The sequence below is a fragment of the Rhinoderma darwinii genome, chromosome 2 (assembly GCF_050947455.1).
Source record: "Rhinoderma darwinii isolate aRhiDar2 chromosome 2, aRhiDar2.hap1, whole genome shotgun sequence".
NCBI classification, from domain to species: Eukaryota; Metazoa; Chordata; class Amphibia; order Anura; family Rhinodermatidae; genus Rhinoderma; species Rhinoderma darwinii.
In genome coordinates this window covers 279,658,971-279,803,149 of record NC_134688.1, presented here as the reverse complement: position 1 = coordinate 279,803,149, position 144,179 = coordinate 279,658,971, and the positions used below count along the sequence as shown (strand labels likewise).

The 144,179-nt window shown below is 44.0% G+C and overlaps 3 protein-coding genes across 3 annotated transcripts; 1 reads left to right on the top strand and 2 right to left on the bottom strand.

Moving 5' to 3' along the window:
• Nucleotides 1-10,804: 10,804 nt before the first annotated feature.
• Nucleotides 10,805-49,846, bottom strand: LOC142741815 (putative transmembrane protein 244). Its single transcript, XM_075851144.1, has 6 exons — nucleotides 49,793-49,846; nucleotides 47,870-47,955; nucleotides 36,839-36,912; nucleotides 30,419-30,544; nucleotides 23,618-23,662; nucleotides 10,805-11,037 (listed from the first exon to the last, which is right to left on the bottom strand). The coding sequence occupies exons 1-6, from the start codon at nucleotides 49,844-49,846 to the stop codon at nucleotides 10,805-10,807; spliced, it is 618 nt and encodes a 205-aa protein (XP_075707259.1).
• Nucleotides 49,847-67,770: 17,924 nt separating this feature from the next.
• On the bottom strand, nucleotides 67,771-116,644 carry TANGO6 (transport and golgi organization 6 homolog). The gene is made up of 18 exons (XM_075853327.1): nucleotides 116,489-116,644; nucleotides 114,833-115,494; nucleotides 110,634-110,750; nucleotides 110,357-110,507; nucleotides 102,637-102,773; nucleotides 99,476-99,641; nucleotides 96,187-96,260; nucleotides 95,569-95,681; nucleotides 94,966-95,142; nucleotides 85,590-85,722; nucleotides 84,467-84,655; nucleotides 84,252-84,383; nucleotides 82,263-82,616; nucleotides 82,124-82,181; nucleotides 79,198-79,350; nucleotides 75,180-75,331; nucleotides 70,249-70,362; nucleotides 67,771-68,418 (listed from the first exon to the last, which is right to left on the bottom strand). The coding sequence occupies exons 1-18, from the start codon at nucleotides 116,550-116,552 to the stop codon at nucleotides 68,242-68,244; spliced, it is 3,123 nt and encodes a 1,040-aa protein (XP_075709442.1). The 5' UTR covers nucleotides 116,553-116,644; the 3' UTR covers nucleotides 67,771-68,241.
• On the top strand, nucleotides 116,629-138,879 carry LOC142743003 (uncharacterized). Its single transcript, XM_075853328.1, has 6 exons — nucleotides 116,629-116,848; nucleotides 119,427-119,554; nucleotides 126,115-126,227; nucleotides 130,688-130,896; nucleotides 132,727-132,774; nucleotides 137,459-138,879. The coding sequence occupies exons 1-6, from the start codon at nucleotides 116,724-116,726 to the stop codon at nucleotides 138,834-138,836; spliced, it is 2,001 nt and encodes a 666-aa protein (XP_075709443.1). The 5' UTR covers nucleotides 116,629-116,723; the 3' UTR covers nucleotides 138,837-138,879.
• The last annotated feature ends 5,300 nt before the right edge of the window (nucleotides 138,880-144,179 follow it).

The following is a 144,179-nucleotide window of genomic DNA, read 5'->3' as shown; positions in this document are numbered from 1 at the left end:
TTACGTACAGGGGGGCTGTGTGGTATTACCTACAGGGGGGCTGTGTGGCATTACCTACAGGGGGGCTGTGTGGCATTACCTACAGGGGGCTGTGTGGCATTACCTACAGGGGGCTGTAGCAGTATCTATAGAAGGTAGTGAATGGGGCCGCAATTCTCTCGTGGATTTTCGGGGGAATTGCGCCCACGTTAGTGTGTATGGGGCCTTACATACATTTATAGTAAAAAAAAAAGAAACGTTATACCATTGTTTGGAGTAGTGTTTGGCGTTTGCTTCACTGTAAGGCCCTGTTCACACAGTTATTTGCAGGCAGAAAATTCTGCCTCAAAATTTCGCTTTAATTTTCAGCCAGATTTTGATCTGCCTCCACGCCATTTGCCACGATTTTCGCCCGCGGGCATTGAGCGCAACGGGCAAAAACGCTGCGAAAAACGCTTTCTCTGCCTCCCATAGACGTCAGAGGGAGGTCAGAGGAGTAAACGCCCGAAGATAGGACATGTCGCTTCTTTTTCCCTCAATGGCCGCGGGCAAAAAACGTGGCAAACGGCGTGCAGGCAGATCAAAATCTGCCTCCAAATTCAAGACAGAATCTTGATGCAGAATTTTCTGCCAGCAAAAAAACTCAGTGTGAACAGGGCCTAATACAGGATCTATTGGAACAGATCCAGCAGCAGGTGAGGTAAATGTGCTGACTGGATTGTGTGTACCAAGATGTCGGACTTAGGTGGAGTGGACAGACTTAGGGCATGTTCACACGGCCTATTTTCGTCCGTTTTTCGGGCCGTAAACTCGCGAAAAATGACCGAAAAATCTGAAGCAGAACGCCTCCAAACATCTGCCCATTGATTTCAATGGGAAAACGGCGTTCTGTTCCGAAGGAGCGTTTTTTTATGTGTTTTTTTACACATAAAAAAACGACCACGAAAAAGAAGTGCAGGAAGCCTCTTGAGACGTTTTTGGAGCCGTTTTCCATAGACTGTAGTGAAAAAAGCTCCAAAAACGGGCGTAAAAAACGCAGCGAAAATCGCGATTTGCACAAAAAACTTCTGAAAATCAGGAGCTGTTTTCTCTTGAAAACGGCTCCGTATTTTGAGACGTCTTTGCCTGTGAACATACCCTGACATTTATGAGGCTGTGGAAGGGGCGGGGGAGGGAGATGGGTGCCTGTACTTGGATCAGGGATAGATGGAGGCACAAAGGATAATGATGATTATTACTGTGTAAGGACTTATTCAGGCGAACGTGTAATACATCCGTGCAACGCGCGTGATTTTCACGCGCCTCAGGCCTCATGCACACGACCGTATTTTTTCCCACCCGTAAATACTGGCGTAAATACGGGTCCGGTGTCACACGTATTCCACCTGTTTTGCACCAGTATTTACGAACCCGTGCTCGTAAATATGGGTCCGGTGTCACACGTATTCCACCCGTATTTACGAGCACGTTTTTGGCGGCAAAATAGCACTGCACTAATCGGCAGCCCCTTCTCTCTATCAGTGCAGGATAGAGAGAAGGGACAGCCTTTTCTGTAATAAAAGTTAAAGAAATTCATACTTACCCGGCCGTTGTCTTGGTGACGCGTCCCTCTCTTCACATCCAGCCCGACATCCCTGGATGACGCGGCAGTCCATGTGACCGCTGCAGCCTGTGATTGACCTGTGATTGGCTGCAGCGGTCACATGGCCTGAAACGTCATCCAGGACGTCGGGCCGGATGTCGAGAGAGACGCGTCACCAAGGCAACGGGCGGGAGACCGGACTGGAGGAAGCAGGAAGTTGTCGGTAAGTATGAACGTCTTTTATTTTTATTTTTTACAGGTTTATACTGATCGGTAGTCACTGTCCAGGGTGCTGAAAGAGTTACTGCCGATCAGTTAACTCTTTCAGCTCCCTGGACAGTGACTATTTACTGAGGTCGCTTAGCAACGCTGCCGTAATGACGGGTGCACACATGTAGCCACCCGTCATTACGAGAGCTCCATAGACTTCTATGGACTGTCCGTGCCGTTATTACGGCCTGAAATAGGTCATGTTCTATCTTTTTCAACGGCACGGGCACCTTCCCGTGAGAAAACGGGAAGGCACCCGTCGCCAATAGAAGTCTATGAGCCTGTTATTACGGGTCGTAATTACGACCCGTAATAACGGGAGTTTTTACGGTCGTGTGCATGAGGCCTCACACGGACCTATATTAGTCTATGGGGCCGTGCAGACTGTCTGTGAGTTTCATGCAGCATGTGTCCGCTGCGTAAAACTCACGACATGTCCGATATTTGTGTGTTGTTCCCGCATCACGCACCCATTGAAGTCAATGGGTGCGTGAAAATCAATCGCAGCACACGGAAGCACTTCCGTGGTACGTGCGTGATTCGCGCAACAGCAGTAAAAAGTATGAATGAAAACAGAAAAGCACCACGTGCTTTTCTGTTTACAAACATACAAACGGAGTGTCATAATGATGGCGGCTGCGCGAAAATCACACAGCCACGCATCATACGGGGCTGACACACAGAGCTGTTATGTACCTTTTGCGCGCACAAAACGACGTGTTTTTTGCGAAAGCAAAAGGCACACGCGCGTGTTTTCCGGCCTCAGACAGTGTGCAGGGAGGGAGCGTCTGCCTGTAATCTATAATTAGAGCAGGGAAGGACCATGTGACCATAGAGGGCCGTGGCAGTATGCAAATAGCTGAGGTGCTTTGGAGGAAGGGGGAGGATGCAACTGTCTCCTCAGATGCAGCCCATGGGTATAGTGGGTTACAAGACAGGAAACAGCCAGTAAGGGATGTAAACAAACAGCAAGGGATGTAAACAAACAGAAAAAGCAGCAGTGACGATGGAAATCAAACAGAAACTGGTTAGAAGTTTAATAGGGGGTATTAGGGAAGGCAAATCAAGGCTGGGGGACATTTTTTAGAAAATTTTTTTTTTCCTGGACAACCCCTTTAAAGTCTTATAGGATATAGAAGAAGTACCTCTCGTGGTATCGATTTGGGGTTCCAGTGAAAGATTAAGATCACCTCCCACTATAAGAGTACCTTCTTTGAAAGCGTCTAATTTCTCTAAGACCTCCTTAGTGAATGCATATTGACTGTTTGGAGCATAAATGTTAACAATCGTAACAAGCTTGCCTCCCAGGTGTCCTTTAATAATAATGAATCTACTCTCTTCATCTATAGCCTTTCGGAGTAAATTGGATATGTTTGCTTAATGCAATTGCGACTGCCTTATGTTTTCTCGTCGGCGAAGAAGCATTGAACCAGGTTTTATAAAAACCTTGCTTCGATATGGGAGTATAGTTGTTTTCTTTTAAATGGGTTTCTTGAAATAGAATAATATCCACTTTCTCTTTCTATAAAAAAGATAGGATCTGAGATCTTTTTTGAGTAATGTTAATGCCCTTAACGTTGAATGAGGCTAGCTTTATACTAGACATTTTAGTATTATTAGTGTGCATAAACTCATGTTGGTGATAGAGCGGAATTGAGGTGGGGGAAAGGGGTAACAAATTTGGATCAAAATCCAGATTAATTCTCTCACAATAAACCACATTATAGATCCTAAACAAAGCACAGCCACAGCTGGACAATTAAGCCTAAAAGACGTGAATCCTATTGTGTCCAGGTTAGAAAGGTAGTAACCATAGAGGTCTCGGGGGGCGGACCACTTTGCTTCTTGAGTCTTTGGTTTCATAGTAACCTGTATATGAAAACTAGATAAAGCAGAATAACAAAGAAAAACACATATTGTTATGCACATACATGTGTAATGACATTGGCGTTTTCCATTATAAATCTTCATGGAAGATGTTTCCTTAGCCTAGTTCTTGTTGGTCTTTTTTCTTGGGAGTTTTGCTCCATTTGGTATCAGATCTCTTGTTTCTTGTCACGTTGGGTTCGTGGACCCATTGGGCCGTACTGCCTTGACGTTATGGCAGCTGGCCAACAGGACACAGGTCACAGTCTATAGTTCGTATAGTGTACCTGTGGCAGCTCGGACAGTAGCAAGGCAGGCTCGGCTGGGACTAGGCAGCAGGCAGACGTCAGCCTAGGTGTAGCAGGACAGGTGTGGTATGCAGCACAGCACAACTACAGCTCAGCACGGCACTTGACCAGGATAGCACAGGATAGAGGTACGGGAAACACTGGGAACTGGAAAACACTAGCAGACCATTTGTATAGACAAACTTTGGGTACGACAACAACGCTCAGGCATGGGAGGAAGGGGCTGGGCCCTTATAGTCCAGGGTACTCATGGGCTAATTTTACATTAAAGTCCGGTGCGCGCACTGCCCCTTTAAGAGCGGGCACAAGCGTGCGCACGCACCCTATGGGACCCGACCGAGGTGAGCGGAAGTGAGGAGGAGACTGGGGCCAGCACTCGCAGACCCATGGCTGCGGCCGTCAGGAGGTGAGTGAGCCTGACGGCCCGAGGCCATGGACATGACATTTCGTTTGTGTTTCCCAGGTGTAGAAGATTCCCAATTATCTGTTTGAGGTAGGCAGGGTAGTTCCTCAGTTTCTTCTGTCATTGTTCAGTCTGGAATATTTATCTGTCCCAGGTTTAGTTCAGCAAGTATAAATGCAAGATAATCCGGAGATCTGATACTGTACGATTTTCCTTGTGAATTTATCATTAGACCAAAGGGGTATAGCCACTTGTACTTAATTTTTCTGTCTCTTAGGATTATGGTTAAAGGTTGAAAGGTTCTCCTTAAATCCAACGTAAATTTTGAAATCTCTTGGTATATGGCGATCTCGGTGTCATCGTATTCTATGCGTTTTGCTAAACGAAATTTCTGAAGTAATACTTATTTAATCTTGTAGCTCAAGAGATAACAGAGTACATCTCTAGGTTTGTCTCTATCTGTTGTTCTCGGAGGGAATACACTGTGGGCTCTTTCGATCCCCAAATCAAAATCTTCTTTGTTAAGCAACCCGTTAAAGATTTGTGATAGAACTGGGGTGATATCTTTAGCCTCTACAGATTCTGAGAGGCCTTTGATCCTAAGATTGTTGCGTCTTGATCTATTCATCTAGTTGCAATTTGATGGAAAAAGTCTCTTTCCTTTTCTGATTGACAATTTTTGTCATTTTCTTAGAATGTTGGATAATCTGGGAGCATGTATCTTCGAGCGTATTAACTCTAGAGTAGATTTTTCTAATGTCATTCCTCAAGTCTGAGAGTTCCTCTTTAACTGATTGTGTGAACTCTTTGAAGATATCTCTAATACATTCTATGTTTGGTAGCGCTTTAATATAGGATTTGAGGAAATTTATATCTTGGAGATGGTCTTCTTCGCACTCAGACCCAGAGGCAGTTGCCCCTTTAAGGGAGTCTTTGTGTCTAGAGTCTTGGATTGTTTTGAACAGTAATCTTTTACTTGTCTTTTCAGTATCTTGTTGTTTTTTGGGAGTTTTGTAATTTTTAGAGGACTCCTCTCCCATTGATTTTTGTGTTCTCCCCATTTCCTTCTTTCTTACGTAACAACACTGGAGTCAGTATAGAGTAGAATTACATTTGCAGATATTACAGTGATATTACTGCAGAACCTTAGGTAGCAGTGTCACAGTATGAGCAAGATGAAACAAGATGTTATCAATTTGTCTGGTTTCATTAGCTTCAGAAGCTGTTTCTTTCCGTTCTCTTTGCGTAATACTTATTAGGATGTGCTGAGATAATTTCAGGGTATCTACAGCAAGCAGCAGTTTGAAGGTTAAATCAATATATGTATAATATGAATTGCTATTCTTTCAAACTGTCAATTAGTTTTAATATCTTGATATGGAGTTGTTTCTGCAGCGTGCAGATATTAGGAGGGCGTCTGATTCCTGCAGGAGTGTCAGCCCAGATTTTCCAAAATTGTGGATATTGCAATGGGAAGATGAGGAGATTGCTAAAGTCTTTCTCTGTCTCCTTCTTATGAGTAAATGTATTATTAAGTGGTGTGTTATATCTTCTTTATCTCCTTATGTCTTATATGGAGAAGATTTAAAATGGAGGACAGTCTCTATGTTCTCACCAGGGCTCAGTGCAATTGTGTTTGTTCAGTATGTTTACTGTTTATTACTCACATGTTGTCCTCCTCTTCCTTCCAGACAGATTTGCTGTTCCAGGTATGTGGGAAGGTAAAAGACCATCCGCGTCTTCCGATGATGGTGAATGGCCGTTGGGCCTGCTCCAAAATTGAGGCTTCGTGTGTCCGTTTAGGCCCGAATTGGAAAATTTGCAGTTTTCAGTTGTACTGACCACCGTTGTGATCAGTGATGTCTGGTAGAGCCTTTCCCCTTGCTTTCCTTGCTGTAAGGGTTATTATCTTCGCGGATTGCGTTAGATTGTATAATCTCTCCTTGGAGCTCCAGCAAGGCACGTCTTCCTTGCTCTGCTCGTAGCCACGCCCCAGGGCAAAGATCATTCTAATTGCTTCGTATTAGCCAAAAATAGCTTAAAAATTACAAAACCTTGGATTCTTCTAATATTAAAAGACCTCCTCTTCCAAGGGCCAATTTTGTATCCAGACCCACAGAAATTTAAACTAGCAGCTTGGCTTCTGAAGCCTGAGTCCTGAGAGCTAAAGGCTTATCTGAAGCCATTATCCTTACTATACAGAAAAGTAGAAAAGAGATTTTCATCTATAATAAGGTGTGGAAAAAGTTTCTTCCCTGGTGTGGGGATAATAACCCAGAAATAGATCACCCTAATGTGGCACAGATTCTTTATTTTTTTTTTTTTTTTGCCGGCAGGTCTTGAAAAGGGTCTTAAACCCAGTATCCTAAAAGTACAGATTTCAGCTTTAAGGTCATATTTTGATGAAGATTTAGCTTCTCCTAGGTGGATAAAAAGTTTTTTTTTTGTAGCAGCCTATAGGTTATCTCTGAAGAAGAGATCTCTCTTCGCCACCTAGGATTTGGAAGTAGTCCTTAAGGGGTTAACTTTAAGTCCCTTTGAGCCAATTACAGATTGTAACATCCTGGAATCTCTCCTGGAAGGCCGCTCTTCTGGTAGCAGTCACCACGGCTCATAGAGTAGGTGAAATTCAGGCCCTATCTATTCGTGAACCCTACTTAAAATTTTTAGAGGATAAAAAAGTATTTTGTCCTGATCCCGCTTTTCTACCTAAAGTGGTATCTGATTTTAACGTGTCTCAAGAAATAACATATCCTTCTTTCTGCCAAAACCCCATCCAGCAGGAAGGAAGAGGAATTTCATTCTCTAGATGTGTGTAGAACTATCCTCCGGTATCTAGAAGTCACAAAGGACTTTAGGAAAGATTTAAATATTTTTGTTCAGTTTTGGGGTCCAAATAAGGGGAAGAAGGCCTCAAAGGGCACGGTTGCCAATTGGATTAAAAAAGCTATTCAATAAAAATATAGTATCCAGAATTCAAACCCTGCAGTAAAAATCAAAGCCCACTCTACTTGTGTGGTGTCAGTTTCCTGGGCAGAAAGAGCAGAAGCTTCTCTAGATTAAATCTGCAGGGCCACAACTTGATCCTCTGTACATAAATTTACCAAGCATTACAGACTTAATTTATAGGTAGTGATCTTTCTATGGAAGAAAAGTTCTTCACGTCATAGTCCCTCCCAAATAAAAAATATGCTTATTTGATAAGTCGATGATGAATACCTATATTGAGACAAGCCAAACGATAAACGTTATAATAAACGTCCACACATATCAAAAAGAGAATAGACATTAAATACCCATAACTATATGTGAGGACAAATCACACCTCCTCAAAAGGGGAGAATAACACCAAGTACAATTAGTACCTTGCAAACATATATGAATCCTTTATTACAATGAATCATAAAAACATATTGTCCATCAGGACCTAAAATATACACAAAAAAATTAAAATACACTGATGTAGAGAACAAGACGGCTAATCAAAAGATGACCTATATTCTACAGTGCTGTATAATGTAGTAGCACAGCGGGATACTTAATCAGACAAGCTGGTAAATATATAATACAAAGAAATGTGATAACCACAAATAAGGTTCAGAGACCTATGTCTCCACACATGAACATGTCATTGACCCAACCAAATATAGAAAGTGATGGCGACAAACACTAAGTATTAGTATGTATATAGCTAAATAGAAACCAGGAAATCCCCAAAAAGTCAAAAAAGGTCCCAGAGACTATACCAACCCATGTGTTGCATAGTTAGCCTGAAGTGAACTCAACAACCAGAGCCCCGACGCGCGTTTCGCGGTAGCTTTTTCAAGGGATCTTTCTATGGAAGAAAAGTTCTTCACGTCATAGTCCCTCCCAAATAAAAAATATGCTTATTTGATAAGTCTCCTGTGGTGCTGTCATGAAGGGTAAGTTGAGAAAATAGAATTGGACTTACCGGTAATATGAAACCCTCCATGACAGCATCCTTATTTCCCTCCCTGTATTTTTGTGGGTAACATGTTTATGAATTAATTAAATAAATTTATTTGAAATACACTGAGGAGTGTGTGGGGGGGGGGCTATTTAATCTCTTTCTGTTTCTCATCCCTATTAGAGGTGGAGCCCCAACCTCCTGTGGTGCTGTGATGTAGGGTTAGAAACCGAATGACTAGTAAGTCTAATTCTATTTTTGAAAAGTTTTATAGTGAAGCCTATGGACAAAAACATCCAAAATTTTCAGACTCTCTGTAGCAGGGAAGATTTGCGCTTCTTTTTAGCCAGCGATTGGTAGATGGACGTCACGTGAACGCGGCAATCAATTGCTCTATGCAGAAGGGGAGAGTTCCTCTTCTGCCACTCTCTGATGATAATAGATGAGCCTGGAGACACAGCACACAGAACCTCTTGCAAGGAGCTGTTGGTGCTAGACTAGCTCTGTACACTTGCAAATGGATAGGAACTTGTGAACCCACTCCTTTCCATTTATATCCCCCTTAGAAACTAAGGCAGTGAACTACAGTAATGCAACAAATACCTAGAACATCCTAGGTAACTCAGGCGGCCATCACACCTTTTCAAGGAGTATAGCAGTATCTTAAGTGGATTCATAGTCCGTCTTTCTTCCAGTTGTTACTGAGGAACGAGGGGACCCCTATACTGCCATGTCAGATACCAGAGGAGAACTTTCCCGACAGGTATCTTATGTATCTTACTATGCCTGTTCAAAATATAGACAAAAATTATTATGTGGTCAACCTACTACTCTAGGCCAATAATCTGTCCAACCTGTGGCTTAGCTACCTCCAGCACTGCCCACTTCTAGTGCTGAATAGGCTGAAATGCAATGGGCTAATTTCCTTTATGGGGTTGTGGATGACCTCTGTAATGTCACCCAGTCAATGATGGACATCTTGGTCCGACTTTCCGACCAGCCTTCTGGGGACTCCACATCCTCTTCATATGACAGGCATAGGCCAAAACTAGTCATATCTGCACGGTCACAACCGCCTTCTGTATCCTCTGCCTCGTCAGTCTCTTCTCTTTCTCAATAGGAGCAATTTATGCTTCTCCCCTTTATAGGGAGAAATTCCGGATTCCAATTCAGAACTTGGTGAAGAGCAATCCTCTAAACTGTCCCCCACGGTGGAAAGTCTCATCACTGCGGTCAGAACCTTACATCTCACAGATGTAAGCCCATATGATTTCCCAAACCTTTTCTCTCTCAGAGTTTGAAGAGGTAGTATCCAATTGGTGGAAAGTTCCTAACTAGAAATTCGCCCTGTTCCTTTTTGTCTTTTTCCAATGGATGTTTCCACAAAATGGTCTGTCTCCTGCTGTGGAGCATCCTGTCAATTGTCTGGCCAAGACCACTACTCCTCCAATGGCGGACTCCGCCTCTTTCTGCGTTTGTTTGCACCACCGCATATAGTAATTCTCCAGGTCCTCTTTTGAAGCCGTTGGCTTGGCTTTGAGAACGATTTTCCCTTCTAAATGTGTCAGTAGAGCTTCTACTGATTGGGCTTGCCAACTCTATCAAGGCCTCCTCTCTTGGACACCCACCGAAGAGCTAGTAGTGGACCTCACTCACCAGCTGTCTAAAGCGAACAAGTATCTGTGTGAAGGCTCACTGGATGCAGGTCACTTGTGGCTCACGCCTCCTCTTACATTGTCGCTGTGCTCTGGACTGCATAGTTTAAAGGGATATTCTAACTTACAGCATTTTTCACCTATCCACTGTATAGGTGATAAATGCTAGATTGGTGCGGGCCCGACCACTTGGACGCATACCGATCTCCAAAACTCCATCTTCCCCAGTTGCAAGACAGCGGCCAGGAGGAGTTTGAGTGGAGCGGAGACCATCCGGTGTCGCTCTATTCAAAGTCTATGGGGCTGGTGGAAATAGACGAGTGCCATGAGAATGATTAGCGACACCATCTCAGCTCGGGTATCTCTTCCCTAGAGAAACTGTCTATCCTTCAACAGGGAAAAGGTTCTGTGTACCATGGTGGCTTCCAGTGAGGCCATCCACTTTCCCAGTTTCACACTCGCTCGTTTCAGAGGACGTTCCTCTTCTGGTGGAACTGCTCCCCGGATTCTCTGGAACACCTAATACAACTGCCCTAGATCATTCGAATGGTCTCTCCAATAGTGGCTCTTCTCCCCAGCGATCCCTTGGCCCGCTCATTTCTCCTGCTCCGCTGGCAGGTTCTCTCCACAGATGCCGGCCTTTGAGGTTAGGGTGCCTTCTTGAATCTTATGGCCTCTGCTCTTGCTTCAATTCCAGCCCTTTAACATTCTGGAACTGAGGGCGATTTTTCCTATGTCTGTCACTGGTTGCCTTCTTGTCGACAGCTCAGTCCGAGTCCAGACAGACAATGTCACGGCAGTTGACTACCTCAATCACCAAGGCGGGATACAGCGTTCAGCAGCAATGACTGAAGCATCCAAGATCCTGAGTGGGTAGAGCATTATATTCCTGCTTTCTCTGCAGTCGACATTCCCAAGGTCGACAATTGGGTCGTGGATTATCTCAGTCATGCACAGGTTAACCCAGTATTCCACTAAATTTACTCCAGATGGAGACTTCCGGCATCTCGACTCAAATGCCAGGTTTATTTCCTGGTCTCGAGATCCTGAGGCATATGCACTAGATGCACTTATGGCCCCATGGGATCAATTCAGCCTGATCTATCTGTATTCCCTGTGCCTCTTCTACCCAAGCTCCTCAGGAGGATCAACGCCACGGTGATTCCATCCATCCCCATCACTCTGCACTGGCCACATCGTTGTTTGTACACTGACGTGTTGTCCCTGCTGGCCATCATTCCCTGGTGCTTTGACTTGCAGTAAACTCTGAAGCAGAAAATATCCACCCATTTTTTTTAACCGTTACTACTGGCTTACTGATGTATTGTTTTCCTGTATGCAGCGTGCACTATATTCCTTAACATGTCTTGGTGAACTTTGCCAGGTAAAAATACACGTTTTTAAACAGAAATGTGACAAAAAAAATAATGTAGAACAGACACATAGAATTTGTCTCAGAAGCCACACCTTTTTTCCTAACACCAAGAAAATGTTGACAAAATATAATGTTTTGTGAAATTACACAAGAAATCTCTGTGACCCTCTTTAACTCCATAAAATTTACAGGAGGGTTGGCATGGATGGCTTTGTTACATTTTAGCTTGATTTTCCAGCTCTGCTATTCAGTAAGAAATATGCAGAAATGTCAGGATGAAAAGTTCACCGCTATTATAAGTTGTTTGGTGTCTTTTATAATGTGTTCAGGATTTTACAGTTTACATATATAATTACATAATACATGTAATATGTAAGTAAATTGCATCACTTAGCTTGTATTGATGCTAAGTTACAGCTTGTATTATAGTCTAGAACTGCATTCACAACTACAGGCTTTACAGCAGAAATCTCTTAGCAGTCCTTGCTGGCTCAATGGTGATTTGTATTCTAGTGTCACCTTTACACCAGGCACTGTAAAGTAATCTCATGTTACACTTCCTTATAGGAGCTTAGCTTTGTGTTAGCGAAGGCCTCATGCACACAAATGTGCTTTTGCGGCCGCAATTCCCCCGAATATACATGGGAGAATTGCGGCCCCATTCATTCCTATGGGGCCATGCACACGACCGTGGTTTTCATACTCCGTGCATGGCCTAGGAGCCCGCACCGCAGAAAGAACGGGCAAGTCTTATTACGGCCGTGTTCTGCGGTCCCGGCTCATTGAAAATAATGGCTGCAGCCATGTGCACAGCCCGCGATTTGCGTGCAGTTCGCGGCTGTCACTCCGTGGCCGGCCGGCCGGCCGACCCGAAAATCACTGCCGTGCACATGGCTACGGTCGTGTGCATGAGGCCTAACACTATTTTGACTGTTTCCAATACAACCAGCAGCATTAGTACATGCTGTAACTTCGAAAAAGTAGAAGATAAGTCATACAATCTATTTACACAGGTATTTAACTTTTTAAATGTATTATATCTATATATAAGCTGTAAGATTGTGGTCAAAAGTGGAAATACCGTTTTACCATTATTTCTAAATTATCATGATCTAGAATGTGGATCACAGCCCAAAACATAAAACAATTTCAAAGGGATGTGAGTAACTAGTGAACCAAAAGAGTAGTCAGAAAAAAGGCAAAGTTTGATATGTGCTAGTTCAATATGAACAAATACAATAGACTGATTCACAGAAGCGTAGCTAGCAACACTGATAAGCAAATAGCGTGTCAAATCATGCATGTGCATAATAGCAACTACAAGTGAGATTATAGGCAAAAAAACAAGAAACACAATAAGACTGAGACCAATGTTTATACAGTGTAGAATTAGAGTTGCAGAACAAAACATTCATCAGTCTTTGAAGAAGCTTGATTCTGGGATTAGAAAAAGCATTGTTTAGAATCTCCATTTAGGCCTCATGCACACGACCGTAGTGGTGTGCACGGCCGTGATTTGCGGCTCGGACGGCCGCGGAGTGTCACCCGCGAGCCACCCGCAAATTGCGGGCCGTGAACATGGCCGCGTGCATTCATTTCTATGAGCCTGGACTGCAAAACACAGCTGTAATAAGACATGTTCGTTCGTTTTGTGGAAACCACGGTCGTGTGCATGGGCCTATTAAAATGAATGGAGCCGCAATTCACCTGCAGATTTGAGGGTGAATTGCGGCCGCAAAAATATGTTCGTGTGCATGGGGGCCATAGTGAGCTGAGAGAGCTGCTGTCTGAGATAGTGTCTGACATTAGATGATAAATACAGTGAAGGAAATAAGTATTTGATCCCTTGCTGATTTTGTAGGTTTGCCCACTGTCAAAGACATTAATTTTTAGGCTAGGTTAATTTTACCAGTGAGAGATAGATTATATTTTAAAAAAAGCAGAAAATCACATTGTCAAAATTATATATATTTATTTGCATTTTGCACAGAGAAATAAGTATTTGATCCCTTTGGCAAACAAGACTTAATACTTGGTGGCAAAACCCTTGTTGGCAAGCACAGCAGTCAGACGTTTTTTGTAGTTGATGATGAGGTTTGCACACATGTTAGATGGAATTTTGGCCCACTCCTCTTTGCAGATCATCTGTAAATCATTAAGATTTCGAGGCTGTCGCTTGGCAACTCGGATCGTCAGCTCCCTCCATAAGTTTTCGATGGGATTAAGGTCTGGAGACTGACTAGGCCACTCCATGACCTTAATGTGCTTCTTTTTGAGCCACTCCTTTGTTGCCTTGGCTGTATGTTTCGGGTCATTGTCGTGCTGGAAGACCCAGCCACGAGCCATTTTTAATGTCCTGGTGGAGGGAAGGAGGTTGTCACTCAGGATTTGACGGTACATGGCTCCATCCATTCTCCCATTGATGCGGTGAAGTAGTCCTGTGCCCTTAGCAGAGAAACACCCCCAAAACATAATGTTTCCACCTCCATGCTTGACAGTGGGGATGGTGTTCTTTGGGTCATAGGCAGCATTTCTCTTCCTCCAAACACGGCGAGTTGAGTTAATGCCAAAGAGCTCAATTTTAGTCTCATCTGACCACAGCACCTTCTCCCAATCACTCTCAGAATCATCCAGATGTTCATTTGAAACTTCAGACGGGCCTGTACATGTGCCTTCTTGAGCAGGGGGACCTTGCGGGCACTGCAGGATTTTAATCCATTACGGCGTAATGTGTTACCAATGGTTTTCTTGGTGACTGTGGTCCCAGCTGCCTTGAGATCATTAACAAGTTCCCCCCCGTGTAGTTTTCGGCTGAGCTCTCACCTTCCTCAGGATCAAGGATACCCCACGAGGTGAGATTTTGCATGGAGCCCCAGATCGATGTCGATTGACAGTCATTTTGTATGTCTTCCATTTTCTTACTATTGCACCAACAGTTGTCTCCTTCTCACCCAGCGTCTTAATTATGGTTTTGTAGCCCATTCCAGCCTTGTGCAGGTCTATGATCTTGTCCCTGACATCCTTAGAAAGCTCTTTGGTCTTGCCCATGTTGTAGAGGTTAGAGTCAGACTGATTAATTGAGTCTGTGGACAGGAGTCTTTTATACAGGTGACCATGTAAGACAGCTGTCTTTAATGCAGGCACCAAGTTGATTTGGAGCGTGTAACTGGTCTGGAGGAGGCTAAACTCTTAATGGTTGGTAGGGGATCAAATACTTATTTCTCAGTGCACAATGCAAATAAATATATATAATTTTGACTATGTGATTTTCTTCTTTTTTTTTTATATATATAATCTATCTCTCGCTGGTAAAATTAACCTAGCCTAAAAATTCTAGACTGTTCATGTCTTTGACAGTGGGCAAACTTACAAAATCAGCAAGGGATCAAATACTTATTTCCTTCACTGTATTTGTTATAAAATTATTTCCATGGAAGATTAAGTGAAGCTCCTCCTTTGATTAATGGTCAGAAAATATAAATTCTAGCATCTCTATTATGTATTTTCATTTGATGAATGATGCCGTGATGAGGTCATGTTATTATGTCACATGACTACTGGGACGTGAAATCCGAGCGATGTAAATAATACCACGGCTGTATTATTTACATGCAGCGAGTGGTTTTGGACAACCATTACCAGGGACAGGTAGATATTGTATTGTCAGTAGTTTTGACACTGTTAATTGGCTATAGTGTAAAGCAGTGAAAACATACTATTTTGCCGATCTTAGTCTTTGTAAAAATGTAAAAAAGTAGTTTTATTATCCCACATGCCATATACAAATTTAATTGCAGGTGTTCGCGGAACCGGGGAGTGTATTACATTCTGAGTTCTAAGGGTATGTTCACACGCAGTGGTTTGACGTAATTCGGGCCGTTTACGCCTGAACAAATGGCAGCATTACGCCTCCAAACATCTGACCATTGCTTGCAATGGGATTTCCGGTGTTCTGTTCCCACGAGGCTTAATTTTACGCGTCGCTGTCAAAATACGGCGCGTAAAAAGACGCCCGCAAAAAAGAAGTGTAGGACACTTCTTGGGACGTTTTTGGAGTCGTTTTTCATTGACTCCATTGAAAAACAGCTCCAATAACGGCTGTAAACTACACCGCGAAAAACACGAGTTGTTACAAAAATGTCTGAAAATCAGGAGCTGTTTTCCCTTGAAAACTGCTCCGGATTTTCAGACGTATTTTGCTAAGCGTGTGAACATACCCTAACTGATCTCCAGGTTCATACACCGATTTAGTTGTATAGGTATGTTTCTACTGCCTATTAGCAGTTCTGGGAGGCAGTGGGGATTTAAGTAGAAGTAGAATTATTAACACTTAAAGACAGATTTTGGGTTTTATTCACTAGGTATATGATACAGTATTTTATTCTAATATATATATGCAAATAAAGAATTACAAAGAACTATCGTTGCTTCATTAGATGTTGCTTCATTAGATAGTTTGCCTGTGATTTGTGCTTCTGCATGTAAAGTATGCTAGGGTTTGGCCAGATATAATCATAAGGAACAATCCGCAGCCTGCAAAAACAGTTATTGATTATTACTACAACAATTATAATTCAGTATAATTATGATTGTTTACAGGGTACATTATTTTCTTTGTTTTTACAGTGTAGGTTAGCCTGTTGTAAATTTACACTCCTACAATAGGAAATTGCCTAAACACTTATGCGGTTATTAGAATCACTAGCTTCACAAATTCCCAGCGGCTTCAGTAGACAACTACGGGGTGGCTCCCATTTGTAAAGGGGATAATTTTTACTACAGATTTATAGCAAAGATTACTGTTTATGGCATTCCCTAATATATAAGTGTAAATTTAGGCCCTGTTCACACTGAGTTTTTTTGGAAGGCAAAAAACGCCACAAAAAATGCTTTCTTATTTCAATGGGAGGTCAGAGGCGGAACTGCGGCAAGAATGAGCATACTGCTTTTTTTTACTGCGAACGGTTGAAAACAGCCGCGGAAAAAAAACACCCCCGTCTCCCATTAGAATCAATGGGAGGCTGTTTCAGATGTTTTTTGCCATGGATTCCGACGTGGTTTACGCATCAAAATTGGCGTAAAAAAACTCATTGTGAACTGGGCCTCAGGAGATTTTTGTCAGGCACGAAAGCATCTGCCTCAAAGTTCCTTCAGGATTCTGAGGAGTTTTTTGCTGCATTGTTTTTATGCATTTTTGTCATTGACTCAAATCCAAAAGCAGAGGAAGATTTTTGGACATAAACCTTCCCCAAAAAAACGCTTCAAACGAGCAGTGCGTTTTTTTTCTCTGCCTCCCATTGATTTCAATGAAGGTTCAGAGGCGGAAACCACGCGAACGGTCAAAAAACACCCGGGAAGAAAAATGCCTCTGCCTCCTATTGATATCAATGGTAGTAGATTTGGGGCGTTTTTGTCGCTGATCCTGACGCGGTTTGCACATTGAAATCGGACCTAAGACTGAACGCTTTTGAAGTCTAGTTAATTAGCCAATGCGATGGATCAATATACACTATATGAGTAAAAGTATGTAGACCCCCCTCCTTATTATTGAGATCAGGTGTTTCAGCCACAGCCATTGCAAACAGGTGCATAAATTCAAGCACACAGCCATGCAATCTCCATAGACAAACATTGCTAGTAGTATGGGCTGTACTAAAAATTTCAGTGACTTTAAATGTGCCACTATCGTAGGATGCTGCTTTTGCCACAGGTCAGTTCATGAAATTTCTAATCTGCTAGATTTGCCCTGGTTAACTGTAAGTATAATTCTTGTGAATCGGTGGATTACACAAGCCCATAGAGCAGAATTGCGGAGTGCTGAAGTACATGGCCTATTGCCACGGCGCAGGGTGTGAACCCAACAGGTATATGACCAAACAGGTTTATGCAATGTCTATAGTTCTGAAAGGGTACCTGAGGCAATTTAGACAGTAGCAGTGGTTTCCGGCTAATATGAGGCTCCGGCAGCAGACAGACAGCCGGCGGGGTGCGACACAATAGATGCAGTGGGGAGCACAATACGACTCCAACTTTTCAAGGCACAGGGGCACGGTAGCACGGGATACAGGCTACAGGTTAGCAGGAACGGGAAACACTGGGAACTAGAAAACACTTAGGAGACCCTTTGCAAGGACAAACTAGGATAACACAACAATGCTCTGGCAATAATTTGGAGGGCAGAGACCCTTTTGTAGTCCAGAGGCATTCTGGGCTAATTGCAGCTATTCTGCATGTGCGCGTACTGGCCCCTTAAGGCCGAGCACGCGCGGGCACGCGCGGGCACGCGCACCCCGCGGGAGCCGGTCTCAGAACTCGGATGTGAGTGCCGGCATCTCCCAGGAGGGGGATTCCGCCCGGAACTCACTCGTCCATGACCGCGGCCGTCAGAGGGTAAGTCAGGACGACGGTCAGCGGCCATAGACGTTACAGTATCCCCTCTCTTACGCCCCCGCTTGGGACCAGAGCGGGAGAGAAACTTCTTCATGAGGGCAGGAGCATTGATGTACTCCTCTGGCTCCCAAGACCTCTCCTCTGGACCAAAGCCCCTCCAATCCACCAAGTAAAACGTTCTTCCTCCTACTCTCTTGGTGTCCAAGATCTCCCTCACCTCGATTGTCTCCAACTAACCGCTAGGATCCACTGCTGGACTGGAAGTCTTGGAGTAGCAGTTCAGGACCACAGGCTACAGTAGAGAGACGTGAAACGAGTTTGGGATCTTGAGGGTGGGTGGCAGCCGAAGCTTGTAGGAGACTGCGTTAATCTGCAGCAGAATCTCGAAGGGTCTGAGAAACCTGGGAGCAAACTTGCAAGATGGCACCCACAGCCGGATATTCTTAGAAGACAACCAGACCTTAGTGCCTGGAAGAAACTGGGGATGCTCTCGTCTTCTTGTGTCTGCCTTTCTCTTCATGCGGTCGACCGCCAGCAGAATAGAAGATCGGGTCTGCTGCCATATCTGTAGAAAGTCCCTGAATGTAGAGTCAGCTGCAGGCACCTTGGACGTAGTGGAAACAGAAAAAGGTACTCGTGGATGTTGGCCGTAGACAATGAAGAAGGGGCTGGAGGTGGTGGACTCACTAGTATGGTTGTTGTAGGAGAACTCAGCCCAAGGAAGCAGCTGCACCCAGTCATCATGCTGTCTGGCGATAAAGTGCCGCAGATAGTTCTCCATAATCTGATTAATTCTCTCGACTTGACCATTGGACTGGGGATGGTAAGCGGAGGAAAAGTCCAACTTCACACCGAGGAGACCGCAGAGGGCTCTCCAGAACTTTGAGGTGAACTGTACCCCCGATCCGACACTATGCAGAGGCAAGCCTTGCAGACGGAAGATGTGTTGGGTGAAGAGACTGGCCAGTTGGGAAGCAGTTGCCAGGCCAGTCAGTGGAACAAAATAGGCCATCTTGGAGAATCGATCCACCACCACCCAGACCGTACTGCATCCAGCAGAGAGAGGCAAGTCTGTGACAAAGTCCATAGCAAAATGTTGCCAGGGGACATTGGGCAGTGGCTGGAGCAGGCCAGCTGGTCTGGAGTGGGCAACTTTTATTTGCTGCACACACCGTGCAAAAGGAGACAAAGTCTGTGACGTTTTTGGGCAGTGTGGGCCACCAGAACTGACAGGCAATCGGGTCTCGGGTCTTATGGGCACCCGCGTGACCTGCCAGCTTGGAACTGTGTCCCCAGCGGAGGATTCTTCCTCTGTCTGCCTGACACACAAAAGTCCTCCCCGGGGGAATATCTCTAACTTGCAGAGGGTTGACAGAGATGATGCAGGAAGGGTCAATGATATTCTGTGGGGGCCTCTTAGTGTCCTCTGTCTCGAACGACCTAGACAAGGCATCGACCCTCACATTCTTGTCAGCAGGGCGGTAGTGGAGCTCAAACCGGAACCGAACAAAGAACAGCGACCACCTGGCCTGACGAGGGTTCAGCCGTTGGGCGGTCTGGAGATAGGTGAGGTTCTTGTGGTCCGTGAATACCAGGAATGGATGAGCTGCGCCCTCTAGTAGGTGTCTCCACTCCAGCAAAGCCAGCTGATCCCCAATCGAGTAGTTGCGCTCTGCGGGAGAAAAAAGCTTAGAGTAGTAGCCACATACCACAGTCTTGCCTTTGGAGCCTCTCTAGAACAGAAGTGGGCCAGCACCAACAGAGAAGGCGTCCACCTCCAACTAAAACTGTAGAGAGACATCAGGATGATGGAGGATTGAGGCTGACGTCAAGGCCTTCTTTAAGCTCTTGAATGCGGCCTCTGCTTCTGGAGTCCACACCTTGACGTTAATGCCATTTTTGGTGAGGGTAGAGATGGGAGCTGTCAGTGAGGAGAAGTTTTGGATGAACAGCCGGTAGAAGTTGGCGAATCCCAGGAAGCGCTGTATGGCCCTTAAGCCTTGAGGGCGTGGCCATTCCAAGGCAGCGTTTACCTTTTCAGGATCCATTTTGAGACCCTGATCGGAGATGATGTAGCCCAGGAAGGGTAGAGACTTTCTCTCAAACACGTAATTCTCCAGCTTGGCATATAGGCGATTCTCCCTTAATCAAAGCAAAACTTGGCGGACGTCTTCGATGAGTTGCTGGATCTGGAGAAAAAATCAAAATGTAATCGAGATACACCACAACACAGACATTGAGGAGATCACGGAAGATGTCATTGACGAACTCTTGGAAGACCGTGGGAGCGTTACACAGGCCGCAGGGCATAACCAGGTATACTTAGTGCCCATCACGAGTATTAAATGCAGTCTTCCATTCATTACCCTGATGAATCCGGATTAGATTGTAGGCCCCCTGCAGGTCTAGTTTGGTAAAAATGTTGCTCCCCGTATGCGATCAAACAGTTCAGAAATTAAAGGCAACGGGTATCTGTTCTTTACCATGATCTGGTTGAGGCCCCTGTAGTCAATGCAGGGTCGGAGGGATCTGTCTTTCTTTTTAACAACGAAAAGAATGAAGGGCTCCCACTTGAAGCCTCAGTGGTTTGGTCACAACCCATATTGGGTCGGGCAGCGGCAGTCCATCTACTGAGGCAATGATAAACGGTTTCTCCAGAAGGGTAGTGGGCAAGTGAAGAAGATCCAAGGTTTCCGTGTATAAAATTGGCTGCAGAGCCAGAGTCCAGATAGGAAGATGCCAGGTGGGTCCTCTCGCCAGCGACAATAGTCACAGCGATAGACAGCTTGGAAGAGAGTTCTCTGTCAAATGCTATGTCGCCCAGGGTTGTCTCCCCAACCAATCCTAGGCGTTGGAGTTTTTTGGCTTCTGGGGACACTGACACACGACATGGCCAGCGAGGCCGCAATATAGTCAAAGTCCAGAAGTGCGCCTGCGCTGTTTCTCCTGGACAGATAGTCTAAGTCGATCCACTTGCATAGGGACCCCGGATGGAGCAACAGATGAGGACAAGAGGGGTTGCTGGAAGTTGGGAGCTAACCTAGGAAGCCTTCTCTCTCGACGAACCTCTTGGGATCTTTCTCTGAGCCTCATATAAACCCGGGTAGCAAGTAAAATGAGGTCGTCCAAGGTAGGTGGTAGATCAAGGGCAGCGAGTTCGATCTCAGATGACAGTCCATGCCAGAAGGAAGCTACTAACGCCTCGTTGTTCCAGGACAGCTCACCTGCCAGGGTCCGGAACTGGACTGTGTACACTCCCACGGAGGTGTCCTCCTGGCGAATGTTCAGTGGAGAGCTAGCTGCCGACGAGACTCGTCCAGGCTCCTCAAACACAGTACGGAATAGCCGCAGGAACCCTTGGAAGTCTCGGGTCCTGGCGCCATCCAAGGGAAATGCTCTGGCGTGCAAGGTGAAGTGGATATGACACTGGTTGAGAAATCCCCTGCATGCGCTTGCGTCTCTGTAAAAACGAGTCGGTAGTGGCAGCGAGAACCGAGGATCAGAACTGGTGCTGAGAGGAGGTGTTGCAGGAGGATCAGCCGGAGAAGCTGGAATCGGAGCAGAGGAGGAAGCAGCTAGTGCCCCTAGCTGTAGTGCCATGGAGTTTACTGCCACAAGGAGTTGATCCTGTCGTGTTTGCAGGTCCTGCTGATCTGCTTGCATGGCTTGAGAGGGTGACAGGACCTTGAATTGACCAGCGGGGTCCATGGCCTGAGCGTACTGTCACGGCGTGGGTGTGGACCCACTGGGCCGTACCGCGTAGCGGGATAGCAGCTGGCCAAAGTATAATTATTGTGAATCGGTGGATTACACAAGCCCACAGAGCGGTTTTGCGGAGTGCTGAAGTACATGGCCTATTGTCACGGCGCAGGGTGTGGACCCAACAGGTATTTGGCCAAACAGGTATATGCAATGTCTATAGTTCTGAAAGGGTACCTGAGGCAATGTAGACAGTAGCGGTGGTTTCAGGCTAAGATGAGGCTCCGGCAGTAGACCGACACCTGGCGGGGTGCGACACAGTAGATGCAGTGGAGAGCACAACACGACTCCAATTCTTCAAGGCACAGGGGCACGGTAGCACAGGGTACAGGCGTCCGGAACAGGAAATACTGGGAACTGGAAAACACTTAGGAGACCATTTGCAAGGACAAACTAGGGTAACTAAACAATGCTCAGGCAATGATTGAGAGGGCAGAGCCCCTTTTATAGTCCAGAGGCATTCTGAGCTAATTGCAGCTATTCTGCATGTGCGCGTACTGGCCCTTTAAGGCCCAGCACGTGCGGGTGCGCCCACCCTGCGGGAGCCGGTCTCTGAACGCGGAACTGAGTGCCGGCGTCTCCCAGGAGGGCGATGCTTCCCGGAACTCACTTGTCCATGGCCGTCAGAAGGTCAGGATGACGGTCCGCGGCCATAGACGTTACACCTATACTCTATTATGTCACTCCCTTCACAGTTCAAAACTACCTCTGGATGTGACATCAGCACAAGAACTGTGTGTTGGTAGCTTTGTGAAATGGGTTTTCATGGTCGAGCAGCTGCACACAGGCCTAAGATTACCATCCACAGTGCCAAGCGTCGGCTGCAATAGTGTAAAACATGCTGCCACTGGACTATGGAGTAGTAGAAACATGTTCTGTGGAGTAATAAATCACATTTTACAATCAATCTGATGAATAAATCTGGGTTTGGCTGATGCCATGAGAATGCTACCTACTGGAATACACAGTGCCTACTGTAAAATTTGGTGGAGGAGGGATAATGGTCTCGGGCTGTTTTTTACGGTTTGGTTTAATGCAGTAACGTTGCAGTCATTTTTCCTAATTGGAAGGACATTTTTGCTAATTTTATGCTTCTAGCTTTGTGGGAACAGTTTGGGAGTGGGGGGCTCTTTTTTGTTCTAGCATGACTTTGCACCAAGTGAAGTCTATAAAGACATAGTTTGACCTGTTTGGTTGGAGTGGCGGCTTATATAGCCACAAAAAGTGGCACAGCTCCATATTGATGCCCATGTTTTTTTTAATGGAATGTCCACCTAGCTCATATAGGTGTGATTATTATCGGTCCACATACTTTTAGCCATATAGTGTATGCTTTTATTGTTTTATGCTTCTTGCACAAAATTTGTATTCGGAAGCCAGGAAAGCACACTTTTTGGACTAACTGGATAGATTTATTGAGAAAAAAATAATTCTGCTGCTTAAAGACCTGTCAGCTATATGAATGTATTGACAACTGAGTGTTATTATGCCCCTTGTCTATGGAATATGTCCCCACACATTCTTACACTGTCCAATCAGTGCTGACCATGTCAGATTGTGTAGGGACATACCCTATTGACAATGTCCAGTTGTCCATTTATTCATACATTTCCAGTATAACAAAGGAACGACACACTGCAGAGTTCTGAGAAAAGATTCACCAGCATTATTATTTTAGGAGGAATAAAAGTATTTACAAAATCTCCAGTCAGGAGAGGTAAAAAATGATCTTATATACAAGTAGTTTGATTCAATCAATTTAAAACAATTCTTGGAACTTTTACTGTTATGGAAAAATAAAAAATTAGAAAACTGCTTTTATTTCAGATCAAGATGGACACATTTGTACATGTCCATATACGCCAATTGCACATTGTTGGGGAATATGAAACATGCTACTGAATAATGCCAGGTTATACTTTGCGCGGTTTATTACATTTCCTGTTCAAATAATAACGACAAAAAAAACTCACCCCTTACCACACAAAGAGAAATATTTGTGCCCCTAAATGATGTGCATCCTTCATAAATTTGTGAACGTACGCCGAAAAAAAAAAACAAGGTAATTCCTATTCCAAGAGTAATAAAATTATGCAGTTTACCTATTTGCAGCCACCATTGCCACATGACAGGAAATTCTTGCGTAACTGTGGAAATGAGAGTAAAATTTTGTTTTCAAAGAAAGTATCAAAGGTATTCTAAACTTATTTTGTAGCCAATCTTCTTTATTACGTGACTGAAACAAGCTGCTCCTTTTATTGTTATTAAAGGAATTGATACCAGAAGACATCCAAAGTACAGGAGGGCAGCCAGAGGTATTTCAAATGCCATGTAGCTTACCACCCTATGCATCAACAGGGTACATGCAACAGATTACAGCAGTGGTGGTCAACCTGCTACATTATGGAGACCTCAAAAGCATGCTCCCGCACCACTGTCCTCTTGCAGGTATTAACAGAGATCAAGATTCTTACCACCTCCTGTTCTAGTATTTCTATAATGGTTTAATGCAGGGGTCTCAAACTCGTCCGGGTAAGTGGGCCGCATATAGAAAAAATGGGAAGTTGACGGGCCGCATTACTTTCAAATTTGATACAATACAAAATTATTGTTAATCAATTAGTTATTTGAACTACTATAACACTATATTACTAGAATAATAATACTACATTACTATAATAATAGTGCTAGGTTTAAAATTTGAGATATTTCTCCACGTGCTTATTTCAACAATCCAGCTTTCCAGTTTAAGTGTCGCTAAATGCAGTCCGGCTGCTCAGTTAGCACACATGTCAAGATTGGGCAGCCCCTTTTTAGATAGTGCCGTAGTGCCGTCTGTGGATGCTGCCGCAGTGCCCTCTGTGGATGCTGCCGCAGTGCCCTCTGTGGATAATGCAACACACCCCTAGATAAGGCCACAGTGCCCTCTGTAGATAAGGCCACAGTGCCCTCTGTAGATAAGGCCACAGTGCCCTCTGTAGATAAGGCCACAGTGCCCTCTGTAGATAAGGCCACAGTGCCCTCTGTAGATAATGCAACACACCCCTAGATAATGCCAGTGTCCTCTTCAGATACTGTCACACACCCACTTGTAGATAACGCCAGTGCCCTCTGTAGAGGCTGCCACAGTGCCCTCTGTAGAGGCTGCCACAGTGTCCTCTGTAGAGGCTGCCACAGTGTCCTCTGTAGAGGCTGCCACAGTGCCCTCTGTAGAGGCTTCCACAGTGCCCTCTGTAGAGGCTTCCACAGTGCCCTCTGTAGAGGCTGCCACAGTGCCCTCTGTAGAGGCTGCCACAGTGCCCTCTGTAGAGGCTGCCACAGTGCCCTCTGTAGAGGCTGCCCCAGTGCCCTCTATAGAGGCTGCCCCAGTGCCCTCTGTAGAGGCTGCCCCAGTGCCCTCTGTAGAGACTGCCCCAGTGCCCTCTGTAGAGGCTGCCCCAGTGATGTCAGGGGCTTGCCCAGAGCTGGAGTCCCAGGCAGAGCTAGTAGGCTCTTCCTGGGACTCCAGCTGTGCTCCTGACATCACTGGGACTCCTGCTCTGGGGAAGACCCTGACATCATTGTCGATGTATGGACAGCGATGTCAGAGGGTTCCCCAGAGTCCCGGAGCAGAGCCGATAATAGCGCTCTGCCCGGGACTCCGCTCTGGGCAAGACCCTGACACACTGTCCATATATGGGCAGCGATGTCAGGGAATTCCACAGAGTCCCGGAGCAGAGCCGACACCAGCGCTCTGCTCGGGACTCCGGCTCTGGGGAAGCCCCAGACATCGCTGTTCATATGTGGACAGCGATGTAAGGGAATTCCAGAGTCTCGGAGCAGAGCCGATACTAGCGGCTCTGTGTCCCGCGGGCCGCAGATGACAGCCCCAGGGGCCGCATGCGGCCCGCGGGCCGCGTGCTTGAGACTCCTGGTTTAATGGCACTGAAACCAATTCCAGAGATTATCACTAAAGTTGGCCATATACATTTGATTTTCCCTTTTGGATCCCATGGCTTTCAATGGGATCCGCTGAATATCGAATGTCTATATAGCCAGTCTATCGACATTTTTCATTGTTGAAAATTATCATTGGACAGGAGATAAGCAGAGTAAGGTGTGTCTGACTGCCACTTATCACCCTTTTCCTAATAAACATGCATGCCTGGCTAATATGAACCTGTATGTTTATCGTTAACAGGTGGAACATAGCTGTTAGCCGAACAGGCGGAAAACTGTGAGTTGTGTATAAGCAGTATAATAAAGGCAGTCATCTATCATCTGAATTAGGAATACTTTACTAGATTTTGTATGAGTGCTGTCATCAAGGATGTAAGGATGATAATAAGTTTAATTTAATGTAGGAGGCAGGTCAAAAAAATCACCCAATGAGATATATGTAATTTGAATAGCGAACATTTACGTGAAGATCCTGAGGACACATGTATTATGTACATCTACAGCAACTTCCTAACTGAGCTGTTCTGCTGGTAAATTATTTTAAACACATATCAATTACTATAAGCTTCAAGGGAACCTGTCAGCAGTTTGGAGGTCTTAAAACTGCTGACAGGGTGATATAGGAGAGGGGAAGGGCCTTTAAAACTTGCCTTTTTTTCTCGGTTGCAAGTTGCATGACCGAATGAATGATGTTTAGTTCCCCTGGAGTGCTGATCTTAAAGGGAACCTGTCACCAGCATTTCATTTACTGATGGGACACTTTTGTTGTGTCGAGCACTGAAGGATCATTATTACCATCTGAGGCACTGTGGATTACGAGTTTGTTTAGAGCACGGTTCTCAAACTCGGCCGAGTAAGTGGATAGTTATTTGATCTACTATAACACTATATTCAGTGGCGTAACTACCACTGTAGCAGCCGTAACGGCTGCTACGGGGCCCGCGGCATAAGGGGGCACGTGTCGCCCGCCGGCACGAGCCCCCACCATGCCCAGAGGCTTCGCTAGCAGCCGCTATGGCTGCTACAGCGCGACGCCACTGAACACTACGGCAGAGCAGGGAGGTATCTCCCCGCTCTGCCATTAAACAAAATACATGTATCCCCTATCCACAGGATAGGGGATACATGTGTGATCGCTGGCATTGATAGGGAGAACGGGGGACCGAAAGTCCCCTGAAGTTCTCCATCACAAACCTCGGACTTCCGGGGTCTGTGTCGGCAGCTCTGTAGAAATGAATGGAGCGCCGGTCGCGCGTGTGCGCATGCGTGACCAGCGCTCCTTTCATTTTTATTGAGCTGTGCAGATGCCGGAAGTCAGAGGTTAGTCATGGAGAACTTCGGGGGACTTTCGGGGGACTTCGGGCGCTAGTGGACTCCTTGTGTCCTTCATCGTACATCTTATCCCTAATTCAAGTGATTATCTTGATAGACCCTACAACGGCTCCATGTTATTCTTTATTTGATGCAGCTGATCCCCCAACTCTGCTCAATACGGCACATTTCACGCACGTCTGAGTCACCTTGGTCTTCTACACAGGCTGGGCGACTACCATTACAGTGCCCACAGGGCTTGTCACCCAGCTTTCCACAGATCCTGAATGTCATATACACAGTTATACCCCCTGCACTCCCTCTTACTGCACTGCCGGGGTCAGAGTAATTCATGAACCAGGAGGCTCAGGATGAGCACTTACACTTTATATATCTGACAGCTGTTCTTCCCGGCTCCCCGTACACAGGCGCACGTGGCTGGTAATTCATGTTTATGTCAATGGGGAGAAGGAATAAACTGACGCACGACCGCCCAGTCAGCAGGATATCTCCTGCAAGAATAATGGTGAAATCTAACATGCCCCCTATCCTGTTACCTACAGGGGGGGCTGTATGGCGTTACCTACAGGGGGGGCTGTATGGCGTTACATACAGGGGGGCTGTATAGGGTTACCTACTGGGGGGGCTGTATGGCGTTATCTACAGGGGGGCTGTATGGTGTTATCTACAGGGGACGCTGTATGGCGTTATCTACAGGGGGGGCTGTATGGCGTTACCTACAGGGGGGGCTGTATGGCGTTATCTACAGGGGGCTGTATGGCGTTATCTACATGGGGCTGTATGGCGTTATCAACAGGGGGCTGTATGGCGTTATCTACAGGGGGGCTGTATGGCGTTATCTACAGGGGGGCTGTATGGCGTTATCTACAGGGGGGGCTGTAAAAAAGGCACTATCTACAAGGGGGGGGGGTTGTGTGACACCCAGGGGAGGGGGGCCCCAGTCAAAAGTTTGCTATGGGGCCCAGTCTTTCCTAGTTACGCCCCTGACTATATTACTATAATAATAATACTACATTACTATAATAATACCGCTAGGTTTAAAGAGGCTCTGTCACCACATTATAAGTGGCCTATTTTGTACATGATAGATTCTGCCACAGTGCCCTCTGTAGATAATGCCACAGTGCCCACTGTAGAGAATGCAACACACCCCTAGATAATGACACAGTGTCCTCTGTACATACTGCCACAGTGTCCTCTGTACATACTGCCGCAGTGCCCTCCATAGATGCTGCCACAGAGCCCTCCATAGATGCTGCCACAGTGCCCTCCATAGATGCTGCCACAGTGCCCACCATAGATGCTGCCACAGTGCCCTCCGTAGATGCTGCCACAGTGCCCTCCGTAGATGCTCCCACAGACTCCTCCGTAGATGCTGCCACAGTGCCCTCCGTAGATGCTGCCACAGTGCCCTCCGTAGATGCTGCCACAGTGCACTCCACAGATGCTGCCACAGTGCCCTCCGCATATGCTGCCACAGTGCCCTCCGCAGATGCTGTCACAGTGCCCTCTGCAGATAATGCCACACATACCCCAAGTAGATAGCTCCATTGGGGCTCCCTTTAGGAGTGGAATCCCCAGCCAGAGTTTTGCCGACGCTTTGGCTGGGAATTCCTTTACTGTCCATACACAGTGACGTCAGGGGATCCTCCTGCACCGGAATGTGATATCAGGGGCAAACCCGGAGCAAAGCACTAGTATAGGCTCTGCGCCAGAACTCTGGGGAAGCCATTAACATCAGTGTCCATATATGGACAGTGATGTCAGGGGCTTGCCCAGAGCTGGAGTCCCGGAGCAGAGACGCTTCTAGCACTCTGCCTGGGATTCCAGCTCTGCTTCTGATATCACTGTCCATATATGGACATGGATGTCAGGGGCAACCCCAGAGCTGGAGTCCCGGGCAGAGGGCAAGTAGGCTCCACCTGGGACTCCAGCTGTGCTCTTGACATCACTGGGACTCCTGCTCTGGGGAAGCCCCAGACATCACTGTCGATTGTATGGACAGTGATGTCAGAGGTTTCCCCAGAGCAGAGCCTATACTAGTGAACTTCCCGGGACTCCAGCTCTGGGGAAGCTCCATACATCGCTGTCCATATGTGGACAGCGATGTCAGAAGATTCCAGAGTCCCATAGTAGAGCCTATACTAGCACTCTGCACGGGACTCCGGCTCTAGGGAAGCCCCAGACATCACTGTCGATTGTATGGACAGCGATGTCAGAGGTTTCCCCAGAGCAGAGCCTATACTAGCGCTCTGCCCGGGACTCCAGCTCTGGGGAAGACCCTGACAACACTGTCCATATGTGGACAGTGATGTCAGGGAATTCCAGAGTCCTGGAGCAGAGTCTGTACTAGCGGGCCGCGTGCTTGAGACCCCTGGTTTAGAGGATGGGGTATAGGAGGGGAGAATGCTGGAAAAGCAAGAAACCAACATGTCTGTGTGTCAAATTCCGCAGAGATGAGTCGTGGCTGAAATAAGTCATCACAATGGTCTGGTCCAGATGGAGAAAAAAAGGGAAAGTGAACAACTAATCAGAGAAAACATCACCTAAGTTATTGGGGGAAAGCTACAAGCAGAGCTGTGATTGGTGAGACACTACTAGCACACTGCACAGGCAATGATTTTGTAATGTGTCCGTAAAAATTTTGGTCTGTCCGTGATTTTTATCTCAGTTGTCCAGAAATTTCTGAAGTGGAGCTTGACAAATCTGTCCGCTTTGCCTGACGTGACTCACCGTTAGGAGCCGAGGTGTTTATGTGGCGAAGCGTCGGATGTCAACTTCTGACTGGGGTCGGTGAAGGCCCGGGAGTGAACCAGTCCACTCACCTGACCCCATGTCGATGACGTCAGGTCAGGTGACTGGATTGGTCCACTCCAGGCACTGACCCTGCTTGGCAGCGGCCTGCATATTTTCAGATTCCACAGACGTTAAGCAGAATGTAAAAATATGACTATTCCTTTACACTGCGCATGTACATTTTGGCGCATGCGCAGTGCAAAGCTCCGGGAGAATGCGGAAAACCCCCAGACGGTGCTTTTTTTCTGCTGGACGCTACGATCGGCAGAAAAGAACACCCATTTATGCGAACTGTCCATAAATTTGGCAACCTGGTTCAGTTTTGCACAACGTATTATGAGCCAAAATGCAGACGCTCGTGTGCATGAGGCCTAAGACCAGAGCATAAAGATCCATCAGCACTCATGCACACAAGCATATTATAGCTCCATGCTGGAGCCATATATTTAGAACAAGGGATGAGAAGCAATACCGTCCTTGACTAATTATACGTCTCATGCACAGAACTAAAATGTGGCCGTGTGCACAGAGGACCATCCCAATAAAGGACCACGAATTGCAATACATTTACATATCTATTTCTGACCAAATGTTGGCTACACAGCAACAGCAGACATTGCTAGTGAAGTGATAGAAGTGAGACAGCTGGATAGGAAAGTAACATACTATATTGCTTTGTGACCAGAAAAATATTGTCACTGTGGCTAGATCCATATTCTGCCTGCCATGAACGTCATAACTACAATCTTCTGATCTAAACATTCTGAATGCCAGAGCAATAGTCATCTTGTTTGAGACTTTCAGATAAACAGTAAAAAAAATTATACAGCACTTACCTACACAACAAACGATTACATGAATAAAAGTCACTGTGGCAGAATAATCCCATACCATGGAGCCAACAACAGGGACAAATAGAAGGCCACTCAAGAAGAAGGTTATCACTGCAGAAATCACATGTACTGGAAGAAAGAGTAAAAATTTGAGTACTTCAAGTAAGCAGTCCTTGTTTTTTTCATTACCGTCATTTGTCCATGACACTGGAGACGCTTTATCCAAACTACCTAATTTAATCATTCTTTCTGATTGTTTATTGGTAGAACTAGATGTTGAGTTCCTTTACACCCAATTTCCCATTGGGCTGCGTTACGAGCAGTAACAATCTTCTTAGATATGTATCGACCTGATTTTGCTCATCAAAATGAGTTTATTGTCGATATGCTGGAATTTGTACTGACTCATAATTGTTTTTGTTTTGATGATAAGTTCTATCTACAGGTGGAAGGAACTGCCATAGGTTCTTTTTGTGCACCATCATATGCTTGCCTCAACCCAGGTTACTGGGAGTTGGTGGCTGTTTTATTCTTGTGAACCATTTAAGAAATTTGTCTCTTGCTGGTTTCGTTATATTGACGATGCGTTCATGGTATGGAATGGTACATGTGAGCAATTGGACGACGTTGTTTGTCATCTCAACCATAAGGAACTTAATATTCACTTGACTAACACTGTTAGGCTGGGTTCACACGAGCACATTAACGTCCGTAATGGACGGACGTATTTCGGCCGGAAGTCCCGGACCGAACTCAGTGCAGGGAGCCGGGCTCCTAGCATCATAGTTATGTACGATGCTAGGAGTCCCTGCCTCTCTGCAGGACAACTGTCCCGTACTGAAAACATAATTACAGTACGGGACAGTTGTCCTGCAGAGAGGCAGGGACTCCTAGCATCATACATAACTATGATGCTAGGAGCCCGGCTCCCTGCACTGAGTTCGGTCCGGGACTTCCGGCCGAAATACGTCCTTCCATTACGGACGTTAATGTGCTCGTGTGAACCCAGCCTTAGCGACACTGAGGTTAGTTTTCTTGATTTGATGATAAAAAAGAATGGCAATAGCGTCGAAACTCATACATTTAGAAAGCCTACTGTCAAGATGAGTTTTAAGAATCCTATGAAGTTTTGTATTGTCAGCAAAAACTGACACCTTGCTATCAATCCCATCAACAAGGTCATTAATAAAGAGATTAAACAGAATTGGGCCTAACACCGATCCTTGTGGTACCCCACTGCTGACTATAACCCATTTTGAGTAAGTTCCATTTATAACGACTCTTGCAGACCAAAAATAAAAATATGGTAAATCCAAAGGATATTATTCCGAATTCGATAGTACTACCTACTGATCAGTGGAATAAAGTCAGATTTATTTCTCGCTTTGGCCAACACTGGGACACTGTTAAAGAGGTGTTAGTAAAAATTGGCCACATTTAGTTCTATGCAAGCCTAAACGCAATATGATAGGAGACTATCCGAGCATAACTTCAAGACGAGCTCCAAATTTACGTGACTTACTTGTAAGTTCGGAATTTAGAAGATCTTGTGTGAAGACTTGGCCGACTCATCCACTTAAGGGAATGTTCAAATGCGGCACATGCTCGCAATGCAAGTATGTAAAGAAATCTAATGTATTCTTTGACTCTACTAAGTGCGCAGTTTTTTGAACTGCCGTTCTAATATGGTTGTATACTTGATTTTTTGTCTCTGTAAGAAGTATTACGTAGGGGAAACCATTAGGGAATTGCAATTACGAATTTCTGAACATATCCGCGATATTAGGAATATCGGGATGGGAGGAGTTCCCTAGTTATCCACTTTAGGGACTTTCATGGACAGTCACCAAAAAGCCTTTCCTTTATGGCTATTTACCAACTCCCCTGGGGCAATAGGGGTGGATGTCGTGTTCGTCTGTTACTTCAAAAATAAAGTATATGGATATATACTTTGAAATCCCTTCACCCACTAGGGTTGAATAATTAATTGAAATTACATATGTTTCTGTAGGTGCAGCCTGGGTCCGGGGACTCTGTCCACTAGACTGTATCCAGTTTGTGGTCCAACTCCTGGGACCCAGTCTGCAGAGGGAGCTTCTCTACTCATCGTGGGACTGGGGCTAGGAAAGTATTTATTTTTTTTTTATTAGGCACTATGGGGCATTATACTGTGTGGTTTCAGCTAAGGGGGCATTATACTGTATAGGGGCAGCTAAGGGGGAATTATAATGTATGGGTAGCTAAGGAGGCATTATTCTGTATAGGGGCAGCTAAGGGGGCATTATACTGTATGGGGGCAGCTGAGGGAGCATTATACTGTATGGTGACAGCTAAGGAGACATTATACTGTATGGTGGCAGCTAAGGGGGCCTTAATATATTGTATGGGGGCAGCTGAGAGAGCATTATACTGTATGGTGACAGCTAAGGAGACATTATACTGTATGGTGGCAGCTAAGGGGGCATTATACTATATGGGTCATATATGAGGGAATTATAAGTTATGGGGAAAGCTATCGGGCATTATTCTTTGATGGCAGCTAAGGGGGCATTATACTGTATGGGGCAGCTATAGGGGCATTATACTGTATGGGGCAGGTGTGGGGCATTATACTGTATGGGGATATTATACAGTATGGGGGCAGCTATGGGGATATTATACAGTATGGGGGCAGCCATGGAGGCATTATGCTGTATGGGGGCAGCTATGGGGCATTATACTGTATGGGGGAATCTGTGTGGGCATTATACTGTATGGGGGCATCTGTGTTGGCTTTATATTGTATGAGGGCTTCATACTGTATGGTGGCAGCTATGGGGACATTATACTGTGTGGATGCAGAAATTTGGCATACTGTGTGGGAGGCACTATGCAGCATTATACTGGGGGCAGATATAGGGGCATTATACTGTATGGGAGCAGCTAAGGAGGCATTATACTGTATGGGGCAGCTATGGGGGCATTATGCTGTATGGAGGCTGGTATGGGACATTATACTGTATGGGGCATCTGTTTTGGCATTATACTGTATGGGGGCATCTGTATTGCTTTTATACTGTATGGGTGCATCTATGAGGGCATTATACAGTATGGGAGCAGCTATAGAGGCATTATACTGTGTAAGCAGCTATTTGGCATTCTACTTTGTGAGAGGGCATGGATGTCTGCAAGTTCCATTCAGATGAATGGACCTGATTTTCAGTCGCAGAAAAAGTTTGCAACAAAATTTGCAGCGTGTGACTGTCCCCTTAGTCTGGACTATACTTTTACCTTGTGGGAAAGTCTAAAGACTATTTAGCAATGTTTCTGCCAGGACTTAAAGTGACCCTCCAATTGCAATCTCCTGTTTGATTTGATATTGGGCATTTAAAGACGCTAGTTCACACTGGGCAGTACAGTTGCAGAGGAAACCATATGACACCCAGAGAGTCATACTAATTAGTATAGGACTCGTGCACGATAGTCTCCGTCCATCGTACAGTTGCCGAGGCAACTGTACTGCGTAGCGTTTACTAAGGCCACGTACACCACATGAATCTGTGTACAGTATACAGTCAGTGGCGGATTATCATATGGGCGATTCGGGCGGCCGCCCGGGGCCCGAGGCTCCCAGGGGGCCCATGGCAGCCCGAACCGCACATCATTTTGCAAACCTATTCAGCGCGCTAGCGCTGCTACAAGCCGAAGATGAGGAGGGGAGGAGCAGAGAATTGGCCGGGATCCAGGGGTAGGACACGCCTCCCTGACAAGTGCGGGCGCCGCCATTGAGTAACAGAACAGCGACGGACGGCTGTTCTGTTACTCCAAAGCTGCAAGAAGAGCCGGGCGGGCGGTCACCGGCGCTGAGGTCAGTACAGGCTTATCCTCCTGCCCAACTGGTTCCCGACCGCTGGCTGTATTTTTACGGCCAGCGGTCAGGGACGGGTCCTTAAAACCCGAGCCATAGACTTTCTACGGCTCGGGTTTTAACATGCTGCCCGCGCGATCGGGCAGCTGAATGTCGGGTCTCCGGCTGTCAGTGACTGCCGGGGACCCTGAGGAGAAGACAGAAGCAGCTATTCTGCTTCTGTCTTCTCCGATGTCTTACACAGCGTTCAATGAACGCTGTGTATAGGAATAGAGACAGCAGCAGCGGCGCTGTCTCTATTCCTCCCGGTGATCATGTGACTGGTCACATGATCGCCGGGTGCCGTTAGTGGCAGACTGTTGCTGGGTCTAACTAGACCCAGCACAGCCCTATTAGTGACAATCGTCACTATGAGAGGGCTGATTTTCCCTGTAACTGGGGCTGCTGTGCAGCTCCAGTTACAGTGGAAAAACATGGTGTAAAAGAAAGAAAAAGTATATATAAAGTTCCCCAAAGGTCTTTTTTGACCTTTGAGGATCAGACCACAGTAATAAAAAAATAATAAAGTAAAGTGCAAAAAAAAATTAAATAATAAATACACATAAAATACCCACCCCCAAAAAAAACATTCCCCCCGCCAATCATTGTTGTAACGCTAGCGCTGACCCAATTACCCTAATATAGACATGTAATATATTAAAATTTACGGTAGACAATGGCGATCACAAATAAAAGGTCTATTTTAGGGTAAAACTATGTTATTACCAAAAAAAATAGCTGAAACGTAAAAAAGCTTATTTTTTTTACTATTATTTTCAAACTTTATGAATAAAAATTCTAAAATAGCAAAAAAGGTGTGTATAAAAAACGAAACCTGCATTGTCTACGGAAAAAACGTCGCAAAAATCACGTCGTTTTAATTTATTTTTTATAAAAATGTGTGTTTGGTGCAACTTTGTAATTACGTTTTATTAAAAAATATTTTCACTTTTTGAGATACAGCTGCTTTGTATCCTGTATCCGTCAGGTCAGCAGGACTGACGGGATCAGTGACACGGGCCCTGCGCTAAATTATAATCTTAGATGTGATAGATTTGAGGTGGATCCTGCGTGTCACTGATCCTGTCAGTCCTGCTGACCTGACGGATACAGGATACAAAGCAGCTGTATCTCAAAAAGTAAAAATATTTTTTAATAAAATCAATCAATCACACACATACTAATATATATATATATATATATATATATATATATATACATACATATATATATATATATAAAATTATGATATAAAGTTTTTAAATGTGTACATAACATTGTGGCACTATATACAAGGGGGAGCGCTGTGTGGCACTATATACAAGGGGGAGCGCTGTGAGGCACTATATACAAGGGGGAGCGCTGTGTGCCACTATATACAAGGGGGAGCGCTGTGTGCCACTATATACAAGGGGAGTGCTGTGTGGCACTATATACAAGGGGGGCGCTGTGTGGCACTATATACAAGGGGGAGCGCTGTGTAGCACTATATACAAGGGGGGGCTGTGTAGTGCTATCCACAGTGGTATGTGTGTGGCGCTCTTTATAGGGGGGGGGCTTTTTGGTGCTATTTACAAGAGGGGGAGGGCTGTGTGGCGCTCTCTACAGGGGGCTGTATGGCACTATCTATATGGGGCTGTGTGTAACGCTCTCTACGGGGGGAATGTGTGATATATAGAGGGGGCTGTGTATGGCGATATCTATGGGGGTGTGTAATATCTACAGGGGCTGTGTGTGGCACTATGTACAGGGGGCTGTGTGTGGCACTATGTACAGGGGGCTGTGTGTGTATGTGGCGTTTTACAGTGTGTGGTATTATATTCAGGCACGCAGTGTTTAGTGCTATTATATTTAGGGGCACAGTATGTGGCACCATAATAACTTTATTTTCGTTTATAGGTGTGGAAATGTTGGAAAAGTGAGGAGACGTCTGAGTGGCAAATTCTGCAGAAATGAGTCATGGCCGGGAGAAGTCGTCATGAGCGCTGGATCGGATGGAGAAGAAAAGAGGAAGAAAACTACTAGAATCTGAGACGTCGTCACCTGTGAGTCACTAGATTTATAGAGAATCTGTCACCTCTCCTGACATGTTTATTATAGGAATCCTTGTATTTCACAAAAAGTCTTTCTGTAGTCCAGGACTGATAGACAATTCCCCTTGTCAGGAGGATGTGTCCCTGCACAGTGTGATACTCTCAGTATGTATGGACACAGCCCTGTGACAAGGGAAATCGTAACACTGTTAATGCTTGCCCAGAAAGGTAGTGTTAAAAATAGTTACGGCGCGGCAGGGCGGCGGTGAGGAAGGGGGGCCCAAGTTTGGGTAACAGCCCAGGGCCCATGGTCTACTTAATCCGCCACTGTATACAGTAATTGGGGTTTGTATCACATAAAGATTTTGCGGTGGATTTTAAGTGGATTTTGACACCATTGTGAACAAGAAAAGAATGTAGAGGATGGCAGACATTAGTTTGAAGAAGACGCAAGACAGCTAATGATAAGTTATGAAAGGTAAGTGGGCATGTTGTAATACCTACCTAGATATTGAGAACTACTAAGAGATGGTGTAGTTGTGTGTCTAAATGGTAACATCCAATCAAAATCTTCTATCCTAAAAAAAAATAATATATATAGTTTTATAAAAAAATAACTGAGAATGTCCTTACATCATGAACAGTTAGGGTATGTTCACATGACTTATTTTCGGGCCGAAAAATCGGAAGCAGAACGCCTCCAGACATCTGCCCATTTATTTCAATGGGAAAAACAGCGCTCTGTTCCAACGGGACGTTTTTTTACGCGGCCGTTTTGAAAAACGGCCAGGTTAAAAAACACCCGTGAAAAAGACGTGCTTGTCACTTCTTGAGCTGGTTTTGGAGCCGTTTTTCATCGACTCAATAGAAAAGCACCATCCAAAAACGGCCGTGAAAAACGCGAGTTTGATTAAAAAACGGCTGGAAATCAGGAGCTGTTTTCCCTTGAAAACAGCTCCGTATTTTCAGACGTTTTTGCTAAGCGTGTGAACATACCCTTAGGCAGCAGCTATGGTTTTTCAACAAGGCTATACCTCAAGAGACAAACCTATGAAGATTTGAATAGTCCAAGATCTCCGCACCTTTTATAGTACTAAATAGTTATAAAATATCATATACTTAGATTACCGTTCCCTGATATTTAAGGTGATCTGTATTAAGGCTATAGACAATTTTTTTATTTTTTTTTATAAATACAAGCAAATATCAGTTCCATGCATTTCTAAGCAATTTAGGTGCAAGGTTAATAAAGTAATGAAGTAACAAGAGGGAACTATGATGTGGGAGACGTTGTGAACTCTCGTCAAACGAATACGGTACATCTTCTGTAACAGTTTAAAAGTTGTGTGAAATCATTATATCTTAAACTAATAGGTATAACCTGTCTCACTGTTCTAACAAATACAACAAGGATATTCATGACAATTTTCAATTTACCTGCAGCTTCTCTGAAAACTAGTTAACAGATTATAGATTGAGGAAATTACAAAAAGTTAGGGGGTAGTCAGGATTAGAAAAAAAAAGTATGCTTTTATTTCCAGAAACAGAAACCCTTGCCCAAGTGCTCTGTTTGGTATTGCAGCTCATCCCCATTCATGTGATCATATGAGGTGCTGCTCTACATTTTACCTGCACAAGCTTTTATAGATGAGGTCCTGAATCTCAGCTCTATATTCTCTACTTTGTGAATGCTAATTTTATGCTAGCTACAAAAAGTCTTCTAAATGACTATGTGTTAATGCTTGTAATTTATTAATGTAAATACATTTTTAATATACTTACATTTTCCAAAGTGGCCCCGTTTCCAGATCCTGTCGTGGGAAACGACGTCACTCTGGCCGCTGTGTTAATCTTCAATTTTTTTCCGGGTATACGACACGTCACTTGTGACGTGCCGTTTATGGGCTGTTTTGCTGTACAGCCTGTAACGCGCATGCGCGGTCCCTGCTGTTCTCGCGGTCCCTGCTGTTCTCGAGATAACAGCAGGGACCCCGCATGCGCGTTACAACAGAACAGCCAGGGGCGGATTATAATAAGGGCACTCTGGGCAAGTGCCCGAGGCTGGAAGGGGGCCCAGTTCGCCCCGGTTCTCCCGTACAGCCGGTTCAGAGGACCGGAGTGAAGCGGGACCTCTCACCCAATAGTATCCTGATGTCATCGTGCCGACTGCGCCATTACGCTGGATAACGCAGTCTGGTCTCTGACCACTCCTGTGGCGCTGGAGTAAGACGCGGGGACAGGTGAGAATGTTTTGATTTTTTTCTCGGCAGCGAATGGGGGCAATAGCTATAGGGGGCATTATCTACAGTGGGCATTGTAACTGGCGCTATCTACAGGGGACATTATCTACAAGAGGCATTGTAACTGGCACTATCTAAAAGGTGCATTGTAACTGGCACTATCTACAGGGTGCATTATCTACAGGGGGCATTGTGTCTGGCCCCATCTATAAGGGGCATTATCTACAGAGTGCATTGTAACTAGCACTATCTACAGGGGGCATTGTCTACAGTGGGCATTGTGACTGGCACTATCTACAGGGGACATTATCTACAGTGGGCATTGTGACTGGCGCTATCTACAGGGGACATTATCTACAGTGGGCATTGTGACTGGCGCGATCTACAGGATACATTGTGACTGGCGCTATCTATAAGGGCATTGTGACTGGCACCATCTACAAGGGGCATTATCTACAGAGGGCATTGTAGCTGGCACTATCTACAGGTTGCATTGTGACTGGTGCTATGTACAGGGGGCATTGTTAGTGGTGTGTTGTTTTACTTTACAGTGTTTAACAATTTAATTCCTGGGCACAGTGTATCGTAGTATTATATTCAGGAGCACAGTGTATAATACTATTATATTCAGGAACACGGTGTATAGTACTATTATATTCAGGAACACGGTGTATAGTACTATTATATTCAGGAGCACTGTGTATAGTACTATTATATTCAGGAGTACAGTGTATAGTACTATTATATTCAGGAGCACAGTGCATAGTACTATTATATTCAGGAGTGCAGTGTATAGTACTATTATATTCAGGGGTACAGTGTATTGTACTATTATATTCAGGGGTGCAGTGCATAGTACTATTATATTCAGGGGCATAGTGTATAATACTATTATATTCAGGAACACGGTGTATAGTACTATTATATTCAGGAGCACTGTGTATAGTACTATTATATTCAGGAGTACAGTGTATAGTACTATTATATTCAGCATAGTGTATAGTACTATTATATTCAGGAGTACAGTGTATAATACTATTATATTCAGGAGTGCAGTGTATAATACTATTATATTAAGGGGCACAGTTTATAATACTATTATATTCAGGAGTGCAGTGTATAATACTATTATATTCAGGAGTACAGTGTATAGTACTATTATATTCAGGAGCACAGTGTATAATACTATTATATTCAGGAACACGGTGTATAGTACTATTATATTCAGGAACACGGTGTATAGTACTATTATATTCAGGAGCACTGTGTATAGTACTATTATATTCAGGAGCACTGTGTATAGTACTATTATATTCAGGAGCGCAGTGTATATTGTACTATTATATTCAGGAGTACAGTGTATAGTACTATTATATTCAGGAGTACAGTGTATAGTACTATTATATTCTGGGGTGCCATGTATAGTACTATTATATTCAGGAGCACAGTGTATAGTACTATTATATTCAGGAGTACAGTGTATAGTACTATTATATTCAGGAGCACAGTGTATAGTACTATTATATTCAGGAGTACAGTGTATAGTACTATTATATTCAGGGGCGCAGTGTATAGTACTATTATATTCAGGAGCGCAGTGTATAGTACTATTATATTCAGGAGCGCAGTGTATATTACTATTATATTCAGGAGTACAGTGTATAGTACTATTATATTCAGGAGCGCAGTGTATAGTACTATTATATTCAGGAGTACAGTGTATAGTAATATTATATTCAGGAGCACAGTGTATAGTACTATTATATTCAGGAGTACAGTGTATAGTACTATTATATTCAGGAGCACAGTGTATAGTACTATTATATTCAGGAGTACAGTGTGTAGTACTATTATATTCAGCACAGCGTGTAATACTATTATATTCAGGAGCAGTGGCGTAACTACCGCTATAGCAGCCGTAGCGGCTGCTACGGGGCCCGCGGAATGAGGGGGCCCGTGTTGCCCGCCGGCATGGGCCCCCACCATGGCCGGAGGCTCCGCTAGCAGTCGCTATGGCTGCTACAGCGGGACGCCACTGAACACTACGGCAGAGCAGGGAGGTATCTCCTCGCTCTGCCATTAAACAAAAGACATGTATCCCCTATCCACAGGATAGGGGATACATGTGTGATCGCTGGCATTGATAGGGAGAACGGGGGACTGAAAGTCCCCTGAAGTTCTCCATCACAAACCTCGGACTTCCAGGGTCTGTGTCGGCAGCTCCGTAGAAATGAATGGAGCGCCAGTCGCGCTTGTGCGCATGCGTGACCAGCGCTCCTTTCATTTTTCTTGAGCTGCGCAGACGCCGGAAGTCAGAGGTTAGTCATGGAGAACTTGGGGGACTTTCGGTCCCCCGTTCTGCCTATCGCTGCCAGCGATCACACATGTATCCCCTATCCACAGGATAGGGGATACATGTCTTTTGTCTTTTCACACTGTAGGTCGCATTTTTTTGGGGGGTCGGGGATGCTGTATGGCGTTCCCTACGGGTGGGGGGGCTGTATGGCGTTCCCTACAGGGGGGGCGCTGTATGGGGTTCCCTACAGGGGGGGCTGTATGGCGTTCCCTTCAGGGGGGGCTGTATAGCGTTCCCTTCAGGGGGGGGCTGTATAGCGTTCCCTACAGGGGGGGCTGTATGGCGTTCCCTACAGGGGGGCCTGTATGGCGTTCCCTACAGGGGGGCTTGTATGGCGTTCCCTACAGGGGGGCTGTATGGCGTTCCCTACAGGGGGGGCTGTATGGCGTTCCCTACAGGGGGGGCTGTATGGCGTTCCCTACAGACCCCCCCTGTAGGGAACGCCATACAGACCCCCTGTAGATAATGCCATACAGACCCCCTGTAGATAACGCCATACAGACCCCCTGTAGATAACGCCATACAGACCCCCTGTAGATAACGCCATACAGACCCCCTGTAGATAACGCCATACAGACCCCCTGTAGATAACGCCATACAGCCCCCCCTGTAGATAACGCCATACAGTCCCCCCTGTAGATAACGCCATACAGTCCCCCCTGTAGATAACGCCATACAGTCCCCCCTGTAGATAACGCCATACAGTCCCCCCTGTAGATAACGCCATACAGTCCCCCCTGTAGATAACGCCATACAGTCCCCCCTGTAGATAACGCCATACAGTCCCCCCTGTAGATAACGCCATACAGTCCCCCCTGTAGATAACGCCATACAGTCCCCCCTGTAGATAACGCCATACAGTCCCCCCTGTAGATAACGCCATACAGTCCCCCCTGTAGATAACGCCATACAGTCCCCCCTGTAGGGAATGCCATACAGACACCCTGTAGATGACGCCATACAGACACCCTGTAGATAACGCCATACAGACCCCCTGTAGATAACGCCATACAGACCCCCTGTAGATAACGCCATACAGTCCCCCCTTGTAGATGACGCCATACAGTCCCCCCTGTAGATGACGCCATACAGTCCCCCCTGTAGATGACGCCATACAGTCCCCCTGTAGATAATGCCATAAAGCCCCCCTTTAGATAACGCCATACAGCCCCCCTGTAGATAACGCCATACAGCCCCCCTGTAGATAACGCCATACAGCCCCCTGTAGATAATGCCATACAGCCCCCCTGTAGATAACGCCATACAGCCCCCTATGTAGATAGCGCCATACAGCCCCCTCTGTAGATAGCGCCATACAGCCCCCTCTGTAGATAGCGCCATACAGCCCCCTCTGTAGATAACGCCATACAGCCCCCTGTAGATAATGCCATACAGTCCCCCCTGTAGATAACGCCATACAGCCCCTCTGTAGATAGCGTCATACAGCCCCCTCTGTAGATAGCGCCATACAGCCCCCACTGTAGATAACGCCATACAGACCCCTCTGTAGATGGCGCCATACAGCCCCCCCTGTAGATAACGCCATACAGCCCCCCCTGTAGATAACGCCATACAGCCCCCTTTGTAGATATCTACAGAGGGGGCTGTATGGTGTTATCTACAGAGGGGGCTGTATGGCTTTATCTACAGAGGGGGCTGTATGGCGCTATCTACAGAGGGGGGCTGTATGGCGTTATCTACAGAGGGGGCTGTATGGCGCTATCTACAGGGGGGGCTGTATGGCGTTATCTACAGAGGGGGCTGTATGGCGCTATCTACAGGGGGGCTCTAAAAAAGGCACTATCTACAAGGGGGGGGTTGTGGGACACCCAGGGGAGGGGGGCCCCAGTCAAAAGTTTGCTATGGGGCCCAGTCTTTCCTAGTTACGCCCCTGTTCAGGAGCACAGTGTATAGTACTATTATATTCAGGGGTACAGTGTATAGTACTATTATATTCTGGAGCACAGTGTATAGTACTATTATATTCAGTAGTACAGTGTATAGTACTATTCTATTCAGGAGCACAGTGTATAGTACTACCGTGTTTCCCCAAAAGTAAGACAGTGTCTTACTTTCTTTTTATCCCCAAAAGCCCCACTATGTCTTACTTTCGGGGTATGTCTTATATTGGAAAAAAATTGTCAAAAGATAAAGTTCCTACTTACCGAGAACTTCCCGGCCGTTGCCTTGGTGACGCGTCCTTGGTGACGCGCCTCTCTTGACATCGGGCCCCACCTCCCTGGATGACGCGGCAGTCCAAGTGACCGCTGCAGCCTGTGATTGGCTGCAGCCTGTGCTTGGCCTGTGATTGGCTGGAGCTGTCACTTGAACTGAAGTGTCATCCCGGGAGGTCGGACTGCAGGAAGGAGACAGGAGTAATCGGTAAGTTAGAACTTCGATTTTTTTTTTACAGGGATTTTGGGATCGCAAGTCACTGTCCATGGTGCTGAAACAGTTTAACTCTTTCAGCACCATGCACAGTGAATGTCTTCCGACGTCGCGGACCGGAAATTTTTTGGCCGGGTTCGGCCAAAACGAGTTTGGCCGAACCCGGTGAAGTTAGCTTCGGTTGTCGGGGTTCGCTCCTCGCAAAGACACTCCGTTTGGATGCTTGGAAACAGAAAAGCACGTGGTGCTTTTCTGTTTCCATTCATCCTTTTGACAGCTGTTGCGCAAACACGCAGTTCGCACGGAAGAGCTTCCGTGCGACCTGCCTGGTTTTCACGCACCCATTGACTTCAATGGGTGCGTGATGCGTGAAATACGCAGAGTTATTGAACCTGTCGCGTATTTTGCGCAGCGAACAAACGCTGCGCAAAATACACGGACTGTGTGTACTGCCCCATAGACTTCTATAGGGCATTGCGTGCCGCGCGAAAACCACGCGGTCTACACGCTGCCAAATCACGCTCGTGTGAATCCCCCCTAATACTGTGTGCATTACCGTATTTTAAGCAGGAGGCGGCATTGACAAGTGCAGGGGACGGCGCGGTGACGTATGGAGAGGGGGGCGGTGCGGAAGTGGGCAGGAGGCGGCAATACCCCCGTGTTTCCCCGAAAGTAAGACATATGTCTTACTTTCGGGGTACGGCTTATATTAGCCGACCCCCCTGAAACCCCCGATACGTCTTACAATCGGGGGTGTCTTACTATCGGGGAAACACGGTATTATATTCAGGAGCACAGGGTATAGTACTATTATATTCAGGGGCACAGTGTACAGTACTTTTATATTCAGTAGTACAGTGTATAGTACTATTATATTCAGGAGCGCAGTGTATAGTACTATTATATTCAGGAGTACAGTGTATAGTACTATTATATTCAGGAGCGCAGTGTATAGTACTATTATATTCAGGAGCGCAGTGTATATTACTATTATATTCAGGAGTACAGTGTGTAGTACTATTATATTCAGCACAGTGTGTTATACTCAGTGTGTTATATTCAGGAGCACAGTGTATAGTACTATTATATTCAGGGGAACAGTGTATAGTACTATTATATTCCGGAGCACAGTGTATAGTACTAGTATATTCAGTAGTACAGTGTATAGTACTATTATATTCAGGAGTACAATGTATAGTACTATTAGATTCAGGAGCACAGTGTATAATACTATTATATTCAGCACAGTGTGTAGCACTATTACATTCAGGGGCACAGTGTATTGTACTATTATATTCAGGAGCGCAGGGTATAGTACTATTATATTCAGGAGTACAGTGTATAGTACTATTATATGTAGCACTGTTACATTCAGGGGCACAGTGTATTGTACTATTATATTCAGCACAGTGTGTAGCACTATTATGTTTGGGGGCTGAGTTTATTATCCTATTATATTCAGGAGTACAGTGTATAGTACTATTATATTCAGGAGTACAGTGTATAGTACTATTGTATCCAGGAGTACAGTGTATAGTACTATTATATTCAGGGGCGCAATGTATAGTACCATTATATTCAGGAGCACAGTGAATAGTACTATTATATTCAGGAGCAGAGTGTATAGTACTATTGTATTCAGGGGCGCCATGTATAGTACTATTATATTCAGGGCACAGTGTATAGTACTATTATATTCATTGTATGATACTATTATATTTAAACGCATAGAGTGTGGCATGATAAGAATTTTTTCTTCGTTTACAGCTTCGGAAATGTTGGAAAAGTGAGGAGCTGACGACATCTGAGCTGTGAACGGCAAAAATGGTCCGTGCCCGGGAGAAGTCATCATAGAGGTCTGGACCGGATGGAGAAGAAAAGAGAAAAAGAACGAAAAAGAATCTGAGATGCCACCTGTGAGTCACTCAATGTAAATGTTTATTCTCCCTGTGACTGATCAGTACTGTAGTCACTGTATGATCTGCAGCGAGATGACTGATGGTAGCATTCTTTTTTGTTAAACAGCAACTCTCAGCATATCCTAACCATTGTTCAAGCTATACTGGGAGCGGTCGTTTTATGTCATAAAAAATGTATACAGCAGGGGTTAAACTTAATTTGCAAATGATCTCTGCACTGAACTGTATTTGTTCTGGTGCTGTATATATGTACTGAGCTTGGTTCTGGTGCTGTATATATATACTGAGCTTGGTTCTGGGTCTGTATATTTGTACTGAGCTTGATTCTGGGTCTCTATATTTTTACCTTCTCTTAAGGTAAAAGTTTATGTTAAATCTACTTTTACCTTAAGAGAAGGTAAATATATACAGTAAAAACTAAACCCCAAAAAACCATGGAGGAATCTCAGTTTTTTCCAATTCACCCATTATATGGTACTTTAAATGGTGGCAATAAAAACAACAACTCCTCAAAAAATAATCCTTCACACACCTGTCCCTTGATGTAAAAATAAAAAAGTTATAAAGCTCCTGACCACTTTAGTGTCTCAAAGTATTCTGCTTTTTCTCTTCTATATGGCTCATTCTGCTTTTACAGTTAATTTAAAACCGTGCCAGATCTGTGTCCGATTAAACAGAAATCTGCAAATATATACGGTACAGCGTCTTCAAAGTTCTGTCTTCGGAGTTCGGGGGTGGGGGGCCCAGACTTGAAAAAGTGCCCGGGGCCCATGGTGCCCTTAATCCGCCCCTGAGAACAGCCCATACATGGCACGTCTCAAGTGATGTATCGTATACCCGGAAAAAATTGAAGATTAATACAACGGCCAGAGAGTGATGTCACACGTCAAGTACCCCGCGACAGGATCTGGAAACAGGGCCACTTTGGAAAATTTAAGTATATTACAAATGTATTTACATTAATAAATTACTAGAATTAAAACAGTAATTTTATCTCGGACAACCCCTTTAAGGCCCCATGCACACTACCGTATTTTTCATCCGTAATTACAGACCCATTCACTTCTATGGGCTATGGACACCTTTCCGTATTTTTACGGATGGGTGTCCATGCCGTAGAAATGATAGAACATGTACTTCTTTTGTCTGTAATTATGGCACGGACTCCCCATAGAAGTCTATGGGCGCTTCCGTAATTACGGATGGCTACAGATGTGCAACCGTAGCTGTCCGTAATTATGGAAGCGTTGCTATGCGACGCCAAGGGATTACCAAAGACTCCTCCCACGTAAATATGGATGCACTACGGACCATACTTACGGACATCGTTCCGTATATGCGGATGATTTACGGATGACTATGGATCCGTATTTACGGATGGATAAAATCTATGGACATGTGTATGGGGCCTCAGACCAGGAACACAAATAATGATTATTATTATTGTGGCATCATCTTCCATGGAGCTGTACAATGTGGAACAAACAATGGGCTAAAAACAAGTAGAAATGTCAAAGTAAAAGCAGTAACAAACATAATAGTAACAAGAAGTGGGGTATGTGTGAACTGCACTAAGTATGGGTGAAAATTTTTTGATACTGTAGGTGGTGGTACTGGGCTAGTGATCAAGGAGAATGTTCATGACAGATCCTACACTTATCGTACCATATACTATGTGGCATACATTGCTTTATATCATATTATATACACTATGATTCATAAGGGAAAATCAGAATTCTTCAGGATGGAAAAGGGAGTCAGAGGGTAACGGCTACCAAACCATTTTGAATTTTTTGTTTTCCAAAAATACTGTCATATCACTGAAATGAAAGGATACATTTTAGACTAGTAGTGGTAGTTAGGATTACATAGTGTCAGAGCCGTACAATGCTAATTCTTTGAAATCGATATAAACATAGTATGATCCACCGGATAAAAGTGTGCACCCTTAAAGGGGTTCTCCAAAAGTGTTAACAACAAGGGCAGGAGACAATGTAATAAAATAAACTGCATAATAAATGCAATGGTAGAGCAAATCTACATAAGGAAGCTCACGAACGAGACTACACTCAGTCCTGTGTAAATTCTAAAATATATATATTAGATGTAAAATATAAAGTAATCGAAAACCAACTAGGAGGACGTTTGAACTACAGCACTATTCGTAGAATTTGGATGAAAAAGAGCGTGAGCTTCTGATGGAGACGCCGAAGCTGAGGGAAAGTAAAAAGGAGACCTGATTATACTGGACAGAACTTTATTACAGAAGCTGCATGGCTACTGAAAAGTAACTATTATGAGTGACTTCGATCACTTTATATTTTACATCTGATATATATATATATTTTAATGACTCATGAGACTCCGAAAAAATGATATTGCTAATTATGTTATAAAATAACAAAAATATATATATCACCTGTTAAATTCGCTGCTCCTCCAGTGCCAATGCACTTATGGTCCCCTGTTGGCGCGTGACCACTACAGCCAATTACTGGCCACAGTGTTGATGGCAGGAAGTACGTGAGTAAGTCAGTGAGATGCCAGCAAAGACATGGGTTATACTTAATATGGCAAGTTTACCTTCAGCTAATTACTTTTTCGTTATGTGGCATGCTGCCAAGGCTCTTACCTCATGAATCCTGCACACACGCTGCATGCCATGTAGAACAGAGAATAGAAGATGATAATGCAGAGGAAAACATGGAAATGGATTTTCTAAGGAAGAAGAATATAAATATTCAGATATAATAAATAATAATTGTTCTACCTCATGGTTTTAACCAATTCAGTTAAAATTCTTTTGAATCATCCATACAAAGCCATGCAGAAATATGTAGTAAATTCAGTAAGATCGTTAATAGAAACGAATCCTGTATAGACCAGTTTACACAGGCAGTCCTTCCTTGCCTGCGCCTTTAATGGCTTTCTTTGAGCAATATTCCATTTCAGATTTTCAGAATTACTTTATTTTATACTTATGGACAACACAGTGGTGTCGCCATAGAGGGTGCCAGGCTTACCGTTGCAACCAGGCCTGAGAGGAACCCAAAGGCCCCTGTGCTTCAGAAAACAACAGTCCTACTATTAACTTATGGTTGGGGGGCCCTGGTATAGATTTCGCTATCAAGCTACATTTCTCAGACAATGTATTAGCAATCTCTGTGTCACTTATGTTATCAGAAAGAAAGAGATGACCATAATGGTTTACTGTACCTATACATTCATGCTAAACTTTACCCTGGGCAATATCATACCTAGCTGTTATATTTTCAGACAGTGTGGATGTATGGTATTAAAGGTTGGAGGAGGGAGCCTATATGGGAAAGTTGAAGTGTTATTTCAATTTTTAGAATTTAGGTAAATTAAAAGGGAAAGAGAAAATGGGATTAGAATTAATTTAAATGAAAATCCAAATTGCCTGAAATAATGAAGGCAATAATTGTGTGTATATCACATGGTGCAGAAGATATAAAACATAAATGCACATTTTACAATCAATTTTTCATTGCTCTAATGCAACAAAAATAAAAATGAAGGAGCTTTACAAACGGTCTTGTTAAAAAAAATATTCTTCCATTTTGTGTACATAGCTCTTATACAGAATATGTATATCCATAGTTACAAACAACAAGCAAACCCTGTGTCTAGTCTGATCCTTTAGTCATGTGTTACTCCACTCCTTCTGCCCCCTCTTCTTTATTTTATCTTTTTACATATAGACAGTGCAGACAGAGCATGCTGGCCTAGAAAACACTCCTACAGTGTACAACTGGCCTGAGATGTCATAATGTCGATGACAGAATTCTCTTTAAAAAAAAATGGTATAAGGGACTGCCTGCATACTTCCCTAATGACACCCCAAAACCCAAAAATTTGCTGATTCTGCCAAAAATTCAGAAATAGTATCATAAATAAAGCAAAACTGCGTGCACCATTTTTGTAGGCACATTTAAACCATCGAAACCAGCCTGAGCCTACTTTTATAAATGTGCTCCTATATTTTTTACTTTTGGACTTTTTTTTAAAGTAAAAAGTTATACGAAATATTCCTAGAAAAGTTTAATGCCATCAGTAATACGGTAATGACAGTAAAACATACATAAAGAAATCACACTTTAGCTTGCAGCAAATTGAATATCCTATTAACTAACACTACTCAGCTGACCACTGCAGTAAACCAAAAAATTCCTTGCATGAATCCGGCCTAAAGTTGCCAAGAACACAAGATCAAGTCTTCTGCATTTTGTTAACAATTCACAATCAGCAGATTCAATTAGAAATTATTCTCATATTGTTCTGAAACGCTTATACTACAAATATAATACAATACTTTATAATATGATGTTGAATTGATCCGACAATAATTGCCTTTCTGTTCGCACAGAATTTTTCCTATTTTTTTCTTATTTTTTTCTATGTATTAAATGTATATATATTTTAAAATATTTACTTTCTGTTAAAGAATATAGGCGCTTACACCCACAATATATCTGTCTACATTTAAAGTCACAAACCGATGAAAATAAATGATCCTTAAAACACATTACTGTACCATGCTCCTTTTCTCTAGGCTAATCCCCGCATTCACGGTGTGACCAAGAGGCATTCTGGGATATTCTAAAATCCTCTCAGGCTAATGAGATGTGAATTTGCATACAGCCACTATCACTCAGGAGTCTAGTGTGATAGACATTCTACCAGTGAGGGATTATAGACAGATTAGAGGATAGAAAAGAACCTTGTGTATATGTAATATAATAAACAATCACACAGCTCACTTGGCTGTTTCCGTATCTCTTTCAGACTGTAAGGGCTCATGGGCCCTATACCTCAGTACAGAGTCTCCACAGGTCTATATTACATAAAGAATTATATTCTCCATCACAAGCAATGCTTCTAGAGGAGGATACCTCTGTAATACGACATACTAAAATTCTATCAATTTTATATGGAATCTGTGAGAAAAAAAACCTCCATGTGCTTCCATATAAAATCAGAGGAACAGAAAGGTAACAGTATGGGCCATATCAGGCTATAGGTGCCGTATTACTGATAAGTGCAACATAGATCCATAATATGGCTGTTTTCATTAGGTCTTATGGAAAGTGACTGCACACGTGCAGCCACCTCTGCACTATGTATTGTGGACCTGGCACTATTGTTCTTGGGATCAGTGGTCGCCCCAGTTGTCGGACACCTAATGATTAAATATTTACAGAATATAGAATTCATATGCCATAAATACATGGGATGGGAAAAATGTATAAAACAAATGAATATGAGGAATAAGACGGAAACAAACAGAAGAGGGCCACTGCGCAAACACAGATGTATTAGACCCATAGCCCATGTTCATACTTTCAGGATCCTGTCAGAGTTAATGCACGGATTTCACGGTTAAATCATAAAAGAATCAGCTAACATTCCTCTGACAATGCATGTGAATGTGGTATTTTATGCCCCATTCACACACGCAAGAAAATATTCACACAAAATAATAAACAGCATGTTCATTATCGTCAATTAATTTCTTGCTGAAAAGACACGGATTAGCATTGAATTACATTGGGGCCGATCCATGTGTGGATCTGGTGTGCAAATCCGCACTTCTGGCGCAGATTTTTTAAAACATCCACAGCGGATTTGCCTAAGGCAAATCCATTTTGTGAACATACCCTTAACTCTCCATGTGTTGATTTGTTCGAGTGAGATTCTTATCATAGCACACCTCCCTACTAAGATTCAAAACCTTCCAACATTGAGGGACAATTAGTACACATTGCATTTCTCTGAAATATATTATAAGGTTATTTTTTTTTGTTTTTTCGAGGGGTGCAGATACAGTACCACCCCCCTTACACCCCTTCTTCTTGGGTCCAGGGCAAGAGAGGAATTTTTTAATGAGGATAGGGGCATTAAGGTTCTCTTCTGGTTCCCAGGACTTCTCCTCAGGACCAAACCCTCTCCAGTCCACCAAATAGAAAGCCCTTCCTCCTACCCTCTTGCAGTCCAGGATCTCCTTCACTTCAAACACATCAGATGAGCTGCTGGGTGCAACTGCAAGACTAGGAGTTTTACTGTAGCGGTTCAGGACCACAGGTTTCAGGAGGGACATATTAAAGGAGTTGGGAATTCTGAGGGTAGGAGACATGGTTTATCTGTTGTAGGATCTCAAAGGGTCCAAGGAACCTGGGAGCAAATTTGCATGAGGGCACCTTCAAATGAATGGTCGTTGAGGATAGCCAGTTCTCCAGGAGAGAACTGAGGAGGAACTTTTCTTCTTTTATCGGTATGCTTTTTCATGTGGTCCACTGCCTGGAGGATCGCAGACTTAGTTTGCTGCCAGATGTGAATAAAAGTCCAAAATGAAGAATTTGCTGCTGGTACCGGACTCATGGCTGGCACTGGGAGAGGAACTCGAGGATGCTAGCTGTACACAATGTAGAAAGGAGACGAGGCAGTAGATTCACTTGTGTGATTGTTGTACGAGAATTCCGCCCAAGGTAGAAGTACCCAATTTGTCATGTTGTATGTATCTACCTGCATGAACGATTAAAAATAAAAAATATAAATTTTATTAAGTAATGTTTAAAATGGGCTAATAGCCAATTAACTCAGGTAACAGGCATAAGCAGTTAGCATCAGGCTGAAAAAAGAGTGCTAGTGAAAAAGAGCATCAGCACAGTTCGCAAATATCTTACAGCCACTCTCATACAGCATCACAATTCTAACGCAAACTGCCACTATAAATTTATATGAGTGCATCCTCAGTGGTCACAAGCAATCTTATTGTTGTATTAAATAGCACCAGGCAGTCCTATACTATATTCGAGGACTCAGCCCAGTGTGTGCATATCACAATGTATTTTGTACTGCTTGACAGCACTGAAAAGTGCTGTATCGTGTCTCCCGGTGTGTGAACGACACTGATATCTGGCCACTTGCAGAGTATAAGCAAACTTAGTCCCGTCCACAAAATCGGCATCATCGGGGACCGCAACCAATCACCATCCAGGGCGTCATGCATGACGTCCATGACTAGGGACGGCCCACCTGTCAGCGAGCCACCAATAGTATTAGTGGGACGTCTTAGCGTCCCTGATCACCAAGGAAACCCAGGCGACTTGTTTACACTGTTAACTGAAGATAATAACGGAGCGGAGAACGAGGAAACAGGGAGGCTGCAGCACAAATGGAGGGAATCAAAATACAAATAACCCACGATGTTGGATATAAAACATGGAAGTTTGCACATGTCAATGTGGGGAAGGACTAATCAGAGGGAAATGTATACAATACATCAACCCCATAGTATGAATAACGAAGGACCAAGCGTGAAAGGAGTAATAGGTATATCACAGCATGCTACAGGAGATCTAAATACACTTGTCTATGGGTAGAGGCATTACATGTGAACCTCTCAAGTGTACTGACTAGAGGGAGATGTATATAGGGGTCGATGTCTATATCATTAAGACTAATGGTACTGGAAGAATATAAGTCAGATCGACATATCGCTAGTGTATATATAAATTAGCCATCGGGACACAAAGCCATAAGTCCCAGATAATAGATGCTATAGCATAAGACCATAGAGTAGCCCTAGTGGTCCCTAGAGTCAGAGAAAACATGTAAACTATATGTGTTCATTGAGACCCAGTGGTTTTGTAGTCTCCATTCTGAAGATCCACTGGGCCTCCTCTATTCCAGTTTCCACCTCTACCAGATGGGCGAACCTGTTCTACTCCTTGGAACTGAATCACTCTGTGATCTCCCTGGTAAACATCCCACACATGCCGAGAAACAGGAGTATCCACTTTCCTAAGAATATCGCAAATATCTCTGATGCGTCTCCTAAATTCTCTTGTTTTTCCTATGTATTGAATATTACACGTGCACGTTATGAGATAGACCACCCCCTTGGTTTTACAATTAATAAAGGACCTATTTTCAAAGACCTTCCCAGTTGAATTGCTCTTGAAGATTTTGCTCGTCAAGATTGAGTCACATGCTTTGTCGTGTTGGGTGGAAACAAAATGACGAAGATAAATCTCTAAAATTTTATTGGTCCTCTCTACTTGACCATTGCACTGTGGGTGATAGGCAGAAGAGAAGTCCAGTTTTATGTCTAGCAAGTTGCACAGGGCTCTCCAGAACTTGGATGTAAACTGTACACCCCGGTCCGAGACAATGTGCAGGGGAAGTCCGTGCAGACAGAAGATGTGCAGAAAAAACAGATTTGCTAGGCGAGGAGCAGACGGAAGACCAGTCAACGGAATAAAATGTGTGTTTTAGAGAAACGATGAACTACTACCCAGATCGTAGTACATCCAGCTGAGGGAGGAAGGTCAGTGATAAAGTCCGTAGCAATATGCTGCCAAGGAGCGTCAGGAACAGGCATGGGTAGTAGCGGACCAGCAGGTTTGGAGCTGGTAGACTTGTCCGAGGCACAGTTCATACATGAGGAGACATAGTCCGCAACATCTCCAGGCAGAGTAGGCTACCAATAGTGACAAGCTATCAAGTCCTGTGTCTTACGGACACCAGAGTGCCCAGCCAGTTTAGAATTGTGTCCCCAGTGGAGAATTCTCTTCCTGTCAGCAAGACAAACAAAACTTTTCCAGGAGGAATGTCTCTAATTTGCAGAAGGTTAGTGGCAGTAATCCTAGAAGGATCTATGATGTATTGAGAAGTGTCTCCACTCCTCTAAGCCCAACTTGATGGCCAGCAATTCTCAATCCCCGATGGAATAGTTGCATTCTGCTGGAGAGAATAATTTTGAAAAAAAGCCACAAGTCACTATCTTGCCTTTAGAGTTCTTTTGGCATAGTAGTTCTCTCGCACCTACCAAAGATGCATCCACCTCCAGAAAGAACTGCCGAGAAGCATCAGGGTGACGGAGAACGGAGGCAGAGGTGAAAGTGCTGATGCGGTTCGTAAACGCTGACTCTGCCTCCGGAGGCCAAACTTTGGCGTTCACCCCCTTCTTGGTGAGTGCCGAGATTGGAGCAGTCAGAGACGAGAAGTTTGGGATAAATTGCTGATAGAAGTTTGCGAATCCCAGGAACCGTTGTATAGACCACAGGCCCTGTGGACGTATCCATTCTAAGACGGATTTCAGCTTCTCTGGGTCCATTTTTAGTTCACGGTCAGATATGATGTAGCCCAGGAAGGGCAGAGAGCTCTTCTCGAACACACACTTCTCGAGTTTAGCATATAGACGATTCCCCCTTAACCACGACAGAACTTGGCGAACATGACTCTGATGCGTTATCAAATCAGGTGAGTAGATCAGGATGTCGTCCAGATAGACCACCACACAGACATACAACAAGTCCATGGAGAATGTAATTTGCAAACTCCTGGAACACAGCTGGAGTGTTACATAGACCAAAGGGCATCACAAGATATTCGTAGTGACCGTCTCGGGTGTTAAATGCAGTTTTCCACTTGTCACCTTTGCGGATACGGATCAAGTTATAAGCTCCGTGTAGATCCAGCTTTGTGAACAACTTGGCCCCACGAATTCTATATAAAAGTTCTGAAATGAGCGGCAGGAGATACTTATTCTCGACCGTAATTTGGTTCAGACCCCGGTAGTTAATACATGGATGAAGAGATCGATCCGTCCTTGTTCACGAAGAGGAATCCGGCTCCGGCCACGGAGGAAGACTTCCGAATGAACCCTCTCTCAAGGTCCTCCTTAACTTAGGTGGACATGGCTAGGGTCTCTGGCAAGGAGAGAGTGTAAACTTGCCCTCGAGGTGGTGAGGGGTCAGGAAGTAACTCAACAGGGCAGTCGTAGATGCGATGAGGGGGAAGAGTCTCTGCTTCCTTCTTACTGAAGGTGTCTGCAAAACTAGCATAATGAAATGGTAGATCGGAGAGTGACTGAGGCAGTGGAGGCACAACAGGACGAATCTGTGGCAAACAGCGGCTGAGGCATCTGGGCCCCCATTGGAGGACCTGTCCAGAACTTCAGTTGAGAACCAGAGAGCGCAGACAAAGCCAAGGCACAGCAGAACAGGGTTGATAGCTTTAGTTAGAACGAGGAAGGTGATCTATTCCGAGTGAAGAACTCCGATTTGTAGTGTCAGTGGTTTAGTGACGGACGCAATAGGATCGGGTAATGGTCGTCCATTCATAGAGACAACCGCCAAGGTCTCTCCAGAAGAACTGTGGGTAGACGTAGGCGATCCACCAGATCCTGCTGGATGAAGTTTGCAGCTGCTCCGGAATCCAGATAGGCAGAGGAGGAGTGTGACGTCTCTCCAGAGATGATGGTCACGGGAATAGATAACTTTGGAGAGGTTTTAACATTTGGCATCATCCCACCTAGGGTTGCCTCTCCAACCAACGCTAGGTGCTGGAGTTTCCGGGCTTTTGTGGACATTGGCGCACAAAATGGTCTTTAAGACCGCAATACAGACACAGTCCTGAAGCGCGTCTGCACTGTTTCTCCTGCTCGGACAATTTGATTCTGTCTACCAGCATGGGTTCTTCAGATAGAATAACAGGAGGAGTCAATAGTGGTCTCTGCCCCGTGCCAGTCTGGGGAAACGTCTCTCCCGCCGAACCTCCTGAGCACGTTCCTGGATCCTCATGTAGACCCGGGTAGCCAACAGGATAAGAGCATCCAGGGTAGAAGGAAGATTGCGGGCTGCTAGCTCGTCTTTGATGTGCGAGGACAGTCCCGGCCAAAAGGTCGCCACCAATGCCCCATTGTTCCATGCCAACTCTGCTGCCAGTGTACGGAAGGAGATAGGAAACTCTCCTACTGTGGACCCTCCTTGCTTGAGGGTTAGCAGAGTGGCCGCTGCAGAGGATGTTCAACCCGGGTCCTCAAACACAGTACGAAAAGTCTACAGGAATAACGCCAGGTCCGAGAATTCAGGGCCCTCTTGTTCCAAGATGGGGTTTGCCCACGCCAGGGCCTTGCCAGCAAGAAAGGAAATGATGAATGCTACCTTGGCCTCATCAGAGGGGAAGAGGTAAGCACACAATCTAAAATGGATGATGCATTGGTTGATGAAACCTCTACAGGCTTAAGGGTCACCATCATAGCGAGGTTGAAGAGGCAGCGAAACTGTGGATCAGGAACAGACAGGAGGAGTAACGAGCAATGGAACGGCAGCAGCATCCAGAAGAGGAGCAGGAGGCTGATCCAGTCGGGTGATGATAGAATTTACTGCCACGAGGAGTTGATCCTGGCATGCACGCAGGTCACGCATATCTGTTTGCATCATCTGAACCACGGTCCTAGGTTGGCCAGCGGGTTCCATGGCCTGAGCGTACTGTCACGATCTAGGGTTATGTGGACCCACAAGGCTTCTCCACCGTAGCGGAGTGGCAGCTAGCCAACTCACAGTCTATACAAAGTTCTTAGCACAATGGTACCTGAGATGGTCCAGACAGTAGCAGAGGCTTTGGCACAAGTGGGACTTGAAGTGGAAGGTAGTGCCAGACGTGGCGGATGATACCAGGAGTAGCAGATGACACCAGACGTGGCGTGTGACAGCAGGTGTGGCAGGTGACACCAGACGTGTACAACAGCAGGAGTAGCGGATGACAGCAGACGTGGTGTATAACAGCAGGCATAGCAGATGACACAACGTGACTCCAACACTAGAAAAGGCTCAAGAACAAACAGCATGGGATACAGGATACAGGTAGCAGGGCACGCGAACAGGATGCGACTAAGGGACCATTTACAAGACTAACATGGGAATACACAACAACGCTCAGGCAAGGAGTGAAAGGGCAGGGCCCTACTTATAGTCCAGGTTGATCTGGGAATAATTAATTAATTACATATGTACGCTGGCCCTTTGAGGCCAGGAAACAGCGTGCACGTGCCCCCTAGCAGACACTAGAGTAGAGCAGCCAGGTGTGCTGCCGTCTCCGGGGAAGGAGACGTCGGCCACAGTTGAGAGGTCTGCGGTCGAGGCAGTCAGCAGGTGGGGGTAGGCGGCTGGTCCGCGGCCGTTACAGTGTGTTTATTACTTCTTATTTCCCACCCCTCCTGGCTGGCCATATCTAATCATACAATCTACCTGGAGTGGGGGAAAGTACATATCTGCTTTGGAGGCTCCAACAGGTTCCTCTGTCACAGATCTGGCACAAAATACCAGAAACAATAGTGCAGTATGCTGCACTATTGTTTCCGGTAAATCCACAGACACCATCACAGAAACGCGGTGAAATCCATTAAAGTTAATGAGTTCCGTCTGGCACCGCTGGTGTCCGTCATGCAATGGAACGGGCGCTTCTGACATTTTCGTTGTTCTGCTACTATGCAATGTTTACATGCGTCTGCAAGGTTGGGATGTTTGAAGTAATAAAATAGGCATCATTTTTAATAAAGTTCAATTAGACACTTATTGTGTTCTAATAAAATGGCCAAGTAAAAATAGACAACTCCTTTAACCCCTTCCCTACATTTGTCTTATGGCTATGTCACGTAAAGGCAATGTTTCACGCAAATTTCTGTATCAACGGGGTGCCGATGGCTGCATTGGCAACTGGAGGCCTAACACTGGCCTCCCAATCTGCCTAGTACAGAAGCCTCCCAGGCCTCGCTTGGAGGCCTAAATGGATTCTGATACCAACGGGAAGATGGCACGGGTTCTGAAGCTGAGCCCGCATCATCACCAGTGGGTGTCAGCTGTATATTACTGTGGACACCCTGCTATAGTAGCAGGAACTGAAGCGAAATCTGATCCCTTCCATTAACCACTTAGATGCAGCGATCAAAAGCGATTGCTGCCTCTTAGTAGTTTGTAGCCAAATCTGCACCCCTGCCTAACAATGGCCTCCTGGTATGCCAATTACGGAAGCAAATTAGGCCCTGCCCAAAGACGGAGCCTAATCAGCTTGCTGTCAGTGAACGACTGACAGTTATAATACATTGCACTACATAGGTAGTGCATCATATTAGAACATAAATCAGACAGTTGGACCTTCATGTCCACTAGTGGGACTAAAAAACAAAAGTGTAAAAGTCAAGTAATAAAACACAATCGCTCTCTTTCACTTATCAAGTCCTTTATTATTGAAAAAAAACAAAAAAAACATACATATTTGGTATCACCAGGTCCGTAACTGCCTGATCTCTAAAAATATTATGTTATTTATCTCGCGCTGTGAACTCCGTAAAAAAACAAACTAAAAAACAATGCCCGAATTGCTGTTTTTTGGACACCTTACCTTCCAAAATTGGAATAAAAAGTAATCAAAAAGTCCCATGTATCCAAAAATTGTACGTATAAAAACTATAGCTCGTCTCGCAAAAAACAAGCCCTCATACAGCTCCATTGACGAGAACATTAAAACGTTATGGTTCTCACAACATGGCGACAGAAAAAAGACATTCTTTTTACAAAAGTAATTTTATTGCGGAAAAAATTGTAAAACATAAAAAAGTGCTATAAATTTGGTATCGCCAGAATCATGCTGACCCGCAGAATAAAGTTAACATGTAATTTAAAACGCATGGTGAACGCTGTATAAAAAAAACTGCCAGAATGGCTTTTTTTTTTAATTCTTTTATTTTTCCGTTTTCCAAAACACAAATATAATGGTGCAGACATATGCAGCACTGACATCGGCCCACAAGCCAGTATATGTAGTTACAATGAGTGCAAAAAAAACAAAAAACAACATACAGCTGAGATCAGGGGCGTAACTAGGAAAGACTGGGCCCCATAGCAAACTTTTGACTGGGGCCCCCCCTCCCCTGGGTGTCACACAATCCCCCCCCCTAGTAGATTGTGCCTTTTTTACAGCCCCCATGTAGATAACGCCATACAGTCCCCCCTGTAGATAACGCCATACAGCGCCCCCTGTAGATAACGCCATACAGCCCCCTGTAGGGAACGCCATACAGCCCCCCCCTGTAGGGAACGCCATACAGCGCCCGCCCCCTGTAGGGAACGCCATACAGCCCCCCCCCCCAAAAAAATGCGACGTATAGTGTGTCCTACAAATAACATGCATCCCCTATCCACAGGATAGGGGATACATGTGTGATCGCTGGCATTGATAGGGAGAACAGGGGACTGAAAGTCCCCTGAACTTCTCCATAACTAACCTCTGACTTCCGGCGTCTGTGTCGGCAGCTCAATAAAAATGAAAGGAGCGCTAGTCACGCATGCGCACAAGCGCGAACGGCGCTCCATTCATTTCTACGGAGCTGCCGACACAGACCCCGGAAGTCCGAGGTTTGTGATGGAGAAGTTCAGGGGACTTTCAGTCCCCCCGTTCTCCCTATCAATGCCAGCGATCACACATGTATCCCTTGTCCTGTGGATAGGGGATACATGTCTTTTGTTTAATGGCAGAGCGGGGAGATACCTCCCTGCTCTGCCATAGTGTTCAGTGACGTCCCGCTGTAGCAGCCATAGCGGCTGCTAGCGGAGCCTCCGGCCATGCTGGGGGCCCGTGCCGGCGGGCGACACGGGCCCCCTCATGCCGCGGGCCCCGTAGCAGTCGCTACCGCTGCTACGGCGGTAGTTACACCACTGGCTGAGATCAATACTGAAGAAGAAGACATTTTATGCATCCTGAACCAGCAGCCATGTATAATGACCCGTATGAGAACAGGATAGAGATAGAGAGAAGCAAAAGAGAAGAGGGGCAGAAGGGAAAAAGGAAGGAGAGAGAACTGATCTTACACACTAGGCCTAGGAATTATGCTCAGGAAGCCATGATGGTCCTATACTCCCCAGACTATTGAAATCCAATCCAATCATGCCATGTTTTGAGGAATTTAGCGTGGGTCCCTCTCATCGATGCAGTGAGGTCATCCATTCTCATAATCTCCTGGATCTTGCCGAACCACATGCCCACCGACGGAGGACAAGATTGTCTCCACAGCACGGGGACGCACGCTCTAGCTGCATTCACCAGATGACGAACCACTGAGCGTCAGTATATAGATAATGGAACATCACACAGATGGAGCAGGAAAAGGGCCGGAAAGCACGGAAGGGGGAAATCCATAAATTTGGAGAAGTTGCGCCACACCTCAGACCAGAAATCTGTCAACTGCGGCAATCCCAAAACATGTGTAAAATCGTGCCCACATGGTCTCCACATCTCCAACACAATGGGGAGACCTCAGGGATCATTGCATGCAATCTGGAAGTCACTCTATACCATCGCGACAAGATCTTAAATCCCGCCTCCTGAAACCTGCTAGCCATGGAGGATTTATGTGTCATAGTGAACAGACGATCTTTCTGCTCCACAGTGAATGTGAGACCCAAGTTCCTCTCCCAGCTAAACAAATAGGAGGGTGTGGAAAGAGTGGATGGAGAGATCAAGAGAGCATAAAGTCTGGACAGCGAGTGACGCACCGTGCCCGTGCAAAGGAGTTCGAAAGGTGAATTATCTTGTGAGTATGCCGACGGGTTAGGTAGGGACGCAAGGAAGTGTCTCAACTGAGTGACCTGCCAGGAAGTAAAGGAGATAGGGTCCAACTGTGGGCTAGTCATCCATGTCGCACCCTGTATAAAATGGGTGGCATGTCCCTTACCGGCCCTCAACCAGTGCTGGAAGGGGCCCCTTTCCTGCCCTGGTGGGAATGCAGGATTGCCCAAAATAGGAAACAAGGGGGAGGGAGACGGAGAGATCTCTTCCCGGGGAAAGAGCTGGGACGCAACCACCAAGGTGGGCCCGATAGTCGGGTGTGTCCGCACCGATAGGGGGACGTGCTTGCCCAACCAAGGTGGGCCTGCAATGGGACATCAAAAAAGGTCTGTTACAATGGACACCCACTGTTTAACCTCAGTGTGTCTAAACCAGTCAAAAATTCTTGTCAAGTGGGAAGCCTGATGGTAGGAAACAAAGTGCGGGAGACCAATGCCACCCTCGCACTTAGCACGAAAAAGCATGGATCGGGAAATACGTGCTGGTTTCCCCACCCATATGAATCAGTGGAGTAGGGACAACAGGGCTTGAAAGAAAGGGCGTGGGATGTGTACCGGCAGTGCCTGGAAGAGATACAAAATCCGTGGCAAAATATTCATTTTAAATATTGCAGACCTACCAAACCAAGTAAAGGTGCCCGTCGTCCAGGAATCCAAATCGCTCTTTACACGTTGAAGGAGTGGCGGGTAGTTCACCGCATAAAGGCGAGACAGATCACTGGGAAGCCGGACCCCCAAATATTTAAGCGAATCTCTAGCCCATTTAAAGGAGAAGGACTCAGACAGATCATCCACCAGGGACTGTGGCAACGAGATATTGAGAGCCTCCGACTTCTGGTAGTTGATCTTGAAGTTGGACAATTTTGAGTATCTACTCAACTCCGCCATCAGGTTGGGCAAGGAGATTCTGGGTACAGTAAGAAAAAAAGAGCAGGTCATCCGCGTATGCAGCGACCTTATGGGACCTTCCCTTCAAAGATACACCCGCTATGTCTGGATTGGAGCGAATATGGCACAAAAAGGGCTCCAAACATAAAATGAAAATGAAGGAGACAAGGGACATCCTTGCCTCGTACCATTTGAGATAGCGAGTGAGGAGTAGAAGTGACCGTTTACCTTAACCTGGGCCGAGGGTGAGGAGTAGAGACTCGAAATCCATTGCATCATATGCGTGTCCAGTCCAACATGCCGCAAGTTAGCCAGCATAAAATCCCAGTTGACTCTGTCGTAGGCCTTCTCTGCATCCGTAGACAGAAAGCAAGTGGGCAGCAGCTTGGTACATCAAATGAATTGCCCGGGTGGTATTATCTCGGGCTTCCCTTAGAGGCATGAAGCCCACCTGATCGTTATGTATCACATTATGTAGTAGTGGGGTCATCCTATGGGTCAGAATCTTTGCAAACAGCTTTAGATTTACATTTAACAAAGATATGGGGCGATACTTTTGGCACATGGATGGGTCTTTCCCCTCTTTGGGTATCACCGTGATGTGGGCCCTCAACGTGTCTTGAGGAAGGGAACTCCCCTCCGTGAGTGAATTGAAGGCGCATAGGAAATGGGGTGAGAGCAGATCCGAGCAGGCCTTATAGTATTGTAAAGGTAGTCCATCCGGGCCCAGTGCCTTCCACGCTGGCGAGTGCTTCAGTGCCCACGACAACTCCTCCGGTGAAATAGGAGACTCCAGGGCAGCGATAGCCTCCTGGGGGATACATTTCATCCCTGAGGACCGGAGATATGTCTCAATCCTCTCCAAGTGGCTCCCTCCATCCAGAGAAGAAGGGTCCCGAGGAAGATTATAAAGAGAGTGGTAATAGGCACGGAAGGCCTCCGAGATGTCATGTGGAAGCTGCAGGCGCCTATTGTGTGAGGTTTGAACATGAGGGACATAGGTGCGAGAACGGGTTTTCCTAAGTGCCGTGCCAGGGTCCAACCAGGTTTATTACTGAATTCGTAAAAGTGCCTTCTGCATTTAAATAAGGAGGCCCTAGCCTTGGAAAGACAGATCGAACGAACCTGCACTCTCAGCTGCCCCAGCTCCGCCCCCACAACCTGGTCCTGGGAGACCTTATGGGACTGTTCCAACCTGTGTATGCGGGACAAGAGGTCCAGGAGGTGTGCAGTCCGCTCCTTCTTTAGTTTGGAACCAATACGAATGAAGGAACCGTGCACAACACACTTATGCGCCTCCAAAATGCAAAGCGGGTCAAACCCGGAGAAGCATTTGTAGCAAAGTACTCCTCAAGGTCTCTGCAAATGTCCGAGACCACCGTCGAATCCTGCAGGAGCGATTCATTCAAGCACCACTGCCAGCAGCGAGGGTGGACCGTTGGGAGTGAGAGGGTACACAACGCCAAATACGTCTGAAATTACGGAGCGGTTTTCAGGAGAAAACAGCTCCTGAATTTCAGACATTTTTGCATGCGTTTTTCGCGGCGTCTTTTACGGACGTAATTGGAGCTGGTTTTCATTGGAGCCAATGAAAAACGGCTCCTATTACGTCCCAAGAAGTGTCCTGCACTTCTTTGACGCGGCTGTAATTTTACACGCCATCTTTTGACAGCGACGCGTAAAATGACAGCTCATCTGCACAGAACATAGTAAGACCCATTGCAAGCAATGGGCAGATGTTTGCCGACGTATTGGAGCCGTCTTTTCAGGCATAATTCAAGGCGTAAAACGCCTCCATTACGTCTGAAAAGAGGTGGTGTGCACATACCCTCAGAGTTATAAGAGCATGATCAGAGAATGTGATATCATCTATAGAGGCAGATGTGAGGCCGGGAAGATGTGAATGACATAGAAAAAAATAGTCTAATCTGGAATATGAGTTGTGGGGAGCCGAAAAGAACATATTGTCTTTGGTCGACGGATGCATGAGCCGCCATGCATCGACTAGTTGGTGCTCATGCAACAGCCGACGTATACGACGGTGTGCTGGCCTGGATAAAGATGAGTGCCCGCGTGAGGAGTCTAGAGTGGGATCCAAGGTGGCATTCAAATCCCCTCCCAGTTTTAGAGAGAATGGCTTTTTTTCTGTTAACTTGCCACCAAAAAAATAGGATAAAAATTGATCAAAAAGTCGAATGTACCCCAAAATGGTACCAATAAAAACCACAGTTCGTCCCGAAAAAAGACAGCCCTCATACCACTATGTCTATGAAAAAAAATCAAATAAGTTAAGGCTCCCATAAGTAAGAAAAAAAAACGCAGTTGTACATTTCCGAGGGGGAATATTTCTTCTGTTTTAAGAGGCAATTTATCAAGGCCCTAAAATTAGGCAACCAGGAAGGGGAGGGTCCAAACATATGTGCTACAAGTGAGGGTGTCCGTATTATACCAGGATAACACTTTCCCGGAAAATTCCCCAAACTGCAAAGGTACAGTGTGCCCAAAAGTGGTATAAGAAAGGACACCATTTATCAGTGCATCACTGGACTGTTCATAATGGACTGCTTTACAGCATCTATGGATTATTTTATTGTTTTTTTTTACCTGATTATTATACCATCTTATTATGCCCTGATGTACTCTGCCCAGCTTACATATGTAAAACTCCAAACAATACTACTACCAAGCAAAATCTACACCTCAAAAGCCAAATGGCCCTTCCTTCTGAGCCCTAGACTGTGCCCAAATAGCACTTTACTTTCACATATATGGCATCACCGTACCTGGGAGAATCCTTTTAACAATTTTTTTTTGTGGGGTGTGGGGTGTGGGGGGGGGGGGTTGTCTCCAGTGGCTCAAGCTGGGAATGACATATTTGCCACTGAAATGGCATCTACGGAAAAATTCTAATTTTTACTTTGCACTATCTGCAGCGCATTCATTTATACAAAAGACCCGTGGGTCAAAAATGCTCACTGCACCCCTTAATAAATGCCTTTAAGGGTTTAGTTTCCAAATTGGGGTCACTTCTCAGGGGTTTGTTGTATTATTTTACATCAGAGCCCTCCAATTGTGAACCAATACTTTGTAAATCTCCAAATTAGGCCTCAATTTGTCATGGTACCCTTTCACTCCTGAGCCCTGTCGAATGTCCAGGCAAACCATTAGGGCCACATGTAGGGTGTTTCTAAAACCGGCAAATACAGTATAATAATTAGAGAGCTGTCTTTTCATGGTGGCACAAGCTGGGCACCACATACATAGTTACATAGTTAGTACGGCTGAAAAAAGACACATGTCCATCAAGTTCAACCAAGGGAAGGGAAAAGGGAAGGAAAAATTTCTACACATAGGAGCTAATATTTTTTTGTTCTAGGAAATTATGTAACCCTTTTTTAAAGCCATCTACTGTCCCTGCTGTGACCAGCTCCTGCGGTAGGCTATTCCATAGATTCACAGTTCTCACTGTAAAGAAGGCTTGTCGCCCCTGAAGCTTGAACCTTTTTTTCTCCAGACGGAGGGAGTGCCCCCTTGTTTTTTGAGGGGGTTTTACAAGGAACAGGATTTCACCATATTTTTTGTATGTGCCATTAATATATTTATATAAGTTAATCATGTCCCCCCTTAGTCGTCTTTTTTCAAGGCTAAATAGGTTTAATTCTTTCAATCTTTCCTCATAACATAAATTCTCCATGCCCCTAATTAGCTTCGTTGCTCTTCTTTGTATTTTTTCCAACTCCAGGGCATCCTTTCTATGAACTGGAGCCCAGAACTGAACTGCATATTCTAGATGAGGCCTCACTAATACTTTGTAAAGTGGTAATATTACATCCCTGTCCCGCGAGTCCATGCCTCTTTTAATACACGACAATATCCTGCTGGCCTTTGAAGCAGCTGATTGACACTGCATGCTGTTATTGAGTTTATGATTTACAAGTACACCCAGATCCTTCTCAACAAGTGAATCCGCCAGTGTAGCTCCCCCTAGGACATATGATGCATGCAGGTTGTTGGTACCCAGATGCATAACTTTACATTTATCTACATTAAACTTCATCTGCCAAGTGGACGCCCAAACACTTAGTTTGTTTAAATCTGCCTGCAATTCACGAACATCTTCCATAGACTGAGCATTACTACATAGCTTGGTGTCATCTGCAAAAATAGAAATAGTGCTATTAATCCCATCCTCTATATCATTAATAAATAAGTTGAATAATAGTGGTCCCAGAACTGAACCCTGGGGTACACCACTTATAACCGGTGACCATTCAGAGAAGGAATCATTGACCACAACTCTCTGGATACGGTCCTTGAGCCAATTCTCAATCCAATTACAAACTATATTTTCTAAACCTATAGTCCTTAATTTACCCATTAGGCGTCTATGGGGGACAGTGTCAAATGCCTTTGCAAAGTCCAAAAACACTAAATCCACAGTGGCCCCTCTGTCTAGACTTCTGCTCACCTCTTCATAAAAACAGATTAGGTTAGTTTGACAACTTCTGTCCTTAGTAAAACCGTGCTGGCTGTCACTTATAATGCTATTTATTGTCACATAATCCTGTATATAGTCCCTCAAACATTTTCCCCACGATGGATGTTAAGCTTACTGGTCTATAATTACCTGGGGCATATCTATGGAAAAATTGGCATATCTATGGAAAAATTGCCATTTTCACTCTGCAACATCAAGTGCACACTAATTTCTGGAAAACACCTGCGGGGTTAACATGCTCACTACACCCCTAGGTGAATACCTTGAGGGGTGTAGCTTCCAAAATTAGGACACTTCTGGGGGGTTTCCACTGTTTTGGTCCCACATGGGCTTTGCAAATGCAACATATAGCGCACAGAAACCAATCCTGTAAAACCTGCACTCCAAAAGCCAAATGGCGCTCCTTCTCTTCTGAGCCTTACCGTGTGCCCAAACAGCAGTTTATGACCACGTATGGGGTATTTCCGTACTCCGGAGAAGTTGTTTTACAAATGTTGAGGGGCTTTTCCTTCTTTATTCCTTGTGGAAATTGTTGTTGTTTTTTTTTAGCTAAAACGAAATCTTATTGGAAAAAAAATTATTTTCATGTCCAAATTCTAATAAAATCTATGAAAAACGTGTGGGGTCAAAATGCTCTCTACAACTCTAGATAAATTTCTTGTGGGGGTGTAGTTTCCAAAATGGGGTCTTTGGGGGGGGGGGTGTTTCCTTTGTTTTGGCATCACAAATCCTCTTCAAATCAGACATGGTGCCTAAAATATAATCTAATAAAAAGAAGAACCCAAAATCCACTAGGTGATTCTTTGCTTCTGAGGTCGGTGCTTTAGTCCATTAGCACACACGGGTCACTTGTGGGATATTTCTAGAAATTTGCAGAATCTGGGCAATGTATATTGAGTTGCATTTCTCTGGTAAAACCTTCTGTGTTACACCAAAAACGTACTTAAAAATTAATTTAGCAAAAAAATATTACATTTGTAAACTTCACCTCTACTTTGCTTTAATTCTTGTGAAACGCCTAAAGGGTTAAGAAACTTTATAAATGCTGTTTTGAATCCTTTGAGGGGTTCTGTTTCTATAATGGGGTGATTCATGGGGGGGTTGTATTGTATGGGCCCCTCAAAGCCACTTCAGAACTGAACTGGTCCCTGTAAAAATATCCTATTGAAATTTTCTTGAAAATGTGAGAAATTACTCTAAGCCTTGTAACGTCCTAGAAGAATAAAAGGATGTTTAAAAAACTATGCCAATCTAAAGTAGACATATGGGATATGTGAAGTAGTAACTCTTTTGTGTGGTTATAACTATCTGTTTTACCATCCGATAGATTTGCAACATATGATAGATTCGCAAAATTTAGGTGTTTTTCACAATTAAATACTGAATGTATCGACCAAATTTAACCAGTAACATAAAATCCAATGTGTCACGAGAAAACAATCCCAGAATCGCTTGGCTAGGTGAAAGCATTCCGAAGTTATTACCACATAAAGAGAAACATGTCAGATTTGAAAAATAAGGCTCTGTCAAAGGTCAAAAGTGGCTGCAGTGAAAAGGGGTTAAAATGTAGAATATACTTGCTAAACTGCCTATATACCGAATGCTTTTATGAATGGCATGGAGTTTAAGAACATCTTCATAGTCTACAATGCAGTGATCATAACAACATATTTTTCATTACCAGTGAATACAATTCAAACACATTTTTTAGTTGATCAAATAATACAAAAATTATTATTTATTGTATTTTACATAGTAAATAGACATTTGTGCAATAACGTACAGAAACATGTGACATATAAACGGCTAGTGATATCCAGCTTCTGCATTAGAAGTTGCTTGATGAAAAAGACATTCAAACTGCATCTTTTCCTATACAATAGGGAATTACAGGGCTTGTTAACATGTACATGATAGAATTCCTACTCTTGTATGCTCTCATCATTTTCTACTATACAGTCCAGTTCGCAATCTGACTTCCATATCGGGTAATAATTTGGGGTATGTATGTTTTTTTGTAGGTCTTATACAAAATGTAGATATTTAGTGACATATTAAAATAATGATGTTGGTAATGTCCATCAAAGCCTGCATTAATGGTGGGAACAGAGATAGTTTTTTTTTAATAAAGCTCTTCTTTAGTTAACAGGGGATGTTTTCTTTAGCGTTTGAACTGTTTCATATCTCTTAAGGCAAAACCACAATTTTCTTCTCCAGTTTCTGAGGAGGAAAGAGAAATGCTCTCATGATACTGTCCAATTCCTCCAATGCCAGCTGGGCGTGAAGTACAGACACGGAGTCCTTGTCACACTGCACCACAAATTTTAACAAGCGGTACAAGTCCAGCAGCACATCGCGTAACACCTGATGGAAAACACGAAAGACAAGGGACTGAAATGAAAAATGTCAAAAGTGAAGGGAGAACCACAATAAAAGAGCCAGTTTATCTGTAGATATTGAGAGCATTGTAGCAATTTAGTGAGATGAGATCAGGAAATACAAAACGGTATGTGACGTCTCGTAGGTCCCAGGTTCATGCAGCTCATGGCAAGCAGACTGCTGCAATCTTTGGATTTAATAGAAAATGTTATTTTACTGTAATAAGGCTTTTATTTGTCGCGCTATTTGATTATTACAAATCACTCTGAATACACACGTTAATCCATCCGGAATAGATTACAGTTGTTGTTATGGAAACAAGAAGAGGCTTTGGTCTAGTTGACACTACAACCTGCTCTGCTACTATGACAACTGATCAGAAAGCGTGCGAACACCCATACTGCTACTGGTTGCAACTTGAACCCCCTTTAACCCCTTAATGACCAGCCTATTTTAAACCTTAATGACCAAGCTATTTTTTACGTTTTTCCATCGTCGCATTCTAAGAGCTATATATAGCCTTTTTATTTTTGCGTCGACATAGCTGTATAAGGTCTTGTTTTTTGCGCGACAAGTTGTAATTTTTAATAGCACCATTTTGGGGTACATAGAATTTATTGATTAACTTTTCTTAACTTTTTTTGGGGGGGGAATAGAAAAAAAACCAGCAATTTCGCCACACTTTTTTGCGTCCTAAATCTACGCCGTTTACCGTGTGGTATAAATAACACAATAACTTTATTCAGCGGGTTGTTGCGATTGCAACGACACCAAATTTGTATAGATTTTGTATGTTTTACTACTTTTACACAGTGAAAACTTTTTTTTCAAAATTATTAGTTTTTGTGTCTCCATATTTGAAGAGCCGTAACGTTTTTATTTTTTTGCCGGTGCAGTTGTATGAGGGCTTTTTTTTTGCGGGACGACTTGTAGTTTTTATTGGTACCATTTTGGAGTAGATGCCACTTTTGATCACATTTTTTTTTTATGGCTGGATTCAAAGAAAACAGCAATTTTTGCATGGTTTTTTATTTTATTTTTTACGACGTTCACCGTGCGGGTTAAATGATGTAATAAGTTTATAGTTGGGGTCGTTACGGACGCGATGATAGCAAATATGTGTAACTTTTTTTTGTTTGTTAATAATAAAGCTTTTTGTAAGGGGGAAAAGTGGGTTTTTCATTAATTTTTTTTCACTTTTTTACTAGTCCCACTAGGGGACTTCAGTATGCGATTATCCGATCGCATTTATAATACACTGCAATACTTCTATATTGCATTGTATTACTGCCTGTCTGTGTAAAACGGACAGGCATCTGCTAGGTCATGCCAGAGGCATGATCTAGCAGGCATTCATTATAGGCAGACCTGGGGGCCTTTATTAGGCCCCCGGCTGCCATCGGAGACACAGACACCTGGCGATCTTATCGCCGGGTGTCGGTGGGAGAGAGAGGGAGCTCCCTCCCTCTCTCCAAAACCACTCAGATGCGGTGCACGCTATTCAGCACCGCATCTGAAGGGTTAAACGGGTGAGATTGATACTAATATCGATCTCACCCGGTCAAGCAGGGACACCCCAGCCCTCAGCTACCTCTTGCAGTTGAGAGCAGGGAGACTTGACAGCTCCCTGCTATATTTATTTATTCTGATGCAGCGCCGTAAAGAGTCTATTGCATCGGAATAAAGCACGCTAATGACCGATGTAAAAACACTATGGGCCGGTCACTAACGGGTTAATACCGACATTCTACTACAGCATATATCAACAATATAGTTACATGGCAGGTTTAAGACACTAATTTACAACATATCTACCTCTGTTGCCCTCTCACTGAGCTCTCTTAGAAGTAAAACAATCACATGGATGGCGGCTCTTCGTACTTGAGCCTCTTGGTCAGTATGAACCACAGCTGATAAACAGGAGGTCACCTTAAAAGAAAGAGAAATGAAAGAGGTGCAAACTAACATATGTTAAAGAGACTCTGTCACCACATTATAAGTGGCCTATCTTGTACATAATATGATCGGCGCTGTAATGTAGATAACAGCAGTGTTTTTTATTTAGAAAAAGAATCAATTATGACCTATTTTGGATTTATGCTAATGACTTTCTTAACTGGTTCCCGACCGCTGGCTATATTTTTACGGCCAGCGGTCAGGGTCCTTAAAACCCGAGCCATAGACTTTTTACGGCTCGGGTTTTAACTTGCTGCCCGCGCGATCGGGCAGCTGAATGTCGGGTCTCGCTGCTTCTGTCTTCTCCAATGTCTTTTTACACAGCGCTCAATGAATGAATGTGTATAGGAATAGAGACAGCAGCAGTGGCGCTGTCTCTATTCCTCCCGGTGATCATGTGACTGGTCACATGATCACCGGGTGCCGTTAGTGACAGACTCCTGCTGGGTCTTACTAGACCCAGCACAGCCCAGTTAGTGACAATTGTCACTATGAGAGGGCTGATTTCCCCTATAACTGGGGCTGCTGTGCAGCTCCAGTTACTGTGGAAAAGCATGGTGTAAAAGAAAGAAAAAAAATATATAAAGTTCCCCAAAGGGCTTCTTTGACCTTTGGGGGACAGACCATAGTAATAAAAAAATAGTAAAGTCAAGTGCAAAAAAAAATTAAATAAGAAATACGCATAAAATACCCACCCCCAAAAAAAACCGTTCCCCCCCCCCCTGCCAATCATTGTTGTAACGCTAGCGCTGACCCAATTACCCTAATATAGACATGTAATATATTAAAATTTGCGGTAGACAATGACAATCACAAATAAAAGGTCTATTTTAGGGTAAAACTGTTATTACCAAAAAAAATAAATAGCTGAAACGTAAAAAAGCTTATTTTTTTACTATTATTTTCTAACTTTATGAATAAAAATTCTAAAATAGCAAAAAAGGTGTGTATAAAACCGATAAAAAATTAAACCTGCATTGTCTACGGAAAAAACTTCGCAAAAATCACGTCGTTAGCCCAACAAATAAAAAAGTTATAGCCATTTAACTAACACGTGCTAAAAATGGCTAAACGGTGTCTGGTCCTGAAGGCGCAAAATAGCCCGGTCCTGAACTGGTTAATGCCCAACTGGGCGTGTTTTACTTTTTGACCAAGTGGGCGTTGTGGCGAAGTGTATGACGCTGACCAATCAGTGACCAATCAGCATCATACACTTCTCCCCATTCATTTACTCAGCACATAGTGATCTGACTAGATCACTATGTACAGTCACTTGCTCACATATTAACGTTACTCAAGTGTCCTGACAATGAATAGAGATAACTACCAGCCAGGACGTGATGTCTATTCAGAATCCTGACACTTCGCTAACGTTTGTGGTTGATTTACAGCACAGCAAGCGTAGTCTCGCGAGATTACGCTGTAAACTTTCATTTACAGCGAGATCACGCTTGCTGTGCTGTAAATCACACACAAACTTTAGCGAAGTGTCAGGATTCTGAATAGACATCACGTCCTGGCTGGTGGTGATGTCTATTCACTGTCAGGACACTTGAGTAACGTTAATGTGTGTGTATGTGGCTGCACATAGTGATCTAGTCAGATCACTATGTGCTGTGTAAATGAATGGAGAGAAGTGTATGATGCTGATTGGTCAGCGTCATACACTTCTCTCTACAACGCCCACTTGGTCAAAAAGCAAAACATGCCCAGTTGGGCATTAAGAAAGTCATTAGCATAAAGCGAAAATAGGTCATAACTACGTAAAAAATTATAGTTTTTCTACATAAAAACCACTGCTGTTACCTACATTACAGCGCTGATCACATTATGTATGCGGTGACAAAGCCTCTTTAAAGGGGTTGTCTGGGATTAGAAAAAAAGCTTCTGCTTTTATTTCCATAAACAGCGCCACCCTTGTACATGGGCTGTGTCCAGGGCCGCCATCAGGGGGGTATTAGGGGTAGTGGTGTGAGGGGCCCGGCCAAACCTAATTGAAGGGGGGGCCCGGCAAGTGCCGTGACATTCTTTTGGTAGGAAAAAACGGGCCCCTGCAATGGGGCCCGTTTTTTTCACCAAAAGAATGTCGTGAGCTGCTGCTGCTGCTGCGGGCCCCCTCGTCATGGGGGGCTGTCAAACCGTCCGCCCGCGCGCGCGCACCCGATCGCGCGCACAAGGAAACTCCCGCGCGTGCGCACTCGCGAGCGCGCACCCACGAACGCCCGCACTGGAGACCGGCCGCGCGCGCACCCGCGATCGGCGCGCGCGCAGCCGCGGACACACATGGACAAAACTTACCTGGACGTCTGGACCGAAGACCTCTCCTGGAAGACATCGCCGGAAGAGGACTGGAGTGGGAGCAGCTCTTCTGACACAGTGAGTAAATTATCTCAAAGTGCTGATCATGTATGGCCCTGTTCACACAGTATTTTGCAGGCAAAAAAAAATCTGCCTCAAAATTCCGTAAAGAATTTTGAGGCAGATTTTGACCTGCCCACACTATCTTGCCGCGTTTTTTTGCTGCGTTTTTTGCCCGCGGCGATTGAGGACAGCTGACAAAAAACGCAGCGAAAAATGCATTTTCTGCCTCCCATTGATTTCTGTGTGCTATCACTTTCACTTTCCGTTGCGGGGTTCACCCGACAGAAACCTCAGACGGAACCCCGGAGCGGAAGCGAACGGTGATGTGAACAGGCCCTAACACAAAAGTTTTGTATTTTTTTAAGCTGGTTCACAAAAAAAAATAATTCCAAATTCTACTGGACCAATTGCCTATTTAGAGACTGGCAGCAGCTCCAGGAGCGACATCATAAGGGACACACTAGGCGGATATGCTGAGTAAAACTACACAGCTTATCCGCCCCGGTAGTCGCAGGGAATTCTGCCAGCAAAACCGCACCAAATAGTGGCGCAGGTTTCGTGAGGCGTGTCCGCTGCGGGAATCCTGCAGGGAAAAAAACGTTTAGACTTGCCCCGGCCGTAGTCCTGGTGACGCATCTCTCTCTTCTGAACGTAGCCCCGCCTCCTGGGATGACGCTGTAGACCATGTGACTGCTGCAGCAGTCACATGGGATGAAACGTCATGACAGGAGGCCGGGCTGCGCTAAGAACAGAGGATCGCGTCACCAGGACTACGGCCGGGGGAAGTCTAAACTTTTTTATAAATTTAAAAAAGTGCCTTTTTTTTCCTTCTCATGTGTGATTTTTGCGGCAGAACCGCAGCATTTCCGCAACAGAGGAGCAGCGATTCCACAGAATACATTGACATGCTGCGGCTTAAAAAGCCAAAAAGCCACACTGCAGGTCCATTATTTTTGCAGCGTGTGAATGAGATTTGTTCATATCTCATCCACTCTGCTGCGACTGTAATACGCTGCGGATTCTCCACAATAAAATGTGTTGCATAAAATCCGCAGTGTTCATGCCTAGTGTGTTCCTACCCTAAGGCCGGATTTACACGAGCGTGTGCTTTTTGCGCGCGCAAAAACGTGGCATTTTGCGCTTGCAAAAGGTCCATAACAGCTCCGTGTGTCAGCAGCGTATGATGCGTGGCTGCGTGATTTTCGCGCAGCCGCCATCATTATGACACTCTGTTTGTATGTTTGTAGCACGCGGTGCTTTTCTATTTTCATTCATAGTTTATACTGCTACGGAAGCGCTGGGCGTGATTCTCACGGACCCATTGACTTCAATGGGTGCGTGATGCTCGAACAATGCACAAATATCGGACATGTGAGTTTTACGCAGCGGACACACGGACACACGCTGCATGAAAATCACTGACAGTCTGCACGGCCCCATAGAGTAACATACGTCCGTCACGTTGCATGGACGTATTACACGTTCGTCTGAATAAGCCCTAACAATAAGGCCCAGTTCACAGAGTTTTTGGGCCTTGATATTGATTCGGACACTGCGTCAGAATCAGCACCAAAAAACTTCCAAAACCGCCTCCCATTGATTTAATCTGAAATCAATGGGAGCCAGTCGCGGAAAAAAGAAAAAGCAGCACGTCCTTTCTTGCCGCGGTTCCGCCTCTAACCTGCCATCGAAATCAATGGGGGGCAGAAAATGCATTTTTCGCTGCGTTTTCTGTCTGCTGTCCTCAATCGCCGCGGGCAAAAAACGCGGCAAGATAGTGTGGGCAGGTCAAAATCTGCCTCAAAATTCGGTGCGCGGTTCCAGGCGGTCACCGGTGCGCATGCGTGGGAGTTTGTGGGTGCGCGTGATCGGTCGCACGGGCGGCGGTGTTTGACGGCCCCCATGCTACCCAGGGCCACCATCAGGGGGGGGTATTAGGGGTACTGATGTGAGAGGCCCGGCCAAACCTAATTGAAAGGGGGGCCCGCAGCTCATGACATTCTTTTGGTGAAAAAAACGGGCCCCATTGCAGGGGCCTGTTTTTTTTCTACTAAAGGCAAGTTGCGGCAGTTTGCCGGGCCCCCCTTTCAATTAGGTTTGGCCGGGCCTCTCACATCAGTACCCATAATACCCCCCCTGATGGCGGCCCTGGGTACCATGATATAGTGCTGGACGGAGTACCGTTAACAGGCGGTGCCACGGTAGGGGGGCCCAGAAAATTTAGCTGTAGGGGGCCCTGAAATTCCTGATGGCGGCCCTGGCTGTGTCTGATATTGTAGTTCATCCCCATTCAAAAGAAAGAGGCTGATCTGCAATAGCAAACACAGCTGAATGAACAACAGTGGCGCTGTTTTTGGAAATAAAAACAGAACCTTTTTTCTAATCCTGAACAACCCCATTAAGTCTCTTGGAAGAATTCTGTTACTTACTTCATGAATAATAGGACCCAGGGAAAATTGCAGTTGCTTACACAATTCACCCAAGTTGGAAAGGCTGCTAGCCCTTATGGAGCTGTCTGGATCCCGGCAACCCCTTAGAAAAGCGTGAATCAGTGCGTCTTTGTGCCGGAGGACCATGTCGCCTGCAGACAAAGCAATTGAATTTTTATTTGAGTCAGCACTAACATAGTATAAACCTATATAAAACACAATTTTAAAATATATTATAGGGTATATAGCATGAAATGAATTGAAATGCAGGGCTGTGGAGTCTGTAAGTCATTTTTTCACTGTCCGACTGCCTGGTTGTCTGTTCGCTGTGTATAATTGTATGTGTAGTCATGTGCTGGTAATGCTGTAAGAAACGAGAGAACAGCGTGATAACTTGATGCAGCTATATACCTATATGTCCTGGAAATCAGGTGCAAGTTTGAATGGGAATAAAACAAATATTTAAAAAGCATTAAAGGTGTATGCTATATCTAACTGCTGAATATAAGTTTGTCAACTTTTTTTTTATTTGTAGAATAGGAAATCATACAGTTTTCTAATATATATGTATTAGATATTCTGCTCACATACATTTATATGGAGCACGAGGCCCCTGTCACAGTAGAATGGTATAGCCCACAGATTAACGTATTTTTCGGACTATAAGACGCACCTGACTATAAGACGCACCCAGGTTTTAGACAACAGAAAATAGGAAAAAATTTCATATTTTACTTCTTTTACAAAGAAAAAAATATTGGTTTAAAAAAATAATTTGTTCGGTTTCACAATTCTGAGATCCATAACTTTTATATTTTTCCATCGTTTGAGCGGTGTGAGGACTTATTTTTTGCGGGACAAGCTGTAGTTTTTATTAGCACCATTTTTTGGTACATACGATTTTTGAATCACTTTTTATTTCATTCTTTTTAGCGCTATGGTGACCAAAAAACAAAGATTCTGGGGTTTTAATTTTTTGGTTTTTACGCTGCTCACTCTGCGAGTCAAATAATGCTATATTGTAATAGTTCGGCGTTTTACAGATGCAGCGATACCAATTTTTTTATTTTATTTTTTTACATTGTGCTTGGGGAAAAATGGGAAAAGGTGTTTTGTTTTTTTTAACATTTAATATTTTTTAGACTCCTGAAAACGTATCTAACGTTTTTTCTTTACACACTTTATTAGTTCCCCTAGGGGACTTGAACCAGCGATCATTAGATCACTGGTACAATACACTGCAATACATGGATGAGTTACGGAAACAGCGTAACTCACTGAGCTACGCTGTTTCCGTAACTACTATTCAGTTCTATGGGAGTTCCGGAAACAGCGTAGCTCAGTGAACACTCGGCTTCTCCGTAACTCCTGACTACCAGCAAGTTTCCGGGAGAGAGCGGAGCAGAGTAAGATAGAACTGGGTTTAGGGGGCCCCGTTCTAGAGATAGGTGTGGGTCCCAGAGGTGGGACCCAAATCTATCTAACATTTATGACATATCATAAATGTCCTTCATGGGAGGACCCTCATAAATGCCGCAGTCGCTATTGACCGTGACATTTAACTAGTTAAATGGCCAGGAACAGCGCCACCAAAAAACACCTGCAGTGTATGGAGCAGGCTCAGAGCGTGAGCCCACTCCAAGCATCATCCCCTCCCCGCTCCATGATGTGTCGGCACATCGTGGGTGAGGCAGGGGTTAAGTAAGAAGCAGCCAGAGGGCCCGGCGCTGCCGGGTCCCTCTACTGCCGACTATAAGACACAGGGACTTTTTAGCAAGATTTATTCTTGCTAAAAACTGCATCTTATAGTCCGAAAAATACGGTAGTTCTTTAGTTCTGTGTAATTAACTGAATATGATTAAACATGGCGTCAGTCATATGACCCCCCCCCCCCCCCACATGGACACAATCATGTGACCCCTAGCAGTCAGTTAGCAACAGGGTTGCATGACATACATGTGTTAAGACAAAAAAAGAGGACACATCCATGGGCTAAGTGAATAGGACTAATGGTGGAATAATGATGAACAACTACTTCACTGTGCATATATTTACTGTCTCTAGATGATTTATGAAATGGCTTCCTGTCTCTAGGTGAGGATGTTAATAAAGTTAAATATTTTTTAAAAAAAACACAGAACACAGAGAGGAGACAGTGAGAGGAATACAAGAGCTGCTCCTCACATACACTGACATACATGATGATGAGATGCTGCTGTATGTAGAAATACTTTATCATTTATGCTCCTCAATAACCTATTATTTACCTGTTATATACCGGGACACGGTTACCTGAATGCCGTGGGTCACATGATGTGGGTCACATGACTGCCGCCATCTTTTTTTCATTCAGTTATCCTATGAATGAATTTCTATGAACTAATCTATGGGCTATACCATTTATTTATTTTTTTTAGACAGAGACAACTACACTGATATAAGAAAGATATGTGAGCAGGATTGTAAATACATGTCTATTAGAAATCTGTATGATTTCCTATTCTATAAATTAATTAATAAAACAAATTAAAAGTGGACAACCCCTTTAAAGAGAACCTTTCACCTCCCCACCGGGGCTCCGGCGCTAGTGACAACCACATTCACTTGTATGTGCGTCCTCAGGACGCACATACAAATGAATACTATAGGCTGCAGGCCACATTAGGCCTGCTGCCTATAATGCGCTGGGAGTCGCGCAGGCCGGCGTGATGACGTCACATTATACCGGTCTGCGCATGCGTCCCGCCGGAGAGGCAGTGTAGCGCTCCGTCTGTCGTGGGAACGGGGCAAGGCAAGCATTATCTTTTTTTAAGGAGTTGGGGGGAGGGGGGCTGTGTAGCGCTATATACAAGGGGAGGGAGGCTGTGTAGCACTATATACACAAGGGGAGGAGGGGGCTGTGTTGCACTATATACAAGGGGAGAGAGGGGGCTGTGTAGCACTCTATACAAGGGGAGAGGGTGGCTGTGTAGCACTATATACAAGGGGAGAGGTGGGCTGTGTAGCACTATATACAAGGGGAGAGGTGGGCTGTGTAGCACTATATACAAGGGGAGAGGGGGCTGTGTAGCACTATATATATATATAAGGGGAGAGGGGGGCTGTGTAGCACTATATACAGGGGGAGAGGTGGGCTGTGTAGCACTATATATATATATATATAAGGGGAGAGGGGGGCTGTGTAGCACTATATATATATATAAGGGGAGAGGGGGCTGTGTAGCACTATATATATATAAGGGGAGAGGGGGGCTGTGTAGCACTATATACAGGGGGGAATTGCTGTGTAGAACTATATACAAGGGGGTCTGTGTGGCACTATCTACAGGGGGATGTGTGATGCTATCTATAGGGGGGCGGCTGTGTGTGGTACTATCTACAGGGGGGAAGACGCTATCCACAGGGGGTCTGTGTGGCACTATCTATAGGGACAGTGGGGAGAGGGATTCTTTAATTGATGCCTTGCCTTTCATTGACGAGAGGGATTCTTTCATAATTGGTGTTTATAACGGTCTATTTTACTGCTGTACTTGTAATATTATAGTATTTAAAAAAGTAATTAAAACTAATTTAAAATAAGTTTTCTTATTCTCTTATTTAGTCGCTATATTAGTGTTTACTGGGGGTATTACTTTTGGTCATCAGATCGCCCACCATTGATGGAGACTTGCCCTGCTCCCTAACTGCCCCTCTCAGGAGCTGCCAAGACTTAGAAGGAACATTTGATACAACTTACCCATATTGCTATCTGCATGAGGAGGGGAGGGATTAGTATTCAGGGGGTTTAGGTACACAGTATTGCCGTTCAATACTGTAACCTTCAACTGCCTAAAGTCTGTGATGTCGTCAGACCATCAGCAACTTCTATGGCAGTTTTATCCGAGAGAGAGAGAAAAAAAAGAGAGAAAGAAAGAGAGCGAGAGAGAGAGAGAGAGATCTCTCCAAGTGTAGGTATTTATTTATTCTTACTTTATGAGAGCACAAACATTTACCCATATGACCTTCTCAATATACTCACCCAGAGTCCTTGTGCATCTCATCAGTGCTTCTCCTACTTTCATCCTAGTCTCAGTAGCTGGTGCCTTTGTCTTCGGTGCCACCGCACTCTCATATTGTGCTAGGAGGATAGGCAGGATACGCTCAGGGATGTCTCTGGACATTACAGCTATGCCTGTTTATAAAAAAGTGAAATGGTTTTCATGGTCATATAAGGTTTTGCCCGCAGGCTATAAGCCCAAGGTTGACAGGTGCAATAGGAATTTATTGGTAAAGTTGAATTACTCTTTAAACATCCCTGTCAGATGCCAGATTATCATCCGTGTTCTAACATTATGCTTTCAAAATCTGGTCCCAGGAAGCAGATCTTGGACATCACGGCTGAAAGTGGAACATGGTTTGTTTACATTACAGCACCCGATTGATGTGGCAGTAAGGACACGCTACGTGCACAAAATGAACCCACACAGCTCACCGTTAGGCTAAGTTCACACGGGGCGGATACTATCCGCCCTGCGTGCCGCAGGAAATTCCGGGCGAAAAACCGCACCAAACTGTGGTGTAGTTTTTCGCCCGGAATGTCCGCTGTGTAAAACTGCTAGCAGGCCGGCCTCCTGAGATGACGTTTCATCCCATGTGACCGCCGCTACAGCCTGTGATTGGCTGCAGCGGTCACCTGGGATGAAACGTTTTTTTTGCGGCGGAATCGCTGCGAACTTACCGCAAAAAAACGCAGCAACTGCTATTTGTTGCGGGTATTACCTCTTTATTGAATTCAATGGGGAAAACCCGCAACAAATAAGCAGCGTTTACGCAAATACAATTGACATGGTCAATTTCTTAGCGGTTTTTTTCCACTCAGTATTTACGCAGCGTGTGGATGACATTTGTTTTATCTCATCCACTTTGCTGCTACTGTATTAGCTGCGGATTTTCCGCAACGAATTCCGTTGCGGAAAATCTGCAGTATTTACACAACGTGTGAACTGTCCCTTGCAGACGTATTTTGTTGTTATGGACAATCTCTAACTTCAAAATAGGAAAAAGTGGAACAGGAATTAAAGAGGCTCTGTCACCAGATTTTGCAACCCCTATCTGCTATTGCAGCAGATCGGCGCTGCAATGTAGATTACAGTAACGTTTTTCTTTTTCAAAAACGAGCATTTTTGGCCAAGTTATGACCATTTTTGTAGTTATGCAAATGAGGCTTGCAAAAGTCCAAGTAGGTGTGTTTAAAAGTAAAAGTACAACTGGGCGTGTATTATGTGCGTACATCGGGGCGTTTTTACTACTTTTACTAGCTGGGCGTTCTGACGAGAAGTATCATCCACTTCTCTTCAGAACGCCCAGCTTCTGGCAGTTCACAGACACACAGCGTGTTCTCGAGAGATCACGCTGTGATGTCACTTCCCCAGGTCCTGCATCGTGTCAGACGAGCGAGGACACATCGGCACCAGAGGCTACAGATGATTCTGCAGCAGCATCGGCGTTTGCAGGTAAATCGATGTAGCTACTTACCTGCAAACGCCGATGCTGCTGCAGAATCAACTGTAGCCTCTGGTGCCGATGTGGCCGACACGATGCAGGACCTGTGAGTGACGTCACAGATCTGCACTGCCAGAAGCTGGGCGTTCTGAAGAGAAGTGGATGATACTTCTCGTCAGAACGCCCAGCTAGTAAAAGTATTAAAAACGCCCCGATGTACGCACATAATACACGCCCAGTTGTACTTTTACTTTTAAACACGCCCAGTTGTACTTTTGCAAGCCTCATTTGCATAAATACAAAAATGGTCATAACTTGGCCAAAAATGCTCGTTTTTTAAAAATAAAAACGTTACTGTAATCTACATTGCAGCGCCGTTCTGCTGCAATAGCAGATAGGGGTTGCAAAATCTGGTGACAGAGCCTCTTTAAACCAATTATCTACTGAGTAAGCGACACATACGGCAAATTTCTGCTCATCCAGCGCACTTGGGCAGGACTGGACTGAATAGGAAAATCAGATGTAAGCTACCTGCTGCCATTTACTACATTCTCAAATTACACAGGATATTAGCCACATTCCAAGGTTGGGGGAGGCTACTCAAGTGACGGACCATTCATTTAACTTGACAAGACAAATAATTTTTCTTAGCTACTTGTCAGCCATATGTTGAACATGAAAAACTACTGGAGACTCACGAGCTATAGAAGAAAAAACCAGAGGAGATCCAGCGATAAAGATGGCTAAGTCTCACTCGACTTAGCCATGATTAAGGGCACAGCCAGAGCCTGAAACGCGTAGGCTATCTATTGCCGCATATCACCACCTTGTCTTTTCCTCCTGGTGTTTTTCAAGCATTTTTCTTGTACTCGAATAAAGTGGAAACCTAGTTTTTCCTAGTAACATCTTTATCGCTGGATCTCCTCTGGTTTTTTCTTCAATTGCTGCCGCGTGCCGTCGTGGTCGATCCGGGCGACTACAAAGACTGGAGTGTTAGACTGGTGAGCTGGAGGTTTCCTCCCATTTCCTTTTTCCTCTGTTATTTTTACTCACGAGCTATACATGCATGTATCTATCCAACAGGATAGAGTGATGATGTTAGACACCCAATCAGGGTCATGAAACGTTATCTTCCTAAAAACGTAGTATCTCGTGAGTGGTATTCAACAACGGGACATTTATTAAAACAAATTTTTTTTATTCTTTTTGGAAACACCGGTATTTCCTCTTAATCTAAGAGCAGGACTATTTTTTTGTGAGAAGTTATTGGGAATTAAAAAGGTTTTCCCATGATCAATATTGGCATTGCTCCATTAATTTCATAGAAACTGTCGAGCGCTATCTTCGGCAGCCCCATAGAAATAATAATAATGATTATGGGAAAACCACTTTAATAATTGCCGGCTAGATGTATATACATTAGGCATCTTGCTTCTGGAGACCATTTCTATTCATGAGATTACCTTGTATCGCTGACAGATACACAAAGGGATCGTCTTCCTCTAAATTGTCCACAAAGAGCTGAAAGAAATTGAAAGTTCTATTAGGAGAATCTGAAAACAGCGCCATCTAGTAGATAATAAGACACATTTACCAGCTTACCTGCATCACCTGCTCCCTGCGTTCCAACACCTGAGGATGCATTTTCTCTAGTAGATGAGTGAGGGAGCGCAGAGCTGCTGCCCTGGTGGGTACATCAGGATCTTTGGCGGAGTTTAGAATCTCCTGTATGTTTTGTAGGTCAGAATTTCTATTTGGCCTTTGCTGTTTTGCGTCCTTTTTCTCATAGTCAGGGTCATTATGTGTCCTGTGTGTTAGGGGAACAGCACAATGTGTGGCAATGGTAACTCGCAAGTCATGAGCCAGCTCTTGAATAACTGGCTCTGGATGGGACTCCATTACTTTTTCCAACACTGGTATTAATGTCTTCAAATGTACGAAATCTGTTGAAGTCAGCTGTGTGTAAAAATATGTCAGAGATAAATCAGAATGATGCAACGGAAGTTCTGATGAAATGATTTTACAGTGTATGCGATTATGATGGAGTTGTGCAATCTTAATGCATTTCAATGGGCTGCACACAGCAAATATTCCCAGGCAGCCCTAGTCTAAATTAAAGGAACACTCCAAGCAAAATACACTGTTATGTATCATGTTTGGCCGGAGGGGGTGTTTTTTTTAATCTTTGTGTCATGTACTAGCATAAAACAGTGTATAGATTTTGTCTGTAGTGATTCTTTAATATGCTACTCTACAATGATTATAATTTAATTGGAAATACTAGTTATTCCTGTGCCCACATGTCAGGGGCGCTGACGGTCTAAAAGGTATCATGTTATACACCCTGTAACCCCACAGAACAAACAAGTGCTTTCTTTTCAGTTATCAATTTATTTATCCATTTCCTGGAGGAATAACAGAGGAATGGCATAACGCAGAGTTCTAAGGAAAAGATGTTCCAGGATTGTTATTTTACAGGGAATCCAATTATGTTACTAAAATAGAAATGTCAGGAGAGCTGGGGTACTCTTTAAGGGGTAACAAATAGATTAAGAAAACTAGTTCGTCCGATAGCATGCAATATGTATTAAAGGGGTTTTCATGACGTTGGGCGTTTTTTTTATACTGATGACCTATACTTGGATATTTCAAGAAAACATAAGCATTTTGAACCCTTTCATTATGGGCAGCTGTGTCATGTGATCTCGTCTGACCACCAAAATAGACCAAGCTCTCATGTGTAGACGGGAGGTCAGTCTGTCCAGTGTAGATGACTTCCTGTGAACCACAGGATTACATCATAGCCTATCAAATCCCTCCTGGCAGCAAGGAGACCCCCCCCCCCCAACCGGCTGCACCCTTCTTGTTCCTCTGTATGTCCCCCATGCATATAGTGCTGCTGAAAAGATCACTTCTGCCCTTTCTAAGGAACCAGGAGTGCAGTGATATCATAGGTGAGTCCATACAATGATTAGCTTCAGACTCGTGTATTTCTATGAGATGCTGCTCCTCCCTGCCTCCTGTGTAAAAACGGACATGAAGAAACCTATCTTAAGCAGGAGACAGGGAGAGCTGCATCAAATATGAATACACTAAAACTCTACAGTGTTAGTACAGAATACAGAACTTCTATGTCACTGATCTATCATTTGCTGCACTTAGATAGCACTCAGAGCAGAGTTAGTGCAGTGTGATGAGACACCGCCCCATCTGCAAAGCCAGAAGCGTAATAGGAAATGTAGTCTGCTTTAGGGGAACCATATCAGAGAGGAAGAAGGAACCAAGATGGCAGACAACCCATAAATGGCACATCAACTATAAAAAGGTATACACAAGGCATACACAAGAGCCTCTACAGTATTCTTTAATTATAGCCTATGCTGCAAAAATATAATAATTTTGCTGGACTGCTTCTTTAAACTAGTTTTTCTGGAAGTCACTAGAAGTTCTGATAAATAAAAAGAAACAGGGGCTCAGGGGAGCAAATGTTAATGATATCTTCCTGTTATGCTCGATCTTCACCTTTTTGGTTTTAGGTGGAGATAGCCTTTTAATGTCAGGTTCCGTAATCTACAAAATTCCTGCACTTACCTCTACAGCTCCCAACATGGCGGCTATCAGTCCCATTGCCATACTGAGTGTCTGAGATGCTACAGTGCCTCCCTCCGAGGTGGCAAGGCTTGTACAGGCCCTCTCAAACGTCATCAAAACAAATTCCACAACCTGTACACAGATAAGGACATGTTAAATTAAAATAACGGCAATTTGGCTTTAAGAGTAAATTTATCTCCAGAATCATTTCTCACCTGCTTAACATCTGTAAAGATGGAGTCAGAGATCTTCTCACAGAGCACTGACAAAACCTGAAGAAGCTGAAGCTGTTTCTCTTGAGACTGGTATCGAAGTGTAAGCTTACGTTCTATATCTAAAAGGCTATCCTCTGGACTAGGAATGAGGTCTGGTCCTTCTTCTCCTATAGTAATGGGTGTCAGCCTCTAAAAATAATCAATGCAGAGGTGTTGTTGTAAGAAACTGAGCAATCCAATAAGAGACGTTCAGACAATCAATGTCAAAGGCAGGCACAGTGAGGGAATTTATCAGAACTATTGCATGGTAAGAGTGCAATTTTTTCAGAAGTCCTGTAGTAAACAAAATTAGCAACCAGAAGGATTGCCAAAGGCAGCTGCTCCACTTTTACTTTAAAATTATATTGATGAATCGAAGCCCAATGGGTTAAGATATGGGACAAATTTTCTGAAATCAAACCGCATCCATTGAGCAAATGTGGATTTCAAAGCTACATTTTCATTCTATGTCCTACTTTATTGTAAAGATATATACAATTGTCATTGTCAATATATACACAATTGTCCTTATCAGCTATCCTATGGCGCGCTATACTGCTGAATGGATACGGATTCTCGGTTTATAATATATAGACTTATTTGACTTGTTGGCTGATTCTGTCGAGGTCGAATAGATCCACTGACAATCTAATGTGTAGGACAGCCATCTATAGTCAGGGAAAATCTAAATATAATGTTGAGTAACTGTGGCTTGTTTAACTTATTTGATGTAATTTTATCTAGCTGAGATGTTGTATTACATTACTTATATTTATGCATTCATATCCTAAGGCCCTGTTCACCTAACGTTTGGTCTTTCCGTTCATCTGTTCCGCCAGAAGAACAGAAAGACAATCGGAAACTAGTATTTCTATTTGCAATACCTTGATTACAATGGTATTTGTTTTCGTTCAGCTGGCGTCTGTTCCGCTAGGTTTTCGTTTTTCCGATGAGTACAATAGCGTAGTGTACTGCGCTATTCTTCCCGTCGGAGTGGGGGCTCATTTGAAAGCTCTTTTCAATACAAAAACGATTTCCTTTAAAATAAATAGGCTATACGGGTAGTTTTGTAGAGCAGGGTTACCTTAAGGCAGTATAGAAAGAAATCAGCTGCTAGACCCGTGTGAGGATTAATGGAGAGCAAATCCACTAAACACTGCAATCTCCATTGCTCACTGGTCACCCTCTTATAAAGGGCATCATCATCATCATCATTGCTAAAAGAAAAAGCCAAAGAAAATATCTGGTTAAATAACAGGGTATAGAAAGTGACATTTTAAAGTGCAATTTTAACATTAATTATTTTTTTAAACTCAATGTAATGTTCCCATAGTAAAAAGTGGCAAACCCTAAGATAACAATTTTTTTTAAGCCTACAGAGGTTGTCACTTCCCTTCTTGCACATAGAAGTCAATGAGGAAGCTAATATCTGTAGGCTGTTCGATTAGGATCTGTCTGCATACGTCAAATATGAAATAATGGGATTATTTGAGTAATCATTGTAAAATCCTTTTCTCGTCTAGTCCAGTGGCGTAACTACCGCTGTAGCAGCCGTAGTAGATGCTATGGGACCCGCGGCATGAGGGGGCCCGTGCCGCCCGCCAACACGCCCCCCCACATATGCCTGGTGGCACCGCTAGCAGGCGTTATGGCTGCTACAGCGGTAGCGACGCTACTACGGGGCCCGAACCGCTAGCCTCTAACATTTATCGGCCGGGCAGTACGGGCCCTCTCATGCCCGGTGGCGTCACAAGGACTCGAGGTGGCCCCGGTGCTAGCAACAGCCACCCCCTTTTGCAGTAATTGTACCTGCGCCTATAGCACGCAGGTACAAATACATGCATTAGCACTGAATGGCCGGGCACGTTCCTTGTCCGACCATTCGGCGCCTTACAATGACGGTGATCGGCGGGGCAAAATGACTTGCCCCGCCAATCAGCATCTTTAAATGACGCTAGCGTCGCGATGACGTCATCGTGCCGCTTCCGTGGTTGAAAGGCGCTGATTGACGGGTCAAGTCATTCTGCCCTGCCAATCAGCCAATCAGCGCTTTTCAACGATGCGCCGCTTGCGTCGTTCAGCTCCAGCAGACCTGCTCAGAAGAGAGCTCATCTGCATTGCCACCGGACGGCGCGGGAACAGGATCAGGTTGAGTATGTAAATTTTTTTCCTCCTAAAACGGTGAGTGGCATTATCTACAGGGGGGGTCTATATGTGGGGATGTGGAGCACTATATACAGGGTGAGCTATATTTAGGGCACTATCTACAGGGGTGGGCTATATGTGGGACACTATATACAGGGGGAGCTATATGTGAGGCACTATCTACAGAGGTGGGGTATATGTGAAGGACTATCTATAGGGGGAGCTAATTGTAGAGCACTTTCTACAGGGGTGGGCTATACAGTGAACGAAATAAGTATTTGATCCCTTGCTGATTTTGTAAGTTTGCCCACTGTCAAAGTCATGAACAGTCTAGAATTTTTAGGCTAGGTTAATTTTACCAGTGAGAGATAGATTATATAAAAAAAAATAAAAAAAATCACATAGTCAAAATTATATATATTTATTTGCATTGTGCACAGAGAAATAAGTATTTGATCCCCTACCAACCATTAAGAGTTCAGCCTCCTCCAGACCAGTTACACGCTCCAAATCAACTTGGTGCCTGCATTAAAGACAGCTGTCTTACATGGTCACCTGTATAAAAGGCTCCTGTCCACAGACTCAATTAATCAGTCTGACTCTAACCTCTACAACATGGGCAAGACCAAAGAGCTTTCTAAGGATGTCAGGGACAAGATCATAGACCTGCACAAGGCTGGAATGGGCTACAAAACCATAAGTAAGACGCTGGGTGAGAAGGAGACAACTGTTGGTGCAATAGTAAGATAATGGAAGACATACAAAATGACTGTCAATCGACAATGATCTGGGGCTCCATGCAAAATCTCACCTCGTGGAGTATCCTTGACATTTTTAATGTCCTGGTGGAGGGAAGGAGGTTGTCACTCAGGATTTGACGGTACATGGCTCCATCCATTCTCCCATTGATGCGGTGAAGTAGTCCTGTGCCCTTAGCAGAGAAACACCCCCAAAACATAATGTTTCCACCTCCATGCTTGACAGTGGGGACGGTGTTCTTTGGGTCATAGGCAGCATTTCTCTTCCTCCAAACACGGCGAGTTGAGTTAATGCCAAAGAGCTCAATTTTAGTCTCATCTGACCACAGCACCTTCTCCCAATCACTCTCAGAATCATCCAGATGTTCATTTGCAAACTTCAGACGGGCCTGTACATAGGCCTTCTTGAGCAGGGGGACCTTGCAGGCACTGCAGGATTTTAATCCATTACTACGTAATGTGTTACCAATGGTTTTCTTGGTGACTGTGGTCCCAGCTGCCTTGAGATCATTAACAAGTTCCCCCCGTGTAGTTTTCGGCTGAGCTCTCACCTTCCTCAGGATCAAGGATACCCCACGAGGTGAGATTTTGCATGGAGCCCCAGATCGATGTCGATTGACAGTCATTTTGTATGTCTTCCATTTTCTTACTATTGCACCAACAGTTGTCTCCTTCTCACCCAGCGTCTTACTTATGGTTTTGTAGCCATTCCAGCCTTGTGCAGGTCTATGATCTTGTCCCTGACATCCTTAGAAAGCTCTTTGGTCTTGCCCATGTTGTAGAGGTTAGAGTCAGACTGATTAATTGAGTCTGTGGACAGGAGTCTTTTATACAGGTGACCATGTAAGACAGCTGTCTTTAATGCAGGCACCAAGTTGATTTGGAGCGTGTAACTGGTCTGGAGGAGGCTGAACTCTTAATGGTTGGTAGGGGATCAAATACTTATTTCTCTGTGCACAATGCAAATAAATATATATAATTTTGACTATGTGATTTTCTTTTTTTTTTTTATATAATCTATCTCTCACTGGTAAAATTAACCTAGCCTAAAAATTCTAGACTGTTCATGTCTTTGACAGTGGGCAAACTTACAAAATCAGCAAGGGATCAAATACTTATTTCCTTCACTGTATGTACGGAGCTTGGTTCTGGGGCTGTATATATGTACTGAGCTTTGTTATGGTGCTGTATGTATGTATGAGCTTGGCCTGGGGCTATATGTATTGAGCTTGGTTCTGGGGATGTATTTATGTATTGCGCTTGGTTCTGGTGCTGTATTTATGTACTGAGCTTAGATCTGGTGCAGCATATATGTACGGCGCTTGGTTCTGGAGATGTATATATGTACTGAGCTTGGTTCTGGTGCTGTATTTATTTACTGAGCTTGGTTCTGGGGCTGTATTTATGTACGGAGCTTGGTTCTGGGGCTGTATATACGTACGGAGCTTGGTTCTGGGGATGTATATATGTACTGAGCTTTGTTCTGGTGCTGTATTTATGTACTGAGCTTGCTTCTGGGGCTGTATTTATGTACTGAGCTTGGTTCTGGGGCTGTATCTATGTACTGAGCTTTGTTCTGGTGCTGTATATATGTACTGAGCTTGGTTCTGGTGCTGTATGTATGTATGAGCTTGGCCTGGGGCTATATGTATTGAGCTTGGTTCTGGGGATGTATTTATGTATTGCGCTTGGTTCTGGTGCTGTATTTATGTACTGAGCTTAGATCTGGTGCAGCATATATGTACGGCGCTTGGTTCTGGAGATGTATATATGTACTGAGCTTGGTTCTGGTGCTGTATTTATTTACTGAGCTTGGTTCTGGGGCTGTATTTATGTACGGAGCTTGGTTCTGGGGCTGTATATACGTACGGAGCTTGGTTCTGGGGATGTATATATGTACTGAGCTTTGTTCTGGTGCTGTATTTATGTACTGAGCTTGCTTCTGGGGCTGTATTTATGTACTGAGCTTGGTTCTGGGGCTGTATCTATGTACTGAGCTTCGTTCTGGTGCTGTATATATGTACTGAGCTTGGTTCTGGTGCTGTATATATGGTAGAGCCTGGTTCTAGTGCTGTATTTATCTATTGAGGTTGATTCTGGTGCTGTATATATGTCAGTGCTTGGTTCTAGTGCTGTATTTATGTGTGAGCTTGGTTCTAGTTCTGTATTTATGAACGGAGTTTGGTTGTGGTACTGTATATATGTATGAGCTTGGTTCCGGAGCTGTAATTATATAGGATATATTTATAATAACAAAATTGCAGGGAAGATGGTATTGGTCTCAATTCATTTTATATTTCATGGGAACCGGTCTGGTAGTTTTAACACCTTGTACTGCCAACATGCGTTAATACGTGACCTGACAATATTTCCAAATGTATGTTTTTTTTCAGATGCAGAAAAATCTATAAAATCCACTTTTAACACGGTGCACACTATATGCTAATTACTCATTAAGGGGTCATGGGGCGGTGCCGCTATACTGAAGAGTCACATAGTCCTTCCTCCAAACCCACCTTTCCATGTTGGATTGAAATCCCCCTTGCTGATACAACTTTCTTAGATGCGCCATTGCCTTGTACTACTTGGGGGGCTGTGTGGCACTATACACATGGGGGAGTTTGGTGGAACTATTTACAAGGGGCTGTGTGGCACTACTAAGGGGGAGCTGTGTGGCACTATCTACTAGTGGGGCTGTATGGCACTATTTACAAGGGGGAGGGCGGTGGCGCAATCTACAGGGGGCTATGTGTAGCGCAATCTGCAGGGGTCTGTGTGTGGCACTATCTACAGTGGTCTGTGTGTAGCACTATCAACTAAGGGGGGCTCTGTGGCACTATCTACTAAGGGGGGGCTCTGTGGCACTATATACAATGGTGGGGGGCTGTGTGGAACTATATAGAGGAGGAGCTGTATGGCGCTATATACAGGGGGGCTTTATGGCAATATCTACAGGGTGGCTGTATGGCGATATCTACAGGGGGGCTGTATGGCATTACCTACAAGGGGGAGGTGGGGGTGCTATCTACAAATGGGGTGTGACACTGTCTACAGGCGGGGCTGTTTAGCACAGTCTACAGGGGGGCTGTATGGCAAAATCTACAGGGGGCACTATAATAAGGAGGGCTGCGTGTGGCACCTGGGGGGCCCCAGTCAAGAGTTTGCTATGGGGCCCAGTCTTTCCTAGTTGCGCCCCTGGTCTAGTCCATTGGGGATACAGACCATGGGTATATGCTGTTGCCACTAGGAGGCGTGACACTAAGAATAAAATTGTTGGCTACTCTTACAGCATATATCCCTGCTACAGAAACTGAGCTAGTCAGTCTGTAAAGAAGTAGTAAGAGAAACAGAACACAAAATTAAAAAACGATAATATCAGAACCATAGAAGAAACCATGCCTGATGGACAACATTATAAACTTCATGACGAAAAAAAAGTGGGAGCTGTGTCTTCCAACGGACTGGACGAGAAAAGGATTTTACGGTAAGTACTCAAAAAAAAAAATCTGATTTTCTTGTTCGTCTCATTGGGGGTCTGTGTCCCAAAGCTGTCAACATGGGTGCAAACTAAAAAAGGGAAAAAGCATGTACTCCACAGATGGACGCAACACCTCGCATCCAAGGAAAGCATCTGCAGACGCAAAGATATGCACCCTGCCGAATTTGGGGAACGTGTGCAGAGACAACCAAATAGCCGGCTTGCAGAGCCGAACAGTCGAAGCCTGAGGTCAGGGGAAGAAAGATTAGACGGTCTACGGAATTGGAAGTGGTTCCACCGGAGAAGATTGCCCTCTGAAGCGGACGTGTGTGTGAAACTTGGCAAAAGGAATAGCCTCGATAGACACCACCACGTTGCCCAGAACCTTCATACAAAAGCGCATAGAGGTGCGAGATACCCGCCGCAAAGCGCAGAATTCCTGCTGCAGGGTGGAGAGTTTCTCCGGAGGAAGGGACACCCAACCTGAGGAAACTGAGCCTCCGAAAGAAAGTCAGGCAGGATTTGGATTGGTTGACGACAAGCCATCTAAAACAAGCCAGTACATCCAGAGTAATTTGGAGGCAGGTCAGGGACTTAATAAGAATATCAAACAGATAGGGGACGAACAAAAATTATGATGATCACAGAAAGAATTTATGTGGAAACCCACAGGGCGACGGACAGCCTAAACACGAGGGGCAACAAACTAGTAGTGGTAAGGGAGAAATGCAAATCACAGGAAGCGATGGTGGGTTGAGCATATGTACATACACGTCCCTGATGTCAACTGAGAAAAGGAAGTTCCCCTGTTCCATGGAGGCGATCACCGACCAGAGGTACTCCATGTGGAAATGTCAGCTGTTTTAGGTCCAGAATGGGATGAACTTAGTTACATAGGTAGTAAGGTTGAAAAAAGACATACGGTACGTCCATAAAGTTTAAGTTGAACCTTCCCTTTTGGGGACAACAAAAAGATTTGAGTAGAATCCTGGAGGAACAGGAACAAAGACTTCTTGACTCAAGAGAGAGTCCAGTGCTTGAAAAAAGTTGATCTTGTACCCTGAGAAGACTACTTCACACACCCAGGCATCAGAAATGTAAGAGACCCAGACGTCCTTAAAAAGTAGAAGTCTGCCCCCCACTCGAGACAAGAGTGGGGGCGCACCTTCAGGAGAAACTGGCCACTGCAGGCTTAGCGGCCTGCCAGAAGGAGCACCAAAAGCAACGGTGCTTGAAGGAAGGTCTGTCCTTGAAGTTCTGGTGGGAAAGTTGTCCGGATGATCGTGGACTGAGGAATCTGTGAAGAGGAATCTGTGAAAGGTCCAAGTTTCCTGGGATTAAAAGCACGACAAGCCTTAGTTTGGGGCAGGTGAGTGCTTTTCCCACCTGTTGCTTCCAAAATGATTTTGTCCAAGCAGGTTACAAAGAGATGGGAGCCAACGAAGGGCAGAGCTGTCGACAGACCAGAATTTGAGACCTGATGTGTGATGTACCGTGACCATGGAAGAGGAGGCGCAAGCAACAGGGTGACCCACATCCAGGGAGGCTTCGAATAGGTATTTGGTAGTGTCGGGCAGCTGTTGAGAGATTCACCAGATCTTCAGTGGGCACCCCTGAAAGAAAACCATTACAGAGTTGGCGAGTTCATTCAGTAGAGGCTCTGCTGACACATGTGGAAGAAAAGTCGGGCTGCAATGCCGAGCCGGAGGCCTCAAAGGAAGACCTAGAGAAAGAGTGAATGCAGCAGTCCAAAGGATCATGGAATGAGGCGAAGTTTGCCATAGGAAAAGAAGTGCTCTAGGCCAGCCAAGAGACTGGAAAAACCACACCCGGAAGCTTTGCTAATTTTGAAGAACTATCTTCTGGAAAAGGATAAAGGATATATAAGATCCAGGCGAGAAGTCTGGGCAAATGTCTTAACAAGAAGTCTCCGAGGAATGGAAACAATCTATTTAGGGGGGGGGGGGGGTAACGGGTCTGCATCTGTAATATGTTTCTGACCTACATTCCCCCATAGAGGACAACTTGGAGGATTGTTTGTCATCCAACTCCGAAATGGACTTTGAGAGTTCACCTTCGCAAAGCTTCCCAGTGAGGGGAAAAAGCGGCAGATCAGTCCCCTGGAGGGGGAGGGGAAACTGATGAGGCAGGAAAACTGAGGGCACGTGAGGTTCTGATCTGTTTAGGAGGCTTGCCACGGGAAGAAGTGGACAAAGTCCCCTAAAGGTTGGTCGGCAAGGCAAGCCAAGATGCCCAAGGACGGGCGAATTTGGAGTGGTCACTGATGGCCATGGAAAAGGAATGAGCCCATTGCGGTTCAGCTTCAGCATTAGGCGTGGGCATTGCTGGGGGTGGCTGAGATGGCTGGGCATCCACATATGCCAGACCTGGAGGCAAGCATGCATCACATGGAGTAGATTGACCACATGAGAATTTTTGGCCACATGTGGAACAGGCAAAGTGAATTACATAAGGTAACTGTCGGGAGGATTCTCCTCTGGTGTCTGCCATGGCTGTATAGGGGTCATCACCTTCCTCAGTAACAACTTGGAAAAACGAGGGACTATGACTACTCAATATGCTGCCAGAGGACGGGCTGTGACTCCCTTAGAAGGGTGTAATGGACGCCTGAGGTTACCTAGAGAGCTCTAGGCTTCTGATAGACGAGAAGGTACACGGCATCACAGGAACTCTGGGGCTGCTGTTGGCATTGGGACTGTGTTGTACATTTTCCATATTGGTAGGATCTGCCTTTGGCACCCCCTCTTTAATTCCCAAACCCTGAGCCAGTAAATTACTGTAGTGTAACAATATCTACAACACAGCAGGAGATGATGACCCGCCCCTTCACCATGGCGCGATTTATTGCTGTGTCACGTGACGGCCACACACCAATTGCTAACCAGGAGCAGACAGAGACTTGAAAAGCCAGTGGCCCGCATAGGGAAATGGCGGCCATGGGACAAAGGCCATAGGGGACCATGTCCCTACCTTAGGTTCCCCTAGAAAAGGAGCCTGCGGCCTGCCAGTAGTAGCACTGCGAGCAAGAAGACGTCCGACGCAAGAGCGCTGGGAAGAAGAGTGTGCCAGAAAGATGCACCATAAAAAAGTGGGACAAAAGTAGAGGGGGTAATACTCCCCTGTCCTGAAGTATACTTCATCCCCAGAATTAAGACCAGCAGGGAAGTCCCCTCACTGCATCAGCTGCAGTGAGGTGGGACACTGGTAGGGCGCAAACGGGGACAATCCTTAGGTTGGTGGGCAACAGAGGAGCTTGGGTACTTGTCCCTGTTGACTTCAGCAGTGCAATAAAACACAGAGCCTGAAAGACGTTAAAGAAATGTAACCGTGCTTGAAAAAGAGAAAAAAAAAATAACAAAAGACAGCCTACTGTACCAGCAGGGGTGTCTGCCTCCTACGGACACTAAGCTAAGATTGACTAGCTCAGTGCCTGTAGGAGGGGTATATACTATACTGGCCAGAACTTTTTATTCCTAGTGTCACGCCTCCTAGTGGCAACAGCATATACCCATGATCTGTGTCCCCCAATGAGATGAAGGGGAAAATGCATGTAGGGATGATTTCTTTTAAATTATTGCATTTATACAGAGATGCTAATGCTTCAATGGAGCCTGTCACCTGCAATAATTTAAAGTGTAGCTAAACGTTTGACAAACTTCTGACATGTCCTAGTGACATGTCAGAAGTTTGGATTGGTGGGGATCCGAGCACGGAGACCCCCACCAATCGCTAGAACGAAGCAGCTGAAGCGCTCAGCCGCTTCGTGTCTGTTTAGCTTTTTCCGGAAATAAATGTATCGGTGTACGGACTCAATAGAAAGTCTATGAGCCTGTACTTCGATACATCAGCTTTCCGGAAAAAGCCGAACAGAAACGAAGCGGCTGAGTGCTCACACGAGCATTTCTGCTGCTTGTTTTAGCGAATGGTGGGGGTCTCCGTTCTCGGACCCCCACCAATCCAAACTTCTGACATGTCAGAAGTTTGTCAAACGTTTAGCTACACTTTAATTCTACGATCTTATGGTGAATAACAGCAGTAACAAGGAGACCACCTCTCACCTCTGTTCTTCCCTTACAATTATCATTGCTCCTCCTTGACTCCCAGGCTTGATGTGGATATAGTGAGGCACAGATGGAAGAGAGGATTCCATGCCACTGAGTCCTGCCAGTGCTGACACTGCTGATTCTCTGTCTGACTTCTCTAGGTACCAAAGGAGGATATCCTGGGATGGGGAACTGTGAGGAATAATATTTGAAAGGTTATAAAGCATTAATTTATCTGTTGCATGAAGAAGATGTTAATAGATCATTACGACCCAGCATCAACACAGGCCTTAGGTCCTGTTCACACTGAGTTTTTTTCCAGGGTTTTTGCTGCGGAAACTGTGACAAAAAACTGCCAAATTCGCCTCCCATTGATTTCAATCGGAGGCGGAAGCTTTTTTTTCCAAAATGAGCGGGAAAAAACACTTGCGGGAAAAAGAAGCGACATGCCCTTTCTTCGGGCATTTCCGTCTCTGACCTCCCATTGACATCAATGGGAGGCAGGGAAAGCGTTTTTCGCAGCATTTTTGCCACCTCAATTTTCAATGTGTTTTAATACTGCAGCTATAAAGCAGCCTCTCATATTCACACAGAATGTCTCAATCTGTGTATTCTTACCGTATGTGGGATGCATTATGCATGGCAAAACAGTACAATGTGAAGATGACCAAGAGGATTTGTCTGCTGAAATTCAATATGGCAGCTGTGGGATCATTGCCCACTACAAAGACCTGCAAATAAAAACAGAAGTTTAAAAGCAAAAGGCAAACCTCTTTATTGTTGGGTCTTTATGTTTACATTACTCTACACTAGAACAAAGACATCTGATGATAAATATGAATGAGTCACGTATGCTTTTCTCCAATATTCATAGAGGCTTCATCCTCACCACTCGTTTTAACCCCTTTGCCGGTTTATCAGTGCTTGATACAACAGGCCAATGCCTGGATCACATCTGTTCCCGTGTCTCTTCGTGGCAGCACTTCTTCAGTGCTCTGGCCTTGTTTTGCATTGACCAGGAAAAACCCTTTCTGTGCAAGGTACAGGTGCCCCAAACATTGCACAGGCAAGAAAGGAGGAGGGGGTGGGGAGACCATGTACACATTATTTACTGAGATAGCCAGTGCTCTTCACTTCTGATACCACAAGAGATTCTTCATGAATAAAAGGACTGACTAAAAAAATATAATCCTGGGAAAAACTTTAAATGATGTGTAATGCCAGCTGACCACTTACCTTAACAATGTCCTCAACACACTGTGACAATACAGATTCTGACACTAGGATCTCTTCAGGGGCTGGAGATTTCTCTTAAAAGTAGAAAAAAAAAGTGAAAAAATCTTCACATTCGCGCATATCAGGGCACATCCAATTTATCATTTAAACCAGAAGTCTGCCTCTAGACAACCCCTTTCCATATTCCCTATTAGAGCATACTGATGTATTAGGAGGCTTACTATTCAGGACCACCCTCTATTAGCCAGAGCAGAGAGCTGCTGAAAAACTCTCCATGTGAACAAACGTATACAAGAAAAGCTATCAATCACTACGTTTCGGTGAGGGAAGCTGTATGAGTCATTTCAAGGGCTTCTTTATAAGTCCTCTAGAGAGTAGCAAATGACATTGTGCAGTTAGAAATATAAAGTATCTAGGAAATAGGGTTTTACAACACTAACTGGAGATTTTCACAGTAGTAGATATCACCTATTACTGTCTCCTTTATAAGATGAATAAACTGGATGTCATATGGATTGTGTACTGTAAAGGTAATAATTAAACTTAAATGGACACTAACTATTCAAGCAACTTATGCTAAATGTAATAGTATACCTGATATAAATCAACATTCTAATCTGCTTACTGTTAAAATGTAGTTGTTTTATACATGCTAATTCTGTGTGAAGTTACTGCCACTAGGTGTCTCCCTTCCTGTAACCTGCTGTCCAACTCCTGTTGTCAAGCAAAATCCATCCCTAGTTACGGAGCAGAATTGATAGACTGCAAAAAGTGGGGTGTGTCTTTTTACTGCCTGCCCGTACAAGTCCGTGGAGAGAGGAGCAAGAGTAGGTAGCAGAGAGAGAGAGAGAGTGAGTCAGACACAGACACGCTGTCAGTACAAGTGTGTGAAGAGGGTTGGGAGGAGCAAAGTCAGAAAGACACAGACAGAATCTGCAGCAGCTTCCCGGAAAGTTATATCTCACCCCAGTGCTAGAATGCCAGCTACACTGCTCATTACTGCTGTGTAATCTCTTCCATGCTGCCGTATATATATATATATATATATATATATATATATATATACACTACCGTTCAAAAGTTTAGGGTCACTTAGAAATTTCCTTTTTTTTTTTAAAGAAAAGCAGTTTTTTTTTCAATGAAGATAACATTAAATTAATCAGAAATACACTCTATACATTGTTAATGTGGTAAATGACTATTCTAGCTGCAAACGTCTGGTTTTTAATGAAATATCTACATAGGTGTATAGAGGCCCATTTCCAGCAACCATCACTCCAGTGTTCTAATGTATTTCTGATTAATTTAATGTTATCTTCATTGAAAAAAACTGTGCTTTTCTTTCAAAAATAAGGAAATTTCTAAGTGACCCTAAACTTTTGAAAGGTAGTATATATATATATATATATATATATATATATATATATATATATATATATATATATATATATATATATATATATATATATATAAACGGCTAAATAATACAGAATAGAAGTCATATAATGTCCTGAACTAGTGTTATTCCTCATGTACATACATTTGATGCTTATTCTGAAAATCACCTGAAAAGTTAGGTACGCTTTATGGTTCTCTCATGAATGCAAACTCTATATGCCCTATTAAAGGGACTGTCCAGGAATAAATTTTATTAATATTTTAACTTAATTGGACATATATAAGTAACTTTCTGATATAGTGTCAATTTACCTCTGGCTTCATCCGCGTATATATCCCCAACATCCCTGTGTATTACCCTCAACATCCCTGTATATAACCCCCATCATGCCTGTCTATAAACCCCATCATCCCTGTATATAACCCCCATCCTCCCTGTGTGATTATTACTGGGTGTGTGACTGTGTAGGGAGCTCGGTGCCTGTAATTAGAGCAGGGAATGACCCTGTGAACATAGGGGGGCATGGCAGTATGCAAATAGCTGAGATGCTGTGGAGGGAGGAACGGGGATATAAGGCCTCATTCACACGGCAGGGTTTCCCGGCCGGGTGCCGGCCGTTCATAAATCGGCCGGCACCCGGCTGCATTAGGAATAATAGACCCCTAATGGGGCTATTCACACGACCGATTTTTTGACGGCCGGGAAATCCGGCCGTCAAAAAATAGGACATGCTCTATCTTTGCCCGGGTACCCGGCCGCCCGGCAACCATAGAAGTCTATGGGGCCGGGTATTACACGGCCATCACCGGAATGTGTTCCGAGTGATGGCCGGGTTTCCCGGCGCTTGCGCTCTATCTCCTCCTCCTCACAGCGCAGAGTGCATGTGAGGAGGAGGAGTTGATGCCATTCTGACGAATGGCATCGCTGTACACGGTGTGGCAGGGCCGGGGTGTACAGCAGGTGGAGGGAGCGCTGCGCTGGCTCCCTTCCCCTGCTTGAAAAGCACCCTGGCACGGCGACACCTTCGATGGCGCTGCTAGCAGCTGCGGCTGCTGCTACTGTAGCGACGCCACTATAGCAGAGCAGGGAGGTATCTCCCCGCTCTGCTATGTGCTAGCCGCACTTTAGCTCCTTGAAGGAGCGGAATCCCCGTGTTTTCGGGGATTCCGCTCCTGGACAGAGCGCTTGATGTCTCTGTCCATATCTGGGCAGTGACATCAGGGGAAACTCCTGAAGCGGAATCCCCGAACACATGGGGATTCCCCTTCAGGAGTTGCCGCTGATGTCACTGTCCGGATCTGCCCGGCCCGGCACGGATGCAAAACTTTATGCAAACCGGCCGGGCAGAATGGCCGATTTTACCGGCCGGCACTCGGGCTCGGGAACGACCCGTTCGTGTGAATCCCGCCTAAGCTGTCTCCACAGGTGCAGCAAGGGATCATAGGTATGGTGGGTTACAAGACAGGAAACAGGAACAGAAGCAAGGGATGTAAACAAACAGAAAGAGCAGCAGTGACGATTGAGATCAAACAGAAACTGGTTAGAAAGTATGTAGGGGGTTTAAGGGAAGGCAAACCCTGGCTGGGGTACACTTTTTAGAAAATATTTTTTTCCTGGCCAACCCGTTTAAGGCATGTGGATATATGGCATATGGCCTCTGTATTTGCCAGACTCTCTATGAGCCAGACTGGTGAACGGATCTGTAAGATGGACATCCGTTCATCTGGCCATGACTTACCCCAGTAAAATTGTCTCCAATCTGAAAGCAGTGGTCTCTGATGAGACAACCCCTTTAAGTTTAGTTTTAACTTGATTTTGCTGCATGCTGCTGTGTTGCATGAGACTAGGTTTTTATGCAGCACTCATTTAGTTTGACTGAATGGTTCTTACCTGCTTCTGTCGTGGTACAATACAGTAAGGGTTTTAGAATCGGTAGAATTAAATATTTCTCCGCTAGCTGGGGCTGAGCCCGTCCCATCTTCAGAAACGTTTCAGTGGCGACTCTTTGAAACTGACGAGCTGTCAAAGAGTTTTGGATGTGGAGCAAGTCTAGGATCTACAGAAAATGAAGAATAAAAGTTGCTAACTAGCCTTATGAACCTACCAGTTGGCACAGTAGCGTGCCTTAGTGTGTCATACTTTTACTTCAGTAAAGAGCTATGCGAGTGACTTTTGTTTATGCAACCGTAACCAATCACAGAAACATTTAGCAACATGTCCCTCCACTACGATACAATGGCATACAACATTTGTATAATTGGAAGTTGTCGCACACTTTGAAATTTTAAAGGGTAAATACACCTTTTTATTGCTCAAATGCATAAAAACAAAAATGCAACTTTGTTTAAGTCTACAGCTCCTAAACAAACCTTTGTGTCTATGGTTACAGACTACAAACAAGCCCTGTGTAGTCATATCCTCCAGTCTCAATTCCTTAAATTGTTCTCTTACTTCCTCCTAACCTACCGAATATAGGTTGGCAAATAATAGGGGTCAAATGGAAGAAAGTATGAGTGAAAAAACAGGCTGCACAAAGTTTGACGGTAATCTGTGACCAATCTGTTATTCGATTTTCATAACAAACAAGGCAGTTATTAGCACTCAAGTCAATTGCATACCAAGCAGGGTAGCAAAAAGGCATATGTAGTCACAGGCACCTGTGAGAAACCAAATCACATACAAAAATAAAAACAAATTTACAAAAATATAGAAAAGGATGTAAACCAAACCTCAGCATTTAAAAGAAGTTGGAGGGTTACATTCAAGAGAGCTCTTGTCAAACTAATATAGAAGATGCAAAGGCAAAAGTAGAAAGTTCAGTTTTAAAGAAGAAATACTGGGGTGTATTATCCAGCTAAAATATGGGAAAGTCAAGGTAATAGTTAGATTCTAGAACGTCTCGCAATAGAAGGCAGAGTGGAGTGGAGTGTCTAGTTAGGCTGGGTTCACACGACCATGTTACGTCCGTAACGGACGGAACGTATTTCAGCCGCAAGTCCTGGACTGAACACACTGCAGGGAGCCGGGCTCCTAGCATCATACTTATGTACGACGCTAGGAGTCCCTGCCTCGCTGCCGGACAACTGTCCCGTACTGTAATCATGTTTTCAGTACGGGACAGTAGTTCCACAGAGAGGCAGGGACTCCTAGCATCGTACATAACCATGATGCTAGGAGCCCGGCTCCCTGCACTGTGTTCAGTCCGGGACTTGTGGCCGAAATACGGTCCGTCCATTACGGACGTAACATGGTCGTGTGAACCCAGCCTAAGCTGTTATATGAAATCCAACCATCCCACATACAAAGAAACCTTTTCCTGATAATGGACTCCCACCCACAAAGCCCCTCAAAAATGAACAATTGATGGACATTTGCAGAACATTGCTGCATTGAAGGGTGTACTATATGCCTCCATTTCAATTCCAACAGGTGAGTAATTTAAATTAATTCTTTTAGACCCCCACACATTGGGAGAAACCATCTGAATGACAAAATAGTTTTAATCCAACTCCGTGAATTGCCTGTCAAGTTCACGTTCATATTACCCAACATGGTACGGTTTTCAGCTGGAGCCATGAAGTAGCAAGAGTGAATAAATATTAGACATAGATTAAGCTCAAGGTGTAGTAGCAGTAAAGAGTTGCGCTATCCAGTTTAAGTCCCTAAATGGATGATATATATTTATGCAAAAACCTTCTACAGGTCTGTCTGAAAGATAAGCCGTGAAGAAGTGTTAAGGGGGTTTTACAAAGGACGATTATCGGGCAGACGAGCATTAATATAACGCTCGTTGACGATAATTGCCCTGTGTAAACAGGGGACCGATCAGCAGATGACCGAGCAAACGCTCGATCATCTGCTGGTCGTATTGTTTTAAAAAAGTAAAAGATTATCTTGTTGGCAGCACATCTCCGTGTGTAAACAGGGAGACGCGCTGCCAACATGATAATAATGGATGGGGACGAGCGATCAGAGTAACAATCGCTTGTCCCCATCCATAGCTCCGTGTAACAGGGGCAAACGAGCGCCGATCAACCACGTCTCGTTGATCGGCGCTCGCTGCACCGGACGCTTATCGGCAGATGATGGAGCGTTTGCTCGTTCATCTGCTGATCACTGCCCTGTTTAGACAGGGCAATTATCGGAAATGAGCGTTCTATGAACGATTGTTTGCCCGATAATTGCCCATTGTAAAACCCCATTAAGTCTTTAAGGAATTGAGGAGTTTAGACCAAGGAGATAAAATATATTTCATGCGACCTGTCTGCCAACAGGGAACAATGCCTACCGGCATCAAAGGTGAGAGCACATGAGGTGAACCAAGTGACATGATTAGAACCTGATTGACCTTAATCGTGCCTCTAGTAATAGTATTGGTTATTTGTGGCTTCTAAAGTGTAAGTTTTGAGGTCCATAAAAACTTCCCAGAAGTCTCTTTCCATGTCAATATAAATAGGAACAGATGACGCGTGACCAGGTCTATCTATTGAGAAAGCTGGGTTGCTCTGTAATAAGTGAAGACATCGGGAATCGCAAAACCGCCCTGCCTCTTTTTCTGTGTCAAAGGACTTAGGAAGCTCAATAGGTATATTTAGCACTACGTAGAGTATTTTGGGCAGAATATAGGTCTTTAGTATATTTTTCCAAACCGTAGATATTTTTAAGACTATTTGCAATGTTATTTTGTTTTGTTTTATTTTATTTTAGATGCATTATTAGAGCAATAAAAAAAATTGTTGCAAAAGCGTACTTACCTTTACATTTTTGGACACCCAAAAATGATATATTAGCTTAGCACCTAGAGGAGTTGACGGATGTGATGTATCACATACTGCTGTGGTGCCATCATGCCACCTGTATGTTCACAGTAGTCTAACAATAATTTAGGTTCTGATACTAGAGAATATATTATAATCATCTGCAAAAATGGCAAGTCATGACTAGACATACTTACATAATATATAAATATATATCCGTTAAGTCCAAGCAAAAAAAATGCAAATCATCTTTAATTTACTCCCTTTTATTTGTTGTCTAGTGTAAATTCATACCTGCGGACATACTTTCTGGTAATACTCCTCAACAGTAAGTGACTGCTGAGGACATGACGCCAAGATCTTTGCTATTGCATCACATTTCTTCCAGTTGCTGGCAGCAGCTTCTGCTTCACGGCCCCCAGCTACACCAACTGTAAAATAAGAAATATTTATATAATCCTGTATTAAAGATGAGCCTGAATAGTAAAATCCCTCAAAATACCATATTCTGATGGTGCCTCAAGATCAGATTACTTACCCACAACTATGACAAGCATTTTTTCATTAGCAGGGGAGAGAGTCTGTCAATGTTAAAGTGGTGGTCCCACGAAGGACATTTATAATCTATGCACAGGATAGGTGATAAATGTCTGATCGCTGGGGGGCCCCCTCCTGGAATCCCGCACCAATCACTTGAACAGGGGTCCTGAGCCACCGTTTCTTTTCACTGAAAAAGGATCCTATAAGCATTGAATGGAACGGCAGGGCGCATGTGTGATCACCACTCCATTCAAGCACAACCGTAGTGAGGGGGAACTAAAGATTGTGGGGTTCCCAGCGTTAGAGCCCCCAACTATCAAACATTTCCTATCCTGTAAATAGGTGATAAAGAGTACTCACCATAAAATCCCTTTATGGTCAAGTCCTTTGGTGGACAAAGGCCGTGGGTATATGCTTTTGCCACTAGGAGGCATGACACTAAGAATAAAAAAGGGCTGGCCCCTCCTACAGGCAATGAGCTACTTCACTTTGCACAAAAGCAGTTGGAGAAGAAGGGAACAAGGTAAAGAAAAAAATATATATCAGAACCAAATAAGAAATCGTGTCCACCAGACAACCATATTAACTGCAGAATCAAATGGGTCTGAGCGGTGTCCTTTGAGTGAATGGACGAGTAAAGGATTTTTTTTCGGTGAGTGGTCAAAAAAGCCCCTTTTCTCGTCTGTAATTTGTGGAGACAACTCCCACTCATTTGTTTCTGAAGTTAATATATTTGTCTGGTTGATCCTCCTGCCTTGATCCTCCTGACCAGCTTCGGAAGAGGGAGAAGGGTCAGGTTGAATTGGTCTAATAGAGACACCAGAATTTTGACTGCGCATGCTTCGGGATCCGAGAAATGAATTGCCGCACCTGGAGCAATTCTAGTAGAACACCTTGTAGTGTAGAGAGCAGCCCCCTGGGTCAAACCATACGTGACTGAGAAAGCCACGACCCAAGTGTTGACTCCTGGGATGTGCACTGACGAGATACCAGGAACATGGAGGTCAGTCCACTCAAGAATTTTTGCGACCCTGCCATTGCTGCTAAATTTTGAAACCCTCCCACTTAATTACTACCATGACATTGTCCATCTGGACTCAACCCAGGCAGCCAGATAGAATAGTCGTCCAATGACAGAGACAAAGGAAGATTGCTCCCAATCCAGGAGTTTTATGGGAAGACAGGAATCCTGGTGGGAATAAAGGCCTTGTGCCACAGAGAGGATTTAGGTGAAAACCTGTGTAGCCGTTGACAGGCCGAACAAGAGTGCCATAAACTAATAATGGTGAGGGGGATCAGCAAAGCGCAGGAAGCGCTAATAGGATGGGAAAATGGGGACGTGGAGGTAAGCATCCATATGTTCACAAAAGAGAGAAAATTCCCCTGATCCATGGTGGCGATGACCGAGCGGAGGGACTCCATACTGAAATGATGGACCTTGACATAGGCATTGAAATTTGAGTTCCAGGACAGGGCAAACTGACCAGACCTTTTTTGGAACAACAAAGAAATTGGCCTAAAATCCTCGAAATTCCTGGTCATGCGGGACAGAGATTATTACTCCTTGACTCAAGAGTGAGTCTATTGCCTGAAAAATGGCTGTTGCCCTGGCATGCGACAGAGGAGGCGTGGACTGAAAGAATGAGTCGGGTGGTAGGCTTACAAACTGGATCTCGTGTCCTGAGGAGACGACATCCCACACCTAGGCAACCGAGATATAAGAGAGCTAGGCATGCTTGAAGCGCAGAAGCCTGCAAAAGGGCCAAAAACGAAGCGGCAATTTTCTTGAGCCCATCCCAATGGACCTTGATCTGAGGCAGGTGACAACTCTTTCCACCTGTGGCTTCCGAAATTATCTCATCCAGACGGGTCCCAAAGAGTCAGAAACCTTCGAAGGGAAGTGCCGTTAAGGACCACTTTAAAGCAGTGTTGGCGGACCTGCATTTAAGCAAGGAAGTTCTGTCAATGGCAACAATGGAAGCCGAGCCGAGAGCCACAAAGCGCCAGATATTTGATAGGACAGCTGATATGACAGCTCCACTAATTCTTCGGTGGGTGCCCCAAAGAAAATACCATGAAAAAGTTGGCAAAGACATTCAGCGGAGGCTCTACTGACTCCAGCAATAGCACAAATCGGTCTCAAGGCCAAATCAGTAGCTTCAAAGGATAACCTAAAGAAGGACCAAAGGATCACGGAATGATGCTGCGAAGACATCTTCCGGAAAAGCATACATAAGTTCCAAACGCGCTGTCTGAAAAAAAACTCAGGATGTTTCAATTACTTGGACTTCTGAGATTGTCTGGGACCACCAAGATATTCTTCTCCGGTGAGAGAGACTGTTCTGCGTGAGTGATTTGTAAGGTGTCCCGGACCACTGTGATAAAACTGTCCACTGTTTGTAGGACTGCTCCTCATCAAGTTCTGAGTTGGAATCTGACATTTCTTATTCAGACAAAACCTCCCTAGGAGGGGAGGAAGCAGCAGACTGCTCCCCTGGAAGTGAAGGAGACTGATGAGATGAGAAATACATATGGCGGGTGAGACCTCAGTGAGGTCGACATCAACAGGCTGCCAGAAAAGGTAGAAAACAGGGGGCCAGAGTCGCTTTGGGTTCCCAACTAGATGAGAGGAATAGAAAAAAAAATAAACTAACATAAAAAAAGAGTAAAGACAGCCTGCTGAACCAGAAGGAGTATCTGCCTCCTACAGACACTAAGCTAAGACTGAAATATCCTGTAGGAAGGGCCAACACATTTATATTCTTAGTCTCACGCCGTCTAATGGCAACAACATATAACCCTGGTCTGAGTCCCCCAATGAGAGGAACGAGAAACTAAAAAAACATAAATAAAATCTGTAACAAGTCGGTAACCTCACCCACCAAAGAGCAAGGCTCTGTTCACACACCAGTCTTTGTACATCTGTATGCTAAAGAAATGTATAGACATATGCTGTAATATATTTTTTCTTAAAAACAGTCGTATACCTCAACTGTATGACCCAAATATGATGTGACTACAGCCTACCAGATAGTGTCCCCAGAGGAGCATGTTATAATGATCATATAGGAAGGAAGTCAATCATTGTATGGTAGGTGGTTAACAGAGGTACACAGACCCTGTGACTTCGTACTGCAGAGCTGTACACACTCTGTGTGCCGCCATACTCCGGGTGGTGCCGTAATGTGGAGTATAAGAATACCTCTATTACAGGGCATCCAATTGCGAATGTCACAATTTTTTTCTGTTTAATTCATACAGATTTGACAGAAAACTCCATATGCCTCCTTTTGAAATCAGAGGAATGCGGACCTACAGTAGAGACTCACAAAAATCTACGGGTGCCACTTTTACAGCTGAGTACAACTCAGAGGTTGTACAGAGCCCTAATACGGCCATGTAATAATAATAATAATCTTTATTTATATAGCGACAACATATTACGCAGCACTTCACCATTTAGAGGGTATGTAAACAGACAATATCAGACATTACATAGTGACAAAGCAAATTTACAATTCAGACAGGAGGATTGAGAACCCTGCTCGCAAGAGCTTAATATCTATGAGGAAATAAGCTAAATGCAAATGTAAAAGTGTTTGTTCAGTACAATGGTCCAGCCATCTTTTATACACATGGGGTGGTACACATAAAGCTGCATGAGCCAGTCACTAGCCAATGTCCGTGGATGATGGACATGAAGTGCATTAGGGTGCAAGGAGTGTGAGGGAATCTTATTCTGATGACTAATGTGGCCAAGGAAAGGAATCAGTTTTGGTAATGTTATAGGCCTGTCTAAAAAGATGTGTTTTCAGGGCACGTTTAAAACTGTGGCTATTGGGAATTAATCTGATTGTCTGGGGTAGCACATTCCAGAGGACTGGTGGAGCACGAGAAAAATCTTGGAGATGGGAGTGGGAGGTTCGGATTATGGAGGATTTTAATCTAAGGTCGTTTGCAGAACGTAGAGCCCGAGTAGGGTGGTAGACAGAGATGAGGGAGGAGATGTAAGGAGGTGCAGCACTGTGGAGAGCTTTGTGGGTGAGAATAATAAGTTTGAATTTAATTCTGAAGGGGATGGGCAACTAGTGTAGTGATTGGCACAGGGTAGAGGCATTGGTGTAGCAGTTGGTCAGAAAGATGAGCCTTTCTGCTGCATTGAGGATAGATTGGAGAGGGGAGAGTTTAGGGAGGGGAAGACCGACTAATAATGAGTTACAGTAGTCAAGACAAGAGTGAATCAGAGCAACAATGAGAGTTTTGGCTGTTTCCTCGGTAAGAAAAGGGCGGATTCTGGAGATGTTATTGAGGTGAAAATGACAGGAGCGTGTAAGGGAGTAAAGGTAAGAAAGTCAAAACTAACCCCAAGACAGCGGGCCTGCTGCCTAGGAGTTATGGTAGCGCCACAAACTGAGATGGAGACATCAGGTTTAGGTAGGTTAGTAGATGGTGGGAACACAAGGAGCTCAGTTTTAGAAAGATTCAGTTTTAGATAGAGAGGGGACATGATATTAGAGAAGGCGGACAGACAATCACTGGTGTTATGTATTAGAACAGGGGTGATGTCATGGGAAGAGGCATATAATTGGGTGTCATCAGCGTAGAGATGGTACTGGAAGCCAAATCTGCTGATGGTTTGTCCAATAGGGGCTGTGTAGAGAGAAAAGAGGAGCGGACCCGACTGATCCCTGAGGAACCCCGATAGCAAGTGGAAGAGGAGAAGACGTAGAACCAGCAAATGACACACTGAACGAGTAGTTAGAGAGATAGGAGGAAAACCAAGAGAGAGCAGCGTCTTTAAGGCCACTAGAGTGGAGCATGTTAAGTAGGAGTTTGTGGTCTACAGTGTCAAAGGCTGCAGAGAGATCCAGAAGAATCAGGAGAGAGTATTTACCATCCGATTTAGCTGCCAAGAGATCATTTGAGACTCTAGTAAGGCAGTCTCTGTGGAGTGTAGAGTGCGGAAACCAGATTGTAAGGGGTCTAGAATGGAGTTAGCAGAGAGATAGCGGATAAGACGAGAGTAGACCAAGCATTCCAGGAGTTTTGATATGAAGGGGAGATTAGAGACCGGTCGGTAGTTAGCAGCACTGGATGGGTCAAGAGTTGTTTTTTTCAGTAATGGGTTTATAATGGCATGTTTAAAAGAGGAGGGAAAGATACCAGAGGAAAGAGAGAGGTTACAAATTTTAGTCAGGTGACTAGTGACAGCTGGGGAGAGGGACTGGTGGATCACTAGGGCAGGTAGTGGGACGAGAGGAGCCTAGAGACTTCTTCTTCTGTTATTGGGTCAAATGCTGAAAGTGAAGAAGAGGGAGTGCGGGATGGAACGGGATCGATGTTACTAGAGGACTAGGAGATAATATCATGCCGGATGTTATCAATTTTAATTTTAAAATAAGTGGCCAGGTCTTCAGCACTGAGATCTGTGATTGGCGTCTGCACTTTAGGACTATGGAGGGAGTGAAAAGTATCAAAGAGTCGTTTTGGATTATTAGATAGTGTGGAGATGAGAGAAGTGAAATAGACTTGTTTGGCTCGGTGAAGGGCAGAGTTGTAAGTTCTCAGCATAAATTTGTAATGGAGGAAGTCTGCAGTCAAATGCGATTTTCTCCACAGACGTTCGGCACATCTCAAGCACCGCTGAAGAAAGCAGGATTGAGGCGTGTGCCAGGGTTGTGGACGTCTTTGTCGAGTGGTTTGGAGTGTAGGGGGGGCTGCTTCATCCAATGCATTTTGAGAGTGTTATGGTAATGTTTGGCGGCCAGATTCGCACAGCAGAAGGAAGAGATAGGGGACTGTAGACTGTCTATGAGTTTCTGAGTGTTAATGGCATGCAAATTTCTGTATGTCTGATATGTAGGCATGACCTGAGAAGGCAGAGAATATTTGATAGTAAAGGAAAGGTTGTGGTCAGAGAGCGGGAGAGGAGAGTTAATAAAGTCAGAAACTGAGCAGAGACGGAAGAAGACCAGGTCAAGTGAATGCCCGTCTTCATGTGTTGGAGAGTTAGTAAGTTGTGACAGACCTAGGGACGAGGTTAAAGATAGAAACTGGGAGGCAGATGGGGAGATTGGGTTATCAATGGGGATGTTGAAGTCACCCATGATGAGAGTGGGTGTTTCAGAGGATAGAAACTGTGGAAGCCAGGCAGCAAATCCAGGAATTGACGTGGTGAGTCAGGGGGGCGGTAGACAATTGCCACTCGGAGGGAAAAAGGGGGAAAGAGTCTGAGGGTGTGGACTTCAAAAGAGGGAAATGTGAGCGAGGGTACCGGGGGAATGACCTGGAAAGTGCAGTGTGGGGAAAGAAGTATGCCTACTCCTCCACCCTGCCTGTTCTCAGGTCTGGGGGCATGAGAGAACTGGAGACAACCATAAGATAAAGCAGCAGGGGAAGCAGTGTCAGACAGGTGTAGCCATGTTTCCGTAAGAGCCAGAAGGTTGAGAGAGTTAGAAAGGAATAAGTCATGAATAAAGGTGAGTTTGTTGCACACAGACCGAGAATTCCAGAGAGCACAGATAAAAGAGACAGGAGAAGACATACAAGGAATGGTGAGGAGATTTGCAAAGTTTCTATGTGTGGCAGGTAAGGGGTTGCGCTTGGCAGAAGAAAAGGGAGGACCAAGGTTGGGAGAGATGTCCCCTGAAGCTAGTAGCAGGAGAATGGAGAGAGACAGCAGATGGTTCAGTGATTTATGAGAGCGACCTTTGCGGAATCCCCTTAACCCATCTCATCCCACTGCTAAACACAAAGTGAATAGTGCATGGGAGCTGTACATGGGCGAGGGAAGGAGAGAGGGACTGATGTGAACCGAACTGACTAAGGGACGAAATGGGCGGTAGGATTGTAAACCAACTACAGCTACAATGATGAGTGAGGCAGCAAAAATGTTGCGATGGTTTGGTGGTAGGAATCAGAGAAAAATCTATAGCAGCAATAATGGATGCAAGTTTGTTTATTTAGTCCACACAGCTTACCTGTCACTTACCCTGTCTAACTGCCATGTATAACTGCCAGGACACTTTGCCAATATGACACTCAGACAGAGATGACTTCTGCCCTCATGCCACCCCTGCACGAGTGCCTTCCCCAAATGCTACATCTAAATTTATAGGGAAGTAGATGCTCAGATCTAGGCCTAATTAAGCTCGTTCAGCTAATAATCAAATAAACTAGACACATGAGGTGAAAAAGCTATGCAGAGATAGCATATGTGAATGAGGCCTAAGAAAATGGAAGTCAAAGATCATGGACAAAGAATAAAACTGTTAGAATACTGTGCGCGACTAAATTTTCCACCTTCCAATACAATGGTATAACGGCTAAATAAACAACTACACAGTGTTACAGCATTTGTCGGGACTTCTATGACAGGGCTTAGATGATGCACAATTTTCTGGTAACAGATGGTGCATCAAATATTATATGCAATATATTCTGTTTCGGTTCGCCTTTAAAGCACTGAACCCACCTCCTGCATCTTCTAGGATCCCTCGTACCACAGCTTGTACACCATTACTTCTCATTAATCTCTCTGACAGCAATTGTCCAGAGAGCCGCCGTAACCAAGCAGGCGCTGGAACTCTCTGTAGTGAGGCTGCAGCACCAGAAGGACGAGGACCCTGGAAAATAGGTGATTTATCATTGTAGTACGAAGATATACAGTTCTTTTATTTCTCAAATACATGTAAAAGAAAAAGATAATGAGATCAATAGTTTAAAAAAAATGTGTGATGTCACAGACTTACCTGTCTAGGAGTTCCCTGCAAGATAATCAGCTCTCTGATAACAAGGGGCTGGTACAACTGATCCAACAGTCCTATCAAAGCCTCCTTGCACTGGCACCTCTCACACTCTTTCAGATTCTTAAAAAAACAAAAAAGAAGTGTAAAAATTGCAATATACAATATAACTGGGAACATTTATGAAAATAGCACATATGTTATCCTTAGATACCAAGTCCTATTGTAGATCCATTTATTTTTGCAGTGTCATTTAGCTGCTATGGTTAACAACAGTTCAGCTTCCGGATACTTACTACATCAATAAGCAAAACCATGCTAAATTATTAATGCGTACCTCCAGCCAAAAAATTGCTATTAACTATGCTCCTGAATGTGCAGTAACTATTTACAGTAGCTCTAGTAAGTTCAGCTGTTTGTTTTCAAGTCTTCTGCTGCAGTCAGTTTATGGGACATATGTCAGCCATATTAGCTCTTATGGGTCTGCTTTTTCTGTCAATCAGTCACTCCCCTTCATCTCAGGTCTACCAACTGGTCATTCACAGTATGTTAGGACAGGCAGATACGCAGCATAAAAGTACACCGCGAATCCGCCCAGGTGGTCGCAGGGAATTCTGGATGAAAAACCACACCAAATTTTAGTGACGTTTTTCGGCCGGAAGGTCTGCTGCGGAAAACAGAAGAGAAAAAACGCCCATATTTACGTCCTGCAGGCCTGCCTCCTGGGACCGCTGCGGCCTGTGATTGGCTTCAGCGGTCACATGGGATGAAACGTCATCCCAGGAGGCTGGCCTGGACGAAGAAGCACAGAAATCTGGATAAGTATAAGATTTTTTTTTCTTAGTTGTGATTTTTGCGGCCGAGTCGCAGCTTTTCCGCTGCAAAAATCGCAACATCTGCTCTTTTTTTTGCGGGTTTTACCTCCTCATTGAATTCAGTGGGGAAAACACGCAACAGAAAAGCAGCGATTACGCAAATACAATTGACATGCTGCGGATTAAAAAAACACACCGCATGTCAATTTCTAAATGTTTTTTCCACTTATTTACGCAGCGTGTGGTTGAGATTTGTTAAAATCTCAACCATTCTTGCTGCAGATTTTCTGCATCAAAATATGTTGCGCAAAATTCGCAATATTTACGCTACCTGTAAACTTACCCTTAGGTTGCAGTCACACGCGGCAGACTTTGCTGCAGAAATTATTTGCGACTGAAAATGTGTTCCGTTTATCGAACTAGAACTTGCATAAATCCATACACCTGCTGCATTAACAACCACATTCAGATGAACGGAACTGATTTTCAGTCGCAGAATATTTCAACAACAAAAACTGCTGCGTGTGACTGCACCCCTAAGAGAAGCGATTTTTTAAGTATTTTAAACCTTCTACACTAATAAGGGTGAAACCCACGGTGAACATCCAGAACAGAAAAAGCATGCTCCGGATTTGAAAATACGCAACATGCTCTGATTTCCGTGTGGAAAATCTTTAGTAGCATGTGTATGGGATTTGTTAAATCTCATCCACTTGCCTGCAACAGTCTTCTGTTGCAGATTTTCCAATCATAAATCCGGACAGAAAATCCGCAACCTGTGTGGTTACCCTAAAACTTGATAGCCAAGTAGACCATTAATGGAGCCATGTGTAATGTATTAGCAGCCCAGCAATAAGAACTTCCATAGACATCACTAGAAAACAACCCAAGCTGCAGTTAAACGGACACACTACACGTCTCTAAAGTCTATCTTATCTCCCTTTTCTGTGCAGTCGAATGCGATCAATTCTTCCATCTCAGGACCCGTGGCAGGCTGGGTAGAGGCAGACTGTGTATTTAAATAGGATTACTGATAGGAATTACTATACCTCACATATATCTAACATGACATACTTAGTATGGATGAAAAAAGAAAAGGTCCACCTAGCTCAACTCATTATTCTGCAGTGGTAATACAGAGGAAGACAAAACACAAGTCAGTAGACAATTTTCCATATTTTAGGGGAAATAAAAATAATTCCTGACTCCCAAATATCAGTATAAATTCCTGGATTAATGATCGATCTCCAGTAATAAGAGTTTCATAGTAACAAGAGTTTCACTTACTGCTCTTACAATATAAAAAAAACATCTAAAATGATGTAGAAACTTTCTCGCCTCTAGTGGACACCCTAGTTACAATCAATCCTTGGTATATAAACATCATTAGACAGTTTTCTGTATTGGCCTTTGATATTCTCATACATAGTGATTAGGTCACCCCTAAGCCGTTTTATCTCCCAAACTTTCAAGCTAAAACCACCTGTGCAATATTTTTTTGTTTGTTTGTTTATTGTCCCAATATATCTAAAATGAAAAACGAGGCAACTTTGCAATTGGTCTTTATTAAAAATCTTCTATTGTTTTCTTTCTATAGCTATTAGGCAAACCTATCCATCACCGTGGTAACAGACAACACAAAAAAATTCTGTGTAGTCTGATCCTACAATTCGTAGTCCCTTTTATTTGTCCCCTACTTCTTGATAACCTATCAAAACTATGTAGGGGACAAGAGGATGGCAGGTCTGCATTGGAGCTGTAGAAACAAAAAAAAAATGACATTTTTAATCAAGATCAATTGCAAAATTACTTAATTTTCGATACATTGCAGCAGGTAAAAAAAAAAGTGAAAATACCCTTTAACCCCAATATAGATAACCTTTCTGGGTACTGCAGTCCACCCATTCCATTTATTACTCTGGTTTACTGTCACTAAACCCGCTCTAAGTCTGAGTTCTTATTTACTGGCTTAAAAAACTTTTCATTCTGACTAGCGATTTGTATAGAAGTAAAACCATGTCCTCAATATGTGCATTTATGCCCTTTTAATGCATGACATAATCTTATTTGCCTTGGCAGCAACTGCCTGACACTAGTTGCTCCGTTTCAGTTTACTGTGGACTAATATACCTGTCCTTTTCCATGTCAGTTTTACCCGCTGTTTTCCAATTTAGTATGTAAGGGCAAAACGTATTTTCTCTTCCCAAATGTGTAACCTTAAATTTGTCTGTGTTAAACTTAATTTGCCACTTCTCTGTCTAAAGCTGGCCATACATTTCAGATAGCTGTCAGACGAATGCTCGTTCGGCCAACAGCTATTCCTCCAGACCCACTCATAGACATGCACTCGGCCGAGCGTGCATGCGTTCTCATTAGGATTCCTCTGGCAGCAGCTTATATCCTTGCAAACAAGTGGATCGGGCATATTGGAATACAATATGCCCGACCCTTCTCTCTTCCGACATCTGCTTTCGGGGGAGAGTCGGGACACTGCCATACACAATAGACGATCCACCGGTCCTGCCGAAGTCGGCAGGCTCGGCCAACATACATCTAATGTGTCTGGCCACATTAAGCCTCCAACATCTGCCTTGTACTTTAGAAAGTTTAGCATCATTGCCAAACATTGAGATATTAAGAACTTCCAGAATACTTTATATATGTTTAAAATGTATTAGAAGGTGTTTCTATTAATTGAACGTTTATAGACTTTATACGTTAAGTTTAGTGAAAAATGATAAAAACCCTTATGATGCTAATGGTAAAATGTGAAAAACTCTTTCTCTGCAGATGTTCTTTAAATTAAAGGGGTTGTTCACTACCGGACAACTGATGACCTATCCACCGGTTAGGTCATCAGCAATTGATCTCTCAGGGTCCGGCACCCGGACCCTGCACCCATCAGCCGATCCGGCTGCCTCCGGGCACTGGACGTCCATGAAGGCTCTGGTCACGGAATAGTGGCCGAGCTGAAGCTCTGCTCCTATTCAAGTGAATAAGAAAAGAACTGCAGCACGGCCGCTATGCAACGTACTGAGCCAACTGCTTCTGGCTCCATACATTGCATAATGTGCAATGACATCCGTTGGCCCGCAGGCAGCGGAAACAGCTGATTGGTGCGGGGTCCAGGTGTCGGAACCCCACAGATCATATACTGATGACCTATCCGGTGGATAGGCCGTCAGTTGTCCGGTAGTGGACAACCCCTTTAACTTATAAAATGAAATCCTGGAATTCAATGCATTGCTAAGGATAATGGCAGTTTTACAGTGCATAACTTGCTATGTATTAAAGTGGTGTGGATTATCTGTTTACTTTATTAATCCAAATATGAATTCTGCATGTCAAATAGAGGAAATGGACAGCACATAGTTGCTATTAGTATAATACCTTCAGATTCCCTTTAATGCCCTGATCAGCATTAACTTTGGTTGGGCAGTATCCAAGCTGACATAGCCCCGCCATAAGGTCTCCCAGATGCTGTGTGAAGAGCAGGCTTCCTAGAGACGAATGGCGAGACATCTCCAACAAAGACATACATGTAATGTACAGCCTACGTGTACGAACTTGTGGCAAGTCACATGACACCATTGCACACACAAGGGATCCAAATTCTGATCGATGCTGTAAAGGAAGGCCAATCCCTGGAAGAAGGTATGAACAGATTCCCATAGACGCCACAAACTGCATAGCTGATTGGACGGTCTTCTGCTGAGCAATGCTAAGGGTATCTGGATTCAGAGGAGGGGCTGCCTCAGGGGTCCTCAGATTGGGCTTCGAGGGTTGAAAAGACTTTGCCACCTCGATCATACACTCCTTAAGACATAACAGTAGCAGCAGGGCTTCTGACGTGAACTTCCATGCTGGATCAGCTTGAGGTTGTGAACTTTCATTCAACCATGGGGCATCTTTTGAGACCCTTTCCTGCAATGTCAATAAGGCCTTCCACTTTGAGACTTGTTTTAGTTCTTCCTTCAAGGTAGAAACATTAAACTGTAAGGTGTTGAGTAAGGCAGCCTGTTTATCTGTGTTATGGGCACTAGATCCAGATTCTGTAATAAAACAGTATATACATATATTTAATAGTAGCTTTTAGAGGATCACTAGTTAGCAGTATGTGACCAAAAGCAAGAGACATCCTTCATATATGAATTTATTTTGACCAAACTAGTAGTGTAAGGCCAAGATCACACACACAGTTTTGATGCAGTTTTTGGCTCCGTTTTATGAACCAAATACAGAAGTGGACACAAAATAAAGGAGATGCATCAGACTTTTCTTTACACCTTTTCTTCCTTTTGGATCCACTTCTGGCTTTGGCTAAAGAAATGGAGCCAAAAATTGCCACTAAAACTGCATCAAGACTGTGTGTGATCCTGGCCCAAGGCCGGATTTACACAGCCGTGTTCAGTCCGTGATATTACGGACCATATGTCGCCCGTATTTCCCAGACCGACTACAGTTCAGGGAGCCGGGCTCCTAGCGTCATAGAAACCTATGATGCTAGGACTCCCCGTGCGAATACGGTCTCATTGGCTTCAAATTTCTACAGCAATTTGTCCCTGCTGTAGGATACTACTTATCTGGGACTTGTAGGACGTTATCTGGGAACTGTCTTGCGATTAGTTATGCAGTATATGGCAATATATTATTTGGGCACCATGTCGGTACATTCAGATATAATATATATATATATATATATATATATATAAAGAAGTGAACAAATTACTCAAGGCCTCAGCTACCTCAATGTAAAAATAAAAAGTTATGACGAAAAAATTATTTAGTCAGGGGACTGAGTATTTGGGACTGGAAGGTAATGACAAGTATTCTGACAACGTCCATTGATTACATTCAGTCATATCCTTAGTTATTTGCTTTTCCATTGGGATAAGTATAACTAAAGTCTATCCTGAGCATACTGGAAGCTCTTAGATGCTGTAAAACGACAAGTCCCAGAACACTCTGCGGCAATGATGCACGCTGGGACGTGTAGTCCTACACCTTTTCCGCGCTAGAAGCTGTTTTTTTCCAGCCTATCCTCACCTCTAGGCGTTATTAGTATTTTCAGCGCCTCAACCACAGTACCCACGTTCATATTGACAGCCATCTTTGTAATGACACGCACAACTGGCTCCTCCTCCGGAATTACGTCGTCACGTAGGCTCTGCGTTCCACGCACTAATCAACAATCCTCACTTCCGCTTCCGATCCTGCGCGTTGGCTGTTGCATGTAGGGCAATGATTGAGTGACGGGCCTGACGTTGTGTATATCGCAAGTATGTCGCGGCCATCGGCAATGCCGAGGATCTACATCGGGCGCCTCAGTCATCGCGCCCGGGAGAGTGATGTGGAACGCTTCTTCAAGGGCTTCGGGAAGATCGTGGAGGTGGATCTGAAGAATGGGTGAGTGACAAGCGTGTGGTCAGGTGTTCAGGGGAAGCTCTGATTGGAGCTGGCACGTCTCCCTTCTACCGCTGGCCATAGACGTAGCTATTATTAACGATCTCACCCGTTTGGGCAATAAAAACGATCCGTTCTGACCAATAAAAATCGGCTCCGTTATCATTCATGCTTCACAGGTTTTCCTGATTACTACCAGTATAATACTCCATTCCTAGCTTGTACTTTACTATTGTCTGATAAAAATACAAATGGAGCGATGCAAACACTACTGTGTCCGTACCTTCCGTGATATCAATGTTCATATTGTAGGAAATATCTGTTCAGCTACGTCCTTTTTATTTATTTTTTTTCAGCATTTCAATTGAAAAAATAAGAAATAATTTGGGCCATTTTGAGACACATGAGGTATAATGGGAGTATCGTTACGTCTATGGTTATCAAAGAGGGGTTCCCTACTCGGGGCACCCCGTCTATTAACCACAGCGGAGATCCACTAAAAGTGGCTCCTGCTCTGGAGGACTTAGGCTTCTTTCACACTGGCGTTACTATCCGTTTACGCCTAAACGGAAAGCAACGGTTCCGTTAGCATTTCAATGGTAATTCTTTTGTATCAGTTGCTTTCTGTTTGTCTCCGTTTGCTAGGTTTCCGTTTTTTTTGAACGGAAACATAAGTTCTGCAGACTTCGCTTTTGTTTCCGTTCAAAAAAACGGAAACCTAACGAACGGAGACAAACGGACAGCAACTAATACAAAATTATTACCATCGAAATCAATGGTAATTCTAACGGAACCGTTGCTTTCCGTTTAATGTATCGATCCTCTCTTCCACTGACGGAAGAGAGGTAAACGTATATTAATGCTAGTGTGATCTTAGCATTAGTGCGACCATGTATTGCATTGTCGGCCATTGATTTCAATAGGCACCATGTAATACCACAGTGCACCTGCAGAGGCCCTTAGGAGAAATGTGCGACACCAGCAGCGTCCCCTGGTAAACACCACTGATCGCTGGAGGTTCCAGTTGCTGGACCCATGGCAACACATTGCCAGTGTGTTTTCATTTAGAGAAGGGGTTGCCCAGAAGGCACATCCCCTCTAATACTTTGGGTCCTTGGGCTGGCACCCCACCTGTTGGTAAGTGAAGGGCCTTTAAAATGATGTGCCTCTTCATCTTACCACAGAGATTAATTGATTTGCCATTGAAGTCCATAATTCTCTAATTCACCCCCTGTAAAGTCATGTGTAAGAAGAATGCTGTGGGTGCCCTCTTCCTAGTGACCTGTGGGGATCCCAGCTCGGTCTCCTTCAAGTCCATCTGTTGCTATGGTCCATGACATTATGTAATGTTGCCTAATATGTATTCAAGATTCCCATTAATACTAAAATGTAGGGTGCAATTGTGTCCACTAAACACTCTAAGGGCTCGTCCACAAGTAACGGAATTGACGCGTTTTTTTTCGGAAAAAACGCAGTAGAATACAGTAGCAACATAGTGGCTGAGGTTTAACAAATCTCATCCGCATGCTGCATAAGATTTCCGAGCCGAAATTGACTTGCGGTGCGTATTTTTCGGACCGCAGCATGTCAATTTTTGCTACGGAAAGTGTCCAGAATTGCTGCGTTTTTCAGAGGGGATCTCTCCATCTCCTAACATTGGGAAAAATGTAGCAATTTATTTCTATTGACCACAGACACCCTTCCTGTTACGGAAATGTGTCCGGGCTGTAGAAAGCCTCCGCAAAAGAAAGGACATGTCCTATCTTTCGCTTTTTACGGACCATGCTCCTATACTTTGTATGGGAACACGGGCTGAAAATGCCGGTGGTTGTCCGCGGGCCGGCCGTGCCCGTAATCACGGACCGTGATTACGGCCACAGCCGTGTGCATGAGGCCTGAGAGAGAGAGAGAGCCTTCAGAGTTGAAAACTGCTAAAAAAAAATCAGATTAAGGCTTGGTTCACACCGTTTTTTGCAAGCAGAAAATGTGGCTCAAAATTCCGTTTGGAATTTTGTGGCAGATCTTGCTCTGCCTGCTTGCCGATTTTCGCGCCCATTGAGCACCGCAGGCAAAAAAACGCAGCGAAATACGCTTTCTCTGCCTCCCATTGATGTCAATGGGAGGTCGGAGACGTAAACGCCCGAAGGTAGGACATGTCCCTTCTTTTTCCCGCAAGCTGTTTTTTCCGCTTGCGGGAAAAAAACGCCTCCGTCTCCCATTGAAATCGGTGGGAGACATTTTCTGACGTTTTTTGGTGCGGTTTCCGCGTAAAAAAAACTCTGTGTGAACTGACCCTAAAAGTCCTATAAAGCTCAAAAATAGTGTTATCCATCATGTTCACAAATATGACCGTTTATTCTGAAAAGTCACATGAAAGTTAGGTACGCTTTAAGAAATGAGATCAGTCAATGACCTGATGGCATTGCTCTTGTATGGAGCCAAAAGGCCATGGAAGAGTTCTGCAGCCTTGTTCTAGTAATCAGTAGAGATCTTCCTGCCTGGACCTCTACCGATACGATCTAATAACGTAGGAATTATTGCACTAATTTCTATAAAATGTACAATCTTGTTTCTGTGGAAGGTATGGATTTGTGGAGTTTGAAGATGTTCGTGATGCTGATGATGCTGTATATGAAATGAATGGAAGAGACCTATGTGGTGAGCGCGTCATTGTGGAACACACGCGTGCACCGAGAAGGGGTTTGCACAGTAAGTATGAATGTAAAATAATGTCATTTTATAAAGCCTACATTTATAGGGTTATTCCCCCTTATAAAGTGTGAATTTCAAATGACTAGATGACCCTCTTGATACCTCTACTGTACTATCCTATGTTTATAATATTTATTGCAGCCAGCACGCTGTGAATAGGACGCAGAGTACAAACTGTCATAGAACAGCCTGCTGTCTGATTTTAAAATTCTTTTTTTTTTATAATTGTAATACATAGCCACTGCAGCAAAAAATCCATAAAGCCCCGATTTCCTGTAAATTTCACTTGAAATAGACCACCATCATGGCATTTGTTGTAGCATTCTGAGCTATTTTTATTGGTACTCTGATTGTGGAGTCCCATAGATGCAGTTGCAGGAACGTTTCCTAGAACTGCTTTTTTAAGAAAAAGAAAAGTCTATCCACTTTTAATTACCGTGTGGTGTGGCCATAGTTTTTCCTCATTCAGTAGTTTTACAATTTGCCTCCTACACCACTATTTGTACTCCACCTATCACTTCAGCCGCTGCTGTCTAGAATAGAGAATGGCTTCGGTAGTTACTATTTCAAAGTTTCTACATGGTAACCATCTGAAAAAATAGGAATGTGTTCCATGTGGTATACGTTTTGTTTTTGCATAGTGGCCTATGGATGACTTTTATACCACTGTATGGTATATGTGGAATTTAAACATGATGTGAACAGAGCTTTATACAGATAATCCAAGTATTGGAAATCTGCACGTATTGATCAAGACGTTTGAGCCTGCTCCATTGTTTTCAGATTTTTTTTTTAATTACCCACACACTTGTTACTATTTGCATGTTAGAAGATACACTATATGGCTACAAGTATGTGGACATCTGGCCACCACACCTATATGAGCTTGTTGGACATCCATTTTAAAACCATGAAGATCCCTTCTGGAATTTTGGAGTGTCTGTAGGAATTTTTGCCCATTCATCCAGGAGAGTATTTGTGAGGTCTGATGAGAAGGCCTGGCTCGCAATCTCTGTTCGAGCTCATCCCAATAGTTTGCGATGGGGTTGAGGTCCGGACTCTGTGCGGGTCATGTTCTTCCACATCATACTCACCCAACCATGTCTTTATGGACCTCGCTTTGTGCACTGGGGCAGAGTCATGCTGGAACAGAAAAGGGCATTTCCAAAACTGTTCCCACAAAGTCGGAAGCAAACAATTATCCAAAATGTCTTGGTATGCTGAAGCATTAAGATTTCTCTTCAATGGAACTAAGGGCCCATCCCAAAACTAGAAAGACAGCCCCAGACCATTATTCTATCGCATATTACACTGGTCGATTAACTAGATCAGTGGTAGGAAACTTTTTTTTTTTTTTTAATCAAATAGTTTTTATTGACACATTTTTTCATAATACACGAACAATCAACATATGAGACACTAACAACCCCCCCCCCCCCCCAACATATCCTACCTACTTACAAAGAGCACTACACACAACAATATTCTACTTGAGCACATCAAGTCTCCCAACACTACCCTATCCGCGCACAATCCCTCCTCTAAATCTGTAACAAATATTTGTGAAATTAATTTAAAAGTCCAAGGGATACAGCGTTTACAAGAGAAGCTGATGGCAACCCTGGTGACCTCAACCAATTCGTTCATTGACCCTCAAACTTTTTAAGAGAACCACGTTTGAGATAGATCACCTTCTCCAACAGAATAATACTATTCATACGATTAACCAACTCCCTGTATGCAGGTGCAAATGAGCCCAACCATCCCATAGCTATCCGCTTATGAGCCTGATACAATACCTTTTGAATTGCCGGTTTTTGTAAAGAAGGGACTGCAAGATCCTCTACGTAACACAAAATGCCCACTAGCTGATCACGCGAGACCTGGATATCAAACACTGTATCAACCAATGCCAAGACCTCTTCCCAATACCTCTGCAAAATAGAACACCCTCACATCATATGAATAAGATCTGCCTGTTCCTAAGGGACATCTTCGGCACCCCGCATCAGGCCAAAGACCCATGTTTTTTCAACGGTACCGGGGTACGATAAACTCTGTGAAGCAAGAATAATTGAGATCTACAGTGTGCTACATTAAGTGAGATCAACGGGACATCCGCCAATATGGTTTTCCAAGCGTCTACAGAAATATTTCCCGCATCACGTGACCATTTTTCTCTCATGATCTAAACAGGATTTCAACTCGAAACCCAACAATTGCCCATATAACAATGAAATTATACCCTTTACAATGCCGCTAGTAAAATTACAGAAGCCTGTATCTCCGGTGGAGACTCTCCATATTGTGCAGTTAAGGCATGCCGCAAGTACTGATAAAGAAAGTGTTAGGTAGAGTAAACTCCTCTTTTAATTGTTGGAAGGATTTAAGTACACCATCTTTATACACATGTGAGATATAAGTAACTCCAACAGAGTCCCACTGCTCAAACCCCCGTAATTTATATAACTTCCATACCCTGACATTACGCCATAAAGGCGTAAGACGAGTAATCCCCGTGATGCCCTGGATGTCCCTAGTCTTCCACCATACTTTATGAATTAAAGAAAGAGTCGGCATAGGAGTGGCTGGAAGTCCTAAAGTGGTGCGCTTCCAGCAAGGAAAACAAGGAACCATGTCCTAACAAATATGTTAGTATTAAACCAATGGAGCCTTCATAATCTGAATTCCCCCAACCTTTAAAATGTTGCAGTTGTGCCGCCAAAAAGTATATTTGGGGATTAGGATCCCTCATCAGTAGGCAACCGTAATGTTTCTAACTTAAACTTAGGCATACCCCGGCCCCATATAAATCCCCTGAATATTTGATTCATTCTGCAGAACAGAGAGTTCGGAAGCCAGACTGTCGAGTTATGGGGTACATAAAGCAGTTGCGGCATTAAAATCTTCTTCAGCAAACTAATTCTGCCCACCAATCCCAGTGGTAGTTTACCCCAGGCTTCAGTCTTCATTTTGAATTTTTCCAGAAGTGCCAACGTGTTCAGAGGAGTAAAATCCATAACCCGACGAGTAATCTGCACCGCCAGATACTTAAACTGTGCCGTAACTGGTACCATAGCCAAATTAGACAGTAAAGAATCTATTAACGGATCTACTGGAAGCAGGGCCGATTTATTCCAATTGATAGTGAGACCAGAATATGTACCAAACAGAGTAAGGGTATGTTCACACGCAGTGTTTTCAGGCGTATTTCTGGGGATTTACGCCTCGAAAAACACCTGAAAAAAACGGAAGCTGAACGCCTACAAACATCTGCCCATTGAAATCAATGGGGAAAAACCGCATTTAGTTCATACGAAGCGTCTTTTTACGCCTCTGTTTTAAAAAAATGGAGCGTAAAACTACGCTCCGTAAAAAGAAGTAGCATGTCACTTCTTGAGGCGTTTTTTTTTTTAGCTGATTTTCCATTGAACACTATGAAAAACGGCTGAAAAGAAGCTCCAAATTAAGACGCTTCATTTTCAGCTTCAAAAACGCCTGAAAATCAGAGGCTATTTTCTCTGAAAACAGCTCCGTATTTTCAGGCGTGTGAACAGGGCTGGGTTCACACAGAGTTTTTTGCAAGAGGAAAGTCTGCCTCCAAAATTCCGTTTGGAATTTCGAGGCAGATTTTCCTCTGCCTGCACGCCGATTTTTGCCCGCGGGCATAAAACACAGCGATATACGCTTTCTCTGCCTCCCATTGATGTCAATGGGAGGTCAGAGGCGTGAATGCCCAAAGATAGGGCATGCCCCTTCTTTTTACCGCGAGCCGGTTTTTCCGCCCACGGTAAAAAAGCCTCCGCCTCCCATTGAAATTTTGGCCCATATGGGGTCATAAACTGCTGTTTGGACACACTGCAGGGCTCAGAAAGGCAGGAGCGCTATTTGGCATGCAGATTTTGCTGGCTGGGTTTTTGGGCGCCATGTTGCATTTGCAAAACCCTAAGGTACCAAAGTACAGTAATAGCCCCCAAGCAGTGACCCCATTTTAGAAACTACACCCCTCAAGGCATTTATCATTTGCCTGTACCTATGACAGGGCTTAGAAGTGAAGAGCACCATGCGCATTTGAGGTCCATTTCCGTGATTTTCACACCATTGGCCCACAATTGCAGGGCTCTGAGGTCAAATAGTAAAACAAACCCCCAAGTAGTGACCCCTATTTTGGAAACTACATGACTTAAGGCATTTGAAGGGGTGTGATCATTTTGACCCCACAGGTTTTTTTTTCGTGAGAAATTAATGCGCAGCAGACGGTGCAAAGTGAAAATTGCTGTTTTCTGCTGATATGCCATTTTAGCGCACAATATGCTGTGCCCAGTTTGTGCCACCGAAGACAAATACCTCATAAAATTTTAAGCGGGTTCTCCCGGGTATGGCGCTGCAATATATGTGGACGTAAACTGTTGTTTGGGCATGTTGTAGGGTTCAGAAGGGAGGGAGCGCCATTTGGCTATCGGCGTGCAGATTATGCTTGGTAGTTCTGTTTGGGGTATTGCTGATATTTCATTTTGTAATGTGGGGGCATAAGGGTATAATAATGGGGTAAATAAATAACTAATAGATGTGTGGCCAATGTCGTACTGATAAATGGTGCACAATCTTATCTGCTTTTGGAATACTCTGCACATTTTGCATCGCCATTTTCTAAGAGCCAGAACGTCTTTATTTTTTCTTTTCCGGAGCTGTGTGCGGGCTTATTTGTTGCGGGACAATCCGTAGTTTTCATTTGGTACCGTTTTGGGGTACATGCGATTGTTTGTTCTCTTTTTATTCCATTTTCTGTTATGTTTTTGTATAAAAAAAATGATGTCGTTCACTGTGGGCTATAAATTCAAATTTTACTTTATTCTGCGGGTCGATACGATTACGGCAACACCAAATGTAGATAGTTTTTTTTTACATTTTGCAGAGTTTGCGCAATAAAATCACTTTTTTTAAAATTTTACTTGTGTCGCTATATTCTAAGAGCCGTAACTTTTATTTTTCAGTCAAAAAAGCTATGGGAGGGATTGTTTTTTGCGGGACTAGTTGTAGTTTTTATTGGCACCGTTTTGGTGGTACATGTGACTTTTTGATCATGTTTTATTCCATGTTTTAGGAAGGGTAGTGCTAAATTTGATTCTGGCATGCTTTTTACTTTTTTGCAGTGTTCACCGTGTGGGAAAAGTAACGTTACAGTTTTATAGTTTAGGGTGTTACGGACGCGGCGATACCAAAATTTTTTTTTTTTAACGTGATCATTTTTTTCCTATAATAAAATACTTATTATAGGAAAAAAGGCAATGTTTGTTTTTATTAACTTGAAACTTTTATTTTTACACTTATGAAACTTTTTTTTTTTTTGTCCCACTAGAGGACATGAGGTCCTGCACCTATGATCTTTACTCATTCACTGACAGCAAGCCTATTAGGTCCCACCTGTGGGCGGGGCCTAATAGGCTATCGTACGTAGCAGACCAGGAAGCCATTGTTAGGCCTCCGGTTGTCATAGTAACGATCGGCAGCTTAACGATCACATCGTGTCGATGCCGATCGCTACAAACTACTAACAGGCCGCGATTTTGCGGCATCTAAGGTGTTAATGGCAGGGACACCGGCGGCTGATGTCGCAGGCTCACCTTCTGAGCCTGCTCCATCTTTCTTTAGTGACCAGAAGCCTTTTAGGCCCCGCTTCCGGGGGGGACCAGCAGGCTTCCGTACTTGGCATACAGGAGGCCATTGATAGGCCTCCGGTCTGCCACAACAGCCATCGGAACCCCGCGATTAGATTGCGGGGTTCCCGTCTGCTGGAAACACCATAGATGCGGCGCTCGCTTTTGAGCGCTGCATCTAAGGGGTTAATCGACCGGATCAGAGCCTAGCTCCGGTCCTGGCCATGCAGCTGGATGTCAGCTGTAATATACACCTGACACCCACTGTCCTTAACGCCAACGACGTACCCATGCGTTGGGTGTCACTAAGGGGTTAAGATATTTATTTAAATTGATGACTTGGCCTTTTTAAAGATTTTAAATAAAAACAATATTTTTAGATTATTTGATTTCACACACACTCGCACTCCAATCCGATATTGTAAGTCTAAACGTTTTCTACAAAAATGCAGCAGAAACACAGCACATAATACGTATATTTACATGTTATCACCAAAGAACTAAGTATCTAGAGGAGAGGAGGATTTGTCCAGAAGTATGGTGAATAGAAACAAAACCCGGGGCATGGACTATGTCAACAACAGTTAAGCCTACTTTAGTCCAACCCTTGTGGACGATAGACTGAAGCTGCCTCATTGTTGAACTAAGCCTTTGGTGATCTACGTAGGACCTATCTGAGATCCACCAGTAAGTCTCAATCTACTGGTTGAGTAACTAGATTATTGTTTATGCAATATATTTTAATTTGGGAAAAATCGAACATCACAACTTCAAAGAATCATAATCTGTAAAGCTAGACTTAGTGTGTATTGGATAGAAGCTTCTCCAATGTGTGCCTTTTTGGCATTTTCATTAATAACTGCAAATCTGCTAACTATGATCTCCCTCGCTGTGTCCCAGATGGTTTTGGCTCCCGAAAAGGTGCCAGCGAAAAGTTTGGACCTCCGGTTCGCACAATGTATCGCCTGAGGGTGGAGAATCTATCTACACGGTGTAGTTGCCAAGACTTAAAGGTAGGATTTCTCCGTTTTATAAAGCGTAGCTTTATGTACATGCAACCTACATCTCGAACCACAAGTGGTATCGCATAAAAATGCATGACCTTAGCCTTAAAGAGGACCTGTCTGCTCTCCTGATATGTCTGTTTTAGTAAATAATTGTATTCCACATTAAATAACAATACCATAGCATCTTTTCTTAGAACTCTGCATTGTGATGTTTCTCTGTTATAATAGAAGCTCCAGGTGTTTCATCAGAATTACAAATATTTAATATAAAAATTTAAAAAAAAAAGGAAATTTGACTGCAATTTGGAGAGTATCTTTTAGGGGGTTGTCATCAGGTTTAGTTCATTGGAGTATAAGTGGGTAAATTATACCTTTCTTTGTTTTACCTTTTTAGTTTCTTTGTGTCTTGGAGTCTAAGGATTTACACATCGAATGTTGCAGAATTTTCATTGCAGAATCTGCACCAAAATTTTGCAACAAAGTACAGTACAATGTGAGTGAATGGAGTTTTACCAAACACCATTCACTCAGTGTAATAAATCCTCTGCACCTTGCCCTGTCTGTTGTGGAAATGGCATGGATTTCCACCGTGGATTTCATCCATTGCTATGAATGAAATCGGCAGCTAAATTACACACTAAAATCAACAACAAAATTTGCAGATTTTGGTATGGATTTTGAGGCAGGTTCCACAGTGTACCCAACCTCAAAGGGTGACTTGTGTCTGAAAGAGTGTAAAGTTTTGAGCTGCAGTGAGGGCTCTGACCAATCCGCTTCTGTGTAGCTTAGCATAGTATGTGAGGTCATATAATTGACCAATCGGCTTCTAAATCCTGTATTCCAAGAGGACTGCCCAGGTGTAAATGCATTTTATGAAAATTAGCGCTCTTCCAGTATGGAGAAAACTGCTTTTCTAGGGCCACTTATATGTTGCTACTCTGGGTAATTCAATGTGCGACCCATTAACCCTTTCATGACCAAGGGTCATTGATGCCTCTGTGTCCTGGTCAAATTTTCCATTTTTGATATGCACCTCTTTAAACGATAATATCTTTGGAACTGCTTTGAATATCCCAATTATTTTCATTATGGTTTTTTTTTACAAGACTTATAAGGCTTTAATTTTCTAGATTAGTTCAGTGTTTTTACATTTTTCTTATGAGCAGACAAATCACATAAATAAAAAAATAATATATATATACACACACACCGTAGAGCTCTGTAATAATTAGTCACCCTGGATCGCTGTGAGGAGGGCTATATACACACGACCGACCGTGAAAACAATGACAGTCAACAACGGATCAACTGTCAGTTTTACATGGCTGTTTTGCATCCATGTGTCTCAAAATTTGAATTCGTTTCCTGGCCGTCTGACACCGTTTTTCACCGCCATTTGCCATCCGTTTTTCATGAACGTTAAAAAAATGGATGTGTTTTTTTGTCCCACCCCCCTGAAAACACCACAGTGCCCATGTAGATAGTGATGCAATACCACTGTAGATAGTGCCACATTGCCCACATAGTGCCAGTGCCCACTGTAAATAGTGTCACAGTGCCTACATAGTGGCACAGTTCTCCCTGTAGATAATGCCCACATAGTGCCATACAGTGCCCATGTAGATAGCGCCAGTGTTCCCTGTAGATGGTGCCAATATAATGCCACAATACCCATGTAGATAGTGCCACCCCCCCCCCTGTAGATATCGCCACCGCCCTATACTTGGCAACATTCCCCCCTGTATTTTAGCAATATTCCCGCTGCAGATAGCACCACCCCTCCCCCCCCCCCTGTATATGGCACTACCCTTTCTGTAATTAACACCACTGTAGCTCCCTGTGGAAGCGGAATCCCTCTGGCCGAAGATTCCGCACGTATAGGAAGCACCTGATGTCTCTGTCCATATATGGATTGTGACACCAGGCGCTTCTCCAGTAGCGGAATCCCCGACAGAGTGACGGCCGGGGATTCCGCTCCTAGAGAGAGCCACTAACAACAATGTCCAAATGGACAGTGCCGTCAGGGGCTCTCTAGAAGCGGAATCCCCGGCCAGTGCGATCTGACACTGGGGATTCTGCTCCTAGAGTCAGTCCAGGCACTATCTACTGTGGTGGGGTTGTGATTTGCAGGGGGGGGGGGTGGCGGCACTATCTACAGCGCGGATGGAGAGACGGCGGGGGCTCCCTCTAAGAGGGGAATCCTCAGCCAGAGCGCTGGCCGGGGATTCCAATGCTGGAGGGAGCTTAGGTGGCACTATCTACAGGGGGTTGTGGGGGGTGTATTCCGGGTCTCTCAAAGCCCCGGCTGACATGAGAGTTGCGTGCTGCTCACACTGAAGCAGCACTGCACTAGTTTAATCCGTTCCAGGCTGTCAACGTTTATACACGTGCTAACTGCACGGGGCAACTGCAGTTAGAACGTATATAACCATATGGCAGTCGTGAAGGGGTTAAATGACCTTTAAACATGACTAGGGTTGTCGACAAAACCAAAGACACACATCTGTAGGCCATTTCGGAGCTCTTGCTTCTCATCAGTACAGAGTAGGGTACTAGTTAGCTGGGTGAGAAGTCTTAGACACATCTCTGGGAAGGTACTGGTTCTACTTGTGGTGATCAAGCTGGTTAGTGGGCCTATAAAAGGGGGGAAAGAATCACAAAAAATGCAATAAACCTGTTTTTTATTTTTGTTTTTTTTTTATAATAAAAGACCCCCAAAATAATAAAAATACGCATATTTGGTGTATTGCTTTTTTTATTTTTTTTCCTCCAACATTCTGCCATATATTAAATGCTAACTTATATGTACCCCAAAATGGTGCATAAACCTGCAAGTCGTCCTGTAAAAAATAAGGGTATGTGCACACACAACATAAAAAACGTCTAAAACTACAGAGCTGGTTTCAAGGGAAAACAGCTCCTGATTTTCAGACGTTTTTTAGCAAATCTGTTTTTTTTACGGTCGTTTTTTTCGCTGTTTTTCAATAGTCAATGAAAAACGGCTCAAGAAGTGACAATGGCCCGTTGGAACAGAACGCCTTTTTCCCATTGCAATCAATGGGCAGATGTTTGGAGGCATTGTGGTTCCGATTTCTCGGACGTATACCGCCCAAAAAACGGCCGAAAATAAGCAGTGTGAACATACCCTCCTCAGGCCTCAAATAGTGACATCGTCATAAAAACAAAGTCATGGCTGACAGAATGCGGGAAGTCAAAAATTTAAAAATTCCTGTAACTCTTAAAGGGAAATCATTCTGCCATAATTGCAAGCCGCATGATTTAGGGATCCTATTGAACTAGCGTTTTAGAAAAAACACTATTTGAACACTGGCTCGCTCAGTATCCATGTCTAGCATCTGCAGAACCCCCAAATGTTAACTTAACATTAAATCAACCTAGCTAGAATGGTCACCTAGAGCTGAACTGAGGCTTATTCGATGTGGGGTTAAAGGCTATGTAAACCTTTGAAAGGCAAAATAAATTGAATATATATATATATATTATAAATTCATATTATATATATTTATTTCAATCAATGTGATTGGTGCAACTTTATAAATAGTTTTTTATTAAAAAATTATTTTTACTTTGTGAGATATAGCTGCTCTGTATTCTCTATAGAGAAGAGCTGTATAGTTCGCTAAATCCTGTTCCCGTCAGGTCCGCGGGACTGACAGGTTCAGTGAAAGCGGGTCCTGCGTGTCTCTGATACGCAGGATCCACCTGTAATCTATCACCTCTAACTTCGCAATTTAGATGTGATAGATTACAGGTGGATCCTGCGGGACTGACGGATTAAGGCCTTATTTACACGAGCGTGTTAAACGTCCTTGTGACGGCCATTGAAACAGCGGCCATCCCACGGACCTTTGTAATTCAATGTGGCCGTAAACACAACCGTTGTTTAGACGGACCGTGTTAAGGGTCCGTGAGAAAATAGGACATGTCTTATCTTTTCACGCATCACACATCCCTCCATAGACTCATCTATGGGGGATGCGAGACATTGCGTCCCGCAGCGCAGAGCACGGATGCACCTCGGACGTGGAAACTGCTCGTGTAAATAAGGCCTAAGGTAGTGAATGATACAGCTGCTCGGTATAGAGAATACAGAGCAGTTGTAGCTCAAAATGTTAAAATCATTTTTAATAAAAACTATTCATAAAGTTGCACTAATCACACAGATTGACCTTTTTATTTATTTATAAAAAAAAAAAAAAAAGCCTTTCATAGGTTTACATAGTCTTTAAGACCAGAAATATTTGATGCTAGGAAAAAGTATACCTGAAATAATCAAATCTTTACCTCCATATAAGAAAAAAAAATCTGGTTTTCTGTTTGGGAATTTTGTACAAATCTTCTTGTAGTTCAAGGAAAGACCTTAGAACAATACTGTTATATTCCATTTAGATGTTATTTAACTGTGCAAATATGGTTTTCCAAAACAATACTTACTCTTTCAAAAGGATTTTATGGGGCAAGTGGGGGAGGTCACTTTCGCTGATGCTCACCACCAACGGCCTAATGAAGGAGTCATAGAATTCCGTGCATACTCTGATATGAAGAGAGCACTAGAAAGACTGGATGGCAAAGAGATCAACGGTCGAAAGATCCATCTGGTGGAGGATAGGACTGGGTCCTGGGCCAGACGATCTTCATCACGCAGCCGTTCAAGGTAAGCATTTTGGTTCCCGTACTATAGGATCATATAAGTTATGATTATTTCATATCTGTTAGTAAATCACACTGACGTGATCTAGGTTGATTTTTTTTTAAAAACATTGAGAGATCAATCGCCCTATGAAATATGTATTCTGTTGTCTTATGAAGGCGGCTGCAAGGGAAATTTATGGCTGGCTTCTGCAGCTGGTCCTTTACTCGATCAGCTGGGAGATAACCCCCTTTAAAGAGGCTCTGTCACCAGATTTTGCAACCCCTATCTCCTATTGCAGCAGTTAGGCGCTGCAATGTAGATTACAGTAACGTTTTGTTTTTTTTTAAAACGAGCACTTTTGGCCAAGTTATGACCATTTTTATATTTATGTAAATGAGGCTTTCTAAAGTACAACTGGGCGTGTTTAACGTTAAAGTCCAAGTGGGCATGTATTATGTGTGTAACATTTGGGCGTTTTTACTTGTTTTACTAGCTGGGCATTGTGAATAGAAGTGTATGATGCTGACGAATCGGCATCATCCACTTCTCTACACAACGCCCAGCTTCTGGCAGTGCACAGACACACAGCGTGTTCTCCAGAGATCACTACTTACCTGGAAACGCTGATGCTGCTGCAGAATCAACTGTAGCCTCTGGTGCCGATGTGTCCTCGCTCGTCTGACACGATGCAGGACCTGGGGCAGGAAGTGACGTCACAGCGTGATCTCTCGAGAACACGCTGTGTGTCTGTGCACTGCCAGAAGCTGGGCGTTGTGAAGAGAAGTGGATGATGCTGATTCGTCAGCATCATACACTTCCATTCACAACGCCCAGCTAGTAAAACAAGTAAAAACGCCCAGATGTACACACACAATACACGCCCAGTTGTACTTTAACGTTAAACACGCCCAGTTGTACTTTAGAAAGCCTCATTTGCATAAATATAAAAATTGCCTCTTGTTACCAGATAGAAGTAGTACATTCAGAGCAGGGGAACAGCTGCACTTGGTCCCCCACAAAATAGTCTCTGACTGGCTAATACACAATCATCAAGCTCCATTTTTATTACATAAAGTTTTCTACAACCATGTAAGTATGGATCTAAGTTGAGAGAGTTGGCAACAGACTTTGTGGGTTAAAAATCAGCCTTTTCTCCAAACATAAGAACTTAGTGGGTTGGCATTGAAAACCAATAATACATCCTTAACAGCTTAACCCAAAGGGGTTTTTCCACAATAGTAAGTATATGCTATTACTTACTGATCATTCGGGATCCAACCACTGGGACCTTTACTAAACACTAGAAGGAGACATGCAGCACTAGCAAAGCACGCTGCTCAAGCATGGGACAATACTGTGTTTAGAATTCTAAATAAATTGTGTACATTTTCCTTTTGAAAACTCTTTTAGGGTAAGTTCACACGGGTTGGATTTGGTGCAGAAAATGCTGCCGTAAATCCAAACAAGATTTTGCAGGGAACTCCTTCCGAAAGTCTGCACCAAATCTTTTATTTGGTGCAGCTTTTCGGGCGAATTTGCCGATGCGAACGATGGCAGAGGGGCTAAAAGAATTTGATTTATTTTTTTAAACATACTCCACTTTCCTGGTGCTCCTGTAGCAATGCGTCCCTTATCCCTGTCTGGTCTGTGTTGCCGGCCTCCTCAGATGAACTTTTGTCCGATGTAACGCTGCAGAGGTCACATGGGACAAGACAAGGGAGCACCAAGTTCACCATTTTTTCAAATTGATTGATTATAAAATTTGTCTGGCATAAATTATTCCCCCTTTCAAATGTTTCATTTGAAAAACTGTATTTACTTTTGGAATTTCAACTTTGTTTTCTATTTCAGGTCAAATTTCAGGTCTCAGTCATGGAGGAGCAGCCGCTCTAGATCAAGGTAGGGCTGGGCGGTGTGTGTTAGTAATATTGTGATTTTCCAAAATTGCAGCATTTTAGCTGTGTGCAGGCCTTTACGCACCCCCAGATAAAGCCACAGCTCGGACAATTTATCTGTACAGATGGCTTCTGCAGGGAAAACTACCTCCATTTAATTCAGGAGGAACCTTTGTGATTGACCACTCACATGTAACAAACTTCCTGCTACCAAATGCAGAGTGGTGCTGGACCATCCAAAATTTGACAAAACCACTGCATCTCTGGTAGATAGGAAAATGTACACAATTTTGTGCACCTAAATTACAAAATAAAAAGCCATACTAAACCCCCATACGTATATATTTTCTTAAAGTAGACTCCTGGGACATCAAATATCAAAATACCACTGAGCACTTTATACACAGAGGCACCATCATGCAATTTTGTGTCTAATTTTTAATAATGCATAATAAGTTATTTTATATCATTGGGGGACACAACATTATGGGTATAGGCCCTTGCCACTAGAAGGCTGACAATAGGTAGCAAAAGTCTCTGCTCCACCCAGGCCATACCCTTCCTAAAGACACTGGTTTTAGCCTTTCGTATATAGGAGGCAGACATGACCTGATTTTCAGGTCTGCTGCACTTTTATTTTTATTTTCATTTCTTTAAAAAAAAAAAAAAAAAAAAAGGGCCCCTAGCACCAGGATGTTGTCAGCCTGGACTACCAGCCTTGTAAACCCCCCTGCTAGTGCCGGGAAACCGGGCGGTCCTCTGCACTGCGATTCCCGCACCACCGGTCACCTAATGCCTATTTTTGCTTCTGCAGGTGGAGTGCCAGTACCCCCACTATATGTGAGAGGTTACTGAAGAGGTGACCCTGCACGCAACCTGAAGATGTCGCAGGTCTGTGCCCCCGCCTCTCTGCTTCTCACAAAGGAATAAGTTCTGAGCTCCATTTCCTCCCCTACCTGAGTTAACTGCTTCCGGCTCACTGCGGTGAGGGTTATTTGTGTAAGGTTCTTGTTTTTTCATGGCTCGTTTACTTCTAGCTAGGCAGTGTTCACTTGTTAGTTTTTTTATTTTTTTTATTCAAATTGCTAGTTTTTTTTTTTTTTGTGCTGCTGGCTTCCTGCTTCCGGCATGGCTTTAGAAATTAAGTCCCTGGAGGACTAGGCTGCATCAGTTTCGGCAGCCCTCTTAGATTTCCTCTGCGCTGGCTTTTTTAAAGTATATCGTCCTTCAGTCAGCACTGGATTCTCTCTGTAAGCATCTCTACCCCCGGACTCCTCTGCACACCGTTTGCTTAGAGGACATTTCTACAGGGTAGTTGCTGCTCATATCTTCCAGCCTCTGGTCCACCCATTTTGGTGGTACACAGCACCTTTAGGTCTGGTAGGCTAGCTCAGTGAGCTAATTTTCGTATTCTTCCAGGGGTCACTGACTTTTTTTGCTAGGTGGTGGGGTTCCCCATCAGCAGTCACTTCCCTCTGGTGGGGTTCCCCATCAGCAGTCACTTCCCTCTGACTTTTTATTTACTTGTCTGTTCCCCTCCATTTTTGTTACATTTCTATTTCCCGAGAGGATCCCAACAAGCAGCTGCAGCAATTGTAAGAAAAATGTAAACTACAGATGGCCTATACCATTCTGCCCTCAGTGCCCACAATCTAGGCCCACCCAGGATGTTGCTCCCTCCAAGAATGGGCGAGGTCCTTTTCCCAGTCTTTAGTGGACATTTGCAGGCATTCCCACACTATTGTGTCCTTGGCATGTTTAGCAGCCCGAATAAACGCCCCTTTAATCTCTGTAGAAAGCCACACAGCCGCCGCCTTATAGTAATATGCGAAAGAGGCTCAGATGTGCCTGGGACAAGTAGTCTTTGGATTCTTCCCAAGGGTCCCTAGTTAGTACCATTGCTGGAAAGGCTACTTCCCGGCAGTTCCATCTTTACTCATGTGGACCACGCCTGGTATCAAGAGGTGTTGTCGACAGGGTACAGAATAGAGTTTTTGAACCTTCCCCCAAGTCAGTTCTTTCTGTCCACTCAGGCTGTGCTTTTTACCAGGCTGATCGTTCTTTTCTCAGTCAGGAAGTAATCGTCCCAGGTCCCCAGTTGGAAAGTTTAAGAGTTCTTTCTACTCGAATCTCTTCAGTTCCCAAAAAGGGCAGATCAGTCAGACCCATACAGACCTCAAGAAACTGAGTTTGTTTGCGTTCAAACGTTTTGCATGGAATCCCTGCGATCAGTGGTCAAATCGCTAGAACAGGGTAGGATATCTTTCCTCCTTCTACGTCATCAATGCCTACCCATCGCAAGGGCCCACCAGCGTTTATTTCGTTCCCCTGTCGCTTCTTAGCATGTCTAGTATGTTGCACTCCCCTTTGGGCTCACCAGGGCCCCCAGGGTTTTCATTTAGGTAGACTTTCTGGAATTGAGGCTATTTTTGTCTGTCTCTCATTGGACTCCACTTCTCTGCGGTCATCCAGTCAGAGTCCAGACAGACAACTCTCCAGCGGTCACCTATATAAGTTATCATGGCGGCACCAGGAGCCAGGCAGCAATGTAGGAGTCCTCTCCGATCCTCCACTGGAGTATTTACCCCCCCGCCACAACTGCCTAGAGTCCTAAAGCAGATTAAGATAGGGGGCATTCCCATGATCCTGGTGTGTCCAGACTGGCCTCGCAGGGCCTGGTATTCTGACCTGGTCAACCTACTCACGGATTCAGCTTGACGTCTTGCGCTTCGACCCTTCCTCCTTTTCCAAGGCTCACTGTTCCACCCCACTTTACCTTGGACTCTTTGAACGGCGTAACTGTTAAAGCCGAGGTTTTAAGGTCTCGTGTTCTTTCGTAACCAGTCATCTGTACATGGAGAGCATATTTTCTGTGGTGTGAACAAAGAAATTCTCATCCCGTGGTACATTCTACACCTAGATTCTAGTGCTTCCTGCAATTGAGTCTTGATCAGGGACCTGGCTTCGCTTCTCTTAAGGGCCAGGTCTCTACTTTATCGGAGAATGCTGGCATTCCGTTCTCTGGTAAAGATCTTTCTGCATGGGTGGCCTGACGTCCCACTGGGCCCTGGGATCTGAACCTGGTATTGGGAGCTCCTCAGTCCTCTCCTTTCCTGGAAGGTTGCGTTTCTTGTGGCCATTACGTCTATCAGATAAGCTTTGGAACCGGCTGCTCTATCCTGCAAGTCTCCTTTTCTAGTCCTCCCTAAGGATAAAGTGTTGTTTCGTCCCATCCGTCTTTTCTCCTAAAAGTGCTCCCAGCCATACACATCACTGAGGAGTCTGTCCGTCCTTTCTTTCTTCCCATTTCATCCAAGGGTATGGGCTCTTCATTGTATCGATGTGGTAAGACCAGTCCACAGCTACCTGGCCACCTGACGTTTTTGTCCTCCCTGAAAGGCGTGACGTGAAATCGTTTGGCTTCTTTCAAGGCCACCATTGCTTGTTGGACTTATTCTGTGATCTTGGAAACCTATCGTCCAAGAGTAAAGTTTCTCCCCATCAGGTTACTGGCCATACCACGACTGCTTTAAGAGACCCCATGATCCTGTGTCCCCAATGACATTACCGAAAAAATTGGATTTTTGTACTCACCGGAAAATCCCCTTCTCTTTTAATTCATTGGTGGACGCATATCCCACCCTCGTGTTTTCCGGGACCTTGGGTTCTGGTTGGTTGTTTTTGTTTGTTGTTTTTTTCCCCAGGACTGTAGACTTCTTGTCGTATTGTCTTCTACTGCTTCTGTACTTCTTCTGATTTAGCAAGTGTCTGTGGGAAGGGTATGGCCTGCCTAGGCAGAGCTGAGACTTTTCTTACTTTGTTTACACATTGTTTTAATTGTCAAAAATTTTTCACAAGTCAGGAAATATTATAAATTAGATTCTAATTTATAACATTTGCATGTCCTGGTCATTAGAGGGAGCAATTCCCAAAATTGCAGCATTGGCATGTGGTAAAGCAACCTCAATGCTTTATGCTGCAAAATTGGAGAAGACACACTCGCTCTAGTGTCCTCAAACAATCCCCCCTCCTTTATCCTGGCTAGTGCCAGGAGAAAGGAGGGGGTTGAATGTTCAAACCTCCTAACTGTGTGGCTCCATTTTTGAGCGAATGCACACTGTAGGAGGATTAGATACAGTGGTAATCAGACGGCGTACGCTATAGTGAATGGAACGGCTCCCGTTCGCATTCTCTATGGGGATATATGTGCCGTGTTCCATCTCTGTATGTGTCGTTAATCGACACGTACAGAGATGAAAAAAAAAATGGCAGCCCCCATAGAGAAGTAAAAGAAAGAAAAAAGTACAACACAAATAAATTACATTTATTTCAATGACATACTAAAAGCAATAATATGTAAAAAAAAATAATAGTTTCGTGACACCTTCCTGTTAAGGGGTTAAAGAGGGACCTAAGACTGGCTCTAAGGAAGATACTGTTGATGTCACGATTAACGCAAAGACATTAACTTACTAAGTTTTTATCATTTCCTTTTTTAAGGCTAGACATAGTGATTTATATCATTATTGCAATATTTAACAAAGTAATGTTAACTCCTCAAAATTTGATATTGTCAAAATCTAGAGCAGGGTTAGTGACTGAGAGTTAAAATGTTACTTATGGCTGATAAAATATAGTAGTGAAAGTGTTCTGCTCTTTGCCTTCTGTATTTTCCCCAAAATTTACAGATCTCGTAGCAGAAGCGGGCGACGAGACAGGAGAAGCAAGAGTCGCAACGGAGACAGGAGACCTAGCAGAAGTGTTAGCAAGGGTAGGAGGGATAGCCGGAGTCGCACTAAAGACAGAAGTATGAGTAAAAGTAGCAAAAGTGTTAGCAAGAATAAAAGGGGACGAAGTCATAGCAACAGTGAAGATAGGGTACAAAAGAGCAAAAATAGGAGCAGGAGTCCAAGCAAATTGAGGAAGAATAGAGCTAGCAGAAGCCCTAGTACAGAACAAAGGAAGAGCGCAAGTAAAAGCAAGGAAAGAGAAAGCAAGAGTCAAAGCAAGGAGAGGGACTCCAAAAGTACTGAAAGAAGTCTTAGCCAGGGGAGACAAGATCGTGTTAGTGAAAGGGAAAAGAATGGTAGTCAAGAAAGAAGTCCCTCAAAGAAACTTGGTGAAAGGGAAAGAAGCCTGAGCAGTGACAGCGACAAAAGCCACAGTAAGGAAAAAAGAGATCGTAATCAAAGAAAGGATAGGGACAGAAGCCAAAGCAAGGATAGTAGAGATGGAAGTGGGACCAGGGATATAAAGAATAGGGACAGAAGCCGAAGCAAGGATAGGAGAGATGGAAGTGAGACCAGGGATATAAAGAATAGGGACAGAAGCCGAAGCAAGGATAGGAGAGATGGAAGTGGGACCAGGGATATAAAGAATAGGGACAGAAGCCGAAGCAAGGATAGGAGAGATGGAAGTGAGACCAGGGATATAAAGAATAGGGACAGAAGCCGAAGCAAGGATAGGAGAGATGGAAGTGAGACCAGGGATATAAAGAATAGGGACAGAAGCCGAAGCAAGGATAGGAGAGATGGAAGTGAGACCAGGGATATAAAGAATAGGGACAGAAGCCAAAGCAAGGATAGGAGAGGTGGAAGTGGGACCAGGGATATAAAGAATAGGGACAGAAGCCGAAGCAAAGATAGAAGTGGGAGAAACAGAGACCGAAGTCTGAGCCACGAAACCGAGAGAGAGAATAGCTACAATGATGAATGCAGTCAAAGCGAAGAAAGAAGCAAAAGTCGCGAAGTCGAAAGACGTATAAGGAATGGTACAAGAAGTCGCAGTCAAAGCCTAGAGAAAAATCTGAAACTTAGCCGTGAAGATCGGAGCAGCAGTAGCGAGCCTTCTAACAAATTCAAAAGCGCAAACCCTGTGGCATTCACTACAGAGTCTGATCAGGATATTCAGGAAGGTGAGACTGTGTGCAGAGAAGGAGTTGAAGATGCTAACCTTGCCTCAACTCCTACAAATGTTATTTCCCCAGAGGACATAAACGAAGAAGTCCCATCACCTAACTCTCCTCCCAAACAACAATCTAGATCAGCCTCCCCTACAGAACCTTGACATTTTTCTGATACCCTTTTATTAAACAGAGTTGCACTCTGCACCTTATGTTGATGTTTTATATTTATTTCAGAAGTTAAAACATCTCTGGTCTGTAAGCATCACACTGTTCTTTTTAGAGCAAAAATGTAACAACTTGGCAGAGTAATATTTTGTATGCTTAAAGGGGTGTTTAGACGCTTAACATTTATGGTATTTCAGTTCAGTTTGCGCAGCCACTCTTTGCTGAACTCTACAGAAGACACACGGAAGCTATCTCTAGCACGTATTGCATTTTTAATATGTCCCGTAGAGTTCGGTGGAGGCAAGCCTATGCATGGCCAACTCCACGTCCTTCTAACAATCGGTGGGTGTCCCAGCAGTGGAAAACCACCTGATCACAAATTCATGGCATTTCATATTGAAATGCTATAAATGTTAAAGGGGGGCGGTCTTAAGATAAACATTGAAGGCCTATCCCTACAATGTCTTATCAATGTGGGTTTGACCAATTGCTAAACTGAAATGGCAGCAGCAATAGGGAAGCACTGTGTTACTTTGCATCTTGTCCGCTCCTCTCTGCTTTCTCCAGAGGCTGCATGGTCAGTCATTGACTATCCATGCGGTGTCTGGAGAAAGCCAAGGGTAGTTTTCCTAGCGCCTCTGCCGTTTTAGTGATCCTAGTTATATTCCATCAATGTCTGTCCTGGGACAACCCCATTAATGGTGGGAAAACCTATTTAATGTTTTAAGTTAGACAATTGTTGAGTGTTAAAATAGATTTCTTAAAATAGTACCCTTAAATCTTGTGGAGAATGTCCATTTTTTTTAAATGATTAGAGTACTCCGTTTTGTATGCTTGTCCAGTTTTTAATAAGTTGCCAGAAGGAGCCCTTTGTAAGCCCGCTTAGTGAGGAAAACGTTCTGAGAGGGCTCACGTTCAGCATAAGCATGCAGCTTGGGTAATCGTTTTGCCATTGGGGCCGTTTAGCGGGTAACCATGAACCCACTATCTTCCTTTTTGCAAGATATCTTAAAATTCCCTAAGCTAAAGAGCGGTCTGACAGAAGCTTTTTAAATAACCTGTCATTTATTTATTATTTGTGCTTGTGCCAAGTGTTGTTCTTTCCATGTTTTCTCGTTGTTGTTTTTTTTTTTTTGTTTTTTATTTCCGAATTTTTCAGTTTGAATAAAAACCATTTTTTCTTCAGTGCAATCATTGAGTAGTAACCTCCCATAGATATTGCTTAGAAATAGGAAACACATACTTTAAACAGAAGTTTGCACTCACAGATGGTTAACTACCAAAAAATACTACTGCAACCCAAAATTAGAATAGGGTATGCCATCATTGACTGATGTGGTGGGGGTCTGACCCCTGGGACCCCACCCTTCCCTAGAATTAAGGGGTCCCTTTTTTTTTTTTTTTCTTCACACCGCAACACGGGATCCAGCATTGTATACGAACTGCAGCACAGCCCTAGTCAGAGCAGAACTATCGGGAGAGGAGGCATAGGTGTAGTAGCATTGTTAGAGACCCTATCGTTAGCAATATGCCATCATTGTCTATGGTAGGAAAAACTCCTTAGCTTTTTAACAGCATGAGATAGCAAATCTGAGTTAGGGCTCATGCACAAGGCAGAGTCAGCTGCACGGAGCCTATAGGCTCCTTTAGTATGGAGCTATACAGCTGCCATGTGTAGAGATATTCTCTGGAAGTCAAAATCGAGTCAGATGAAGCATGATTGAAATCAGAGATACAGTAGAAGGCTAATGCACCTAAACGGATGCCCAATTACAGCTCTATACAAAACAGCTGTAATACGGCCGTGTACATGAGCCCCGATAGTAAGGGTCACGCATCTTTCTGATTATTCTTGAATTTTATCTACATTTTTTAAACAAACCAAATAATTACCTATAGAAAATGATTTTACATGAGGGAATTGCATGCACAGCTATTTCATTTTCACAATGTATACTGTTTATCAGAACTGTCCCTTAGGGTTTAAGTGTGATCCTACTTGTAAAAGGGGCAATTTTGATAAACAGTAGTATATACATGTATTATGGAATAGCTGTGCATGCAATTTTTTATGTTAAAGAATGAAGCTTATTCTGATATAAAAGTAGGGGAGCAACTGCCTCTCCCTCTGTCTTTTTGTATATTAGACACACTCCCTTTGTCTGAATATCAAACTGTCTCATCCCTCTTTATATCAGAGTAGGTAACGCACTTTTACAAAAATACATTTCTTTATTGTAGAATGCTCCCCCCTGCCTTTCAGACAGCCAGGAGCACTTGTATGGGACTGGCAGGTCACCACATATCAAACTCTCCTTTTCCACAGTTGTTGTTTAGGCTGTATATCACTCCACGCTGTGTCTCAGGTGACCAGAAGCCCTTGGATGGGGCTTACATGTCTCCAGTCTCTCTAAGCAGCACACCAGAATCACTGCACATTGCTGACATGGGACTAGAAGTACAGTATCTCTGTGCTCCACAACTCTAGGTTTTCTGGACATAACCGTTCAGGGGCACCCGTCTCCAATTCTCTCTACTTGTCCGCATACCACTCACCAGTAAAAATTGTACTGCAACTTGAGCAGCAGCATTTCCCTGCTACTAGCGCTTTTGCCCACCTTCACTTCTCCAACTTCGTCCACCACTAAAGTCCGTTCTTAGAGGAGGCTAGCATAACTCCACTTCAGGCTGTAACAACAGGCAGGGTGGCGTCGCCAAGCTCTGTATTGCTGCCCTGCCCGTACTTGAAGGCTGGTGTGGAGTCACGCTAGCCTCCTCTGAGAACGGACTCTAGTGATGGATGGAGTTACAGGGTGTCTGAAGAGGCGCTGACAAGCAGGGAGATGCTGCTGGAGTTGCAGTTGAGCGATCTGTTCCCACTCTCCTCAGCAGTCAGAGGGTTAGTGTGCGCTTCTTCCTACAGCGCTTGCTCCTACAAATGATGAGAAGCTGCTTCTGTAGGGTGTGGCTTAAATCTATTTTCCCAAAAGTCAGATTCATGCTGAAATAATTTGAATTATTGCTTAGCCCTAATTTTAAATATATTTCTGACCATTCATTACGCAAAGTTTATTTTTAGTTGTGAAAGTGTGGACATTAATGGAGATCACTATTGCAGCTGTCTTTCTTATACTACACAAACATGCGCAAGAGGATTGGGATCGAGTTAATTTGGAGTTGGATTCAGATGTCTGTAGTAACTATTGCTGTCCAAGAATTATTTCCCTTTCTATGCTGGTTCAAAGGACTGTGGCATTACCACCATTACTTCATTACAAACTCGCCGTTGTTTAGCATTCTCCAAGCATGCGTATATGTGCGCCATACTAGTCTATGGATAAATTCCCAAGCAAAATCACCATGGATTTCTTTGTGCATTGAATGCTTCTCTCGCAAAATTAAATCTGTCAGCATAAACAGACTATCATCGATGCTCTTTGGCTGCATTTTAGATTACTAATTTTTCTTAGATGTTCTGGCACACTCATTCATTTTGTATAAAATTTAATGAGTTTATTTTCTTTTAATGGGACCTGACAGGTGCTGGATGATCAAATGTTCTGTAGTATCAGATGTTAATAAAAAATTATATAAAACCTGAAAGGGAAAAATACGGCCCAAATTAAAGTGCTAAAATCAATAATGCTATTAGGACGCTCTCCCTCCTGATTTTCCACAGTAATATCTGCATGCGTTACATGCCGATTCATGTGTTCTGTAGCATGTGGATGAGATTTGTTCAAATCTCATCCACACGGCTGGTACTGTAACCTACTGTGGATTTTCCATGCGCAAAAAATCGAGCGGAAAGTCCACAGCATTTCTGTTCTGTGTAAACCCGGCCTTGTTTTAGAATAAAGTGTCATACACACATGCGGTTTTTGCTGCAGGCCTGGAAGAGCGATACAAGTGCAGTATTTATGAAGTCGCCCTTCTCAGCAGAATTTAATATATCAAAAAATGTGGGGGGCAGATGTGTGCAGCTCACCAAGCCAGATACGTCTTATGCGAGCCCTGTGCCCACCTATCTTAGCTAATTAAAGGGGTATTTCCACAATGAAGGTTGTCTTTATCAATAATATTTTAAAAAGTGTTTGTAATTTACATAAATAAACCAAATAGCAGAATTCAAAATAAATCCTTGCCCCAAGTACCCTATATCTTATTAGTGTTGTGATCTGGTGGCCAGTATTTGATTTTTAGCAGGACGAGCATGTGCAGGGGCTATCGCTTATTTCAATGCAGGCCATCAGAGTTTTGAAACATTGTGCTTACACAGTAGCTCCGTCCTGTAAGTAGAGGGTGGGCATGCGCAGTGGAGTCCTTTATGCTGCTGCGTGGGCCATTTGTCCTTGCTGCAGCTCTACCCATAATGTAATGTGACAGGCTCCTTCTGCAGGAGAAGATCACTGGGATAACATCGCTCTTAGTGCTGATGGACCTCATCTCTGCTCTGTCTTACCCTTACTCTATCAGGGTATATTCAAACCTAGCATTCATGTTGCGCTTTATTGCAATAGCCACCGTTAAATTGCAGCAAATTGCAGTGGTTTTTGCTGCGGCAATAGTGGTTTGATTATGCCCTGATAGAAAATGGAGCTGGGATGAGGTCCAGCAGTTCCTTGAATAGTGGAAGATAAAACTTTTTTGTCATTCATCTGGGGCTGCATTCACCTGCCTATCTGAAGATCACAGCACTGCAGCCCCATAACTGGGAGGATAGCCTGTTGCCACAAAGACAATAGGGCAGGTATACGGTTATGGGTAATATAGTGTCTACAACTATTTTGGAGACATAATTAAGCCCAGCCTGCTAATATTGCAGCTCCTGTGCTCTCTGCGAGCTTACCACAAACCCATAAACAACGCAGATATGTTTTGCAACATAAAGCAGATCTATAAGGATGAATTCCCTTAAGTAGTCTCTGAATTCTGCAGGCAAATCCAATACTTTGGTCAACAAGTCTCAGACATGGAAGTCAAAGTGGACGAATCGGTGAATGTTGTGGAAACTGATCGTTACAACATCGTGTAACACACCATTTGGAATCTCTTGAGTTGAAGCCAGAGGACCGTATGAGCCCGTATTCCAATACAGCGGCTTTCTGGAAAAAGCAGAGCAGAAAGTAAGCGGCTGAGCGCTCACACAACCACGTCTGTCGCTTCGTTTTAGCGATTGGTGGGGGTCGCAGTACTCGGAACACCACCAATCAAAACTTCTGACATGTCAGAAGATTGTTGAATGTTTAATTACACTTTAAGATATACAGGCACACAAGAATGGCTCATTCACTCGACTAGTCTGTAGCTGATGTTAGGACGCAATAGAATGGCTCCAA

Coding starts and splice junctions, on each gene's coding strand:
- LOC142741815 (XM_075851144.1), bottom strand. CDS start 49,846: ATGCCTCTTGGTCACACCGTGAATGCGGGGATTAGCCTAGAGAAAAGG. Junction 30,545..36,838: donor TAGTAGTTCTCAATATCTAG/GTAGGTATTACA, acceptor TCTTTCTTCCAG/TACATGTGATTTCTGCAGTG. Junction 23,663..30,418: donor TGTAATCGTTTGTTGTGTAG/GTAAGTGCTGTA, acceptor TCATTTCCACAG/TTACGCAAGAATTTCCTGTC.
- TANGO6 (XM_075853327.1), bottom strand. CDS start 116,552: ATGGCTGTCAATATGAACGTGGGTACTGTGGTTGAGGCGCTGAAAATA. Junction 96,261..99,475: donor TTGTACCACGACAGAAGCAG/GTAAGAACCATT, acceptor TCTACTTTTAAG/AGAAATCTCCAGCCCCTGAA. Junction 84,384..84,466: donor TCTTTACAGATGTTAAGCAG/GTGAGAAATGAT, acceptor ATCTGTGTACAG/GTTGTGGAATTTGTTTTGAT.
- LOC142743003 (XM_075853328.1), top strand. CDS start 116,724: ATGTCGCGGCCATCGGCAATGCCGAGGATCTACATCGGGCGCCTCAGT. Junction 119,555..126,114: donor ACCGAGAAGGGGTTTGCACA/GTAAGTATGAAT, acceptor GCTGTGTCCCAG/ATGGTTTTGGCTCCCGAAAA. Junction 126,228..130,687: donor GTAGTTGCCAAGACTTAAAG/GTAGGATTTCTC, acceptor CTCTTTCAAAAG/GATTTTATGGGGCAAGTGGG.